Raw genomic sequence first — 129,344 nt, 5'->3', positions numbered from 1 at the left:
CGGGGAGGAGGATGAAGCACCGCAGGCGCGGTGCGGTTTAATCGCCGGCACAGGGCACGCAGGACCTGTCCCGCTGTCAGTGCAGGCAGCAGAACCTCCCTGGAAGCAGCTTCAGGAGGCGTTGCTTGCCCGGGGGCCCGACCGCCGGCGTGCCCCTCGGCCGGCCGGCTGCTGCGGAGCGGCCACCACCGCGGCGGGGCCAGTGGCCAGCGCAGGGCCTGCCTGGCCAGGCCTGTGCCGGGCACCGCTGCGGCCCGGGCAGCCCCAAGGCGAGGACAAAGTTAGTTTGTCTAAGCCGTTCTCAAAACCCCTGGTGATGGCAATCTGCTCTAGTGCGCAGCGGCCTTCTCCTTGTGAAAGATTTTCATGCTGTCTTATTAAATGTCTGCTCCTACAGGTTTAGCCTCTTACTTCTCTTATTCCTTTTTTTTTTCACAGCTACTTTTCGTTCAAAGGTGCTGTATTCTTGTTTTCCTACTATTTTCCCATCTCCAGACTGGGCAGTGCTGGCTCTTTCCTTTTAGGTCATGTTTCTTAGACCTCCCGCGGTTCCTGTAGCTTGCCTCCGGGCTCTTGCCAAATGGGCCACGTTGTTTTTGGAAGGCACTGCTCAAAACTGGACATAGTAGTACTCCAGCTAAGGCCTTGCCAAGGCTGCCCACAGCAGGAGGATTAATTCATCAGCCTTACAGTGCCAGGACTCCAAATGCAGCTCAGGCATAACCATTCACATCCAATTCAAACAAACAAACAACTCCCCCTCACCACTCTTTCCCCACCCTGGCTGCCGGCTCTTTGGCTCTGAACGGAGCTGAGTGTTTGTATCTCCGCAGCTCTTTTTTGGAATGAACAGCAAAACTCTTTCCATGGTTATGCCGAGACCTTTTTTGACCCCGATCTTGCAATGAGATTCACAGGTGAACCCTGTACTGCACGGAGCCCGCACACGTGCCCTGAAAGCCATGCTGACATAAGGTTACATCTTCAGGGAGCGCTTTACAAGAACATAGGTTGCCACAAAGACTATAATAATTAATTTGATTTCTCTAGGCTCACCACCCGCTGACCGATGTCCAGCTTATCCCTGAGCAGCAACTGATGCCCCCTGGCCAACTCCCCCAGTTTCTATACTGAGCATGACGCCATACGGTGTGGAAGAGCCCTTTGGCCAGTCTGGGTCAGCCCCCCTGGCTGTGCCCCCTCCCAGGTTCTCACTGGCAGGGCAGGGGAAGCTGAAAAGTCCTTGACTGGTGTAAGCACTACTTAGCAACAACTAAAATATCAGTGTGTTATCAACATTATTCTCATATTAAATCCAAACCACAGCACTATACCAGCTGCTAGGAAGAAAATTAACTCTATCCCAGCTGCAACCAGGACAACATTATTAACTTCCATAGAAAGAAAATATCAGACGGAAATAACTAGTATGTTACGCATACAGATGCTATTATAAAAAGCTGGTTAATTGTCATTATAGTAGTGGGGTTCTTTTGACTTAAAAAATCATTTGCATGACAACATTAAGAATCATAATACCAGCCTGAACTAGAAAGTAATTGAGAAACTATTGTATAAACATGGAGTTTCAAAATGAATATACGTTACACTGAACTGTGGCTATAAGAAATCATAACTCTGTACGGGCCTCAAGTTCTCCTTTTTACAAACATGAAAGCAAAGTAAAAACCCTTAACAATCTTCACGTGATGTGTGTGAAGCATAGGGGAAACGGTGAAGACTCACTCACTTCGTGCTTGGTTTTGCCTGATATAATGGGTAATATCAGTCAAAGAAGTTCAGCTTTGCACAGCACGTGTATTACTGAATGCTTTAAAAGAGATTAAAAAACCTTATCAAAATAGGGAGGCTTTTTTTGTCATTGTTGGCTGGATCCCCAGATGGATCGCTCCAGGAAGACAAGTGTAGCCAGTTTGGCAACTAATCCTGTTAAAATCCATGGACTTTATTTGGGGATGCAAAAACATACGGAGATTTGAGCAGCTGAATAAAAAAGACTGTCATTTGTCAAAAGACAGATACAGAGGGAGTAATTTACAGCCGGAGCAAATGACATGTTTGGTGTTGACTTCAGCCAGAATTGTATAAAATATTTTTAAATAGCTATAAGTCAGCATAATGTTATTTGCAATGAAAGAATAAATTATTTTATGTATTATATTTGAGAAAAGGAGGTAAACTGAAAATCTTTGTCTTTTCAGGATTTAGTAAGTTAATAAAATATTAGATTTTTGCAGTTCATCTTCAGCTCCTCTATATACAGCACAATTTTCTTTATTGCCTTTTGTGGCAAATCAAGTAATACAAACTTTCCTGTTGCCAAGGATGTTCTCCTTTTAGGTTGTATATTCTTTGGAAATACACATTTTAACATTATTTCATTCCTGTTGATTTCCAAATGTGACTTAAACCCTTTCCCATAAATTTTCTGTTGGTCTTTTTTTTTCAGTCAAGAACAGCCTGTACAATAAATTGAAATGCACATTTTACCATATAAAAAATAGAACTTTAAAACAGTCAGGAATAGCATAGCTTAATGAAGGAAGGTGAAGAACACAATTTGGTATTTAAATGAAGCTGATTTAATCAAAATTAGTCATGCAAAGAAGCAATCATTTTGCTAATATAATCTTGTGGGGTGCAGTCAAAATGCAATTATTTCCTTTATCTTTCAGCTGTAATAAAAAAATGACAAGGAATTGCTGTCATGATCTTAAATGGGAGTTTTGGAGGTTGGAAAAATGTTAGATAGTATCTTTTGTGTCCTCTGCACAGTCAAACACCAGTTTTTATGTTGTTTCATGGAGAACTGCGATAAAGAATAACAGCCACATTAAATGCTCAGCAACAACTTTATATACTGACATATGTTGGAACTGGATGTAAATGTTCTGTTGTCATTGACAGACTGGCTTCATTGCAATTCAGGAAATAGTATCTAATAGTTTGGGTTGCTTTTTATTTTCTATATTGCCAGCAGAGAAAAAAATTAAATGCAGAAGCTTTGTAAGTCTTGTACCAACAAAGCCAGAGCCTGCTTGCCTAATCCCAGCAATAGCTACATTCAGTTTTGTAATTGCTTCCTTATGTAAAGAAAATTGAAAAAAAACATTGTGGGATACATTGTGCTTCCTGATGGAATGGTAGGTAGCTTCCTCCTTTTTTGCAGAATTTATATGTTGGAATTTTCTAAATGGGTTGTAAGCACTTTATGATGCATTCAGTGCAGGATTTAAAATAAATTGACAGAATCCCTTTATTTTACAGCTCTGCTCTGAAATCTGATCACGTAAATATGCTATCAGTTGTGTTAACATCATTGCAGTTGCTTTGTCCATATGCACGATCATATGGTAACTTTGGTACTGAAAGAAGTGTTTCTTCTTGCTATAACTTGCCAACAAGCAGAAGAGAAGTGAGCTGGATTTTAGTTTGGCTTTTGCATCATGTTTTAGGTATGGTGGCTGCTCGTGTAATGGATATAACTGACAGCTAAGCATTGCCTGCAGATCTGTCCTCCCTTCACAGCTTTATTTCATGGGAAAGGCAGCCCATCTCTTTTTATGCCAGTTCTGGGTCATTGCTTGGGGAAGCAGTAGAAGGCCCTGGGGGAGCAGGGGGGGATCCAGAAGAAGAGCAAATTAAGGCTGGGCTCTGGCTGCATCCCTCTGAAGGGATGCCAGCGGGCAGTTAAATCCTCTAAGATGTCTCCTACGTGAGCTTGGGTTCCCAGGGAGAGGCGTCCAGGGGAATGTACTAAGATCTGCTGGGCATGAAAGTAGCCTTGTGGCCTGATCCAGAATGTTCTTTGTGAACCTCTGTAGGCAGAGCAGAGTCAGGAAAGCTCAAACAAGGAAAAGAGGAGTCTTGCCTATCTCTAGTCCCTTCTTCTCCAAGAAATACCCACTCTTTCCTTTTCTCCTGCTAGGTCGGTGCTCCTGGTGATGAAGATTCTGCACAAAATCCCTCACTTCAGACATCTAAAGCTTTCAAAACAGGAAACAGCAGGTGTTCAGAAGCCTTCTGAGATACATCTGCTGAAGACTTTGTCTCCCATTTCACTGATTTAGGCTCTTATACTTCAGAATAGGTATTTAAAGCACAGGGGTGGGAGTGCAAGCTGTTTCCTCCACACCACACACATACACACATCAGCCGAGATGTAAAACTCATGTAATACCTCTTACTGGCTTGAATACCTATTTTTGTCTGTTCATATGTGTATGAGTTTGTCAGAGAGAGATGTACTCCTCGTGCTAGCAGAGTGTGTGTAAGCAGATCTTTAAGACCACTGGTTGTCATCTATCTGGACTTCTGTAAGGCCTTTGACACGGTCCCCCACAACATCCTCCTCTCTAAATTGGAAGGGTATGGATTTGATGGGTGGACTGTTCAGTGGATAAGGAATTGGCTGGATGGTCGCATCCAGAGGGTAGTGGTCAATGGCTCAATGTCCAGATGGAGAACAGTGATGAGTGGTGTCCCTCAGGGGTCCATACTGGGGCCAGTGCTGTTCAGTATCTTCATCAATGACATAGTGGGATCGAGTGCACCCTCAGCAAGTTTGCAGATGACACCAAGCTGAGTGGTGCAGTTGACACGCCTGAGGGACGGGATGCCACCCAGAGGGACCTGGACAGGCTGGAGAGGTGGGCCCGTGTGAACTTCATGAGGTTCAACAAGGACAAGTGCAAGGTCTTGCACCTGGGTCAGGGCAATCCCTGGTATCAGTACAGGCTGGGGAATGAAGGGATTGAGTGCAGCCCTGCTGAGAAGGACTTGGGGGTACTGAGATATGAAAAGCTGGACATGAGCCGGCAATGTGCTCTCGCAGCCCAGAAAGCCAACCGTATCCTGGGCTGTGTCACAAGAAGCATGGCCAGCAGGTCGAGGGAGGTGATTCTGCCCCTTTCCTCTGCTCTGGTGAGACCCCCACGTGCAGTACTGCGTCCAGCTCTGGGGTCCTCAGCACAGGAAGGACATGGACCTGTTGTTGGAGCGGGTCCAGAGGAGGGCCACAAAAATGATCAGAGGGATGGAGCACCTCTCATGAGGAAAGGCTGAGAGAGCTGGGGTTGTTCAGCCTGAAGAAGAGCAGGCGGCTGCGGGGAGACCTTATTGCAGCCTTTCAATATTTAAAGGGAGCTTATAAGAAAGATGGGGACAGACTTTTTAGCAGGCCCTGTTGTGATAGGACAAGGGGTAATGGTTTTAAACTAAAAGAGGGTAAATTCAGACTACATATAAGGAAGAAATTTTTCACAATGAGGGTACTGAAACACTGGAACGGGTTGCCCAGAGAGGTGGTAGATGCCCCATCCCTGGAAACATTCAAAGCCAGGCTGGATGGGGCTCTGAGCAACCAGACCTAGTTGTAGATGTCCCTGCCAATTGCAGGGGGCATAGACTAGATGGCCTTTAAAGGTCCCTTCCATCCCAAAGCATTCTATGATTCTATGGTTATTCATAAGGGGTGGGGAAACTCACGAGTTTTTGTGGCTGCTGTCAGAGGTGTCAGTATTAGGTGGTGATGCAATATTGCATCATCTCGTGGTGTTGGGACTTGACAGAGGAAATGAAAGAGGTCAGAAATAGAAATCTAAAGAAAAGGAGTTCACACTTCCTACAAGTCCTCTATTCTAATAGTATTATATTAAGTACTCCTAAATATAAGATACGGATAGGATTTCCTCAGTCCAAAACAAAAAGTTTTTGACACCAAAAATAATGAGTCTAATTTGCTGCCCAGAGACTACATGACATACACAAGCTCTGTGAACTGTGCTGCTGTGTTATCTTCCTGTTCTGATATTTATTACTCTTAATCTTTGAAAATTTGCTAAGCTGTATGCTTATTTGTTGGTGCATCCTCCTGTCTGTGAGGAGGTAAATATATTAGCATTGCACAGGAGTTATATAAGGGTAGACTTTTATCAGAAGATTTCTGTATTTTTGTTGTTGTAAATGAGTAGTGTAAAATGCTTTCCCTTTAAACTACCTCATTGCCTCTCTCTGTATATTGAAGTAACATATCCTTTACATACAATAGTGTTTCTTACCAGAGTTCCAGGCACCCTGCGGGCTAATTGATCTGCTGTCATAATACTTGTAGTAGTAAAAAGACTTCCAAGTAGGAATATATTTGCTCCACAGAGTTTGGTTGAATACAAAATCAGCTACAAAGAGACCTTTTTCCCAGCCTGATCTTTTCTGGAAACATACCCTTAACCTTGTCCAATAGCTTGAGTGCCCAGAAGATCACCACATTTGGGGTTTTTTTGGACCGAATAAGAGGATTTTGTTCCAAAGTGCTGAAGCCCTTGTACTGAGAGCCTGTGGGCAGGTCTCTTTCTTTTAGGAGGAGGCTGGGGATCCCGTCTGGGTGCTGGGGATCCTGTTGGGGTGCCAGGGTTGCATCTGTGACAGTACTTCATACACAGGAGACAGTACCTAATCATAGTGGTAGCTTTGCTAAATAAACTCCTGTCCTCTCACTGGAATATAGAGCTTCTGTCTTTACAGACAAATCAAAGCCTTGACAGACAGCACAACCACAACGAGTAAAAAGCCAGATTCAGACCTGAAACTTTGTATACTTGCTTCCTAGAAATGAAAAGCTAGGAAAAGCTGGGAACCAGTAGGATGGGAAGCGTCAACCCTTACACACAAAATGAGGGCAGCATTATGCTGTGGATGCTGTGCTTCATCACGTGGCAGTCTGGTCTGTATAGATGGTCCTCCATTGTCTACGTCTGCTAGGGATGGTTAAAGACAAACATGGGAGCGTCACCCAGATAAAACACCTGGTATTGCCAGATGTCCCGTGTATTTTAGGATTCCTTGAGTTACCATCACAAATACTACATTACCTATAAAATGCATTTCCCCATACTTTCCTGCATGCAGTGGAAAGCCAGGGCTCTCCAGCAAACTTTTGTGAAGCCTCTTGAGTCTCTTCTGTTTTGCAGCATGAAGCCTGAGCTGTTCAGCAGGGGAGGACATGGTACCTGAGCCCAGTTTGGGTGGGACTATCCTGGTCCTTCTTGAAAGGCAGTAACTGCTGCGAAGTGCTGGTCAAAGCCTGCTCTTCACACGCTCCCTCTGCCCAGGAAAGTAAGCTGTGCCTTATTCTCTCTTGATTTGCAGTTCTGCACCCCAAAGCCCAAAGGGAACATAGCAATGTCTCTGCACCATGACTTGCCCTGAGTCACGCCACCTCAGCTATCAGCTAGATAGGTGTGATAGAAACTTTTTATGTATGTCTCTTATTTTTGCAGTTAAAATGTGGCACATGGCCAGATCATGCTTTCCAGAGCATGTAGGACACAGTGATCCCAAGTACGTTGGTCAGACTTATGTACCTCCAGTCTTTGTTAGGCCAGCTTGCCTGCACACAGCTATGTGGCTGAAAACAGGCAGGGCATGGAGCTGGATCTCCTTATAGTTGTTCGTCTGGTTGTCTATCAGCTACTGAACAGACATAGCCCAAAATATTAATCTCTTGAACAACATTCAGAGTCTCTTTGATGCATTTCAGAATCTACGGGAAGTCTTTCTAAATTCACATAATGAGGCAGACATGCAGGAGCCTTGTGTTTCATCCCAGCAGGGAGCAATTGTTCTTCCCTGGGAAGCTGATGTTCTTTCCCAGTATTTTTCCCATGTGCCTCCAATAACAAAATGCTTTGGCTGAGATGGTGTGATTTTCCTCCTCGAAGAGGGGGACCTAGTACTGGATAGACCCAATGCTGCAGTCTTTCCAAAGCACAACAGTACCCCAAAAGTGTCTGGTAGGTTGACAAGCATAATGACATAGAGATGTAGAACACATGGGAGAATACCAGGAGGGTATTCCCTCTCTGGTCTCAGATGATCTAAAATACTCCAGATTGCCCTCGGACTCTTCCTGGATTCCATTAAAGAGAAGAAAACAGATGCGTGGAAGGTGAATCCCTGCTATGCCTAGAGAAAGAGGACAGGAGGACACTTTCTTCTAGGGAAGGCCATTTCATCAGGAATGCTCTCCCTCCATGGAGGAATGATTGATATTAGGGAAGTGTAACAAACCCAAATGAATGAGTGACTTTGAAGGCAGAGTTTTGAAAATCCCTCAAGAAGAGGCGATTAGCCTGATGGACCACAGAAGGCTATACAACAGAGCTTGTTGTAGGCACAGAAGCTGCTGGTACTGAGACAGCAGGCGCTGCAGCGCCTGCCCCAGAGGAGTGGCTGCAGATGTGGTGGGAAGCGAGTCCATAAGAACGAGGACGGTGAGTACTGGGATCAGTGCCGCAGACCTGGCCCTCAGGAAGGGCGACCTGCCGGCACAAGGCTGCATGGTCCCTTGGGCGTCAGCACCTGTGCAGAGGATGGGGCTTCTCAGACTTTCCTCCCATCAAAAAATGAACCTCAGAAGAGTGTAATGACTCCTGTATCTTGACAGGCTCAGCACTGGATGTGGCAACCACACCTTGGTTCATCTTTTTCCTTATTTTTGCCTCTGTTTCAAGTAATTGGCATCACAATAGCTGTAGATGAAAGGGACCTTTGAAAAGGTGTTGCTGGGAGTTTAGGAGCTGAGGGTTTGCATCCAGGAGGGTGCAAGCCAGAAGACCATGGCTTGACTATGACATGCTAAATTCCTGAGTTGCCTGTGTTAATAGCTCAGGAAAGAACAGTGTTGGCTGAGTTAACTCTCTCAGTGTCAATTAGATAAACAGCAAGATACTCAGGGCAGTGTCCATCTGCTAAGAGCGAAGGCATGTCAAAAGCTGATTAATCTGAAATCCCAGATTTAGCTTGCAAGGTGCTCCAGTATCAGTGAGGTAAGTACTATGAACTAACCTCACTGAAACATATGGCAGATAAAATGTATGGAGGCCAATGGACTATGCAACCTATCCTTAACAAACAAAAACATTATTAGGTAATGCATGGTCAATGCACAGGAAAAAAAAAATTTAGAGTTCCATGTAGTTAAGGGATGAAAAGTGCAGAGCCAAGAACGCTGGAGGTCCAGAAAGGATCTGATTTTGTGCACGCAGGGTGCATGTGCAATGGTGGCAGTGTTTGTGTTGGCAGTCTTTTCAAAGGGACTTGGCATTACCCTGCTGTCCAGCCTTAATTCCATGAAAGGAGGAGTACAAAAAGCAAGGAGTCTCTTTTGCTAGTGATTGGGGAAAAAAACAGCTGTTTGAATCTGAGTTAGTCTGATAATCCCATTTAAACAAATTATGTATGTTGAAACACTGTGGATTTCTGAGATAAGCAAATCCGTCACAGGTCCTGCAGTCAGGGAGAAGGGAAGGTCATGTGTTTGATGTGCTGGGGGAGATACACGTGCAATTTCTGGCACTGTCACTTGCCAGGAAATGGAATACAAGTCTGGATTCAGCCCACAGAGGAGGATTTAAATCAGCCTTTGGAGGTATATATCTGTCTGTCATGACTACGTTAGCTGGCACGAACCTAGGCCTTTCAGCTGCGCTGTTGACCACAAACCCTCTTTGTGACTTCGCTGTGCATGAGCTTTGCTACCTAACCACTCTGACCTGCCGTCCCACCCAAAGACATGCCCCTCGCCCCCAGTTTTCTGCCTAGGCGATGTAGCGGGTAACCTGTCCAGGGCACGCGCCTGGTGTTCACCCACTGCAGCGGGGCCCTGACCCTGCCCCAGGCATCAGGGCCCCGCCATGGTGCCTTAAATAACGGCGCCAGCGGCCTGACCAAAGGTCGCAAAACGAAGTCGCTCCTACAAACTTTTGCTCTCCAGAGCCGCCCTTTGCATCGGCCCGCCCGCTGTGGCTGCCGCCACCCGCCTCCGTCACCGGCCGCGGGTGTGACGTCACCACCCGCCCGGCCCGCGCCGGCATTGCGTCACGCCGGCGGGACAGAGGCGACCCTGGTGCTGCGGTGACACCTGCTGGGCCGGCGGGAACATCACCGCGGCGGCGGCTCCCGGCCGGGGGACGGGGCGCTCCCGTCGGCCTGGCGCGGCCCGGGCCCCGGCTCCGGGGTTTGGCCTTGTCCCGCCACACGGCCCGGGGCGGTGCGGGGCGGTGCGGGGCGGTGCGGAGGGGGTGACAGCGCAGGTCCCCGCCTCAAGGAGCCCGCGCCGCTGTGGTGATGGGGTGAGGAGAACAGGCCGAGGGGAAAGCTGTACCTCCCGTCCAGGGGTTTCAGCGTGTCCTCCTGCTTCTTTTTCATGTCCCTGGGAAATAAAACAGGAAGACAAAGAATTGCTGTGAGGAGACTTTGGAGCCGGCGGATCAGGGGCTTCTTTACCCTTCCAGTGGGATTGCAAGGAAGGTCTTTGGCTTTCTGCCTCCGCCTGTCTGGCGTTCACCTGCGGGATGTGGAGAACTATGTTGCTCACCAGAGTTAGTTACCCACAGGGCTCTTGTACGTTTTCATTCTTTGGTGTCTGAAGTAATTGAAGATCCTTAGGGTATGGAAATGCAAAGTATTTGTGTGTTTATGGTTGACCATTGGCGACATGATTTTAGCATATCTGTGCTACAACTACATCTGTCATCCAAAATGAGCTTTCATGTCACACCAAGTCACCGCTTCAGCTGTGTCATGGAAGCACCTAAATCCAGTTGTGGACATGACTTGACAGAGAGGGGCAGAACAGGGGAGACAGCGACTTCTGTTGCCGAGGACAGGCTCCGTGCGAGAGCTCGGTCCATCAGAGCCACCTGTGCCAGAGCCGCCTGTGCCGGAGCTGCCTGTGCCAGAGCCGCCTGTGCTGGAGCTGCCCGTCAGCTCCCCACCGTGTTTTGAGCCAAGGCTTCGGCCAGAGCTGATCAGACAGCTCAGATTAAGGAGCTCAGATGTGAACCTCAGGTCTCCAACAACTTTCCAACTTGCCTCTGCCAGGGGTTACAGCTGGGGGTGACCGGCAAAACTCACTCACCCTGGGGCACCGCACAGACCAGTGAGACGGCTGACATCTTAAGGCCGCTGCCATACAGGTCTCTCTCACGTGCGAGGTCGGTCTGAAATCAGCACTGAGGAACATGCGTTGCTTGACAGGGTGCTGCTGATGCTGGGGCTGGCTCAGGCCTTCTGGCTGCTGTAATCTCCCAGCAACACGAATCTTCCTGACTCCATTTTAATTTCCATTGTTTTCATTCTCCTGACTCCATTTTCTGAAAATGTTTCCCTACCTTATACGTGTACCCAGGAGCATGAGCACTGCCTGTGCTTTTGTCAAACCTTTCCGTCACCTCTGCACTCTCCCTTCTCTCAGCTGTACATTGGCTAGATTTGAGGAACTTACTTTATTTCTCCTGCTCTCTGAATCAGATAACCACCCCAAGCACAAAGGGTTGCGTGAGTGATGTCAGAAATACTGAGCCTGCCGTGTGTGACGCCAAACAGCAACTCGAAGGTGTTAAAATCCTCCTCCGCCCCCAGGCTAGCCTTTTTCCTCAAACCCTCTGCTTTTGTGCAGCCACCTTCTCTCCACAGCTTCTCAGGTAAAAATCTTTGAAAACTCTTAAATGAAAGCTAGTGTCACTCCAGTTGTTAGACACAATCTATGCCAGAGTTTGATTTGCCAGAATGTCACCATGGAGGATGGTAAAACTCTGCACTCTCACAGCGCTGGCAGATCTGATGGGGAGCCAATGAGCCGGCTTCTATCCAAGCTCATAAGATAATAGTTATCCCTAACACAGGAAAGCAGAGTCCAGGACAAAGTTATTATTAAATTCAGATGTAAAGATCCTAGTCAAGATATTAGCAAAAGGAATACAGCAAATATTATCAAGTTCAGTAAAAGGAGCCAAATGGTTATGAAACGTAAATACTTTTCCAGTAACATGAGATGGGGATAAAGTTATATTGAATTCAAAAAAGGAGAAAGAAAAGCATACCAGTAGAACTGCATGCTGACTTATGGGAAATGATATTTAAAAAAGGAGAAGTCACAGTTTCTGGAGAACAATATGAAGTTGAACGGTATGCAGTCAGCAGTATTAATTAGCTTCAACACTTGGCTTTTCTGGAGCAAACTGGATGTTTTAAGAAACCTCTAGCTGTAAGTTGAAAGACGGCAAATTTAAAAAGTTAGGCCTCCATTAATAAGTTTTAAATACATTTAGAATAATACCAAAAACTCAAAAAAGCTTCCTTGGATTAAAAAGTTTTCCAGAAAATCTGTATGGGTGGGTGGAAGCATGAACTGACCCTTTGGAGCTGGTGGTGGCACTGCCCTCCCTGCTGCCCTGTCCTCAGTCACTGGCCATGGGGGAGGGACCATATTTGCTAAGTTGCAAGTGGTCTTGGCCCTTCACTGGTTAGGAAGAAACCCCAAATGCCAGCTCTAGTGAGTGCACAACAACTTATTTCCAACAGGGAGAACTGGAACTCACTGGGAGCCTCAGTGCAAGGGACTGCTGGGAGATGGGGCTCTTGGGCACTCACTTGGTGGGCTTAAGCTGAAGCCTGCTGTAAAGTTTGTTTTCTCCCAGAGAAAAGGAAGAGAGAGGAAAGCAGAGAAGTTGGTTGTTTCCCTCTAGAAAGAGAAAATATCTGCCATTTGATTTGATTTGGTTGGAGTGGGTGTAGCTTGCTGACATGTTCAGCCAAGGCCTTTCCATATGGACATCCTCCTGCCTTCAGTCCCTTCCTGCCAGACACGGGGGCAGCACAGGTGGATGAGCTGTCCTGCGTGGGGGGACAGGTCTTACCATGCTCAGCCTCTCTGCGGTGATGGGAGAGCGTAAGGCTGGGCCAAAGGCAGGATGGTTCTGCCTACAACACTAGTGAAGCCAATGCCATCTGTATTGCTGCCACATGCAGTGACCTCCAAAATGCCTATCAGGAGAAGGAAGAAGTTTATGCATGGAGGTGAGGTTAAGGCATCAGTGATGTACAACAGGCAGCCAGGAGGTAAATGACTCATACGGGCTGGGCAGGGATGGTAACGCAAACAGGGAATGTCTTGTTCTCACAGCCTTGCGGTGACGAATAGTAAGAATTCAGATAAGGACATTTTAGACTGCAGTGGAGGACTATAGCGCTGTGCGATGAAAAGGGCATATTCCCATTCCTTTTCAGTCAGTTGTCTTGTTACTGTTTGTCTGATGTTTGTTTTATGATACTTTAAGATAGGTTGCTATTTTATGGTTTAGATTCAATGCCTTGCATTTTTTGCAAGTGCTCATACACCCATGTGTCACATAACCAAACCCATTCGTTAAGAAATTCAGTGTCGATAAAGTAACCTTGATATTATTGGAATCTCTACAGGCAGACAGCAAGCCAGCTGCAAACAGCTAGCTACAAATGTGTAGGCTGAACTCTAAACTGGATTGCAGCTCTTTGGCATTAACTGAAGCACAGTATCCGCAGGGTGGCCTTAGCTTCAGAGCAACACTCGGTGTAGGGAGGTTTACTGTGCACAGGTGGATGGCCCAGGACACATCTGCCTGTCCTGGTGCACAGGATGCCCTATTCCAGGATTTTCCAGTGTTTCCCACAGGTAACCAGAGCGAATATCTGTACAGCACCTGGCCCTGGCTGGCCGCCATTCTGTTAAAAAATCTTTAGGGAAGTAACGGGCATCTCTTCAGGGTGGTATCTCTCTTGTTCTCCCTTTGCTTTGTGCTGATCCTGATGTCCGTTTATCCTGGGTGAAGTGTGATGACTGTCTCATTACTGGCCTTTAATGTTTTTCCTGCTTGTAGTGGATCCAGAACAATTCCCTTCTGTCACCTCAGTACAGCTAATGCTTAGAAAATGGAAGAGTACATTGTACATGAGTGCCTGGAAAAATACAAGAATGCCATCCTGGGGCACGCACACTACCTGCTTTAGCCTATTTTAAACACAAATTCAGAGCATCTGAAACTAGAAGGCCACATTTTTTTCTTTAATTGAAGAGTTATGCATTTTCCATGGGCATTTCAGCATCTAACCTAGATGCCTAAAATAAGTATGTGATTACATCCTTCACTTGCTGCATCAGGACAAGACAAGTTGGATATTCTTATCAGCCTTCTAGGTTTCTTTTTCCTCTCGGTGAACTACTTTGTTCAGCAGGTATCAGCTTGTATTAACATATTGCCAGTTAAAACTGGTTATGGTAAGAATCTCCTTTTATTCTTTATTCCCCTTTCTAATTATAGTCTTTGAGGCCTGCTTATGGGTTACAGCAATCATGACAGATGCCTTTTACCACTATTTATTCCTTTTTAAATTAGTAAGTTTGTAGACAAACAAAGTTTGTAGACAAAAATCACAAATTTCCTCATAGGGTTTAGTTTTCACATGCTAGAGGGGAACCCTGGGCCTCTGTCTCTGCCATGCTTCCCACCCTAAAATTAGGTCCACCCTGTTGCAGTATCCTTCAGAACTATAATTTTATCAAGCCCTGTAATGTTAATTATTATTTTCATCATCATCAGTACAGCAACTGCCACTTAAGTACCTGGAGGAGGGTCAGCATCTCCAGGCTACCCTCTGGGCTTAATCCTGGGGAGACAACCAGACTTCTCACTAGCACATCCAGACCAAGGCCTGATCCTGTGGTATGATTTCATTTAATAGTGCTTGGTAGATTATTTTCAGCCATGAATTTGTCTAATTGTACTTTGAATCATGTAAGCTTTTGAAAGCCATGACATCTTGCAATTAGTTCCACAGCTTAATTATGCACTGCATAGAAAAGTGTCTCTTTTGTTTGCCACCTGAGAATTTGATTTTATGCCTTCTAGGTCTTGTATTACAAGAGACAGCACATAACAATTCCTCATTTGTCTTTCCCATGCACTTGTGATTTTCTCCCTCTGCCATAAACCTATTTTTCAGAGGCTAAGAGTCCAAGCACTCATTCCTTGTACAGAAACCATCCCATTGCTTCTTCACCATGTTAAATTTCATCCTCGTAACTTTTCTAGGTCTGCTATATCAAAGCTATTGATAAGACCTGTACATTGTGTTCAAAGGGGTGCACCATGGATTTATAGTTGCATACTGATGTTTTCTATTTTGGTCTCCTGCCCTTTACTAATAATGCCTTTTCACTTAAATAATGTATCACCTGGACTCATTTGCCCCTTGGAGAGAGAAGGATGTTTGATCCACAGCTTGCTAAGTCTCACGCTACCCAAAGATTTAGGAAGAGTTGTGACAATAGATACTAGAGGAGAGGTACCCTCAACACGTAGTCCAGCGCCACACCAAAGCCAATGAAGTCAAACACAAGCACAGAAAGGATTTGCCCCTCACTGGCTGGCTATGATTAATCTTATTTCAGGAATTTTGCTTGCACGCTATGCAAATACATACTCGGCAAAGGGATGATAGTAGCGTGTACTGCTGCCTACCCGAAACTACTGCCATGGTGCTTTCCAAGTGGTTGCCGTTGCAGTGCAAGGAAGGCCACAACCGTTTAGAGGCATCACATCTTTTGTACCATGTTTGTGAAGCTAAGGAGAATGTTTTCACCAACAGCAATATTCCTTCCAAAAAAGGAATGATTGAACTGCACGTTTCTGGTTAACCCACTGCAACACATCCAGTTACGCTCTTGATCCCCTCCTCTTTATAATGCCTTTGGCCCTGTGCTGTGCCCTGGGTACATTCAGGCCATGAGTTTGTGGTACTAGTAATGCAGTCTTCATAAAATTAGGTTCTTCTGGACTATTGCCCTTAGCCTTTCTGTGGGTCTCCTTAAAACACTTTATATTCTCCTTGCAATTCTTTCCAGAGTAATCTAAATCCCAACTGCTGGTTTCCAGATTGTGTTCATTGCACAGGAGACCCATATTGTTCCTTGGCAGGTGATGTTGTGAATGCTAAAAATACACATGGGTTAGGGGAAGCCTGAGCACAGTCATGGAGGAGAACTCTGTGGCCTCTCAGTTGCTCCAGAGCAGCAGAACTCCACCTAATGCGGATGCTAGCCCAGCTGCTGGCCACCACTTGCCACCACCTGTGATCAGGGAATCTTCTGTCCCTCAGCATGCAGCACAAACAGAGGGGAATGGAGGCATGTATGAGCAGACTGGAGCTTTTTTCTTGCACCCTCACAACCCTTGCACAGGGAAAGAAAAGAAGGGCAGCACCACAGCACTACACAATTTCCACCTTGCAGCTGAATTTGCAGCACTTGTGTTACCACTGCTGGCTGAACCTCCCCCAATACCACCACCTAACCATGCCAAGTCGCAGGAGCCAAGAGGTGCACTCTGATACAATGCAACTCACTCTTTGCCTGTTGACGAGTGGAAAGGAATGACATGGTTTGGTGACAGGTGAAAGAAAAATGAAAAAAAGGGACAAAGAAGAAAATGAAAACAGACTGAGAGCAGGAGGAATTGCATGCAAAAGAAACATTAGAGAGAGAGAAAATGAAAGGTGAATGGGTTTTGTTTGTGCTAAAAAAGGAGGCAATAAATGGAGGGAGTGTTTTTTATGCTGAAGATATTTTCAAATATAAAATATATATAAATATTTCAATATATTTAAAAAATATTTTATCTTGCCACAGACCTCAGGATTTTCAGAGTAGTTATTTTGGTGATAAATCCAAAGTAAGCAACAGTTCAGGGCAAACAGCATTTTTTTTGGGAGAACATGGCTCATGTTTTTCTACCAGTGCATAATTAGGCAGCTCTACAAAATGCAGTCGTGCCAACAAGCTGTACTTAAGGAATCCTACGCTATATTAGCAATAGTTTGAGACAACTGGATTGAAAAGTGGTAATGGGAGAGCTGGAAGTCAAACATGGATGTGCCAGATAACCAGTAGCTACTGTCTGTACTGGGAGCTGTATATCCAAACGGTTTCCCACTGAAAACTCTTTTACCTAGTTTTTCTAGGCTCATTCATCTTCAATATCAGCACATGACATACTGCTGAAAATAACGGCTTTTCTACTGGCCATAACTAAATGGTGCATTGCTGGATCAGAACCTGGAGATGCTGTTCGAAGTGGAAATAACTAGGGATTTGAACACAAATATGAAGCGGTAAGTGACTTCTAGGAAAACTAGTGTACTGGAAGATAGTCCATGAGGAGGGACTGGAGAAGGCTGAACAGGAGCTGAACTGATTTAGCAATGACCAATTTGGTTTTGCTACAAGTCTCTCCACTTCTGCTCTGGGTATCACATAATCAATGGAGGTTAACGTAAAGAAGAGACTGGCTGAAGGGAACGATCAGTTTTGACTGAAAACATATTTACACCTGTGATTGATAGAATTAATTTCACATTTAATAAGGACTCCCAGAGGGCTCCCATCTAAACTAGTCATAAAATTTTTCTAAAATCATTAGAGATAAATGGATGAAATGCCCGTATCCACCCTGGCAGCTAGCCTACATCACATTAGCGATTTAAAACATGTCTGATTTAGTTTACCATTGGGTGAGCCATTTCCTTGCAATCTACTTGTCTTTCTCTGCTCATTTTCTAATCCATTTCTAATCCTTCCACTTTTCTGTAATTGGCCAGCTCTCCATCTTCACGTGTTTTAACCTCTTCTGGCACAAGAGCTTTCTGCTAGGAAACGCCTGCAACTGGGAAAAGCCATTCTGTAGTCTCTGCCTTGGTGAGATAGACTATTTTATTCCTCCATACTTCATGCAAATACATATTGTATCTGGCAAGCATTTTCATTTTCTTCATTATTGACAATTTTTACAGCAGTCCTGGAGTCTCAGCTTTTCAGTTTTCCCTGTTGTTTCTTTCCTGATTTGCTTTTCCTTTGCTATTGTCACATACAGGACATGTAGATATCAAGAGCTGCAGACTATCATATTCACTTGGTAACTAAATTGTTTATAACCATTGTGGGACAAAACAGGACACGCAGCAAGCAAAGCAAACCTGTAGTGTAACATATTAGTCACTGGGAGGAAGGGTGCTTTTGGAAATACCAGCTCATTTTGGCAGGAAGCAAACGAGCAGGAATTTCAGTGAATCAGCTTGTAGTCAGGGAGGGACAATCAGGAAGAATTTGGATCAGGAAGAAGTTAGGAAAGGAATGGAGAGTATGAGGAATAGGGAAGGAAAATAGTTCTGGTGCATGTAATATGTAACGTTGAGGATAAATATAGTATTTCTCTGTTATGCTATGTCCAATCCATTGCTAGAGTCCAGAGATTCAAGACGCCAGTCTTTGTTTCAGACTGGGACTTGAGGTTAGCCTCTGGCATCTTCATTTACACTTCTAAATAATGACCACTTTTCCCAAAGTGGTGGGACATTTGCAGTTCGCATTGCCTGCAAGGGCATAATGAATGGCTCAGGCCATGAACTGCAAGTGCTAGGCAGTGAGCAGCTCCCTCCAGACAGTGCACTGGGATTTTAACTTTAGGCTCCTAGTGTCAAAAACTTACTCAAAATGCACATGTAAAAGAATGCTAATGGGCAGTGAAAATTCTGGCTTAATTAGATGGCTTTAATTAAACCAGTGCTTACCCTTGTGTGGGTACTCTTAAATGTGAGTAACAGTGGCTCATTGAGCTTAAATTGAATAGGAGCCAATATAAAATAAACTGAAATACGCCACACATAAATTGGAGCGAGTGACCAGACTAGGGCTTAACATGGGTTTAATTAAATTAGTAAAAGATTAAACCACTACCATTTCTTATTTGGAGGAGCCTTCCAAAGGTAGCTGAGGGAAATGGGGATCAATATGGATGATTTGTTAACTTTGACGGCTTTTTCACTTTATAATGGAAGTTTGGGGCACTTGTATATATTGGAAAATATTGAATGGAATTTCTGGTTGATAGAGTTCGTAATATGTACGTACCTCTGAGAGAATAAACACATTAAGTAATTCACTGCATTTCTGAAAGACAGTTTTAAAATACTGGTAAATGAGCTACTCATCCACCTGGAGCCATTGCAGGTTCACCGAGGATGAACTTGCCTTGAATATTACTGTCTTTGGAGGAGAGACCTTATAATAATGCAGATCATGTATAGGGTCAAAACCTCATCTGGCATCAGCCACTGTGTCTGTACTGAAATGAAGAGTACCTACAGCTAGGGAGTATCCTTTCTTTCATTTTAAAGCGTACAATCTAAAAGCCCGGTTCTCAAGGTATTATCCGTCTATTTTTATTCTTTTTAACAATATTCTCAAAATTGGTCAAAATAATTAATGTGTTCGGATTACCCAGTTTAGATATTTATTTTGTGTGACGTGAAATCACAATAATTTTAAATGGATTATAAGGAATGCTATCAACCAAGTGTTACCGAACCATAAATTATTAGAATATTTTGGTAAAGGAACATAAATCACAGCTGGCGCTTCTTGAACTGGAATTGCGTTGAACAAGACACGAAATACGTCCAAGGACTGGCGAGTGATGCAGCTGCAGTGAGTACGGGCGGCGGTGGGGCAGGCTGCCGGTGGGGCAGGGCCGCGGCTGCGCCCGGGCACGGCGCTCGCCCCAAGCGGGACGCCGCCGCCGCCGCCGCCGCCGCCGCCTCCTCTGCGGGGCCGGCTCGGGGCTGCGCCCAGCGGCCACCCAGACCCCCTGCCCCTCGGCAGAGCTCCCTCAGCAGGAGAAGCGCGGGGAGAAGCCTTCCGGGCTTTTGAAGCCCGTGCCTAACTCCGAGAACAAAAGAGAGATTCAAAAGGAGGTGTTAATGCTAACAGCCGACATCTACATAATAATTGAGCGCTTGCAACATTCACTGGAACAGAGGGATCAAGACCCTTTTCCACCTAAGGCGCTCACACCCCTCTGCCCTGTGAAAGTGCCAGAGACGACCTGGAAAGGGACCGGTTTCTATCACTTTCCATTAAAACAAACACAGCGGGCAGTAAGGTTTGCAAGATTCCTGTGGGCAAAGAGAACGATAAGAAGGAGCCTGACTAAGAGCTGGTCCAGTGGCATCGTAAAGCTGCTCTCAGTACCATTTAATAAAGCCACATCCATCTGACATACAGAGCTGACCTACTATCAAGTCCCACGCCCTGATTCATTCAAAACATTTTGAAGGGTAACTTTCTCTCCATGGACTTTATGCTGGATCACGTACTGTGTCCTCCCTAGGCCAGCATAAAACATAAATCCAATATAAACATTGCATTGTATCCTGTGGCAAGTTCAACAAAAAAAAAAATCAATTGCGTGCTCCCACTGCTCTGGAGTGAATTTGTACTGTCAGCTCATCTGGTAATGCACAAATCCGGTAAGAAGGAAAATGGAAGCACAGGCTGGAGTGTATCATGGAAAGAATTCTTGAACTGACGTGCTCAGTAACACTTGGTATCAAGAAATAAGATTTAATTAGTCAGGTTATTAAATAATTGTTAATAGGCTTTTAAAATTGTCTGGTTTGAGACAAGTGAGTGAAAGTCAGATTTGTTTTAACAGTCTTGGCACTTAAAATAGAAGGCCTCGGGAAACAGTGTGATCAATATTACAAGATGACATGGTCTGTGATGCGTAAGAACCCTGTTCTTTGGCAACGTATTTCCTATGTTGGAATTATATTCAGAAAGTAGTGCTAGACTGATTCATTATCTGATAATTTTACACCTTTGATAATATATAGTTTTGACTGAAAACATAGCAGTTGGTCCTGTATTGGAAAGTAGTGCAGATCATCATTTTGTTTTATAAATGAGGATTATAATTTGAAGGATGTACAGTAGGAGACATATTTGACACAGAAAGTGACTGAAGAACGAGAAGAAGGAGAATGTTCCAGCATAAATTATACCATCAGAAAAGAGAAGGGAAAAAGACAAAAAGGAAGGGAAAAAAAAAAAAAGAAAGGGTTTGCCTTTTCTCAATCAGTGGAATCATAGAATCACAGAATTGTGGAGGTTGGCAGGGACCTCTGGAGATCATCTAATCCAACCCCACTGCTCAAAGCAGGGTCAGCTACAGCAAGGCTGCTCAGGACCGTGTCCAGGAGGGTTCTGAACATCTCCAAGGGTGGAGGCTCCACAACCTCTCTGGGCAACCTGGTCGAATGTACAACCACACTTAGAGTAAAAACATTTTTTCTTACGTTGCTGCACAGTCTGGTGACATCTTCTCACAGCCCCTTTACCTGGTGATACAGATTCTCAACAACAGCACATCTCCTGCAGGTTAAAAGACCACCTCCCGCTGCCCCCGCCCCAGCGAGAGGCCCTGCACACTCCCTGCAGCCTGAGACCTCCTTCTGAAGCTCCGTCTGGAAGTTGTCCTAGAATAAAATAGGTGGGACTAGAAAGTGGAATAGGTACTCTGAAACAACCTCGTTTGTGGAAACATTTATTCTAGAATAAGAAGGTTGGGTTTTTTCCCTTCTGGACTAGCATGTTCAATTTCCAAAACCTGCATGCTCTATCTACACCACTTCCCCCCATTTGATTTCTCACCTTACCAGCTTAATTGGTGAAGACAATACAGTGTGGCTACCACTATGTCTCTCGCTTTGGCACTGACTTTCCAAAGATGGCACAGTGGTTCAAGTACTGCTACCTTGTCGCTAGTAGAGTTAACATCAGGTGAACTACTTCGGGGGTAGAAAAGACAGAAGATTTGGGAGTATAATATAGTCAAAGCCAACATGGTTAGTTAAGCAGATGGCTTAGGTGGACTGAAGAGAATAAGAGGAAAAAATAAGATGAAAAAAAAGTCAGGATTAGCAAGAAGTGTTTTCACTTTGGATATATAAACCAAGGACTTTTTAACATTTTAGACTAAGAAACCATTATCAGCCCTCAAGACTGTAGTGACCACCAGTACAGCTATTATCAGCATTGATTAGTAACAGGGCAATGATGATACAAGTGATGCACAGTTTGCTTGGTTACATGCATCACATACAGATTACATCCCAGAATGTGGAAACAAATGTTAAGCAGCTTCTGCTAAAATATCTTCTAGGAGTGCTTTCTGTATCACAAAGCATGCTTCTCTGTGTATTTTTATTTTTACTATTGCTTCAGGGGTTTTTTGAATATATCTGTGGTGGGTTGACCCTGGCTGGACACCAGGTGCCCACCAAAGCCTCTCTATCCCTCCCCTCCTCAGCTGGATGGGGGAGAGAAAACGTAACGAAAGGCTCGTGGGTCCAGCTAAGGGTAGGGAGAGATCACTCACCAATTACCGTCACGGGCAAAAAAGACTCAACTTGGGGAAGTTAGCTTAATTTATTACCCATCAAATCAGAGTAGGATAATAGGAAATAAAACCAGACCTTAAAAACACCTTCCTCCTACCCCTTCCTTCTTCCCAGGCTCAACTTCACTCCTCATTTCTCTACCTTCTCCCCCGCAGCAGTGCAGGGGGACAGGGAATGGGGGTTGTGGTCAGTTCATCACACGTTGTCTCTGCTGCTCCTTCTTCCTCAGGGGGAGGACTCCTCACACTCTTCCCCTGCTCCAGTGTGGGGTCCTTCCCATGGGGGACAGTCCTGCATGAACTGCTCCAGTGTGGGTCTCCCGCAGGGTCACAAGTCCTGCCAGCAAACCTGCTCCAGTGTGGACTCTTCTGTCCATGGGTCCCCAGGTCCTGCCAGGAGCCTGCTCCAGCGCAGGCTTCCCACAGGGTCACAGCCTCCTTCTGGCACCCACCTGCTCCGGCGTGGGTGGCTGCTCCACGGGCTGCAGGTGGATATCTGCTCCAGTGTTAACCTCCATGGGCTGCAGGGGCACAGCCTGCCTCACCATGGTCTTCACCACGGGCTGCAGGGGAATCTGTGCTCCGGCATCTGGAGCACCTCCTCCCCCTCCTTCTTCCCTGGCCTTGATGTCTGCAGGGTTGTTCCTCTCACATATTCTCACTCCTCTCTTCCAGCTGCAGTTGCTGTTGCGCAGCAGTTTTTTTCCCCATCTTAAATATGTTATCCCAGAGGCACTACCACCATCGCTGATGGGCTCAGCCTTGGCCAGCGGTGGGTCCGTCTTGGAGCCAGCTGGCATTGGCTCTATTGGACATGGGGGAAGCTTCCAGCAGCTTCTCACAGAAGCCACTCCTGTAGCCCCCCTGCTACCAAAACGTTGCCATGCAAACCCAACACAGTATCAAAGTCTTCTGCTAAAATATGTTCGAGATTTTTTACCTCTTCCAAACTTTATTGTGAACGAATGCTATTAAAATAAACGGCTTATTTAAAAAAATATCCTTTCTTCCCCTCCGCACATAGTCACTAGTTTGAAAGATGTATTGAGGCTATGAATAAAGTGAAAAAAGAGCCTGCAATAATCAGAGCCAGTGGAATACACTTTACCTCAGGCTCCATCCTTGTTGGGCTTCTGCCCGAGTGTGGCTCCTGGCTGCTGACAGACTCTGTAACCTCTGCGTTTTTTTCTCTGCGAATGCTTCATTGCTTTTTAGTTCTAGAATATGTTCTTCCAGCAGTTGTAAGCTGTTGCAACAGTAAAGCCTGGGAAAGAAACAGTGCATTTTATTATTGTGGTTGCCCTCTTCTGTCTTCTAACAGGTCTGTAGAGTAGAACCAACCATGATGGCCAGCTCCAGAGTCCATCTAGTCCAGCGTCCTTGTCTGTGTTAGAGGCCAGAAGAGGAAGGTTAGGGAAAGAGTGTGTAAGAATGGTGCAAACATTGAGGGTTACCTCCCCTGGTGTATTCTTCCTTCCCCTCCTAGCACTTGGCTTACAGGCTTTCTGAGCCCAAGGTGCTAGACTTGGTTTTCATGCACAACAGCCCTTGATGGATTTTTTTCTTCCTTTCATGTCTAATCATTTCGAAAGGTGTGCTCTGTAATGTCTGCAACCCCTTCGCAATGAGCTCACCTTTATGTTCAGTACTGAGGTACATTTTCCATTTTGGGACCCACAACTTTGCTGGAAAATGAACTCTACAGAGTAATTATGAGTCATCTGAAAAAAAGTATGTCGTTTTGGTCATACAGAAATTTTTGCTCTACAGCTTCTTGTGCTTTCCTGTCATTCTTGGATTATGAAAACTAAGACATAATCATTTCTTATCTCCCTTCTTTGTACTATCACAGTTTTATAAACCTTTATCATGTTCTTCCTCAGCCACCTGTTTTTTCAAGCTGAAGAGTCTTAGCCTATTTAATCTCTTTTCATAGAGAAGCTGTTCCATATTTCTGCTCATCCTAGTTGCCCTTCTTTGCATCATTACTATATCCTTTTAGAGATGGTAAGACTAGAAACCCATGGTATTCAAGAATTGTGGAGGCACAATGGACTTTTATTCAGCAGAATGCTGTCTTGTTTTGCTTTCTATCCCTTCCATAGCGATTCCTAACATCTTATTTCCCTTTTTGGCTGCCACTGTGATTCCTGTGCGCAGGGATACCACGTTTGTTTGGGTTTTTTTTTCCTAATAACTGATTGAGAGATTATTCTTGTAAATCATTTGTCTTTGTCTCTCTTTGAAAGTATTTTCAGAAATTTTGCCAGTGCTTGTCTGGGCACTTCTCAGGCCCAGGAACCTGATGACTGTTGGGTAATACCTGAAGTTTAGTTGCAAATGGATGTGGAGTCATGCTTGCACTGTCACGCAAACTTTTCTGAAAGTATGCTGAAGACATTTAGGAAGCAAACTAACTGAAGCAGGCTGCCAGTTAACGCGACCTCTCAAGAGCAGAGGTAAAGATATTAGAGAAGAGTGGTTATCTCTAAAGGCATTGGGCAGTAAGACTGTCTTTGCTAATCTGGGTAGAAGAGCATGAGTATGCTGGAGGAAAAGCCCCAGCAGCGGAAGTGGTGTGACAATATCCAGGATTTTTGGGTTTATCAGCAGGACTCAAAACTCGATGTGATCATACGTACAGATAACATTTTTAGCAGTTAAAAGAGTTAGCAGCTACCCGTGGTTTTTTTGTACTAGGCAGGAATTATTTAAGAAAATAAAGTGTCCCTGCAGTAACTTGTCAGTTGGTACTTTGCCCCCCCCCTTCTCAAGAATTCTGTAAAGAAAAGAAATTCTAACAAATAATTGGGAACAAAGATTACAGATTTTTTTTTCTCTTCTCTGTTCCAATGTAGACATTCACGGTATTTTTAGAATAATGATTGTTAGAAATTAAGATCTACAGAAAATTAAGTCATTGAGTCTATACATCTTAGTCAAGCCATTTTAATCCACTTCTTCATTTTATTCATCTGTTAAAGAAAGGCAATATTTACTTACATAACTCAGGAGTGCTGTGAGTGATAATTAATGCTTATAAGGAGTAGTATGATTAAAATGAAGAGCTATGCACTTCCAAAGGATTATTAATTTTATTATCATCATTATTACTGTACTGAGCTATTGTAAATTACTGAACGATAGCCAATTACCATGGATTTTCTTGAGATGACTTTGTAAGGTATTAAAAGGAGAGTGTTACACTGCAGAAAACTCATAATGAAGTTGTAAAACTGAGATTCCATCCTATGCCTTAAAATGGTATTGTCCATACTGGAATAAAAAAAGTCAAAGTAATTAATAAATGCTGATTAACACAAAAATGTACTAATCTGTCTTTTCACTTGTAACTACAGTGACTCATTTACCACTTGCTGAAAATTCCCTATCTCTGTCTCAATGATTTTCGAGTCATATGCCAGGAAGTTCAGGAAAAAGGTTATGGCCAATGATTATAAGCAACTGGGTTTCTGCAGTTTAATGAGGGCCTTCTTGCCAGCTAAGCTGCTGAATCTGATAGCGTGGGAGCTCCCGCCACCGAGAATGTGAGCACAGGTCAACTCCTGTGGTCCAGCAGGCGATGAGCCTCTTGCTAAGCTGTGGTCACCCCGCAGCTGTGACCGGGCGCTCGTACGCCAGAGCGTGGCTAACTGCAGCATGGCTGGATCAAGAGATGCCTGGCCCTGATGCTTCCCGCTCCGGGCTCCCATCCTCTGCGTTATAGGATACCTCCCTCAGTTCAATCTGCCCGCACGACTGTGCTCTAAGGTACGCTGTGAAATGAAGCCGATTAAAAACGGCACCAACACCATCATTTTGGGAAAGGGTTTTCTTTAAAAATGGGCCATTTATAAAGCTGGTTTAGAATATGGCTGCACCTAGAGACTGTCCCCGTGAAGATTTAAAATAGCTTTGTTAATATCCACTTTAAGTGGTTATTTGGATTAATATTCTTGAGTTTCCCATGAACACAAGCCGAATTATACTGAGAAGAAAATTCATTTATTTCCACTGGCAGTAAGGAATGATTTCTTATGCATAATTTCTGCCTCTTATTTGACTGGCTTTCTAGACATTCCAATTTAGGTTCTTGATGAGTTGAGAATAAAAGATTTCCCTATTCTAAACTGAAAGATTAATTACAGAACAAAGACTGTCTATGAAAAAAAATGTTATTCCTCACCCTTTACCGATGCTGAGAGAAAGTAATTAGTTAGGAGTCTAATCAAACCCCAGGTAGGATTTGTAGGGAAGGTTAAACCACCTCGGCTCTTGCTGATACCTTGCTGTTCTCTGTGCTGGAAAGAGCTCTGGTTTAATTGAAAAAATCCAGGAACCTAACAAGACACTCTGCCTGTGACAGCCATCTCTGAAGTATCAGAAAGCATGATCTAGAGGGACATGGGATTTCACAACAGCTGACAAAATTGTGCTGTAAGGCTGCAAGCATAGCAATGCCATACAGGAAGAAACGGCGCTGTGAACTCAGCAAGATGGTGACTCTCACAAAGGGCTCAACCAATGCAAAGACTGAGTTTTTTTGACTTCATTTGGGATACGCTTTGTTGGGTTATGAAGCCAATGCCAATGATGCTGTGAATATTTCAGTGTCGACAGGCTGGAATGGGCTGACAGGAACCTCATGAAGTTCAACAAGAAGTGCAGAGTCCTGCACCCGGGGAGGAACAACCCCATGCACTGATATATGCTGGGGGGGCACCCAGATGGAAAGCAGCTTGGCAGAAAAGGACCTGGGGTTCTTGGTGGACACCAGGTTGAACGTGAGCCAGCAACATGCCCTTGCCGCAAAGAAGGTGAATGGTATCCTGGGCTGCATTAGACAAAGTACTGTTAGCAGCTTGAGGGAGGTGATCCTTCCACTTTATTCACTGCTGGTGAGGCCACAGCTGGAGTGCTGGGTCCAGTTCTGGGCTCCCCAGTACAAGAGAGACATGGACATACTGGAGAGGGTCCAACAAAGGGCCACAAAGATGACAAAGGGACTGGAGCATCTCTCCTATGAGGGAAGGCTGAGGGAGCTGGGACTGTTCATCCTGGAGAAGAGAAGGCTCAGGGGGATCTCAACGATGTACATAAATACCTGAAGGGAGGGTGCAAAGACAGAGCTGGGCTCTTCTCAGTGGTGCCCAGTGACAGGACCAGAGGCAATGGGCACAAACTGAAACACAGGAGGTTCCCCCTGAACATCAGGAAACACCTTTTCACTGTGAGGGTGACCGAGCACTGGCACAGGTTGTCCAGGGAGGTCGTGGAATCATAGAATCTCTTGATTTGGAAGGGACCCAATAAAGATCATCAAGTCCAACTCCCTGCTCCTCGCAGGACTACCTAAAACTAAACCATATGACTAAGAGCATCATTGAGACTCTCCTTGAGCTCTGACAGGGTTGGTGCCGTGACCACTTCCCTGGGGAGCCTGTTCCAGTGACCGACCACCCTCTCTGTGAAGAACCTTTCCCTAATGTCCAATCTAAACTTCCCCTGACGCAGGTTCATTCGATTTCCTTGTGTGCTATCGCTGGTCACCAGAGAGAGGGGTCTCCATCCTTGGAGATATTCAAAAGCCATCCACACACGGTCCTGGGCAACCTGTGGGCAACCTGCTCTAGGTAGCCCTGCCTGAGCGGGAAGTTGGACAGGATGACCTGCAGAGGTCCCTTCCAACTTCAACCGTTCTGCGATTCTGTGACTTACAACGTTGTTGAATGACTGGCCTACAGGTTCATGTTAAAAAAAAACCCTGCAACAGGACAGATGTATTTAATATTGTATGGCGGACTTCACTGTATCATGTCCATTCTCCCACTTTTGCCGTTTCACTCAGCCTTTGCTCATCCTCCGGGGCAGCTTGCCCATTGAAGCACCCAATCAAATCCTTACTTGAACACGTTCCACAGAGGAAACCATCTTTGCCCACCGCCCTGTGAAGAACCTTAGGGACGTGGTTTAGAGGTGGACCTGGCAGTTAGGTTAACGGTTGGACTCGATGATCTCAGAGGCCTTTTCCAACCTCAATGATTCCGTGATTTTGTTCTATGAACCTCATCCTTGCAGCGAGGCGTGACGCCGGCACACGGCACGGCAGTCCCTCCAGGCCCGCTGGCACCCCGCCATGGGGGAAAGGGCCACCAACTGGGACGCCCTACTGGAGGTGGGGGGCAACGGGGCGCGGTGGCCTGCTAGGGCTCCCCGTGGGCGTCCCCTGGCCGCGCAGGTGACCCGGGGCCGGCCCGCCCCGTCCCGCCGCCCCCGGGCAGGGAGCCCCCGGCCGCCCCCTCGCTGCCGCCCCCCGCCCCCCGCCGGGCGCCCGCCGCCCTCCCAATGGCCGCCTCCGCCGCGCGGGGCGGGGCCTGGCCCGCCCGACGTGTTTCAAACGGGCCAACCGCCGGGCGCGGAGGGAGGGCGGGTCGGCGCGCAGTCCCCGCCTGGGAGTTTAAAGCGCCATTTTGTGCCGGGCGGCCGGGTATCGATCGTCGCTCCCTACCGGCGTGCGGGCGGCGGGGCGCGGTGAGGCGGCGGGCGCCCGGCGGCGGCGGCCGGCGCCTCTGCTCTGCTCTCCCTTCCCTTCTCGGCGTCTCTGCCCCCACCCCGTCCCTCTGCCTCCATGACCCGCAGTAGGAAGCAGGCGGCGCTGGAGAGAGGAGCCGGGGAGATGAACCAAGAGGCGGGGAGCGCCGCGGCAGCGGCCGCGGGAGCCCGGGCGGAGGCGGGGGCAGGCGGCGGCGGAGCGGCGCCCGCCGCCTGGGGACTGGAAGGGGAGGCGGAGAAAGTTGTGTACTCGCGCTCGCAGGTCTCCTTCGCCGGCACCAAGGCGCTGGGCGACGCCCTCAAGCTCTTCATGCCCAAGTCCACGGAGTTCATGAGCTCCGACTCGGAGCTGTGGAACTTCCTCTGCAGCCTCAAGCACGAGTTCTCCCCGGTCATCCTCCGCAGCAAGGACGTCTACGGCTACGCCTCCTGCCGCGCCGTCGTCCCCGACCCGCCGCCGCCCTCGGCGGAGCGGCCCCGCCGCCGCGCCGGCAAGCGGCGCCTCCCGGCCGCCGACGCCAAGCGCCGAGCCGCGGCGGCGGGTGGCAGCGCCAAGCGGCGGAGGCGGCGGCGGCGCCGCAGGAGGGGACGGGGGAGGCAGCGGCAAGCGGCCGCGGCACCGGCGGCCGACGGCCCCCGCGGCCGGGGGGAGGCGGCGGAGGCGGCGGCGTTGGGGCCGCCGGGCGAGGAGGCGGACGGCGAGCGGGGCAGCCCGGCGGAGGGGGCCGCCTGGGAGTCCTTCGGCGGCAGGTCGTTGGAGGAGATCTGGAAGGCGGCCACCCCCCGCCTCACCACCTTCCCCACCATCCGGGTGCGGGGCAGCGTCTGGAGCCGGCGGAGCCTGGGGGCGGCGCGGCGCCGGGCGCAGCGGATCCTTGGCGTGGACCTGTCCCCCGTGGTGCGGGTGCGCCGCTTCCCCGTGGTGCCGTCCTGAGGCCGCGGGGGGCCTCTGGCCCCGCGCCGGGAGGCGGGAAGGCCGGCGTCTCACCTTCGCCGCGGTGCGGACAAAGAGACCGATATCAGTCACCTGTTTACATTGCTTTTGTCTGGATCGTGTTCTGCTGCTGCACTTTATGGCTCGCTCGGGCGGGGGCCGGGCCCGGGCCCCCCAGCCGCACGGGGGGCGGCCTGCCGGGCCGCCGCGCAGCCAGGGCCCCGGCCCGGGCCCCGGCCTCGCCCCCGGCCGCGCCGCGGCGCCGCCCGGCCCGGCCCGGCCCGGCCCCGGCGGGGCGCGGGGGAGGCGAAGGACCGCCTGGCAGGTATCACGCGTGGGGACCAAGTTCCACTTCCACTTTTTTTCTCTCCCATTGGGCTACCTCACTGGTCCAGAAGTCCACCCAAGAAGTTATTTTCCAAAGGAACTTACTTTCATGCTTGTATAATAAAGCACCATCTGATTCTTGCTTTTTTTTTTTTTTCTTTCCCCCCTTTTCCGATGGATTATGTATGCTTTGTGGTGTTGCACTAGTATGTGCTCAGGGTATTTTGAATCCCAAGCATTCCCAAGTTTCAGTTTACTCTGATCAAGGATGCGTAAAGAATGGAGGTTCAGGACTTGTGGCTGTTCTTGATGGTGCAAAAACTTTTTTTTTTTTTAATTTCATGGGCTTAGTGATATATAAAGATGTATCGCGCAGTATAATTGTTACACTTTTGTATCTAAAGTCATTTTTAAAGTTTTCTAGTTGAACTAAGTATTTGTTTCTATTGAGCACCTAAAGATAGGATCATCCTGATATTTTATAACCCTGTTTACTTTAGGGATGCTCATTTGGTCAACCTAAGTGAACTTAATAAAAGTCAAAGAACAAGTGGCGTTTCAGTTCCATGAAACTGCACAGGGATGGGTTCCTTGGTGAAGTACACCATCTAGGCGCTTAATGTAAACAAGCTTAGAGTTTGTGAAGAATGTAACTGCTCATTGAAGCAATGTATAGGTGCCTGAAGGTGAACTGCGATACCACGTTGGCGCTGACAGCCAAAAGTCCGTAGCTCGCATGACACAAATGTCACGCTGAAGTGCCTCTCTCTGCAAAAAGAGCAGGACTTGATACCTGATCACTTCATAACAAAATAGCACTGGTTGTTATCCCGCGGTTGTGAGATGATTAATGATGGATAATCATATTTAACATAATTACTTGCACATAATTATTTTTATAAACCTCTTCTGCATTTCACAGCTGACTGATGCGAAGTTCATGGTGTAGCTTGATTATTTTGACTGAAAACCATGTTGTCATTCTATGCGATAGGCAGTCTCTATTTAAACTGTTTCATTAAGGACTTTCTTTAGGTCTTATGCCTTGCAATTGGTGTGTGGGGAGCAAAGGTGTATGTGAGGGAGAATGTGATTTTTTTTTTTTTTTTTTTTAATGCTTGGGAGAGGAAAAATAAATGCTTGGTAATATGTCCCTAGTATCCTGGCAAATGAGACTAACTTTACCAATTTCTGTGGTGGAATGAATGACTTCACAACTTGCTTATAGAATGGTTTGGTGACCATTTCTTTTCTGATGGTTGAAAAAAAAAAATTCCGATGGCTGTCAACTCCTTGTTGCCTGCTGTCAACAGAGGCAATAAGACAGCTTGATGTGTAGAGGCTGCTTGTAAAAACTTGCTAGCACTAACCTAAAGCAGCCAGCTTTTTCTAAAACCTGTTTATACTTTGTAGTTCTTACTTAGTGAAGCTGCAAAGTTCTTATTCTTCCAAACGAACACTTAATCTATTCTATATCCATCAGGCTTTTGAAATTGTTTACATAACGTTAGACTGCCTGCTGATCGCTGCAGTAGTGCCACGTCACATTTCAGAAGTGAATTAGGAAATGAAAGTTCAAGGGTGCATGTTGTTGTGCTGTTTCTCTGGCTATAATACCTGCTTAAATGTACAGGTGAAATTGTGTTGATTTAAAACTCAGTAAGACAAGCTGTGGTGTGACCAAATGCCAGGGCTCCAAGTTTTTCAGTTTTGATATTCCACTTTAGAAAGGCAAGTTAAGAGTATTGTTATTAGTTCTTAGAGTGTCTAGTAGATTTCAGTGCTCCTACTGTTAGGTTATTTTGTTAGTATTCTTTTGAAAGACCTGTGTCGAAATATGATAAAATGTAAGCAAGTTGTCTTGTGCAGATTCTTCACTTCACTTGTAAACAGGCGCAGGACAGGCTAGATCAAATTTCATGGGCAGAATTGAGGCTGCCAGAGGGATGATATGGGAGACACTGTGTTAAATTTGTGCTGCCTTGTTGGAGGCTTATCCTGAAACATTCTGTGTGGGTACAAAATACAGTGAAGTAACTTGAGCTCCGTTGAGTGACTCTTGTTGTGGGCTGTATGCGTAAGGCTTGCTTATTTTTCTCTTGGTTGCGCTTTGACTTCTTGGTTTTGAAGTGGCAGCTTTATTGGGGGTATAGTATGCTTTGCTGATACCCTGTTGGCAAGATGGATTGAAGTTTCACTGTAGTCTAAACTCTGGCAGCTGCATTTACAGGTTCTTAACTGAGCTATTTCAGTCTGTGAAGTCAGTTAAGGGGGGGAAATCTTTAGTCAGGTTTTCTGGCAAATTAATGTGCTGAAATAGCTCAGCAAAGGGTCTGAGTACAGGACAGGGTATGAAAGCGAACAGCTTACAGGGAAGCTAAGACAACTAATTTCATGATAATGTTCATGGCAGTTTGTGGCAATCCAGGACAGGATTATCTGTGGTCCAGCTTCCCTCCCGCCCCCCTTTTCGTTCCCCCTCTCAAAGCTGCAACTCCTACCTATATCTCTGTGCTTATCTGAGGAAGCTAAGCAATCAGAAAACTATTCAATTTTAGGTTTGGGCAGGTTGATGCCTCTTGGCTTTTGTTTGACCTTCTTAGCTGTAGACCAGAGCTGAGGAAGGTTGGAACGGGGTGTGCAAAACCACTGCAATATTGAGTTAGATAATTTTAAGCATGGAAGCCTTAGATTTTATTTTACATAAAGGACTAATAATGTTGTACTCTACCTATACATATGCTGTTGGAGAAAGTATAATGGATTAGATGGACTTCTGGTCTGATTCCATGTGGCTGCCAAAACCAGCACATTGTCCAGCTCTTATGCCATACCATTTACATCATGCTCCAGTCCCACACTATCCAATACATCCTCATCAATCACCACCTCTCTTCCCATACTTTGATACAATACACAGGTATCATTCCCTTAGTCTATGGACCACCCCTGTGCAATGTCTGTAAAATGTCCACAAAATGTCCACTGAGTTCATTTAGCCCATGACTTTGGGCTCCATCTGTGATGGTGGTCACTCAGGACAGGAGAGGTGACGTGTTATGTGGAGTTACTGGGCACCAAAGCCAGTTCAGGTTGGGTTGCTGTGCACTGGCACTGCTTATTGTAATGCTTGTCTTCCATTGGTTTGGGTGGTTCCTGCTATAGTAATTCCTATACTGTGCAACTGAGATCATGGGTTACAACAATTTAAAGGTGTATCCATCACAATCACCACCCCTGGCCTCTTTGGAACAGACCATAGGGTTTAACATTGCAATGAACTCCTCCCCTTGCTCCTGCTCCAGCTTGGACTTACCCACAGACTGCAGTCCCTTAGGGGAGTACCTGCTCCAAGTGGAGCCTTATCTATGTGCCACAGTCTCCCCAGGGCCATACCTGCTGCGGCATAGACTTACCCACAGTCACTTTGAGGTGCACCTGTTCCAGCGTGGCCTTCTCCATGGGCCACAATGCCTTCAGAGATAGACCTGCTCCAGCGTGGCCTTACCCACGGCCAGAGTCCCTTCAGAAGTAAACCTGCTCCAACATGGTCTTACCTAAGGCTGCAGTCCCTCTAAGGGTGTACCTGCTCTGTCGTGGGCTTATCCATGGCCACACGCTTTGAAGTGTTCCAGCATGATGTCATGTCCAGCCCCTGATGCTTCAAGGTGTACCTGCTGCAGCATGGACTTACCCACAGCCACAGATGCTTTGAGGTGTACCTTCTCCAGCATGGACTTACCCTTGGGCCGCAATCCCTTCGGAGGTACACCTGCTGTGGCACAGACATGACCATGGCCACAGACGCTTTGAGATGTACCAGCTCTGATGTGGATTTACTCATGGCCACAGACGCTTCAGGGTGTCCTGCTACTGCATGGACTCATCCATGGGTCACAGTCCCTTCCACTCAAGCTGACACTGGAGTTCCAGCCTGTCCAGTACAGCAGCACAGAAACAGCAGCCATACCCTGGCCATCTGCCAGCCCAGGCGCATGGCCATTGCTATTATCAAAACAATCCCAGGCACAGCAGAGTAAGATGATTAGCAGTACAGCACTACAGCAAGCAGCAAAAGCAAAAAGCAGCCACTAACAAGCACTAGACTGTTATGTACAGTAAGGCAAGCAAGCCCCATGGCAAGCACAAAAGCCTGCCACTTAATAGCTAAACAGCAATAACAGCTATAGATGCAATCTAGCACATTCCAATCAAATCTGTCATTATCTCAAACCCTTTGAGCCCCACGTTGCGCACCAAAAAGGACTGTTGTGGTTTAACCCCAGCCAGCAGCTAAGCCCCCCACAGCTGCTTGCTCACTCCCCTCACAGTGGGAAGGGGGAGAGAATCAGAAGAGTAAAAGTGAGAAAACTCGTGGGTTGAGATAAAGACAGTTTAATAGGGAAAGCAAAAGCCACACACGCAAGCAAAGCAAAGCAAGGAATTCATTTGCTGCTTCCCATGGGCAGGCAGGTGTTCAGCCATCTCCAGGAAAGCAGGGCTCCATCACGCCTAATGGTTACTTGGGAAGACAAACGCCATCACTCCAAACATTCCCTCCTTCCTTCTTTTTCCCCCAGCTTTATACGCTGAGCATGACATCATACGGTGTGGGATATCCCTTTGGTCAGTTGGGGTCAGCTGTCCCAGCTGTGTCGCCTCCCAGCTCCTTGTGCACCCCCAGCCTCCTCGCTGGTGGGGTGGGGTGAGAAGCAGAAAAGGCTTTGACTCTGTGTAAGCACTGCTCAGCACTAACTAAAACATCCTTGTGTTATTAACACTCTCTTCAGTACAAATCCAAAACAGAGCCTCATACTAGCTACTAGGAAGAAAATTAACTCTGTCCCAGCCGAAACCAGCACAGGTGTGATTTGCCTGATTTAACTTGAGTGGTTTCAGCATCCTGCCATATGGGGCTGCTTCTGAGACTGACAAAATGCAGGCCCAGAATAAATCCAGTGTACAGTGCCCAATCTAGTTCAGTCAGCACGGATGGTTTCATATTAAACAGGAATCTTGTGGTAGCCTCTGTTGCCAGACTTCTTTTGCAGTAGCTGGTTCACTCCCTTATGAGCTCCCTTCATACAATGACTTTGTGTACTGGAAGTTGTGCTATTTCCTCTGCCAAATCTGAATTTTCATCCAGTCACTCAAAGGTTATTGAACTTCAAAATGCCACAGTGCCAAAAAGAGTTGCATGATGGCCCCAGATGCCAAGGAGAGAGTTGAGATGACCATTGTGTCAAACGTGTTGCCTAGTCTAGGCTTTACATTCAAGAGGCAGTGCCTTCCTCTGAGTCATTCTACAAATACATTGGTCAGGACTGAAGCTCATAAAAGGAGAAAGCAGTTCCTTGCAAAAATTTTCCTGTACTCTAATGTTGCATAGAAGTTTTCACATCAAAAGGATCAAAGTGTACAACTGGTCCTTGAAACCATCTGTTGCTAGCCTGTAATCAACAAACTCTGTGTATGCTCAAACCTCATGTGGAGGATTGTTGTATATATTTGCAGAAGGCAAGACTTGTGGTACTTGGATTTTGCTCTGAATGGGTAGGGGATGTTGTGTGTATCTGTATTTCCTTGCCTATCAGAAGCAAAGGGCAGAGTGAATCCAGTTTGTAGATGGCGGCTTTGATCCCAAATAATTTTTCACTTACTGCTTCTTCAGCAAGGCAGAGTCCTGGGCTCTTGGTGATATTCAAAACAGTTGACTTACGCTAATTTACAATGGATCAATGCTGTAGTTTGAGTCCAAGGTTTGCATGCACATGAAACCAGTAGTACTGAAAGCATCTCTATTTCCTTTTCACCCAATGGACTGAAACAAAAATTTTCTGATTTGTATGTATGAGTCGAAAACACTGATTTTGGGTTGAACAGAATGTTTTGTTTGACTTGAAATGCTCTATTTTGCTTGTGTCTACAAATATAGGAAATCTGGAAGCAAAGGACTAGATTCACAAGAGTGAATTGCCTCACAGAAATGAGGCAATTTATATGAAGTAAGATAGTGGGTCAGAAATCCTGGACTCGTAGAGACCCAAGTTCCAGTGACCCCACCTGTCTCACTTGGAGGAGGAACTTTGAAGTTCTGTGTCCTGAGGACTAGGTTATAAAAGCTTGAACCATTTCGCTCTGTAAAATAAATATTCACTAAGCTAGAGAAAATTCCTGGATATCGGGGTTTTTAGGGAACACCTTGGTTCTTCATCCGGTATTTATTTTAGGTGAGCATAACTGCCTTAACTGAGGAAAGACTGAGGCAGACCCATTCCAGAGTATTCTGTGGTAGGGGATCTGCTCAGGCACTGACTCCAAATGTGTGCTGCTCATGATGGTTTATTCCCAAACTATCATGAGGCATCCAATATGTATGGTAGTAGGAATATGTAGGAGAATTTTGGAACACTTCCTATCCCTAATCAAGGCAAAGCCATTTTTCCATACTCTAAAAATAAAGCATATTTCCTCACCATTAGTGCCTAAATATCTTTATAGAATTGCAAAAAATTTCTTTTAGTTCTTCTGTTGTTGCTGCCATTTTCTTATGTAAAGAGACCTGAAAATATTTTCCAGGGTTGATATCAAGAATAAAGAGTCTCGTTTATCCATTTATTTACTGTGAAACTCCTCAGGAAACTGCTAAGTAGGGCTTGACGTTATAGGAGATGGAAGAAATGAACCTTCATTCATGCAGTTCATTTTTACTCAAACAGGTGTGCAAGATACCCAGCCAAATGGAAAAGTGTGTGGTTCCCTGTACTCTCCACTGGCCTTTAAGAAAGCTTCCATTCCAGTTCTCTTTCAGGCTCCTTATTTGAGATTATAGAAGATGAGACTTGATAGTGTCGAAGTTAAAACACTGCCAACACGAAAGCCCTATCCCTTGAACTGCTCTGATCATTCTGGGTTTTTCTCCCCATTGCTACTTCAGGAATGCAGACCATCTGTACCCGCCCTCTTTTCCTAGGCTGGGTTTGAGGAGAGAGACAGAGTGAATGGTCTAGAGTAGATGGGAGGTGAAATTCTTGCTCTGAAAGACAGTTTTTCATTTTTTCGCGTGTTGTGTGTGTAGCTGGCTGTTCCTTTCTACCTCCTCAGAGAGTCTTCACTCTGTCTTTACTCTGCCTTCAGCCATCTCTAATTGCCTGTTACTTTGCTTGGGCGACCAAGCAGCCTGTTTATCAGCTTACGTTGCCCATGCCAGATCAACTTGCTATATATCTGTGAAGATCGAGAGGACATGTTCACAAGTACACATATTTATTTGGGCAGCAGCGGACCTTAGTCAAAATACCAGATGCTGTTTCCAAATGGATGGTATTTCCTGGATGAGAGGTAAGAAACCGAATGGAAAGAACCTGGTGTGATGATTCCTTGATGCCTTTTCAAAGACTTTTTGAAAAGGAAGGAAGGTTTCTTTCCATCTCCTCATGAATCCATACACTTAAATTCCAAAATGAAGGTGCTATGTTATTATAGTTGTTTTTTTTTTTTTTTTCTATTCGCGCTGAGCAGTTGAAATTACAACCATCCACTTTGTACATCCCAGGATGTTAAAATCACTTATAACTGAAATTGTCCCATGGCTCCGTAAGATAACTGCTGAATAATGAGCATGTACTTCTGAATTAACTGTGCAGTGTCAGGTTGTGTAGGAAGCTGACACAACGCATTTCACCCCCTCTAGGGATATGTGTCTGCTTATCTACTGGGAGTTAGTGGCACAGATTGGGACCAGTGATGCAAGTTTTCTTGAAACGGAGCAGAAAGAGTGGGTTAGGGCATGGGCTGAGCTGCGCATATCCTTCACTCCACGCAAGCTCCAATGTAAGGATCCAAATATCAATGATTTCCTCATTATACGAAGTGTTATTATGTGTAGCAAAGACTAATTTTTATAGATGGTATATATAATAATTTATGAAAGCTTGTAATGAGTATTTGTGTATATATATATACACACACAGACATGCACTCACACCCCAAAGCAGTTCTCTTAAAGAGACTTTTGTTCTAGTTTTTATTTGTCCAATGCCATTGTATCCAACGTATATTCTAAAAATGCCCCACATTTCCATGCTATACAAGATCAGCAAAACTGTCCCAAGGCCACAACAATCCTGGAATCTACGCTGCGTACTTCCTAATGGCTATCCCATCCAGAAACCACTTTCCAGTAAGATTTCTGTGGACTTCTGTCGAATCCATTAATATAAAAATTTGTGGCATAACCTCCACTTAGCACCTGCAGTCTTGGGAGACTGTGAGGGGAATTTACCTCCTCCAGAAGAATGGGTATCTGTTTTTTCTTTTACTCTTCTAGTTTGATAGAGGAAGCAACCAGAGACAGAAAATCTGAAAACCAATCTTTTGTCTTAGCTGGGAGGCTGAAGTGCTCTTCCTGCTGCTGTTGAGTGGCCGTCAGCAGGAAGGGTCGAACAGCTCAGGCACAGAATGCCTCCACTTTAGCACTTCTTCCAGGAAGAAACACAGAGCACCTCTTCCTGTGAAGGCACAGAAACAGTGCTGTGCTGATTCTGAGTGGGCTTTGATGTGGCTGTAAATGTCAGGTGTGATTTTTTTCGTATAAATTCTCAGTACTTTGTACCTTAGCTTATACTAAAGAGCAGACAGCTTTTCTTTTCATCCCTAGACCTCTTAAGGAACTCAAATTTTAAATCTTTTAAGTGCTGCCCACACTATTTTTCTTCCCAAAGATGCATCCATTGCTCAGGAAGTTGTGCGTGTGGAACACAGAATAATTCAGGTTGGAAGGAACTTACAGAGGTTAACCTAGTCAACAGGATCCTCCACAAGCAAGCACAGATGAATGATGTCTTGAAGAGTGGTCCTTTAAAGACATCCTAAGTACTCTTCTTAAAAAGACAGAGAAGAAATAGGGAGAGAATTAATGAGAAACAAGAATGAGAGGAAAATGTCCGGGGTTGAAATCCACAATGAAAAAATAAGGTGCCAATCTTTGATATTGTAAAATCTGTACATTGGGACCATAGTGTTGTTTGGAGCTTTTTATCTTCTCATCTTGGATGGTTAAATTAATGCTGCTGAACAGAAATGTCCCAATACTTATTTCTGGACAAGTGGGAAGAGGTAGAGGAGAAAGTGGAGGAAATTTTTGTCATTTTTTATTTTTTGAAATTGTTCCATCTACTTTACTTCCCTTGTTTCACATTCCAGCCTTTCACTGCAGCTCTGTGTAATTTGACAAAATTCCCAAGTGCAATGATTTGTGCTACAGAGAATATACCCTAGCTGCTCTTAAAACACATTAAGTATTTGAATACTGATTAGATGCATCAAATGTGCTCATTTATTAGCAATAAATAATGATCCTTTGTGTAAGAAAGAACTGTGCATAAATTACTTCCTTCTGCACATAAATTTCACCTCGTTGTCCAGTATCTAATGGAAGCTATTTCATCCATCTTTCCACCAGACCAGGTGTCTTAAATAATCCCCTGGTGTTTGCATTCTTCTGAATTGGCTTAACATTTTTGTCATTGTCCATTTCCTCACGTCCAGCTTCCTCTTCCATATTTCCAAAGCATGTAAAAATCTCCTTCCTATTAAAAAAAAAAAGTCATAATCACAGTGATCACATCCTACTTGGAACAATTTGAATGAAACAAAACCTCAAGGATTTTGGAGGGCTGCCTGAAATGATCTTGAAAAATAAAAGTTTGACCTCATGAAAAATGTTCTATTTAAAAGAAGAGGAAAGCACAAAGCAGCCAGTTGTTTTTGCATGATTTATTTTGTTGACATTTTTATCAAAACATCTTTTATTTTTGCAAAAAGTCTTTCATTAAACTAAATGTTTGGGAAGTTCGATTTTTGGCAAAAACAGAAAAGATAACGGAGGTGGAAGCTGCTTAGACTTTTTTTTTTTCATTATTTGAGTAACTTCAATGTTTATAAATGCAGGACAATGTATCAATGAGCACTGGAAACTCACTTCTTCTCAGTGTTTTCTCCATGGCCTTCTTGACAATAGTGCCTAGTCCAGGGTTTTGTAGGTACCTACCTAAAGGAATCATTGGTTGGGCACTGGTGGGGCAAGAGGGTCCTTGTGTTAGGCACAACTCTTGGATGCACGGCAGGGTATTAGGATCACCGTGCCCTCCCTGCTGATGCTTAGCATCCCCCCTCTCTCAAGGCACCTCTTCCCTGAAGGAAGACAGTCTGAAACCTCGGTCTGAAAGGCTGTTGCCCTCCTACGTCGCACACTGCATAGGATTTTCTCTTGGGCACAGAGTGTAAAATATCACCATTTCAGAATTACAGCTCTCCATCTTGCCTCGCTGGGATGCTGCATAATATCAGGAGCGCTAGACAAGGAAATAATATTTCATGTCAGCAGTGTTGCTAATTAACGTGTAAATCATTTTGCTCACTTTTCCCCATCACAAGATTGGCTTAAGAAAAAAAAATCAAAAGATTTAAAAGTTATATATATACAGCTGCAACTTTTGTGAGTCACTAAATTTCATGCTTTTCAAGATTTTCTTTGCCTCCAAGAAGAACAGAATGTCATTTTAATTCTGAATGATAAATAAGTTTTCTCAGTCTAGGAATGGGGACAGTAAGAAAAACATCAAATACCATGATCCTGGCAATAAAATCTCAAAGAGTTGGCAGTCGTGGGTCAGAGAAGACAAGGCTTGGGAGGGAGCCAGAGCCTGCCTGTGAACAGGAGCAGCAGGCTGGAGACAGCTGTCTGGAATCTGTCTGGGCAGCAGGCACCCCAGGAGATGAGAGAGTCATGCAGGGAAGCAGCTTTTTGCTGCTATGGGAGCCGTAACATCAGAGGTTGTTTCCACTTAAAGGGGTTTCCTGTTAGAACTGCAACTGGCAAACCCTGCCCATGAAGACGAAAGTTAGACAGCTTCCCAGAATGGAGTTACATGAGCAGAAAGGAGTCGCTGCATGTATAAAAGCAGCTATATTAGAGGTTTTGTTGGCATGGTTATGTGGTTTGAGAATGGGTGTTTGGTGGTTTATTTTTAATTGATGGAGAGCAAAGCTATAGGAAAGGGAGAGGACACAGGTAGCAATGTAGGGAGCCACAAGTTGCATATCTCTAGGCACCGTTTTGAACAATTGCAATGAGGTCAGACCAGGATTCCCCAGGTGTCAGGACCTGTGGGGAGGTGCAGATGACCTTTAATAGCAAAGCAATCTTCTACTGTTTCCATGAAAGCTGGGAATGCTTTTGGAAATTCATTGTAAAGCCTGTAGGTTTGCAAAGCCTGGAGCACATCCCATTCCTGGTCCCAGGCTTCTTGTGCACAGAAGTCCCATCAAACACACTAACCATGATTTTAGGGCTAGTTGAAACATGGATTTCAGGACATGTTAAAGAGCTTCAACCATATTATCTGTCCGCTTTCTTTTCATCTGGTTAGCTGCAGTTTAGACATAAATCATCTGGGCTGTGCTTAGGAAGACCCACGTTTCAGGATGTCTTCTGGTGGACCACTTTAATTCATTCCAGCTGATGTCAGTCTGTCTAGACTAGATGGAGGAAAGCTTGGATCCGTGTGATAGCATAATGCAAGTGTTTAAGCTTTCACCACTCCAGGCAGGCCTGGTGTTCAGCATTCACAAAAACAGCATGGGTGGTAGATGGTGCTGGGCTTGAGCACAAACTCAGACCCAGGACTGATGAACAGCATAGCCAGAGAAAGGACTGGTTGATCATGGAGGTCACAATGACATCTAAGGGTGTGATAGGTTTGACAGTATGTTGCGCCCTCTTACTCGCAGGTGCCTGCTGTATGTGCCAGTGCAAAATGCAGTCAGGCCCGAAGTGCTGCTCAAGTAGTGACCTACCTAGGTGGAAAGCAGCATGTGAACGTGGTTACTAATGCCATACTTGAGTGTGAGTACTGTGAGTGAAGAGAAGAGCTACTATTCCTCCACCCATCTGATGATCTGCCCACGCTCTAACCAGCCACTTACTCATTTTTACTATCTTCCCCGGTCAGAAGGGAGTCACCATCCAACTCAGGCACAGATATGTAAATGGATAGTATCTCCTCCAGTAGCTCTTGAAAAGCATCAGCCTCCCTTCCCTAACTTTGCAGAGAACATGCGCATTTGCTTTCAGAAGTTCGCTAGCATTTAGGCATGAACTAAGTGCCTAAGGCTGTGCCTGTGTAAATGTTTTGGTTCAAAGCTGTTTTGAAGTGAACTCCCTGACTACCCCCACTTACTGTGTGTTGATTTGGTATGCAAAACAGTTCTGGTGCCTGTGAACTAGCTTCCTTTAAGAGGAGACTTAATCAGCAGCTCAACCCCAACTGCAACACCAAATGTGCTCCAGCCCCTGATGAAGACACTAGGATATGAACCAATGAGCAGGCTGCACAACCGCAAAGTCCTCCAGCATTTACTGAACATGCACAAGCTACTAGAAATCTCCTGAAACCACTAAATGCTTCTGCAACATCCTGAATGTGTCTCCTGCTGTACAAAGGACCTGCTGCATTTTCAGATTTCCCTGCAACTGCCAGCCCTCAGCTCTTCGCAACTCATCTGTTCCTCCTCAATCACCTACCTCATCTTTCTTGGAAATCTTGACCTTCTTTACCCTGACTTCTGTTGCCTTCCCCAGTCTTTGCTGTTTTTTTATATTATTTTCCCTTTCCTACTGTTGTCTTCTGCAATGGTAACATCCATGCCATCTGCTTCCCAGAAATCCACTGGGTGTGCAACTGGAGGGCATGAGAAACTGATGCGAGGCATTAACTGTGCTTTGAGAGGGCTGGAAGTGTATCCAGCAGCAACATAACCCAGCAGCAGTACCAGGAGGCTGCTAACTGCTGAATGGTACCTCATTAAATTGGGAAGATGCTGGCCTTGCTCTTGAAGATCCAGGTAGTGCCTGGTGTTAGCATGGCCAATGTGTCTTCAAGATAGAGATTCAAATCAGTCTTTGGGTGGGAGCAGACTGCCCAGCCTGCTCAGCACCAGGAGGAGAGTTTGGAGAGGATGCTGCTTCTGGCACTGCTTTGGGGCCCCTGGACTCCACCGAAGAGCCATGCAAGTCCACATCAAGGGACATGTCTTTGGTCCTCTTCCCCACCCTGGCTGGAATCAGGGGAACAGCACCAATGGACCAGCTTCCAGCCCCAGGTGTACAGAGTGTGACCAGCTCCAGTGCTATATGTCTGTGTCTAACCCCTGGAGTCACCCCTTCCCAATTTCTGCAGGGTGACCCCATCGCTCAGAAAATAACTATTTCCTCCAGGTCTGTGTATCAGAGCACGTCTTCTGAATGTGTGAACACGCCAGGATCTCAGTACAAGTTTAGATCAAGCAAAGTAAATCCCACAGCTTCAACTAAAAGGAATCTCAAATTGCACAAGGGTGTATTAACAGACCCTGTGTAGCTATGGGACCCAGCAGACCACAGAACTGTGCAAAAACAAGACAAAGTAGTTCAAGGGAAGCTACTGAGAGACAGGGGTAAAGAACAGAAACCTGGCTGTACCCTCTGGCTTGCCTTGTTTAAGAGGACTGAAGTATTTCCTGAGCACACAGCTGCTTTTTGGCACAGATGCCTGGGAAGAGCTTTTTGAAAACGAGTTTGAATTTGGACCTGGGGGATCAGGTCCCCAAGGGAGGCAACAGGCAGGAGCCATCTCATGGGCTCGTCCCCAGGCTGGAGAAGTGGAGGGACACTTGGCTGCAGGCTGACATCTTTCATACCGCTGGGAAGGACGTTCCTGAGTTTTCCAGTCCTTGCCGTGTTGGCTTCACTGGAGTGACCACAGCTCTGTTCTTTCACCCGTCCACCCCTTGCTTTTTCAGCCTCCTCTTCCCTCCTTCACACTTCCCCTTTCTGGTGAGGTGGGGCCCAAAACAGGATGGAGTCCAAATGGGGGAGGAGGTGATAAATGCAAATTATCTCTACAAAGTGGCTGAAGCCAGGAGCTTTCCCTTTGCCTTTCCAAATCCCACAGAACTGATACCAGGGCTGTAGCTGTGTCCCAGACAGAATATATGCCCCCATAAAACTGCTCACCAGTTCTCACTATCGAAAACCACCGGCATATTAAAACACCTTGTTACTAGTGGCAACCATTTTCTGCTAGTCTAATTTTTGTCGTTTCCAAGAGTGGGAGGGGATAAAGTAGCATTTCTTGTTTGCTTAGGAAGCTCCAGTGTCCTTTATGTTCCTGCACAGGTCAGTCCCCCCTCTGCCACTTTTGCACACCGCAGTCATGGCCAGTGATTTATCAGCTCGGCTGCCCTTGGTGAAGAGGGTTTTCCAGGTACCTGCTATAATCCAGTATTTCCCCATGATGGTACCTGCAAGCACAGCAGAGCCCATGGCCTATCCCAGTGTGAGGTGTGAGCCCCATCTCTCCTGCCCTCTGTTAACCAGCCGCTCAGCCATCCTCATTTTCCCTCAGCAGAATTATGTTGTCTAGCTCGGAGATAAAAATAACGCACTGTTTTCTAGGGACAGATCCTAGAGAGACGTTCTCAAGAGGAAAGCACTGAGCAGCAGAACAAATAACCAAAAGAGTACAATTCTGTGATAAACTGACTACCCTTGAATATACCTAGATGGTCTGAGAATAAAATTGTCAGAAATAAAGAACAACAATTTTTGTTTTTCCAATCTGTCTTTTTTTTTTTGGTTGTTGTTCTACCTCTTGCAGAACAGGCAAATCCTTCCTCAGGACTCATACCCCACAGGGCTTGCATCCATAAAGCACTGAGCACTGAGTGTAATGCATCTTGTGAGAAAGTTTTGGCCAGTTTATAGGTCGCAGACCAGAAAGACCAAAACCCACGATCTAATGTGATGTGAGAGCAGTTGGAAGGCCACATTGTGAGATGATATTGCTTGTGTGTGGCTTCCCAGGGACTTTTTAGTTCTTGCCTCCCACAGTCTGCTGCTACAAGAAAACCGGAACCCTGTTGCTTAGGCATAGTTTCTTATAATTCAAAGGGTTTAAAGGTAGCTGTTGGTATACATTGGGTTTCTGAGCACTGCTGGAGAGCCTTATAACTAAAGCAGGACTTAAAACATTGAAGTGACATAACTCCCATTTCAGGTTGATACATATTATAACCAAGTGTGAAAACTGAGGCCCGCTGACAGATCAACATTTTAAAGCTTGAGCTTATAACATTACTGGGAGCTATGAGTATGCTAAGTTTAGTTGTCAGTCTTCTACATTTATACGTGAACATTTTGATCTCTTCACATTAACCTTTGCCCATCTCGGTGACATGCAGAAGGTATGAAGCCTTGCTACAGAAATCCTGGGACATCCCAGAGGCAGCCGGGTAACGTGCTTGGAGGTTTGTCTGGCTCCTTCTCCACTGCGTGTGCCTCTGCTGCCTGCCCCTAGCCGGAGGGGTGCTGGTTGCAGGGTGCTCAAAGGGTTTTTCCTTCTGAACTCGGCCAAACCTGCTCCCACCCTAGTCCTGGCAAGACGACATGAGACACCCCACAGCGTGGGTGCGCAGCTATATAGGACGTGTTGTTTCGTAACATGGAGTAGGCTTAAATGTTTTTCATCTTCCCTGACCTCACTTCCAGCATCAGCTGAGGTCATGGCATCTAGTTTCAAGATCGGAAGCAAAATTATTGAGTAACTGCAACTCTAAGTGCCAAACCTGCATATCCTTAACAACCAGGGTCATTTTTAGTGGCTTGATCTCTCTCACCCGGGATCCTTCTGTCCTGGCTGGAGGCTCTGCTTGCCCCATAGCTCCCTCAGAACTGAGTTTAAGGTTGGACATTAGGGCTCAGCACCCCCGTCCCCTCTCCAGGTCCTTCTGTGATGGTGGTCACTCTAAAGCCTCTCTCTGTTGAAACTGCCCCTTCCAGTCCCCTTTGGTCTTACCTTAAATCAAATCCCTTGCTTATTACCCAAAACCAACATGTTTATACTGGGGTGACCATGCATCCCCAGAGAAACAGTTTTTCCTCCTATCCTACAGACTTTTTCTGGGCTGTTGTTTTGTCTAAGATTTTAGAAACAGCAATTGAGATATATATTTTCTTCTTGTCTGCCCCTCTCAGAACATGGTCACGGGCCTCACCTGCTGCTCCCCAGCCAGACAGTGGTGACAGGGTGCAGAATACAACACAGACAGCATGTCCCACATCCTATTCCTTTTCTTCTAAAATTCTGTCCCTTAACATATGCCAATTTTGGCTTTTTCCACTTCATTCTGTGCAAATGCAGTTTTGATGAGCGCTATCACCATAGGTTCAGAAAGAGAAAAGCAAACGTAGCCTGTGGGGCTGTCCTCTTTCTTGGTTTGGCACTCGTGTGCGTATGTCTCTTGAGTTCTTCAGTTGCCAGACTCCTTCCAGCCAAGACAGCACTGGTATTTGTTCAGGAGGTTTTATGGGTATTACCACACTCTGAAAGACTGTTCTTCAAAAGATGCATCACTGAATGATTCATTGCTGTTGCATCCTCCTTGGCTGTCGTTCTGTAGTTACCTAGCTTTCTACATGCTTACGTTGTGCTTTTCTTATGCCTTTTCCTTTTCCACCCTTGTGGTGAATTTAGGGGCTCTCAGTGTGATGCACTGCCTTCTGTCTGCAGAGAAACGTCAGCGTGACATCCGTGGGTGGCATTGGCTCAGGAAGGAGGCATGAGATGTTCACCTGATCCGAGTGCTCATCGTAGCTCTCCGAGCTAAACATGGGGAAGCCGCTGTGGTCACTGCACAAGCTCTGGGGCTTGGGGGTGTTGCAAGGGGATGGAGAGGAAGCGTTCGTGGCTACAACAGTGCTTTCCCATAATTTATTACCAAAAGACTTGACTACACATCTCAGCCAGTTTAAACAAAATAGAGACGTGATGGATTTATGCACTGGTGACATCAAAGACTGTAATTGTTCTTTTCTGTCTTGATTCCCAGTCCTTGTCTGTCCCCATGGTCTGACCCTTGCTGCCTGCTGATACACATCATCTCCCGCTGTCCAAGGCCAAATTACTCAGCACCGGAGATAAGATGTCCTTGGTCGCTGGCCCTCGCCTGTGTAATGCCTTACTGGGAAGCCATTACTAGATATGACAGAGCCAAATCTGCCCTTCAAGAGTATGGTTTTGGATGCAGTAACCTGGAACAAAGAAAAAAAATCCACAGGAAAAGAACCACAACAGTACAGTATCTGCCAGCGCTCCGGGTGGTGAAAGGCAGGCTCCAGTGATGATAATCCTATGAGACAGTATTGTATTTGGCACTCAGACACTTGTGTGACCTGTGTTTTGGGAATCCCTTAACAAGATGAGGAAAGAGTTTCCAATCTAAAAGAAAAAAATGGCAGAAACTGGGAGTGAAAACTCACCTTGTTTAGTTTATGACATGTCCATGTTTATATCATCCATAAATCTTGGAGAAGAAGGGGCCAGTCATTGCTCTCCTACTCACCTTTAATCCACAGTGTTCCTTCTCTGCACACTCAAAGTTCCAGAGAAACATGATTTATCTTCAGAATTTATGTTTGGTTTTGTTGGTGGGAGAATTCTTCCGTTTTATTAACTTCAGGGAAAATGAATCATTGTGCAGTGGGAGGCTTGGACACAAGGTTGAACAAGAATGAATTTCTTGGTTTTGTGAACTAGAGAGTACAAACTCCAACACCTTTTAGTAAATATTTGTTCACAAAGCCTTTCACAGTCTTTTGCTACAGTTGAAACACTGATAGTCCACATGCCTAAAAGTATTTTAGGAGCTTGTCAAGATTTTATTTTGTGAGTATACAACCATCTTAAATCTAATGATGTATGTTCTTCCGTTTGCTATTTTGATATTTTAATTATAAAGCATTCAAAATTGGATAAAAGCCCACTCTAAAAATTTTTTAAATTATGTTTGAAAAGGCAGCAATTTTTCATATACTCAAAGCCTAAAAAACATTAGTATATATTTCACATATCAGCACACAAACAAAACACATTGTAGAACCCTGGCTAAGTGTGAAATGTTTTGACTCAAATAGCTGGTGATGAATAGCGATAGATATATATGTATGTGTGTGTGTGTGTATATAAAGACAGATTTGACATGCGGTCACTGTAGCACCTCCTTAATTGAATATCATTCAATTACAAGTCATGGTGTATCAACTCTCTGAAAACAACATACTGTTTTAAGAAATTAATGCTACAAATGGGGAAAAAATCAAGTTTTGGATTTTTTACACATTTGACAAGATGTTATGCATTGTCATTTTCACTCTTTCTTCTCTATTAGAAAGTAGTGAATTAATCTCTTCTTTTCTTATACAATCAGAGAAACATTCTTACATACAGAAATGAAGTTGTGAAATTCCCGAAGTTTGCAAGGAATCCAGAAAGCAGACACAGGACTTGTCAACATGCTGAACTGACTTTGAAAGCTGATAAATTTCAATTTGCGTGTGCCCACTGAAATCCACGTATAACCTTGCTATGGCCACAGCATTGCTGGGGAGAATTAACATAGAGATAGACTTGGTATTACTTTAAGTCTTGTTTCAGACTGCTCAAATAACAATAGCAACAGAGTGGAAGTGCCCTTTGTGCCAAGAACAATAAAGTGGATGCAGAGAGTCTGAGAATTCTTGGCAACAAATACCTCACACAAATTAGGCTCTAATATGAAGTATATTTTTAGATTTGGATTCTTTTCATTGGATGTGCAAAGGATAAGACTCCTTGGAGAGAAAGTCCCTAGGGCTCTTTTCCCCTTTCTGGAAAAGAGTGCAATTCTTGGAAGTAGGGTCTGCATTTCATTCCACGAGAAATTCTTATACATTTTAGTAAAAAATGTTGGGTTTTTTTAATTTCAGCACAGAAACTCAACACTCAAACTGTGATATACTGACAAACTCAAAAATGTGGTGAGGGACTGGTGAGACAGAAGGCTTTCCTTGAAGTCTCCCAAAGAACTCCAGTTATCCAAGGAAATCATAATGTTCAGTGTTTTCGATGAACCACAAAGCACCTTCAACAAGCAGGTCTGGGTGGGTGGTCATCATCTTGTTACCTCTGATAATACCATCTTACACCTCAAAATATTTTTTCACATTGTAGCACCAAGAGTTCTATTATTATGTGAGACTAGATTTTTATTAAAAGAGGGGGGAAAAGTGCATGCATAACCCTTACAACTGTGGAGCATGTGAATTCCAACCTCTTAAAAAAGAAGGCAACTCTAATATTTATTTGTTTAAAATTCTTATGGTTAGATCAAGCACAAGATTTTCAAGATCTGGGTGTTTTTTTGCATGGCATATTGTTCTTCTCCTCCTTAAGAAAACTGTCTGATTCTAGAGACAATTACCGCAAGGTAAGAACTAGACTTGACCATGCTTTTGCAAGGATTTCATTGTCTTCGTTTTCTAATTCTTATCTTAACCACAACACAGCCATGGTTCCTGGGTAAGAAGTAGGACGATTTTGGTTCTGCTCTGCCCAGAACTCCATTCTCCCACTGAAATCAGTGACAAAAATCCCTCTGAATTCAGTGGAAACAGGGCTGAACCAGTGACTCGTAACAAAGGCAGTATTGTTCGGCATTGCAGGGGTCTGGGATGCTGGTGATGCCTTTCGTCTTTGTGCTCACTTCCTCTGGCTCATTAGGGCTGTGGCTTTTGGTTTTTCAGCTCCAGGGTGTATGTTTGCTATTGGGCGTCAGCAATGTTTTGCGGGCTTTGGTTCCCACTGCGCTACAAGGCAGATGTTCCAGCTATCCTTTCAAATGCAACATCTCTTGCAGGGGAGTGGAGTCTCTGCTCCTGTTTTTAAATACATGAAACCTAAGATTAGGTTTGCATTTCACTCTAGATTAGATTTGCATGATTTGTTGATTATTTTTGCCTTTTTTTTTTTTAATGCCAGCAATAAAAGGTAACTTAAACCCCAAGAGGCTGCCTTAAGTACCTGTGTTGCTCTCGTCTTTCTTGATGTGTCGATCAGCAGTGCGTTTCCTTCGTGCAAGATGTCAGCAGGCTTGATTTCCTATGCTGAAGTGGTAGCAAAATTGCATAAAGAGAGGCTGGGAAATTGAGAATTATGGGAGGTATCAAGACCTCAGTCTTGTAAAAGGTCCCTGGAGGAGCACCGATCTATCATTCCAGAGACCAGATAAAAGCACTAACACCCTGGCTAGGTGGGAGCAAGCAAGTCACAGGCAGTACTCAGGCAACTGCAGTGGAGAGAGGGGACAGTCAGTCTCAAGAGGATAGTGGGTACTTTTTGTAAGCATATGCTTAAGCTTTCAAAATGTATATTTTTAAATTTTGATATATAATGATACAGATTTTGCAGGCTAAACTATTAAAATTAATTACCACTTTTTTTCATTCTTTATAATTACTGTAAAGGTTAGAGAGATATATTTGTTCCGAATTAGATTTTATTCTCATGCTAAGTACATGTTTAGATTAATTCTACCTGAAGTGGATGAACTATTTTGGTTTTATGAAGCAATCTGGTCAAATTTCCCAACTGGGCATTTTAAAAAGAGGAATCTGAAACATCAAATGTGCTAGTCGACCCTTGATAAAGAGACCTTTCCCTTGCAGGGAAATCTGCATTTAGTGGTGTTCATTCCACATTTCAAAAGCACTTTCACTATAAATTGCAAAGATACAGTTCAAATACATTTTTAATTACTACTAGTATTTCGGAGGCTCTTGGAGGTGGCAGTGAGTTTGTTGAAGCGTTGTCGTATCTGGGCGCATCTGCTACTAGTGGAAGATTAAAAAAAGTCTCTCTGCTTTGCTATTTCCAGGTTAGAAATGAATTTCTGTATTTCATTCCCAATTTCTTCTGTCTTCTCTTTGCCAGACTGTATGGCAGCCAAGGAGGTCTTGTCCCCAGCTGTCCCCAGCTGTCCCCAGCTTCCCCCAGAGCCCTTGGGGAGCCATGGCTGTGGACTGTGCCGGCTCACTCTCCCTGATGGGTCCAGGTGCCGTGGCTGCGAAAGGCCAGCCCTTCCTTTGCACCCCGACCCATGGTCCCCAAGGATGCAGGACAAGGCTGGAGCATCTCCACAGCTTGGGAAGGAGCCCTCCCTGAAGCGGTGCAGGTACCGCTGCCCGTGCCCTGCCTCTTCTGCACCGGTATCCAAGGTCAACAACAACCATGCTCTCCTTTAAAGCTGCCAGTGTTACAGAGCCTGTGTATTGTATCCTGCCTTGGGAGAGTTGGAGGAAGCAGTGTGAAACCCGTGTTTATAAAAGGATGTGAGATATAAACTAACACTCCCTTTCTGATATCTGAAGATTTATCTCTCAGTAAAATTCCTCAAGGGAAAGCTGTAAAAATTCAACCTCAGTGTTAATTAAGAACCCATAAACTCCATTCGTCTGAATTTACATATAGAAAAGAAGGTGGTATGATAAAAGAGAGATTTAACTATACATCCCTCTCTGCAAATATAAACATAGTTTTCCCTGTGTTTATGCTGTACTGTCTACAAATGCATTGTAATACAGAAAAGGGATGCTTGGACCCCTGAGCACAGCTCTGTGCCAGGGCCGAGCACTTTGGCAAGCGAGGTGGCTGTAGCATACAGAGTAATGGGGACCGCTCTGCAGATGAGGGCAGGAGCTATGATCATGACATGGAAGGCAAATCCAGGGCAGGATTTTGAGTGGGAAGAGCTGTGGTCAAAGATGGGAGATGAGCAGTCGGGGAGGAGGATGTACAATTATTCTGAACAAGAAGGAAACACTGCCTGAGCAGCAAGGATGAGTAAACAGGATAATTACCAGGAATTTACAGAAGTATTAGTGCAATCATGGGATGGCCTTTGTTTGAGCAGAGAGAGGGCGGTGGAGGAGCCAGAAATAAGCTCCAGGTTAAGAGCTGTAATGACGGAGAATTTACTGGAGTTTTAATAGCTGTGGAGAAAGGGGGAAGGAGAAAAAATACGAATTCAGTTCTGAGATATCAGAAGACCTTGCAGGAGAAGAGAGCAAGAAAAAGATGTGGGTCTGGCTACTCAGTCATAGTTGTTGGTGCAGATGTGATAGTTATAACTGGGGAAAAGGATTTAGATAAGCAGGTATAAAAGGAAAATGGGGTAGCACCTCCATCAAAGATAATCCTGAAGGAGAAGAGAAAAGAAAAAACAGGAAGAAAATCTCAATGAGCAAAGAAAGGATACACCTGGCAAGGGAGAAGTAGGGAAAAATGCAAAAGCAACTCTTGTTCTCAAGAAAGAGGTGGAGGGGCTGCTTCAATGCCCTAGAGAGGGAGAAGCTGGTAAGGGGAAGAAAACGAAATCAAAATACTGGAAGCAGAAGCCTTGGGGTTTTGAGAAGCCTGGAGACGAGGGGGAGGAGGGAGAGCATGCAGCAAGCAGCGAAGGAGGTGGAGCTGGGCAGGCAGCGAAAGCCTCCTAGGCTCCCAGGGAGAAGGAAAGAAACCCAAGAAAAAAAACTGGTTAGTGGGAGGCTGAGAGGAAGGGGAAGGGGGGAGCGGGGACACGAGCTACAGAAATGCAGCTGGAGCAGATTGCCCTGGGAACAGAGCAGGGGAGCAAGTTTGGTAACGCATCCTCACATAAAGCCTTTTCCCTTTGTGTCTGCACATGCCCGTTTCTGTCAATTTGACTAAATTAAGTGATTGATCTTGTTATCCAGGTGATGGGTGGGTGCTGGTGCATAGCTCTCAGGAGCACATAGAGCCTATAGGAAGAATTGATTTACGGGTCAGTGACCAAAATTTTTTGAAATCCCTAAAGGAACAAGTGGTGTGGTCCCCAAACAATCTTATGTTTTCCCATTTCCCTTTTTTTTTTTTGGTGATGAAAAAACAAGAACAGAAACAAAATTCTCTGCATCTGATGAGAGGAAAAATACCTGTTTTCAGGTCTTCATAAGGAACACTGGAGGAACAAAGTGGCAATTTTTTCTTCCTGCTGCTGCTGTGGGAGCCAGAGCCTCGCTGTCCCCCGTGGGAGACCACAGACCACGGGCCGAGGAGCCACGTTTTGCTCTTGCAAACAGCAATTTGACCCCGTTGCTCCCTGGTGACTCCCTAAGTGCTGGGCTGGCAAGTCCTCTGCCCACCACACTTTGTGCAAGGCACGAAGTCCCACCAGTGGGAACTGGTGCATGTCACCTGCATGGGCTGTTCTCTCCGGAGGGAGATAGGCAGGTTCACACCCACTGGCTGCCCAGTTCAGGCCGTGGTTGTTAATTAAATTCCACCATCATTCACAAGCGGACACTGCAGGGTGGTGTTCAGGGGTAGCTCTCCCTCCCTGCTGGCTGCCAAAGCTCGTCCACAGAAGAGCTGCTGAGACAGAAAGCGAGTGAGAAGAAAGAGAAGGACTTTGTGGCCTGAGCCTGGTGTAATGTTTGAAGACCAGGGAAGCAGGTGACATTCATTTTAGGTGGGCTGATCTTTTTTAAGGCAACATAATTATTTGGGATGATCTAACATAAGCAGCCACCCTGAAAGAGGCACGGGACTCCCTCACAGCTTTCACGCCGAGTCCAGTGGACGCTGGGTGGTGTCTGGAGTGGTACAGTTAGCAACATATGGAGGAGATGAAACAGCACCTAGGTGCACATTTGGTTGGTGGGGCTTGGTGTCTCCCTCTGGGAAACTCTTATTAGCAAGGACCACAGGATCATTTGCTGAGCTCATGGTGCTTTGGGGCAGCAAATATATATTCTGGTGTCTAAATGTGGTGCTCAGAAAAGAAGTTGTTAAAGGAGATCCTAGATCTTGCTCTGTGCCCTGCCTTCCTCACTGCTCTGAAGCTGTAGAGCCCCTTGCATGGGCAGTGGGCAGTCTGCCCGGCGGAGCAAGCAGGAGTCACTCCTCTGCGTGGCTGTCTGCTTCCAGCAGCAAAGAGGGGCTGGGTCCCAATCCCCAAAGAGCACACCAGCACCCCTGCTTGCCGAAGAGCCCCTCCGGCCAGTGCCAGAGACCTCACACCATCCCTGCAAGACCCAGCCCCATTCCCCAAGGCAGCTGTTGCTCTTCAAGCATGGACTATTTCTTGGGTTGCCCTGGACAGGTTTATCTAGACTTGCCAAGCATCTCACCATGTGCGTGGGCCACGTATACTTGGTCCTGGCAAGGTGCATGTGCTCGGTGCCAAAGCTTCCCTGTCATTCCCCAACTCCACCACAGGCTTCCCCTTATCCCAGCTGCAAACTCTGCACTCAGGGCTGAGGAGAGATGAGCTCTTGGCCAGTTGTTCCATTTGGTAGTACGAATGCTTGACCTCCCTGGCTCTCAGCACCATCCCTGTTCAGCAGAGCTCAGTGCCACCTCTCCCACCATGACTGCTGCCCCGGTCAATGCTGAACCTGCCTGCAGCAGGATTCAACAGGCTCTGCCTACGAGCTTGACATGCTGTCGCTGCTGAAGTGAAGTCTGTTTAACACTTGTCTGCACTCAATGTGTAAATATTACGAGGAATCTGTAAAAAAATCTCCTGAAAGCCACTTTATGCAGATGTTACCATGAATAGATTATTGTCCATTTATGGTTGAGGGAGAGACTTTGTAATTTACAGTGCATTTTACATCGCTATGATTTCTGTGGCACTGGGAGTAGCAGCAAAAATCTATTAATAACAAAGAGGACAGACTTAGGATCTCTGTAACAAGAGAAAGCAGGATGGTGGAAGGGTGATTTATGATTACTCAAGCAAAACAGTTTTATCTGTTTGCTCAAAGGCAGACTGTCTTCTTAAGAAAAAAATATTGCTGTCTAAACAGGTGATAAATAATCATTTATAATGAGACAATTTAAACAGGTGATATGAATTATTTCTTCATAAAAGTACAAATAATATTTACTGCTGTTTTGACAACAATCTCAATAAAGGTCAGGGTCCCATTTAATTAGCCCTTGGACACGCTGCTTTAGACTTTCCTTTACCCACTCCACATGCTGCGTGACCTCCTCCTGACAGCTTTATCTTGGGGGGTGTTTTTTTGTGCAACTGAAACTCCAAAACGCTGCCAACATTTAAAAGAATCATAGCAGAAGAATGTCCAGAGATTTTCTGATAACCTTAAAAGCAATGGGGAATGTAGGCTCACTCCAGACATCAAACCCAAAGTGGTGTTAGATCCAAGGGAAGCTCTTGGCTCAACCTTTGCACATCGATTTGTGTGGTAAATCCAGGCTGTTAACGCTATTGTGACAGATGCACTTGACCCCTTAACCAAACTAGCAGTAGTTTGGTACAGGCTCCAAAGGTGGTAAAGGCCTGAGCCGTAGTCGGGTGAACAACTCCTCTAGTTTCAATCTGTTCTCTAAAAACTCACAAAGGAGTAAAGTGACACAGTGAGCATCGATGCATATGAGCTTGGAACACCCGTCATGAGATTAACACATGAATAGCAGGTAGCTTTTCCAAGACTCATTTATCAAGGAACAAAAAAAGTTGTGGGTACAAGGAGCCTCCTGCATACCTTTTCCATCACATGTAATTTGACTATGAGCCAACCACTTTGTTCCATAAACAGGACAGCCTAAGTGAGCCTTCTTTGAACTCTGCCTGCTAGGCAGTGTGGCTGCATGGTGGTGATCTCCCCTTGAGCTGGAACGCCTCTCAAGGTTGCTCCTCGAGGCAGAGAGACCTTTTGCCATGGCAGATCTTTGGTAAGTGACTGATAGCATGCTGAATGAAACTCATGAAACATTACTAATCCATGTAGCTATTAAATATTAATTACTATAAACTTTGTGTAGATAATTCATTAGACATAAACTGTTGTCCAAGTCTGAGACTAAGATTGGACCTAGCTGCACCTAAGCTCTATCAGGAGTTTAGAAAGCAAAGGGGTCCTCTCTGAACCTCATGACTCAGTGGGATGGTCTTCCTTACCCTTTTCGTCTCCAGTCTCTATGTGAATCATTCTAGCTCAATTCTAACTCAGTTTTCCTTTGTATGTTTCTTCCATGCAGTAATTAGTAAAGTGAACCTTGCCATCAAACACTGAACCTTGGTAAACCACTGTTAAACTTTGTTAAATTCCATCAAATTTATTGAACCCTGTCAAATTATTCTACCTCGATGAAATGTATTGCTGCTTCTCTCTTTTGAGTGAGGCGCATTCCACTCTTTTGCGACAGCTATGTAAAGCATATGTCAACAAACATGAACACAGAGCTATAAACCTGGGCCACTTTGCCCCTGGGAAAACAGCAGTACCAGGAGCATCAGAGATGGCTTTACTTGTGGGTTTGGAGGGCTGATGATGCGGGGGACTGGCCGGGACGGAGCTGACACAGCAGAAGGCCCTGGGGTCTGATGAGTCTCAGCCGCTCGGGGGGTTATGAAAGAAGCAACCATTTGGGTTTGTTCTTTATACTTTACTAACGTCACATTTTATGAACACCCCTGGCCCGGGAACGCGTATGCAACTAAAAATAACTTGAAATTAATGTAAGCCAAAGTCAGCCCACCTGGCGGCTGCAAACACAGTTATCTCCTGTTCCTTCCCTCCTTCCTTCCTTCCCGCCTGCCTCCCCCGGCTCAGTTTAACCAGAGCACAGGTGTCTTCCTGCACACCAGCGCTGGAAAGACAAAGCAATCGCTCTTCTCTTAAACCAGTGGGGGTTTGATCACTTGTGCTGATTTACTTATGAATCGGAGCAGGGCGATGCTAATGCCCTGCAGATGCTTCCCTTCCAAGCCTCAGCAGTCCCGGAGGGAGCCAGAGAGATGGGGCGCAGGGGATGGCTGCCCCACCTGAAATGCAAAGGAGCCGATCCTCACAGTGACTGTAAACAGGCATGGCGGAGGCAGGAGGCAGCGCTACGCTGGCCAAAGCCAAATATAACCATGAGTAATGTCAGCACAGCTTGCAAGGTAGTAGGAAGTCCCATCCTTGGGTCTCTGCCTTTCCTCTACCACTTTCAGCTTCTCTTGGACTCTCCACAGTTACCAGTTGAGACTTTCTTTCCATCACAGCTGAAGGGAGATAAAGAGACATAGACACTTGAATGGTTTTATTTAGCTAGGCCTTTTAATGTAAAACAGATCTGCTTCATGATCCTTTGAAAGAACGTCTTCAAAGACAGCAGTTTCTTTTGACACAACCATGTTGATCTAAATCTAACTTGAAGGCAAGACGGGGCAGAGCTGCTCAGCCAAGTCCTGCCTTTGAAAGCAGTCACCAGCTGTGGACATTTTCTAGAGGTGGGACTGGGTACAAGGGAACACTGAGCTGTTTCTCAGCTTTTCCAGCAATTCCTATGTGGACATGAACATATCACCTGAACTTTCACCCTCTGCATTTCCATACATGAAGCAAGGGTAAAGATGATCTCTTTTCTAAATAGCTTTTGGATCTACAGAGGAAAGACACCACATATGGGACTTCTGAATATGTCATCAGGACCAACAGGTAGCCTGCAGGCCAGCTCCTGCCTTCACCTTTGCAGTGTTCATTTTAGCAGTCCTCCAAGGACATGCTACTGCCCTCGCACATCAGCTGGTGCCTGGACCCGTGAGCTGTGTGTGGTATGTGGGCAGTCCCAAACAGGGGCCACCCCACCTTGCTCTGGAGGCCAACTCACCCTGAAAACACTTTCTATTTGAATGGAAAATGGAGCTGCACAGTGTTAGCCCCATGTTTCAACACAAGTTTTATTTTTATCTTTGCACGTGGAACAGGTTCACATGCTGAATGGTAATTTGAAATGTCAGGTTTAACTCTGAATGAAAGACACCAAATATGTTGGCAAGAAATAAAAATCCACAGCTGTTCGCATGCCGTTTGCTTTCTTTCAATAAGTTTTGAGAAAAGACAGCAACGGTGTGTCGGCAGCAGCCCCAGCCACTGGTGCTGGGAGAAGGGTGGGAGTGCACCTGCCCTGGTGTCCCCTCTCCGTGTCCCCTCTCCATGTCCCCACCAACAGGACTACTGCTGACCTTCCCAAAACCTCATTTCTTAGCCTGCTTCTCTGTACGGTAGTGCTGCATCTACATGGGGGGCAGAGGTAGCCTCTTCTGCTCGTCCAGCCCAGTCCAGCAATGGGCACCTCACTGATGGACAGAGCTTTGACCCTTAGGGACTGCCACCATGTTTCCTGGGTGAATGCAGTTGTCCCCAGCCACTGAAAGGAGCAGAACCACCTTCTCTGGGCTCCTTTTTAACCAGAAGGGACATGGGAGAAGGAGCCCAGGAGACTGAAGTGAGACACCTCCATGGCAGGTGATGTTTGGGGGCCACCTTCTGCCAAGCATTTCTAACCGCCTCTCTCTGCTTGGCTTTGTGCTTGGCAGGCAGGCTGCTTCCACTCCCAGTTTGAAGCATCTTGGTTCAGGAAGGGTTTGCATTGCCCTTTGGGGTCAGGACCCTGCTCCTGCCCTGCCCAGCACATCAGTGTTTCTGTCTGTATTGACTGCAGCCTTCCCAGCTGGGAAATGGCTTGGTTACCTACTGCCTCCCCGTGGAGCCCTAAAATCACTCATTAGATTTCAGAAATGGGTCAGGGTGAAGAACCACTCTGGTCAGAAACATTGTGGGGCAGCAGGAGAAAGGTGCCAGATGAGTCAAGGTGGTAGAGGAGAGGGGTGTTGTTCAGGGGGAGCTGCAGAGAAAATAAAAGGTTGGGCAAGCCGAAGGGAAAGAGATCCTCTCTGCTGTGCAGCTCATGGAAAAGAAACCAGAGAGGCCGAAAGAGGGAAACTCTGAAACTGTAAGTAATGTCATTACTTACAGTTCTTCAGCTGATCTTCCAAGCATGTTCATGCCCAGCACATTTTTTCAAACAAGGGTCCAGCCCTCTTGTGAATCCAGATGAATTATGCCTGTACTCCCTGTGTTGATACTTCCATAAAATATGCAACTGATTTCCTACAGCATGAGGTGCCCTTTTTATGTTCACAGCTGCCTGCTACATAGAAAGGTTCTTGCTTTAGTATTTTTCTGTTACTTTTCTCCTGAGTGTGATTAGATTTGTCAAACACAGCAGTCACTAGCATCACTCTTACTGTGTCTTTTGAAAGTTTATATTGCTCTCAACTTGCTTTGGTTTGATTCTTGATAACTCAAGAATTCCTCATGACTATACAAAGGAAATTATCAGTATTCCAGTTAGGGATTCATTAACGAACTTTTTCAGCTCTGGAGGATGCAAGTCACTGTGCAAGGTTCAAATCTTCCACCCACACCAGATCTTTACCCACCTTTCCTTTACTTTTACTTTTATAAAATGCTCCTCATTTTGTTAAGGCACATAATTTTCTTACTGAGCACAGATTGGAACAAAAGGTTCAATACTATTTAATGGGGCTTTTTTGCGTTTATCTTCACTGAGGCTCTCAGCTGGGATCTGAATACTACCACAGTTAACACGGATGACTAGGGTGAATGCTGAAGCCTGAACAGGCAAAGAATATGTTGCAGAATAAAAAGAAAAGGAGGTGTTTTCAAATCTTCTGGGCTTGCAATTCATCCTAGAGTTGTTAGGATCCAGCAGAAGCAACTGCAGCCAGTAGTCACTGTCTTTGGGCACTCAGGGAGGATGGTGATGTTTCAGAGGACTAGAAAAGATACACACACATTTAAATATATTCAGAAAAGGAGGAAAGAAGCTCTCAGGGAATTATAGACCAGTCTGCCAAGCTTCAGTTCTCAGAAAAATACTTGGAAAAATAAGAACATTAAAAAAAAAAAAAAAGATGAGCTATAGCCAGCACATACCTGTCAAGAACAGACAATGTCATACCCATCTATTTCTGAAAAACAGCGAGCAACTGTGTTGATAGGAAAAAAGGATTTGACTTCACATTTCTTGTAGCAATTGTCCACAGATCCATTCAAACTGAACGGGCACCACATCTCATGGCCATCATCTCTTCTAGCCTAATCATCATCAAGTGCGTGCCCTGCCTCTGCCCTGTCAGACGACGTCCATATGTAATGCATAGTTTGGTCATTGCCCATATGCACTCAGATCCCCTTGCATATCTAGATGGAGGTCTTTTTATGACGGAAGCCTTCTTTGATCTACCCTTAGAGCTTCAACTTGCATGTTAGCTTGACTTACCCCTTTCATTCATTCTCCCCCCTTTGGCAACTTTCTCCCTGAAAAAGGAGAGGCATTTTTATTTAATCTTTGATATTCAGACCCCTGGAGCTGCTGAGCCTTCAGTCTGCCCTGAGCCCTGGTGCATATGGACACAGTCTGTTTTTTGAAGTTCCCTTTGAAGTCCAGACTCGGTGACCACACCCAGAGCTGGAGGCTGTATGGGCATCCTCTGGGATACACAGTTTAGACATACAACCCATTTGCTATAGGTAAGCCTCCAACACTGTCAAGAGTTTAACCCTGGGATTCAAAACCAGTATGCAGCAGAACAGTCTGGAAAATAAAGTCTGCAGAAATTTCTCCTCATTAAAATTTTCTGTGTCTTAACAGAGCCCTGGGCTTTCCATTTCCAGCCCAGTCCATATCAGCGCCAAAGATGACATCTATACTAGTGAACTAAACAGGGTCTGGGTACAGGCTTGATCACTTGCCTGCAACCATCCCAGCTGTTTAACTGCTGGCATACTGCCTGGCATGATTTTGTGTGTCAATTGGCAATCCTCAGACAATTCCCCAGGCTCAGTCTGACACTGTTCTCTATAGGAAGTATGGGGGGGAAATGAAGGAGTTCAGCCCAATGGATGTGAACTGTGCCACACCATCTGTCCTTAAGGCAAAAGAACAAGTCCTGCTCCAGTTTTATTTACCAGTATTAGCAAAGAGACTGCCTTTTAGGCTGGTACAAGGACTTGCCCATTGGCCAAATGATAACTGGATAATAGGTCTTTAACTCTGGCACAGTACAACCCTGCTCCAGATTTCCTGGCCCCAAATGGCTACTAGTGAAGCTCATCATCAGTATTCTAGCTCTCAGAGATGCTCACAGAGCCAAAAACATTAGCTCAAGGAACCAAGCTAAAGCTTAAGGACAAGTGACCCCCTACAACATTAAAACATGGGGAATGCAGGCAAAATAGATCCTAATGGGTGCCATGTTCCCCATGCCCCTTCCCAATGTCAACTAAAATAGCTGCCTGGGTTCAGCAGGGTGGTATCCCTCTGCAGGGTTGTTGTGGAGCTCTCCAGCTCCTCAGATCTCTTGGAGAACAGACAGAAAGCTAAAGACAGTCTAGTCCCTAGACTTCACAGGTGCAAATTTGAATGTGATTCTGGTCAGGACTTGTCTTCCCTGGGCTGTCATGGACAGATGTACTCTACAGCTCACCTGGGATTCAGTACAAGTATGGGTCTGCCTGTCTCTTGCTGGCACGTGTTATTTGACTCTGCAAATAATACTGCATTATGCCAATTGCTCAGGAATACATTCCCTCCATATAACAGGGTCTGCTCTTCTGTAGTGGCAAAATTATTGACGTGTCATACCAGTCTTCTTCACATTTCTCCCTGTCATGATTTATTCTTCCTTCTCTGTTGGGGTGGAGGCCCTTACTTGGAAGACCTGCAGGCCTAGAGTGTTGGCTGCCCTAGGAAAGGACTAGCCTACAAATTTCAGTGTTTTAGCCCCCAGAGCAGTGGGAAAGGTCTCTTGATGCTGCCTTGTTCAAGTTGACCAGCCTTATGACACTCTGAATGAAGAAGCTGAGGATGCTCAGTCTCCTCTGTTGCACAGAGAAGACATTTATTTTGGGGTCGTGCATGACACGTCAGATTTTCCTCCCAGTGCTGTAACAACCAGATACTGAATACACTGCCAATTACCTCAGCCAGTTCTGCCCAGAGTTTCAGCAACAGCCATACTCAGTTTTCCAAGATACTCAAGGCTCATCTGTTTCCTTGGACTTCTACAGAAAATTAACCTGAGCCTTCTAATGAATGCTTTTTGAATACTTTTTCCTGGACACCTGTGAATTAACTCCACCTCTCTTCAACCCCCAATATTCTGAAAGGTAAAGGCAGCTGTAGTTGTGGTCAGCACAATCTTGTGGATGCAGTTCTGATCCCAGGGCATAAAGATGCTGTTGGTGAGGGACTGTCTTCTCTGGGGAGAGAATGTATAACCTATTTAACCTGTGTTTCATAGCAGGAAGACCTATATTTTGATTCATCTGGATCAGGAGACAAGTTTTTGCCTGGTATTTTGAATAAGTCTGGTTTACCTTGGTAGGAATTGATTCATTGCTTTGAGGTGAGCTGCCTGGGCTGAAGGACACAAAGTTGCCCATTAGTTTGACTAAAGCCAAATCTGGCAAGTTGGAACCCCTTTCAGACCTTCACAGAGCCCTGTGTCCTTTCAGAGCATTGAAAAATGACTTTTCCTTGGGCAAGGGTGTGCTGAGATCCCTGTTCACTTGAAGCAATCTGAAACAAACCACCATGCAGTTGTGAACACCTGGGGCACTGTCTGTGGTCACCAAGGTAAGAGTTGACAATTGGGTGATCTTTTCAGGACACGTTGATCCATGTATAAATTCACTTTCTTTTCTCCTTTTCCTCTTCACAGCAGTCTAGTAAGCATCTCCATGAACTCAGACTGAAACAGCCTGTGAATGCATGCTAGCCTTTATCTTGACTTGGATTGGAGTACCCCAGTAGATACTGCTAATACTGATAAAGTTCCCAGTCTCAAGTGCTTACAAGGCACATCCATCCAGAGTCTGGATATGCATATGTACGGCATTCTTATAGAAACACCAATGAGTCAGAGAAACAACCTACCAGTGACTTCAGCAAGGCTTTGGTGTTGCTCCACAAAACTCTCTCATGAGCAACCTAAGAAAATAGGGAATAAATAAGTAGCAAATCTGCTGGAAAACTGTGCTCAAAGGGTAGTTATCAGGGGTTCATGGTCAGACTTGAAGGCCTTATTGAATAGATTCCCTATGGACCAATCCCAGGCCAAGCAGAAGCCAATGTAGCCACTAATGATCCCGACACAAGAATAGACAATGATGCTCTCACTGGTGTTGTGGATGATCAAGGCTGGGGGAGGAGAGAAATGCAAACCCTCTGAAAGGCAGGATTAGAATTGAAAAGTTCCCGACCAATTACAGCAAGAACCTAAAACAAATAGCCAATAACCCCTGAAGGATATAAGGGCAAAGTATGATATACGGGTGGTAATAGGCAACTACACCAATACAAATTGGGTAACTGCCTGAGCAGCAGCTCTGCAGAGATGGAGCTGGTGATTAAAGATGCATATGAGTCATAGGCTTGGTGCTGCTGTGAAAGAAGCCAGATGCCACACTCAGATATAGGAAGAGTAGTCATAACTAAGATGCAGTCAGTATAGTCATAAGTAAGATGCAGTCAGCATTTCTTCCTCCGCTTTATTCATCCCTTCAAGACTTCTGAAATTTTGTCCATTTTCGAGTACCACACTTCACAACTCCAACTGGACAGTGCCCTGAGGAAGGCAGGGAGGAGTGTTTTGCCTGGAGGCAAAAAAAAAAACCAAAACAGCCTGGGAGGAAGAAAAAGAATTTGGTTTGGTTTGTCTAGAGAAGATAGGGCTGAAGGGGTGGGGGGGAAAGTATGATAATGCTCTTCGGTTATGATAAAAGATTGCTACACAGAGAAGGGGGGCAAACTAACTGTGTGTTTACCAAGTGTAAGGCAGCAAGACATTAGGACAATGCAGAACAGGCAGAAAGACCTCAGGACAAACTTAAGGATAAGTAAGTTCTGGAACAGATGTCCTCAGAGACCTGCAGTATTTTAGGAACAGATTGTAAAATACCAGTAAGGACTGATTTAGATATAATCAGTCCTGTGCTGGGGTTATGAGATGGAATAAGATGTCCTTTCTACTTCCTGTCACTCCCGTCATACATGATTCTACGATCTTGTGATTATTTTTGAATTCAGTAGCATATCAATGCCATTACATGCTCTACCTGATTTCTTAACCTGTTTACCTTTTCTTCAGCATTTCTTCTGCTGGTATCATCCCTCTCTTCCCTCTCCTGCTCTCTGATGGCCTTATCTCAGTGTCTTTGTTGTCCTTCTCTTCTTCTCCCTGAAAGGCAACCTCTTTCATATCATTAGTTTTTCTCACGCCACCACCTTGCAAACAGCAATTTTCTTCAGTTACACATTCAAAGTAGGTGTTTTTACCCTCAGATGTTCAAGCACACAAAGGTGAATCATTGTTTTTTGTTCCTTCTTCTTCTTTACATTCTCAGAAGGGTGATGGGTTGTGCCCTCCCAGTGGCATGCAGCTTTCTCTCACACCCATGGGCCAAAACCTCTGCATTAAGAATTTAAAGAAAAGTGTGGTTTACAAGCTTAGAAACAAAGGGAAGGGTAAGAAAAAAGCTATTACAAGCTGAGAGTCTTAAAGATGCCTATTTTCATCCCGTGTTAGACATTTAAACAAGAGACTTCAGTGGCAAGCCTACTTGGCTCCATGCACAATCAACGAAGAGAGAGAGAATAATTTCTGGTGGGTGATTCATCCTGAATAACACCCAAGTTGCCTGCTCACATTGCCAACAGCAGGACTTGAGGGAGACTTGGCTTCTGGCTGGGAGCCTCAGCCAGCTGACCAGGAGGCAGGAGGCACTTAGGTGCTGCGGAAGGCACTGTCCTGAGCAGGAACAAATGAACATGTTTAACTATAGGAAGGGGACAGCAAATTGTTAAGGAGCGTGGTAATTGCAGTAGGTAATATTGTCCTGGGATGGTGGGAAAATGTTTGCAGCAACTGAGTTTCTTCAGCGCTACACAGGGCTGTAATATGCTCCAGGAACCTTGTTTTGAGAACTCTGTTTTAGTTGTCTGTAATTGGGTTGATGTTTAATTTTTGCACGTTTTGTCCTGTCAAAAAATTCATTTTATCTGAGGAAAAGAAAAACTTGGTGAAGGTGTGGGCAAATCCTGCCTTTTTGCTGAGCTGGAAGTGATAGAAAATAAAAGCCTAGCTAAACTGTCCTGGGGAATGGTGCTTTGACTCATCTCTGCTTCCTGTAAATCCTTATCTCCTCTCCTTGGTTTGACCCGTAGCTGTAACTTCTACCTCCAGGTGATCCGGGTTGGTTGGAGTGCTCCTTCCTGCCTGGCTCAGAGGGCTGGACAATTTCAGTTTTCTACTAGATACCTAAGGGATTCAAAGCAGGAGTCCCATTGACTCAGCTCTCAACTTCATGTCAGGCTTGTTGTTTGATCCTCCCAGGAAAGTGGGCGTTCATTCATCTGAGGAAAGGGATGTATGTCCTGTTGGAACTGGGAGAGCCCTCCGATCATCATCCAGGAGCAAAGAAATAATTTTCCAGCTCTCTGAAACACGTTTCTAGCACCTCACCATTGTCCCCTTCTTTTCTGTTTCATAAAACTTGTCTTCATTCACAAGCCCTTCATCAAGACCAGTGCTTCTTATCATCTCCTGTCTAGCCCGGAAGATGTCCACCATCCCACCATCCACCCTCCACCATCCACCATCCTGTTGTCACATCTTCCAGCAAATACTTTTGGGTGTCAGCCCATGGCCAGCACTGCTGGGGGAGCTCCCCAAAGACACCTGCATGAGTCCCTCAGGAAACCATCCTTTGGTAACAGCCACATCATGCTGAGCCCACTTGCCTTAGGTGTGCTGGACTGCTTGTCCTTGTACTCCTCCATTAGTCAATACTTGCCTGTTGTCTGCACTGCTATATTTAAACGGTGAACTACTTGGAGCACACCCTGTCCTTTCCTTTCATGATTGCACAGTGCCTCATATAATGGGGTATTGCTTCATGACTTGTGCTGTTAGGCACGGATGCAAAGCAAATAAATAATATTAATGCTATTAAGAGCCTTGCCTTACTTCCTGCTTTTATCTTTCTTTTCTTTGTTTCTTTTATCTTCATTGTTGTAGCTACACTTATTTCATTTAAATAAAAGAACCACTTAAATACAGCTTGGTTTTTATCTTCCCAGAGAATGTTCACTTGTAGTCCAAACTTAAAAATACCAAAATACCAAATCAAGCAACATGGAGGTTGGATTTAATCAAATAATTTATCTTTGTGGGCACTGCTGCTGTTTGGGAAAATAATCAATTTCTGTCTCAGCAGAAGCCTGTGCATTCTGTTAAAGCTGATCCTTAATTCATTTGATTTTCTGTTTAGTTTGATCAGTACTTCAAAGAACAGCTCTTTTGTATTAAAAAATAAAGTCGCTTGCACCTTTTTTTTTATCACTTTAAGAACTGCTACTGAATAATTTACTTTGTTCCTAGAATACATCCTCGCATCCCCACAGATGCATCATAGAATCATAGAATCATAGAATCATTAAGGTTGGAAAAGACCCTTAAGATCATTGAGTCCAACCATTAACCTATCACTGCCAAGTCCACCACTAAACCATGTCCTCGAGCACCACATCTATCCGTTCTTTAAATACCTGTAGGGATGGAGACTCAACCGCTTCCCTGGGCAGCCTGTTCCAATGCTTGACCACCCTTTCGGTGAAAAAGTTTTTCGTAATGTCTAACCTAAACCTCCCCTGGCGCAGCTTGAGGCCATTTCCTCTCGTCCTATCGCTTGTTACTAGGGAGAAGAGACCAACCCCCACCTGGCTACAACCTCCTTTCAGGTAGTTGTAGAGAGCAATAAGTCTCCCCTCAGCCTCCTCTTCTCCAGAAAGATCATAATCATGGCATGGAAAGCATAGGACATTTACAGCTGCAGCTGGGTAAATTGCTATTTTTTTATTTTTACTGCAAATAGAAAATTTGTCCCCACATGTTGTTTTAGTTATTCCCAAACTATTTGTGTACCTAAGAAAAATGTGCCAAATAGTTTTGGCTAGACGCTGGATTCTGAAGCCTGCCAGAGAGAAGACATCCACATTTTATGCAACACTTTATGGTCAGTGATTTCTGGGCAGTAGAAGATTCATATGTAATCGCCATCTCTGCATGTGGGACCTGAACCCTGCTTCACCAGAGAGTGCTCTGAGCAGCAGCCTGAAGGGTATTTATAGAAAAGTGTTAACCACAAAGTTCTTCTGAAGTCCTACTCAGGATGGGATATTGCAACATCCTCTACTAATTTTACTATTGTTCTGCATAAGGGATAGAAAAGACAGACCCAGACACTGTATGAAGATATGCATTGCTAATAAAATTCAAAGTTTTGTGTGCTCTCTTTTTTCCTTTTACTAAAAGTTAGTACTTGGGTAAGCAAGAGAAAAGACATAAAGTTTAAGTTATAAAATACCAGATTGTCATTAAACCATAGGAAATTTCAGCTTCTGGTGTGCTTGAGCAGTGGCCTGGTGGAAAAGAAGACAAAGGATGGGACTGGATTTTTAGTATGAGCAACTTGGTCCCCATTTGTGTGTTCACTGCGGCCCAGAGAATTAATGGCTCTGTAAATGAGCCACTGAAATGGTAAGAGTTATCTACATATTCCATTTATTTTATAATAGCTGTTAATCTTACACAGCCTGATTTGATAAAACAGATCATCAGATCTTGATTTTCGTGTGCTTAATTTAAACTGTAATGAACTATGCATTATACATGTAAATTGCAATGCAGAAGTCTCTAAAAGTAAATGAGGATGGGGCTACAGTCCAAAAACAAGTGTACGAAGCTATTGCTGAATTTCTGCCTAAATGGGAAAAAGGCACCAGTTGGTGTTGAAGAAACAGAATAGCTACTCTATTACAAGCCAGCCCATGCCAGTGGGTTCTCAGGTACCCTGTGAGGAGGAAAGGGAGGTAGTAACCTAAGAGGCCACATCCATCAGAGCCTCTTGCCCAGCGTGTCCCTTCTGGGCAAGTCCTGCTGTGATAAAGTTTGGCCGCTGTCATGGCTCAAAGTGCAGAGAAGAGACCCAAGAATCTGGAGGAGGGATGTAAATGTCCATGTTTCCTCCTGGGGTGGCCACGGTGTTGCATGGACTAGCTATCATGTTAGTGAAAGAAATAGGTATCTGAAAGGTGAAGTGCAAGAACACAGCGAACTCAGGCTGACAAAATTTGGCACATTGACCCTCAGTCCAGACCCATGATTTAACTCTGAAGCTGAGTGGAACTGGACATCTACATAATGGCTTCTGTGTCCTGAAGTTCAGTGACAAACCAGATCTATAATGAAAACAGAAGCCTTTATTTACAATGGCTCCAATGCCTTAATACCACCTTACACTCTTGTTCCATGGTCACATTAAGCCAGCTCAAATCCTGCTGCAGATCAAGTCCCGCTCCTCCCAGCTCCCGGACACAGCAACACTGACAGCAAAACCTGGGGTGAGGTGGCTGCAGCCTGCTCTCGCTCTCTCTCCTGTTAGGGACATTAACTCCTCAGGATTGAAAGTGGTCGGAAAGAGAAAAGTATCCCCAAACATTCTAAGTTTTATGGGAGGGATTTAAAAAAAATTGGCTAGTCCAAACCTCTGTATTAAGGCAATTAAGTTGTCTTTGTCCTTTGCCTGAGATACGCTTTTTTCTATGCTGTTGTAAAAAACCTTCAGTGGAGGATGTACTTTTGGATTCAAGATAAAACAAGAGAAAATGCCTCTCTTCTATCTTCCTGCCACCATCTGTTCCTTTTTCCTTCCCTTTGTCTTATCTTTACATATGTATTTATTGAGTACCTTCATTTAGTTGCGAAAGAGATTTGAGAGATGTATTCTCCAATAATTGCCTATGATCTTCAATGTAGCTATAGAAAAACCATACATTAATATGCATTAGGAGGTGAAGGGACAAATGCCTCAGCATGCACACACCTTCAGCAGGTATTTATTTTTGAAAATAGCCATGTAACCAGCCATGCTGGAACTTGCAAAACTTCTTGGTGTAATGATTACTGCTCTATGACTGTATCCCTGTATGATGAACACTCTTTTAGCATTGTTCAATGCAAATATTTCATGAGTTAAGAAAAAGCCCTCCTGTTTGTTGGAAATGGACTCTATTGGGTTACAGTACTGAGACACCTCAGTCCCTTGATATGTTTAAGGAATAAATTTTTTATGTTCCTAAAACCCATCTAAAAAGATAATTTGGCTTAGGTGGTTAGGGTAACCATACCTGTGTCTCCCCCTTGTTTTAAATGCAGTACAAATCAGTTTATAACTTGTAATAAGCAAGTATTTTAAATCCTGTTTCTGTGAGGGGAGATCACAAAAGGTACTATCACTGTTGGTGAGGTGTGGTGAATATCTTGGCACATTCAACAGAAAGCAAAAAACTGGCTGAACGGACTGTACCTGTAAATCTTTTCTAGTAAGCATGTGGTTATGCTGGAAGTGAGATGTCCAAAGCAACCATTGGCAAGTTTACAGGCTTGTAATGTGTAAAATAGGGAAAACTGGTCATGAGAGCAAACTCCAGGCTGCCTATGGTAGACAGCATGAGTATAGCCATTGTCTTGACAATGTGTGAAGACCGTGTGCCTGGTTTCTATACAAAGAAAACTTCAGCATACAGGGGTGCTCTAAAGCAATCCACCCTCACATGCTGGGACATAAGGCAGAGGTCATTTGCCCCTAACTAATCCTATTGTAGAGCAATACATTTAATTTGATCCATCTGCTAATCTGCGAGGTCACTTCTTCAGTCCTTCACATCCTGCAAAGTCATTCCTCAAGTCAACATCTTCTCCTCTGGCCCTTGGGTCACCAAGTCTGTTGTTCAGTATTGTCAGGATATGGCCAACATATTCTACCTTCTTATCTCTGATTTTGGTCAGCTATTGGTAATTGTATACACCTCAATTGTCATTGTTCTTTATCTCATAATTTTATTATGAATATTTGATACAGATCTCCAACTAAAAGTTGTTTAAAAAGTGCTTGATAAACCTATTCCTTCTCCCTGATTCACAGTTTAGTGAAGACATTATTTGTGTTAGACTTCTGTATTCTCCCTTCTGTGTCCTTCCCTTGCCCATCTGAGCCCTGCACCACAGATGGAGTCACAGGGGCTGTGAGATATACTGCCTGGGTAAATAAATGTGACAACAATGCTTGCAGTTACTCCTTCTAGAACAGCAGTGCCACGTAAGGTCATATTTATTTTCATAGCCTTTGTTTTTTGACCTGTTGATTATAAGACCTTATTGTTTTGCTGTTCTGACTAAGCTGTTTGTCTTTTGTTGTATCTCATCTGCTGATGAATAGATATCCCCAGCAAACCGAGACTGCCAAACACCCCTGGGACTCCAGTCTCCATGCCAGATATTTGTTACACAGCAGTACAAGACATTGCAGGGAGATAATGTACCTTCACCTATGCCGGCAGTGACATCAAAGCAATCATTTAATTACTGGTGTACTGAGAAAGACTTTGGAAAATATAAATGATTCTACAATGAAATCTGTACATTTTTTAGTGTCTTGCTATAGCAGCATCATTGTCAAATGCTTTCCTACAATCACTGAAGTATAAGAGTACTAGTTGCCATTAATTTATTTGTTCATTAGTATTATGTAGTGTGAAGGTATGGTCAATGAATGAAGAACTAGGAAGGAAACCAGCTAGTTCTACTTAGTGGCACTGTGGCTTCTTTTCAGAATAATTGTACAAAGCCTCTTTTTGGACAGGAGCATTATTTACCTCCAGTTGTTTCAATCACTTAAATTTTTCTTAGGCAATTCTGTCATGGTGCTTCCTCCTTTCCTTTGAGGTGAATTTTAGACCCTGTTCTCTGCTGTAGTTTCATTCTTCATATCACTGGCTTTGAGTGGAAGTGCACTTATTTTCCTGGTCGACAGTCTTTATAGCTCAGTAGTTTGCTGTTGGAAGCTTTCAGTTCACCTTAGATAATCTGTGTGAATATCCAGCTGTTTTCTCTTACTTTACCAGGTTCAGTCTTCTTTCCATTGGGGGTCTATTTAGTGCACAATAGAAGTAGTCCATGATCCACATTGACATGACCTGTCTTTCCCTTTGTTTTTTTTTGTGCTTGTGATGATTCACTGCTCTTTCCTTCCTCTGGAAAGTCCTGACACGTTCTCAGCCATATCAGCGAATGTGCTTCTGGTGGGTCTCCAGGTCTGGTCTATGTGATTGAAAAGGGATTCCAAGTCCTTCCAGATGGAAAACTCATTTGAAGGGGAAGAAGTTGGCAATCATCCTATGATGCTTCTTATTACATGACTGAGCCATTGACTTTGGGTGACCACTTCTAATCAGAAAAGCAATCATTTCAATAGCCTATGTGATGATATGATTAAATCCATCACTACACTACAAATCCTACAGTTAAGAATGAAGAGATAAATCTTGCTCTAATTGTGAAATACTTGAAATGTATAAAATACTGCTATTCTTGTGCTTCCAGAGAGTCACGTGGAAGACTCTTGATCAGAAATCATTAATTTTTTTCTCGCTTCTGCAAACCGCCACCAGAAGTACTGATCTGTTTTACATGTAAAATATGAACACAGGGACTCTACTCAAGCCACATAGTTTATGCAATTTTATACCTTTGTGAATAAAATAAGTTATATTACTGTGATGAACATTTGTAAACAACGAAGTGTGGAATGGTCACCTTCAGTTTTACTACCATCAAAACACTCCAACCTATCTGAGCAGTTTTAATAGGTAGTAAACTATATAGACTATGAAACTATTGATAATGCTGGAAAACAACTGTTTCTGTGGACACTTTTGGAAGACTAACAATGCCAAATAACTAGAAAAGCTTGGGTAGGCTAGAAAGCCCTTTACATAACTGATCGTTGCCTCATGTCACAGGATAATGATGGCTTTCTTCTTTGTGTGATTAGTTCATGACTTTTTTACTTATAGCCAGAACTGGTTTTGTCGTTGTTTGTCAGCTGTGGATGCTGGTTCTTAAGCTAGCACCTGCCCTTTGCAGAAAACCTCCGTGCAAGGACTGAGATTCTTGTCAAGATACCATCAAGAAAATTACCATACTGATCCCAGCTAGTGCAAGTCAAAGTTGGCTTGCAAGCCTCTTGGAGAACATGGTGGAGAGCAGTGCCCTTGCAATAGGCTCCTGCAAAACAGTTACCCGATACCACCCAAGAGCAAAGTGCTTTACAAACAGAATGCACCTACTCCTAAACCCTTGAATAGCTACAAAAGTCAGTAAGACCATAGTAAGCGTTGACTTTTCGACACTAAGACACAGAATGTGGAAGCTCCTCCATTTGTTATGTGCTGTGACCTAACAGGCCAACAAGCTGCTGCCAGTAAATCCAAACGCTGTCATCGAAGCAGCTGCTCAGGAGCACGTAGGTATGGGTTAATAGATCCTATCAAAGTCAAGCTCATACATAACTTCATCAAAATACATCAATGCGTCAGATATCCCTTTGCTTTCAGTACTAAAGTTAAACAAAGGGCTCATTGTCACTAAATCACAAAAGGTTGCTGGACTTTAGGATATTTTTTGCTGAGTTCCTTAGGAATTAGAGAATAGCTGGCAATTTCATTTACAAATATTTGCATGCCTAGTCAGGCAGTGGAAGTGTGGAAGACTGGAAAAGCAATGGCTATTTTGCATCTGGGGAGAAGGCAACTGAGCTGTAAAGCTATAACCCTTTGTTAGGAAACCTTCTCTTGGAGTGATGTACAGAGCTGGAAACGTCTATTAAAATGTGTGTTCAGGATCTGGCCCCGACTTCCAGGGCTAGAATCTAGCACAGTCCACATAGAAACTGGCTCCCAAAGGTAGCAGCCATGCTGACTGGCTGCTCTGGGGGAGTCTGCTATGGTGAGCGGTCCCGTTCATTTTCTCATCATTCAAAAGCTCAGCAACAGCAATCTGCATGCCTTGCTTGGCAGCCGTCCCAGTAGCACAAGAGCACTCTGCGACAGACTCTTTGAGTTTCTAGGCTTGTGTGACTACTTCTTAGACCTTATAACAGCAACATTTCATGCTATCTTCCACGGTTTATGGATACAATGGCACTGAGTGTGAAATATTAGGCATAGTCTCTTCAAGGGACAAAGCAAACCCTTAGAGATGACCAGGGATTTTGAGCTCTCCTTCTTTAAGATATATGGACACCCACCCACCCCCCCTCAAAGAAGATGGATTTTGAACCTCTGCTCTCAGACAGATCCCGTTCTCGCATGTGGAATTCCAAGAGCAACGACAGATTAGAAACTCATGCCAAAGTCCTTGAAGCGTTTTAATAGAGTCTGAGGAAGCCAGTTTCAATCTTTCCTTTGTCCAGAATTACTTTAGCAGAAGTATGCAGGCTCTTCACATTCTCTGCATGGTTCACGTGAAGCGAAATCTCATCTAAGTGTGGTAATCTCAGGGCATTAAATTACATTTAACCTAAATCGTTAACAGTTGTTGATTCTCCATGTTATAATTATATTCGCTACAAACGGGATCAAGTCAACAGCGTGGAGGAGACGTCAGTGGGGTGACTGTGAAATGACAGGCAGCCGCACCAATCCCCGGCCCCTCCGCACAGCTCGTGGGCGCTCGCAGCTCCGGGCTGGGAGGGCTCAGGGGAGGAGGGGGGCTCTGCACATATGTCCAGAAATTGCTGCAGTGGATGGCTTGGCTCGGCTCTTGCTGCTATTTAAAGGCACATGAGCTGCATGTTAAATTGGGCATTAGTATTTGCCTGGCTTTCCAACTTACAGCTGGTTTGACTGTGCTATACAGCAGTTCTGTTGGGGAATTGGGGACAAAATGCAGGCAGAGCCCATAAGCACAGAAATTATAGGACATTAGGGGCTGACTCCTGCTTCTCCTCTTCAGACAACACTTTCATTAGTGCAACTCCCTAAACCAGAACAGTATTAGCAAATTAAGATCATGGCTTGCCACTGTGCTTTGAGTTGCCAAGAAATGCTTGTTTTTTTCCACAAAGTGCCAGCTCAAGTAAATCTCTGGACTTTTAGTGAAAGATAAGAAGGAGCATTTGCAAAGAGAGGATCTGCCTCTTGCCTAACCTAAACACCCAGCTTGGGTGCCCATTGCTAGCAGTTATTCCAGCTCTGCAGGAGGTGGCTGTAAAGCCTCAGGACACCTGAATATTTACAGTGAACTCATTCTAGGGAAATAAAACAACGGATTCTGTTAAGTCCATAAATCACTGTCTAAAATACCTATCAGCTCACAAGCAAACTATTACCAAAAAGGTTTTAAAACACAAGTGGGTGAAAGAGGAACGAAAGCACAAAGAAACTGAAGCTGTGTCTATACTAGCAAATTAAATGTGCCTGGGGCCATTCCTTGGCACTGAGGCCAGTTGGCAAAAAGCAGCCTGCATCCGTAGCATTAAACTGTCTTACTCTCCAAAACAGGGTGGCCACATGGAAACTGGTGCTGGGAACAGTCCCTGGCCCATGGTGCTCCTGAACCCTACCCAGAAATTGTGTGGGAGAGAACTACTTGGCACAGGTCAAACGGTGCCAAGACTCGTGCTAAAAATTTCATGGTGCAGAGGGTGGGGAGTGCTGAGGGATGTTCCTGGTGCTGTTAAACGTAGCCTGAAAATTTGAACCTCCATTATGGACAAGATGAAAAAAATCTCAGAAAGAATGAGAGCAGCTCCACCCTTTTATACTCCTAGTTGGGAGCACGAGAGCATGTAAGACATGTTCTTTGCCCTGAAAGCCTTGCTGGCAGGAGGCTCAGCCCTCATGCCGTGGGTGGGCACACGCCTCTGGAGTGCAGCCGTACATAGTTTTGCCAAAGAGAAGCTATTTATTTTAATTTTTTTTTTTTAAGTATAGATTTTCCTATGACTTTGGTGGGTTTGTAAGGCTTTGTTTTGCTGTAATTGGAATGTTCCTTGATGTTTTGCACTCTGCAACTGCTGATACGTACTGTCAGCTCTCAGCCATTTCTAACACCATTTTCCATCTTTGAATTTTATTTTGATGACAAAAGCTGACAAACATGGGCACTGAATAAGACAGCCACAATATTTGTTGTGACTGGAAGACGTTAGTACTCAGTTATTTAAAACTAAACAAATAAAAAAAAAATCCCAGGAAAGAGGACTTCCAGCTTCTAACAGCAAATTCATTTGTAAATCAGAACAATGCAGAGCAGCCTGGCCAGGCTGGCCATGGAGCTGGGGCTGTGGTTTCCTCATGCAATGTGTTCAGTGGCAATGCTGGTTTCAATTATTCTCACAATCGCTCGTTCCTATCACAGAACTGACATTTCCTGGCAGAATTTTTTTTTTTAATCAGATCAGGTCCCTAATCCAGTTCAAAATACAGTCCTACAAACAGTTGTGCTGTCACAACTGAATGAGCTGAACACCAGCAGACAGGACACAGGAGATGGAGAGGGGGAGGCAGGGAAAGTACCAAACATTGAGTTTGCATTGAGTTATAGCTGCTTTTTCTTTCTAACACCTGCTGCTTTTTGCACTCTGCTCCACCTGTGGATGAAAGCATAATCTGAGGAGATGGTGAGCTCAGGATTTGATGGCTGCCCATTGCTTGTTTTCTTTGCATCCTCCTTCCTTCTTAGACTTCACTGATAGTTTGTGCAGACAGTCCTATGCTCCTACACAGCTTTGGCTGTGCTTAGGCTTCCTCTTTTCAAGAAGGAATCACTCAGACGACAGGATGCATTTTCACAGCAAATATCACTTACTCCTGCCTGTATAAAGACTGTATATAGATCTGTCCAATACAACCACCCCTTTGAGAGCAAGTCCCCATTCCAGCAGAACTTCCATGATCACTCAAGTCAGTTAATACTTTTTTTTCTGTGTCCACCTTCACTAAAAAGATTAACTGCTATCACATGTTTAATGCAATTAAGAGCAGTGTTGAAAGGGGAAGAACTCAGACTAGAAGAGAAGGAGCAGATTAGGGAGTACTCCTTCAATTAGATGTTATCAGCTTGGTTGGATCTAATGACAATCACCCTAGAGCACTTAGGGATGTGGCTGAAGCAGTCACAGAGGTGTTTGCAGCTAAAACCAGCTCTCAGGCATCTGTGGTTGAATTATCCAGTTTGGAGATTATCTGTGCCACAGATGCAGAGATAGCTAGGGTCTGACATGGCTCATTAGCACGAGCACCACATGAATAAAGCGTTGCAGATTCCAGGGTCAGGCTGGGTCTGGAAATAGCCCAACAATTTCCATTCAGGACAAAGCTAAGGCCACCTCTCAGAAAGCCCGGCTGGATGTGAGCTGACTGTGTACACCTGTACCTGTATCATACTCCCTGCCAAGCTCCAGGAGAATCATCAGCTTAGGCACAATGTGAGGGAAGTGGTATGGGTCATTTCAACACCGCTTGTTATGCCCATCTAAAAAGCCCCATCTAACATGAGTCCAAAATAAGTCCAAGTGGATCTGAGCTAAGTCTGTAATAAGACCTTGGACCATCTCTGCATTGTGTTCCTACAGACCTGCGAGGTTCCCTGTATCCATCACCCAGAGTGTCTCAGCCCTCCTAGGGCTCCAGCAAGGAGCTGATGGTATCTTGGAGGATTTGTGAAGCTGCAGAAGACTGGAAAAGAGGAAAATGTTAAAAGAAAGGAAAGGAAGAGCTGGTATGGGTCAGATCAAAGTCATTAAAAGGCTGAATAAAAAGCTGTCTTTTGGACTGTGCTGGGGAGAAGAAACTCAGGTGTGAAGCAGCAGCCCACAGGAGTTGGCCAAGAATAAGTCACATTGAAACAACCTAATTTCTTTCTATGCCTTCTTCCAGCCCCGCCTGTGTCTGTGGCTTTTCCTGATCCTGTTTCCTGGTGTTTTCCGGCATTTCCCAGGGACACGGGTGATGTCGCCAAGCCCAGTGCTGGGGCAGTCCTCACTGCAGCCCTGTTCCTAGGAAATGTGGTGGCTTGATGGTGCAACTTCTGCCTGTCACTGACACCAAGTCTGTGCTTCAGCGGTAGCCTTTTCCAATGAGCCTTTCCCAAATAAAGTGTCATTTAACTGTTGCTTCTTCTTGACTGAGTACATGTCAGATGTTACTCCAAGCATCAAAAGGGTTTTACCCAAATCGCAACAATGTATGAGGAGACAGAAATGTTTAAATAAGGTATCTAAACAATGTTGCATCTTTCCACTAATTACACTAGAATAAGAAAGAAAATTAAATACCCTCCTTAAAGCATCTTTAAGTAGCAGTTTAATTCTGAACTGGATTTATGCAGACATTAGAGTTGCTCTATTACAACTGCACTCCACTTGTACACTAAGTAATTATATGGTACCTGTTTGGGAAGGGTTGAGCAGGTATCGTAAACCTGTGCTTCCATACCCTGAGATATTTTGCTATCTGTTTAGAAGAAGAAAATGTGCAACTCCAGACACTGTCTGGAAGACTCCACTTAAAAGTAGTAGGGATGTAATAAGAGACATGCTTATCTTTCTGCAAAAAACACAGTGAAAGATCAAGCACTAATATGTTGCCCCACACACTTTTCAAACCACATATTCTCTATATGCCACATCCAAGAAACTTCATTGTCTGATTCACGAATACTGAACAGTGATCACTTCAGTATTTTCCAGTCCTTCAACTGATTAACACCTTACGTGTCACATACCTAAAGGGAGGCTGAATTACACCCATGACTCAGATTTTTCTCTTCCTATAATTATACACCTACAGCAGAAACGGAGGTTTCATGACTTTGTCACTGCAGCTCATGGATATGTCTGTGTGCTGACAGTGATGTGAGTTATCCATCCACCTGTTTCCTGGCTATCGGAGAAGGATCGAAGTGACTCATCTCTGGGGTACCCAGTCACACCAGCAAGGAAACAGTTCCTTCTTGTTTCTTTCCTCTTTGAATTTTGCTCTGTGTGAATAGGAAAATCTGAGACAATCAATCCCACTATCACATTTTAAGGCAGATTAAATGACTCAGTTGCAGGATCTCACCTCGCTGCAGATGCCAATAGCGCAGCCATCTGTGTCAGAGCTGGTTGCTCAAGGCTCCCTTTTAGTCAATGGAGGGAAACAGGCACTTGTAGGGCCCGACTCATCTTGACTAGGTTAAATATCGGCATTAGCACAGGGTGAGTCATGTTATAAAAGTGCCTGTTCCCCTGCTGCCTCTGGAGACAGCCTGCATGACATGCTCCAGCACCGATGGCTATGCTGCAGATAACCTGCAGTGACGGGTGATGAATCCTGCCCCAGGTGAGTCAGAACCAAGTGCACATGCATTTAGAGATCTGACAAAATGACCTGCTGTGTCATCCAGATGTAGTCTCCCACCCCTCTCTACCTGACTTACTTCTCTTCCTTTTATTATATTTTTGCTGCATAGACAGTATTTGGGCAGATCCCCTGGATTAATTGGTATAGGGAGGTATTGCAAGACAAATACAGGACAAAATGAGATTCTTTCATGCCCATAATACTTCTTTCTGTAGAGAGAAAGTGCCCTTGACAGCCTTTCCCTCCCCTCCTCCCCCAAATCAACCCAGGCTTCTAGTCTAAAGTAATATAAAATCAAAATTTATACTTGAGTCAGAATAAGCTGGACACCCTTCAGCCTTGGATCACCTTGGAAAGGCTCTCTGGAGGTGTCAGACTGGTATAGCTGTGCCAGTCCTCCAGTGCTGGGGCTGTTCCCATTACCGTGTGCAATCGGAAAATCCCAGGAATGCCAAGGGCATAAAAGCCTGGCACCCCCTGGGGACATGGGACACCCATTCTTCAGGTGGCAGGGGCTGCTGTCCCCTATTGTGGCAGGAGATAGCACATGGTGGTGGCAGGACCTTTGGAAACTGTCCTGCAAACTGACTGGAGACTGATTTGACTTTCTGCTTTGCTGTGTCTTCCACTTTGGCACAGCAGCCCGGCACTGCAGGCAGTGCACCTGGGAGCCCACATGTTGAGCTGGGTGCCCACCAGTGCTGATTCAGTCTTTTAAAAAAATAATTACTAATTTGCCAACCTATGGGTTTACAGACCTAGTTTCAAAAGAGGCAACATAGTATGTTCTTTTCAGGATTTGAAATGCTCCTTTGGATGGTTTCCCAGGGGCTTTTAAATTTATTTATTTGGATTTATACATCCAGTAAAAAGGATCATATCTAATCCCAACTCTAATGCCATTGGCTACTTTTTAAGTGCAACTGTAGCATTGAACACTTTTGCTAAACACTCTTTCTGGGGAGGAAGAGAGAGAAAAAGAAGGGCCTAGCAACAACAAAAAAATCCATAATATTTTATCAACAAATTTTTATCAAATCACATATAAACCCTTTCAGGATTATAATGAATTTCAGTGAAAACAGAATTAAAGAAGGATTAAGGCAACTTAAATACAGTTATAAAAAGTGCAGCCTAGATAGGTAGGTAAAAAGGAGAGAATAAAAGTCCTGCAGAGTTCACAATAACTTTGTTGTGATGCCTTGAACCAAACCAAATAGTAAGTATATTCACTAGGAAAACGCAAAAAGCCTCACCCGATGTAATTCCTGAAACAGACGACCCTGAGTGTGGGGAACCCCAATGGACGCTGCTGTGCAGAGCAGAACAGCCAGATTCACACTCAGTGACCCCCACTTCTGAAATGCACCAATTTATGGCCGTGCTGGTTCTGAGCAAGAGGGTGTCAGAAGGGTATTATGCACAACTACTCCTACACCTTAGTTAACTGGGATGAATTTTCTTGAGTGCCATTTTATAGACATATTTTATGCAGGCTTCCTTCCTCCTAGGTCATTAAAAGCCCCATCCAGAACAAGATGCTCCATAATCCAACCTTCTCCTCTTTGTTGTCCACCTTCATGCTCTGAAATAAAAACTTTTTTCTTGTCTTCCTCATTGTTTGACACAGTCCTGGAGGATAAGATACCCAGGGACTGCAGTTTTTTTCCTGATGATAATGAAAACTCCCAGCTCCAGCTGGCACCTGCGGCCAGGGATGCCCTCCTCCCCGCTCCCACCTGTGCTACACCTTGCCAAGAGCCGCAGCTCTGCCTGCTAACAGCACGCTTTCCAATAGCATCGAAATAACATCGCACAACACGATAAGACTCACAAAATGTTTTGGCTGGCTGAGGCTGTGCGTGAGAAACACCAAGGTGCCGAGCGAGAGCAGAGCGGCGCAGGAGGCCTCTAAATCCTTTTTGGCCTTCAAATCTTTCTGGCCCCTGAAATCCAGCCCTGCAGGACCCCATCCTGACAGAAAAGGCAGGAGCTTGTGCATGGGATTTTTCAGGATTATTTCCACCAGTTTTAATGACCAGGCATAATTGCAGCACAGATTTTGAAACAGGAACCTGGAAAGTTTTGACAAGTTCTATCAAACCTTTTGCAGTTCATCTCAAGGACTAGCTTTACAATTAATGTCATTCTCTAGTTTATAGTCGTAATCCTGGAGCAAGAGCTGATGACTGTTAATTTTATGCTTTCTTTCTTTCTGCTTACCCATTATGTCAGCATATTTCATTTATGCTAGGCTTTCCAAAATCAATCTTCATTGTAATGTATAGTCCCCTATTGCCTTTTTTTTTCAGTAAACAGCTGAAGATTTACTGTGGGCTTCTAACACACTGAATCCATTTATGATAGTTTACATAATCAGATTTTCAGTGCACTGTAAATCTGTCTCAAAATGCTTGCATTGCTCCAGGACTAAACTGGTTAAATTTCTGAACTGTTTTTCATCATTTGTGTATATCTCACCATTTTAAGGAACAGTTAAGATGCTATTTTGGTAGGGCTTTAGCACCTTCCAAGTGTCATTGATTTTTTTTTTTCCCCAATGGGGAATTTCTACAAATGAATGTTGTATTTGAGAATAAGAATTACTTCAGTCATAAATATCTTCTAAGCTACTAAATGTCAAACTTTCTTGCGGCAATAGGGTAATTCATCTCTTGAATATAGTAGTTGACTTTTGCAATTAAACAAAGTGATGAAATTTCACAGGGAAGAACAAGCAAAACTAGCAAAAATGTTAACATGTAGATGGGCGGTGAACCTGTGAAGCAGCTTTGATGGGAAGCAGGAATGTGCTCCCAGAAGCTGCCCGTGGATTCTCCTCCTGTGTACGGCATCCTGCTTTTAAGCTCTGAGGAGCATCAGGGCTAAAAGGAGCAGGACAGACACAAGCCCAGGTGTGCGGCACCACAACCAGGGCTCTGAAATCATTCCTTCCCCAGCGGAGGACCAGAATTCTTCAAGCACAGCAGTTTGCTCTGCTGTATCCTTTGGCAGCGGGACACAAAAGCAATGCGGAAGCCAAACAGAAGGGCCTGGTGGCCGCTGGAGAAGCCACGGGAGGAAGCCTGCCCGACTTACCCAGGGAAGTGTCACTTCACAGTCATGGGTTTTAGGAGGATTCAGCTGAGTCATTGCTCAATATACACCCAAACCACCTTCCCATGAAGGAACTTGAGGGTGAAGCCCCGTAACAGCTGCCAGCCAGGATGGAGCACAGAGTCACAGCTGGGACTTGCTCGCATTTGCAAGGATGGGTTTGACCAGTAGCTGATCCTTCCCTGAAGCCTGATGTTTTTTCCTCTCCAGTGTGAGGACAGCTCTACAGAAGTGCAACCCATTTCACAAGCTCAGTTGCTAAACTGATTGCATTAAATCAGAGAAATTTTCTCATGAGGAAACACACTGACTTTGGTTCATACCTTCTCATATAAAGTAAACTCAATTCCAAGCACTTTGAACTTCGTTTATAACTGTGCACACTAGGGTGTTATCAAATCCTTTTAGAAGCTGAAATGGTGTGGAGAGCGGAGAAAATTGCATTTGGATGTAGCTTGTGAGTGTGGACAGATGTCAAATACGAAGTGTCTGAGTTCAAGGCTGGGAGATAATAGCTTTGCAATGCCACAGCTGGCTTCAGTTGTTCCCTGTGATAATGTTAACTTGCAAAATTAAGGGTAAATGAGCAAATGATGATATGGGTTTAACTGGAGCAAATCCAATATAACTCAACTGCAGTTGGCTAAGTATCACTTTGTTTACCTTATACCGATGGACAGGATTTAAGCAAAACAGTGAAATAAATTACTATTTGAAAACATTTGGTCCAGGAAAACCCCTAGATGTTTGGGGATTTATTTTAGACACACAGAGTTGTCTAAATGAGGAGAAAGCTGAGAAAAGGAGTGGGTGGTGTGGAAGGGACAGAACAGAAGAAAGAGCTAGAATGGGCCAAGTCTGAAGTGAAGGCTTGGGGAAAATAAGTCAAAGTGTTTGTACCCCTGGGATACAAAATGAGAAAAAAACAAAGCCTGGAGACTCCCCTTGCCCTGACACAGGCAGGTAAACTGTAAAGGGTTCAGCATGGCCCATGCGGACAGCAAGCACAGTGGACGGATGCTGTCCCTGCCAACTTGATATCGACCGCATGGTGATATTTATGGGACTTCAGGGAGCGTTTTTTCTTTTAAAACTTAGAAAATAAACACAGGTTAGAAATGGTGTTACCAGTACATTATTAAAGTTATGAAGTTAAGTACTGCAGAGTTTGGAAGTACTAGAAAGGAGCACGTTTGTGCTCTCTGTGCATGTGCTCTGTTGGGTGGCCTTTAATCATGAACAGTTTCTCATAGGACTCATACCAATAGACAAGGCTCCACCATGCTGGGCTTACTTCAGCGTTTGACCTTGCAGATACCTGATGCCTGGGTGCACACCCTGTAATTCTGGGCTGTGGCACTCTCTGCTGAGCTCAGCAGTGCTGGCAGGTAGGAAAATTGTCCAGGAAGTACCTGGTGAATTTATGGTGCCTTCAGGGCTGGATGGCCCCTGAGCTGTTGAGCGCTAGATTGCTCTGTTAGATATAGACGCAAATTCTGCCTAAACTCTTGAGTAGTTTCTTGTGCTAGTGTCCTGGACTTTGCCCCTAGAACTAAAAAAAAAAAAAAAAAAGCACATTGCTTAATTGAGAGCACATGATCTTTATCAACCGGGTGGAGCAACAACATGAAGCAAAGGAGAGGGTCAGAACCCAACAGTCCCTCTCTTACATATGTTAAGCCATAACTTTGCTCTTGTAAAACAACATTTGAATTTCTCCCTTGCGTTGGTTCAAGCTGGGTGCAACTTTGTTTGCTCTCCGTGGGACGTGAGTTGTGTGAAGGCGTAGCCATGCACGCTGCGGTAAGGGTGCTGCCGGTAGGTGGGGTCCAAGTGGAAATTTTGATTGCTTGCTCTGCACCGTTTGCTGGAGTTTTTAACCATCTGCTGTTATAAGGGAATTGTATGTCATGTGAGGTGGTCTCTGGAGGACTTTTCAATGTTTGGGGTGTAAGAGCTGGAAAAGACCATCTGCCTGCAGAATAGTTACTTATTCCAGAAGAGAGATCAGAGGAACTGCTATCTTTTTGGCTATCTGTTCATATCAGGAGTGTTTCTAACCAGATATGGACCTGAGCTAGATTCCCAAATTCACATACACCTGAACTTCACAGTAATCTAAATCAGGCTGCATGGTCAGGGACCAGATCCACAGGGCTGAATGTTCAAGTTTCTTGAATCAAGGAAGAAGAGAGATGGGCGGGGATAAAAGCATGTGTGGGTGCAAGAGAGAAAGAATCATTGATGGAGACGGAAACTGTGTTGTGCAGCTCTGGGTTCGTCTCTGTTTCCAGCTCCAGCATACATAGAAAGGCTGTTCCCAGCTTTCCAAATCAAGCAGACACAGTTAGTGTATTCATGAATCTGAATCAAGTTACTGTGTGCTGAGCGCTCCAGCTGAACGTTAGCAGAGTCAGGCTCCTTCTGCAGAGTATTTTGATACGAGGGGACTGGCTGTGTTGGGGGATCCCTAATAAGCTATGTTTACCATGAGGCTGCTGGTTGCAATCTCATGTGCACAGATTTGTAATGGAGCTGTTGCACAAGCAGTTGTGGGACTTGCATTTTTGCACATGTGGAAAGGTGGAGTGCACATCACTATGCAAGGCTAACCTTGAAAATCAGAGCTGGAAGGAAGGAATGTGGGAAGAAATTAGCTTTGAAGAGAGAAATATGGATTTTGATACGGGAAGCACCATCACTCATTGCCTAATGAGCATCAAATGTATTCCTGATGCTGCATAAATGTAGGAGGCTCTTTGGTATGGTGATCACAAAGCGATGGCACCCAGACCTTTTATCTGAAGCACCTGAAAGGACTGAGGCTGCAGCTGCACAGGATGCTGAGCCACTTGGGCATCTTGCTGCCTGGGAAGGGGAGCCCTCGAGTGATGTGCTGGGGCCCACAGGTTAAATGGTCTTCCCCAAACACACAAGGAGGGAGTCAGTGCTGAGCCAGGGACGTGCTGCTGGCAGACTGGGTTTAGAGCTCTTTCTCACCATATGTATGCTGAAACATGCCATGTACCTATTAAAGACAGCCCGTTCTACTTAAAAAAAAAAAAGAGGGGGGAAAAAAGGTGTAAACTGGATGTCCTCCATGCACACTCTATTACATTTTCTGATCAGATAACATAGTGGTCAGCAATAGACTCCCTGCTTCTCTACGATACCCAAAACTTAAATCAGCTACTATTGGGCTATAAATTTTAATGTAGACCACTGAGGTAGAGTCAGGATTGGCAAACCAACCCTCAGAGCCACTCAGTCATAAATACATCTAACAACAAACTCATACACAAGTCCATGGGGCCAGATGCGATCCACTCAAGGGTATTGAGGGAGCTGGCGGAGGTGCTCACCGAGCCACTTTCCATCGTCTATCAGCAGTCCTGGCTAACCGGGGAGGTCCCAGCTGACTGGAAGTTAACTAATGTGACACCCATCTATAAGAAGGGCTGGAAGGAGGATCCGGGGAACTACAGGCCTGTCAGCCTGACCTTGGTGCCAGGGAAGGTCATGGAGCAGATCACCCTGAGTGCCATCACGCGGCACATACGGGACCACCAGGGAATCAGGCCCAGTTGGCATGGGTTTATGAAAGGCAGGTCCTGCTTGACCAACCTGATCTCCTACTATGACAAGGTGACTCACTTAGTGGATGAGGGGAAGGCTGTGGATGTTGTCTACCTGGACTTTAGTAAAGCCTTTGACACAATTTCCCACAGCATTCTTCTGGAGAAACTGGCTGTTCATGGCTTGGATGTGCGTACTCTTTGCTGGGTAAAAAACTGGCTGGATGGCCGGGCCCAGAGAGTTGTGGTGAATGGAGTTAAATCCAGTTGGCGGCCGGTCACAAGTGGTGTTCCCCAGGACTCAGTATTGGGGCCAGTTCTGTTTAATAAATATCTTTATCAACGATCTGGATGAGGGAATCGAGTGCAGCCTCAGTAAGTTTGCAGATGACACCACATTGGGCGGGAGTGTTGATCTGCTGGAGGGTAGGAAGGGTCTACAGAGGGACCTGGACAGGCTGGATCAATGGGCTGAGGCCAACTGTGTGAGGTTCAACAAGGCTCAGTGCCGGGTCCTGCACTTGGGTCACAACAACCCCATGCAACGCTACAGGCTTGGGGAGGAGTGGCTGGAGAGCTGCCTGGAGGAAAATGACCTGGGGGTATTGGTCGACAGCCGGCGGAATATCAGCCGGCAGTGTGCTCAGGTGGCCAGGAGGGCCAATGGCATCCTGGCTTGTATCAGAAACAGTGTGGCCAGCAGGACCAGGGAAGTGATCGTCCCCCTGTACTTGGCACTGGTGAGACCGCACCTCGAGTACTGTGTTCAGTTTTGGGCCCCTCACTACAAGAAGGACATCGAGGTGCTGGAGTGTATCCAAAGAAGGGCAACAAAACTGGTGAAGGGTCTAGAGCACAAGTCTTACGAGGAGCTGCCGAGGGAACTGGGGTTGTTTAGCCTGGAGAAGAGGAGGCTGAGGGGAGACCTTATTGCTCTCTACAACTCCCTGAAAGGAGGTTGTAGCCAGGTGGGGGTCGGTCTCTTCTCCCAAGTAACACGTGATAGGATGAGAGGAAACGGCCTCAAGCTGCACCAGGGGAGGTTTAGGTTGGATATTAGGAAAAACTTCTTCACCGAAAAGGCAGTCAGGCACTGGAACAGGCTGCCCAGGGAAGTGGTTGAGTCCTCATCCCTGGAGGTATTTAAACGATGTGTAGACGTGGTGCTTAAGGACATGGTTTAATGGTGGACTTGGCAGTGCTAAGTTAATGGTTGGACTTGATGATCCTAAAGGTCTTTTCCAACCTAAATGATTCTATGATTCTATGATTCCATGGCATGGATTTCAAAAGAATGAGACAAAACACAGCCAGTGTGACAGTGTTTGTGCTGTTTCTGTTTGTTTCCTGAGTCTTCAGGGTTCAGGTTTTCTTCCTAGGCAGGAGATTGTGAAATTTAACATTTAAAATGAAAGTGGAGGTGCTCCTGTAATTTCTTGACACTTTTAAATGCATGTATAAATGTGATTTCTTAATTAACTATGAAGCTGAGCAGTTTGTTGAAGATGTCTCAGTAGAAAGTTTTTGAAGTTATATTTATAAACAAATTGCAAATATCTTCAAATCCATAATTATCTATCACAACTGATGAGCACTGCAAATATCTTCCAAGATATTGTTAACCCCTTATAGCTGTTTGAACAGTGAGTTGTTATATCGTTGTAGCTGTACGGGGAACTTTAATAAGAAGTTTATACTCACCACTTGAACTCTGCAAACTGGGATTTAAGAGAAAGAGCAAATATTGTGAAACTGTGATGAAATCTGTAGAACTGGCAAAAGCATACTTGCACAGCCAGCGGAGAGCCAAGTGTGAGACACCCTGTACACTCCTATGGGCCGTTCTTTAACATGAACGGCAAGCTGAAAACGCTGGTTGGCTGCCTCAAATGCCAGCTGCACCCGCGGGTTTGTCTCTCCTCACTTCCCTTCCTACCTCTGAGATCTCCAAAATATGCTGAATAAGCTGTGGGCATCACCCCTTCTAGCGCTGGCAGGGAACTCAGGAGGTGGGGAGACGGCTGCATCATATCCAGTTCTTCCATACATAGGTTGTGCCTGGGGCAGCCCAGTGCAAGCCCTATGCATCCCCTGCCAGAAGGACCAGTTACGCAGTTATCACAGCTGTGACACCATTTCTCTACATTTTAAAATTACTATAAAGGGCAAAAACATTGTCCCAACTACTCTTGTATTTTTGACTGACATGAAGACTGTGAGAAGGGTGGGTGCAGCGGTTCCTGGTGTCCTGCCCCAGTGCCTCTCAGCAGACATCCCGCTTGTCTCTTCTTTCAGGATGAATATTTGGAAGATACCTATCTCTCAGTTTCATCTAATCTGGATAATGTCACACCTCAGATACCATAGCCACCCACAGATATTCTGAGCAATTGTCTGGACTCGTGTCCTGATACGTGTGCTGTGCCTATCGCAGGAGAGTTCGCTTGTACCCTTAACTAGAAGTGGGTGAAAATCTTGTGGTGGTCCAGCAGCAACAGTGGGAAATATGGAGAAGGGGTTCGGTGTGGGTCGTTCCCTACCCTTGAGTCTGGTATGGCCCCAGACAGAGCTGGGACCTGAGCATCCGTCCTGCAGGAACGTTGTTGCAGGAGCTTTTACATGGCTCACACTGGTCACACGTCCTTGTGCAGTATGGGACACTCCAATCTATCCCTTTGAAGACTGTTGAAAATAGACCCTGAAATGTATTGCTGTGTATTTAAGAAGCTTGACACAAAAGCTTCAAGAATGGACTTACAGAAACAAATTGCACCTCATAACAAGACTATTTCCTACAGATATATTCCTTCATTAATGCTATTTGGACATGTGGTAATAAAGTGAAAATGTCAGCATAGTCTCATTCTACAACCTCTCTCTTAAGAAATTTGATGGTAAAATAATGTAGCATTTCAAGAGAATCCTGCTGCATCCCCCAGCTAATCCTTGGCCTTGAGTGTGCTGCAAAGCTCATTACAGTGTGTCCGAATAATGAGAATTACTGCTGGCAGTACAAGGAGGAGCTCAGCGTCAAGGACAACATCCAGTTTTATCATGCTCCCATGTAGTCCACTGAAGATAACAAAAAGAGACTATTCCAACCAGAAATTGTTGTGCATTTCTGGTGTTTAAAATAATAATATCAAAAATGATCCTGAAGGCTCATGGATGGCAAAGACCTTTGCATACAGTAAATATTTTGATAGCTCATTTTCCAAATTTATTCCTGGCAGACAGTACTTAATATTTTTTCCCTAAGTTTGTTTTGAACCCTGGTTGTATTTATTTTGGGATGAGGAGAACTGCGTGATGCTGCTTCTCCATTCCTGAGACTACAGTCTGATGAAGCTGATGAAACACTTTAACATTAACAGTAGAGGCACTCTTTCTTCACCCTTTAGTTTGTCTCCTGTGCTAGGCTGAGCAGTATAGTCTTTCCCTTAAGCCTTCCAGGTAGCAACCAACACGTGAAGTTCCTGATTTCTCAAGCTGAGCCCACAGCCTTCCCCAGCTCCTGCTGTAGGAGGGACATGGTGGCACCCCCCACGCTGCACAACTCGGAAACTGCACAATGGCAGGAGGAGGAAAAGCAAGGTCTTTGCAGTGCCGGAGCATAAGGCGTTTCTTCCATGAGACATGGTTTTGTGGTTCAGGAAAATTTTCAGGACCTGGCTTTCTAATCCCTGGACTTTTTACTTGTAAACCAAAAAGTCATTCTCAAAATTGCTTGGAGAAAAGGAGCTGAAGTCTTAATTTTTGAGTGAAAAATGCATTTCCAGAGAGAGTTTGCACATCTGTGCCTAAAGCCACGGTGTGTATCAATACACCCAAAGTGGTGGCACAAGCTTGTTTTGCAGAAACGACAAAACAAGGCTGAAGCAAGCCCTCACTGAAGACAACAGCACAACTCCCATGGGCCTTGAGGGAACTGGGATTTTCTTTAGGAACGGAGGCGGGTGAAGTTCTCAGTTGTGTTTCTAGTGCAGCACAGCTCCTGCTGGGCTAATCCCAGAGCCAGCACCACATCTCTTGCAAAGGCTTCCCTGCCTGAGGGAAAACTCCTACCCCTGCCTGCCTGCTCTGTTTTCCCTCCCCTGGGGATGAATTCGGGGATGCTGCCCGAAGCGGGACCCTGGAGGCTGACGGAGAGGTAGGGGGCAGAGGGCAACTTGCAGCACCTCTGCCTTTCCCACCTGCAAAGCTGGTGTGTTTCAGCTCACCTCACCCCTCCAGGCATGTGTGGGAGCAGGGGGGAGTCTTGGCAATTACCTCCATGTCTGTCTGGCAAGGCAGGGGTCCTCCTGTCCCCCAGGCTGTCAGGGGGCAGGGGAGGGAGCAGGATCCCAGGCAAGGCCACGGGGCAAATGAGGGAGGAGCATTTATGTAGGTCATGGAGGTTCATAATTCATTGCTGGAGGGCAAGAGAGTATGTGTGGAGGGGGAAAGGCACAAATAAATTAATTTGAGTAACCGGGCTTTGGAGAGGGGCTGGATGTGCCGTGTTATGAGGCAATCGGCAAGGGCAAGAGTGAGCCTGTGGCTTCACCTTCACCAGCAACGCTGAGAAAAGCAGCCGTGTGGCCACCGCCACTTCCTCTCCATTTGCTGCTCCTGCATCTTCTCCTTGTGCTAGAGCTGCTTCTCTGTATGCGGTGAGTCAGATGAGAGGACTACGCTCCTGGGGAAATAACTCAGCAAAAGTTTTTTTCAAAAAAATCAGGGGGTATTTTTCAGCTAGATCAGCCATCCGAGCAGGTTTGCTTTAAAGCTGTGCTAGCAGAGCACACGCGATGGCACAGGGGCAGGAGGAAGGAGGGGAGGGCAAAGAGCTTGGCTGAGCCTGCAGTGCACGCACAGAGGAAACCCCGGGGTGCCGCAGCCACGGAGCGAAAGCCAGTTCCTTCGGGAAACTAATGCTTTTCTCATGCACATGGGAACAATGTTCAAAGCTGACCTTCAGACAAAATCTTTATTTTCTCAAATTTTGACTAATGATTCTTGAACTTTTGAGATTGGCAATGCTGTGGTTTGTACGCCTTCCACCCATAGCTTTCCATAGGTTTTTCATCCTTTAGTTAAATGGCAGTTCTTGCAAGGGGACAGTATCTGCAAAGCTCAGTAAGGAACGAGGAAATTCACAATAAAACAACCACGAGTGAAGGAAAGGCAGCGAATTTACTGCAAGTGAATGAAATGCAGGGGGGACAGGTTAGCAAACAGAAACAGATGACTCACTGCAGGGCAGATCTTGCCCTGAGGATGGCGGGGTCCATCCCCACCACAACTTTATTGTTGTTGGTAAAATTATTCCTCGTGCGTAGCGCAGCCGGCGGTGTGCTGGCCCAGCACACTGCAGCAGGAAGCGCTCGCTGCACACCAGCCCCGTGGGGATTTCCCCCGCTGTCCCCAGGCTTGTCTTGTTAGCGTTATCTGGAAGTTCAGGATTAAGGGTACAGCTCTGTTTCCCTGTTTCCTTCTCCTTGCTTGTGTGTCCTCTGCCTATTGCACATGCAGATCCCAGCCCATGCCCCAGATTTGGCATTTACAGCTTGCTAGTTCCCTCCAAATTTCGCTGACGGGGATGCAATGTCAGCTGTCTGTGCACTTTGATACTCAAGATAAAAGTTTCTGTTGTCTGCTGATTTTTTCAAACCTATAAGATTTTAAATGTTCCTTCTGTCCATAGGGAGTGCTGGCCCATTGTTTTAAATGGGCTCTGCGACTGCATCCTAGGCCTGGTGCTGGCCCACAGCCAGCACTGGAAACAGAAATGCTGTAAAGGGGTGGCCGCAACCAGACAACTGCACTCAGCGCATCAACGCAAGGGTGTGCAAACACACACCGAAGGATGTGCATGGAGCTGAGTTTGGGGAGATGCCTCCTCCCTTCCTGTCTCAAGGCTCCTCAGCACCTGTGTGCTACCCTGAGGATGTGGAGACGGCTCAGGGAGCAGAGGGGATGGGCAGGAAGAAGCCCCGGGATGGGGGGAGAAAGGACACAGGGCAAGAACTGGGGCTGGGGCAAGAAAAAAACTTCCCAGCCTCAGGTCCAGCTGCAGGGTGGTTTCAATGCATGACATTGCTTTTTCTTCACCAGGAGTTGCCACCTCAAATGTTGCAAGGCCCCTTGGCACCCGCGCGTACTCTGCAAACAGAGAACCGTCTGGTCTGTGCCCGAGCCTCAAGCTTGTTATCTGCAGGCAGAGGGCAGAGGGCGGGAAGAGACTCTGACAGAGGTTGGGATGGCGTGATTGCAGCCATCAGCCCTGGGTCGCGTGGCTGTGGAACGCCTGTCCCAGGCAGAGGGTGAGCACACAGTGAGGGCAATGAGGGCTACCGCCACGGTGGGGACCAAGCTCCAGGCGTGAGGATGGTGCAGCACGGGGCTGACCTCTGCTGTCACCTCCTGGCACCAATCCCTCGTCCTTTGGCTGATTTCTGGACCCGATCCAGTGTTTTGTGTGTCTTGCAGGAATTGGCAGGCTTTGAAACTGCAGGTTCCTCACTTGGACGGGTGATGAGATGATGAGGATGACAACTATGCCATGAGGATTTAACACACCCTCCCAGTACCTCCCAGTGCTGCATTAGTCACAAAGGTCACATCTATTAACAGACAGAGCTGTAGTGTGTGGCAAGCTGGTCACATGTTACCAGCTTCTTGTTTCCACCCAGTAATGTGTGCTAAAAGGGAAGTATTTTAGTGTCAAACAATTTCTCTGGGACCCGGACGTCTCAAGGCAGGGCAGAATGCTCCTTCCATCCGCTGGTTAACAGAAATGTGGAGAGGAGGGGTGAAACTATCGAAAGAGTTCACCTATATAAACTATTTACTTAAATTCCCCAAGGGGGCACGAGAACAAGAAGTAAAGCAAGAAGCACTCAGAGAAACACTTCTCCTACTGCCTTCGCATTTACAAGGAGAGAGTGCTGGCAGACCCTGCCCCATGTGAGCTTTCTAACAAGACCTCCTCAAATGACATGTTGGGCATCTGCACACAAGCCAGAATTGCCCGACTAGTGGAAATGAAATGAGAAACCCCAATTCCTGCTATGGAGCATGTCCATGGGTCAAAGGCTTGGGTTGCTGCTTGAGGAAGAGTTGGCAGCAGTCAGCACAGCTGCGGGAAGAGGTAACCTCCCTGGTGCTGGTACAACTGTTACTGCTGCTGTGTGGTAAATGAGATCAGAGAACTGAGCTGGCTGGAAAATAACTTTTTTTTTCCCTTTTTTTTTTTTCCCTTTCAGCTGGGTGAGTTTTCAGCCAGATCAGTTCCCCAGGCCAGTTCATGGTGCAGCTGCATGTCGGCTTGTGGTGGCATGACATGAAGACAGCACCAAAATAGACTGAAGGCACAGACGGGAGAGACTCCTTTCAAAGGAAAGTGCTCACGCGACTTCAGCCTGAATGAGCTCTGAAGCTCCTCCTTCCTAACTGCTAACAAAAGCTCTCTTAGGCAATGTCCTCAGCAATCGTGAGGCTTTGCACTGGGGTAGGTCTGCTCTTCTTCCAAACATCTGTCCTCGCATGCCCGCTTGCCCTCTCCGCTGAACATGTGCAAGAGGAGCAGATGTGATAAAGGAAGACAAACAGGAGGACGGACACTGAAAAGCTGGGTGAGACCCACCACTGCAACCTCCTGCTGCCAAAACGCATCCTTGAATAGTGGGGATCGAGGTGTGGTCCATGTGGATATGCCCAGCTTTGCGAAGTGGGTATCTGAGCACCATGCAGGGGAGCAAATGTGATATGAAGATACACACAGAGGTGTCAAACTGCAGTGTCAGAGCCAAATTACTGCTAACTAGTTTTTCTTTTTTTAATCTTAATAACGAAAAGAAGAAACAACTGGAGTTGCTGAGGGCTAGTGGCATCAAGCTGAACAACAGGGCCAGGTGGGCTGAATGGGGCAGTTGTCTGTAAAGCTCTTCATGAGGATGCTGTGCATCTATCTGTGCGTGCTGTCCTAGGTACACTGGAAGAAAACTGAGAAATCCTAACAAATTTTGTGAGAAATGACCTTACTCTTCCTTGGGTCTGAGAGGCTGATTTCCTCCCAAGCAATACATTTTACAGGAATCTTTTCAAGCCCTAAGCTGAGGACATTTTTCAGCAAGCCACTTCCTTTGTGCATTTCCCAGTGCATAGCTGGCGTGAACAGACTTTGCACGTCACAGCCTGGAACGATTTCCAGCCTCGGTGCAGGTCAGGGGATATGCCATGTCTGCAGAGCAATTTGGCACATTTCTAGTTTAACCCAGTAAATCAGATCAGCTTCTTAAAATGATTTTGTTTCCAGCACTCCAAGAAAAGCAGTCTACTTCAGCTGAAAGAATAAAAGACTCCTCTTTCAAAATACTGACCATAATGTGAACATTTATTGAGAAACTGCATGTGGGAGTTGTAAACCAAACAAACCAAGATCAGTCCTACAGAAAAACACAACCACAGAACAGGAAAGGCTAATTTCAAGGTCATTACCCGAAATGATTGTTGTCTGTATGAGAGAATCATGATATTTAGGAATTTCCACTGGAATGTGAAACACTCTTCAGTTCTGGGAAGAAACATATTTATTTTGCTGATTGATCAGTGCTTTGAGTAACTAATGAATAGTGGTTCCTCCCATTTAAAAGGAACACTTGGAGGCCATATTTTTTAAACTCCTATACCCTCAAGGAAAATTGAAACTATTGGCCTTTTGGGGGCTTTGCATCTTGCCTTGGGGCCACGACTCTGTCACTTCTCACTACTGGATTATATCACATCTGGAGTGAAGCAGAGGCAACACTGCTTATTTCAAAGTGCCTATTAAAAAGATTGAAAAAATAACTGTGCTGCGGGCAATACCTACGGAGTAGTTATTATTTAGGATCATGCAGACTCTGCAAAGGAATATCTTTAAATTCCAAATTTACTTGGCTCTGATCAGGACTGAAACCATTTGGATCTGTCAGATAGATAACAAATGCAGATAAATTGCCAGTTCTGCCTGTACAGACTCACCTGTGCTGCGTCTCTTGATATCTGGGGGATATTCTTGGACCCTGAAACTCCTCACTTGCTTGCTTGCCTTTATGTCTCTAGGGCTTGATCTGCTGGAGTCAGTGGAAACATTGCTCCTGATTACAGTGGGGCAAGTCTGGGCTCAGCCTGAGCATCGATGGAGTTGAAACTGCAGCTTTTCTTCTGCCTCCTTATCTACACCTTTGGAGAGCAGTTTAACTGTGCCAGTTTCACCCAAACCCCTGACTTCACCTCCTGCTTTGCTGCATGCTGCCACCTTTGCTTCCTTTGGGATCCCTCTCTTTACTTGAGTCCTGTCTTATCTGTTCTTGCTCCAGGCAAGAACTGCTGTGCCGGTTTAGACCATCTAACCCATCCGTCTGCTCTGCATCCAACAGTGGCCATACGCAGACTCCTAGGAAAAATTAAGAACACAACTAACCTATCGATCATTTCTCCCTTAATACTATCACAGCTTCCAGCTACTTTCAGCTGAAAGGATTTCCTGAATATGCTGTGGTTTGTCTGTGCATGGACTCCTCCAAATACATGGGAGAGCATGTAAGCTCCTTGCCATCACAGCATGCTTTGGGAAGGACCTTCTTGGCAGGTCCACCGCCTGCTGCATCACAAACACCTTCCTTTTGTTTGCTTTGAACTTGGTTCCTACCAGCTTCGTTAGCTGGTCCCTCATTCTTGTCCTGGAGACACAGTCAACACTTGATCCCTATCCATTTTCTCTGTGTTATTAATGATTTCATAGCCTTCTGTGTACAGTGTCCCCCATCTCATCTCTTTTCCAGCTTGAGACACCCCACTGTCCTGCACTGTTCCTTGTAAAGAAATTGGGTCACACCTTTGCTCATCCTGTTCCTCTTCTCTGAACCTTTTCCAGCCCTTCTCTATCCTTTTTGAGGGGCCAGAACTGCACAGAGTATTCGCAGTGGGTGAAAGATGGATTTATACAGTAGCAGAGTCATGTTGGCTGTTTTGTTGGCTTTTCCTTTCCTAGTAATCCCTAATATTTATTTGTTCTTTGACTGTTACTGAGCAGTTATTTGATATTTTCAAGCAAGTGTCTACAGTAGCTCTACCAAGGCCTCCCTCCTGAGTAGCAGCGATGAACACAGAGACCATGTTTTATACATGGCAGCTGGAGCTGCTTCTCCCTAAATGCATTAATTGCTTTACATCTGCCTAGACTGAATTTCATGTGCCGTTATATGGCCTGGTTGCTCTATCTCATAAGGTCCTCCTTGAGTTCTTCACCATCTGCCTTCATATTCGCTACCAATAACTCTGGCTTTCCTATGCTGGTAACCTCTCTGCCCTTTCCTTGCTTTCCCCACTCCGAAGATTCACAGTATCCTCCAGATTTGTTCACTTGGACCTATCATCCTTCACATTTGTCATCTCCAGCCTACACCATCCAGAAAAGCCATACTCTTTCTTCGTAGTTTCTGACGCTACCAGCACTCTACTTTGCCAAATGGTTGTAATCATGGCAAACAGAGTTGTACCAAACCTTTGGTGTCTGGAGGGAGGCTGTCCCTGCTGCAAAGCCTGTTGTGAGAGACACTGGAGGGAGAAGGGACAGGACAGGATGCTCCTGCCAGGCAACTGAAGTAACATTTAGGAATTTTTGAAATTACTCATGGTGTCATTTTTATTTTTTGAAGGCTTTAGAAAATAAAGTTGTGGGTTTTATTAACAGGAAAAAGAGGATTTATTATCCTTTTTTGACCCTAGTGGTTAGCCAAAGTTTGGATTGTTTCAGTTAATTCTTTAGTCTCAGGATTGTTTCAAAACCTAGCTGTTTATTTACAAAGAACAGGCACTGCCGCCTTTGCTTAACATGAGGAAACACTTTGCTCGCAGCTCCAAGCTCTTTTCCAGCCAGTGGTTCATGCAGTTTGTACTACCAGGCAATACCCAGCAATGCTTTTTGTCGGCATAACTCAGCTCCCTCAGAAGACTTGCGTCATGTGCCTGCGTTTGGGATGGTGGCTCCTATTGTTCCGGATAGTTGATTCCATAAAAGACGTTAATTGTTCCCTATTGTTTAACAGGAATGAATAGGGCTGCAACGCCTTCTGTTTCCAACAAGCTTTAACACGATCCATGATGGCAGGAACTTCATAAGGAGCCAGTGGTCTTCCAGTGGTGTTGATTTTTCAAGAAGGAGCTAAGTCAGTCTGAAAACTCTACTTTTCTTCACTACTTTCTTTCACTAGTAAAGCACAGTTGATCATGCAGAATCTTCATCCTATAGACATCCCAACTCTGTGGAAGCCCTGGCAAAGTCAAGCCTTTCAGTAGAAATAATATGGAATTCCACCAATGGAAGCAATTTTAAATAGGCTCAAGACTTTTAAAGATTAACCTGCTGGTTACTCTCCCAGTTGAAAACTAGAAAGTAGTTCATTGTACCTTTTCTTGTTTTCAAGGATTTGTAAGTGGGCTGTCTCTAATGAAAAGGTTAGGAAGACAAGGAGATAATTTGGAAACTAGGGTTGGCTTCAACGACATTCAGAAATTGCCACATCCTTTTTGCATGACACACAAAACTTTCCATAAGTCTGTGCAATTCCAAAAACGCATGTAGCAACCACTGACTCTAGCTTCTGGCTCCAGATCTTTGCTTCTCCTCCATGTGGGAACATCTCATGGTCTTTTCCAGTGACTTTTTTTCATGGGGATGGTGTGGTTTTTCCTCCTTCCCTTCAGACTGGTCCATACTACAGACCTGAAGACATCTCTGAGCACCTGAGGTAAGTGACATAGGCCTGAGCAGACCTCCTGTAGCCTGCTTACATTTTTTATTATGTTGCCCCACATCTTTGCTCATAACCACATTCAAATGCAGCCATGCCTTACAGACCTGCCAGGCACTATCACTGTAATTCTCCACTTGCAGTTCTCTTGCCTCTGCATGGTGTAACACAATGCATTGCACTGATGGTACTCTGCACAGCAGGAGGGGCATCATTGCTCCTGCAATCCAGGGATGTTTTGTTCAGTGGCTGGGCTTCTTCTCAGTTATGTGCTAGCAAGACATGCTCTCTGCTCTGCTTCAGAGGGGACAGCACAGAGGCCTTGCTAACTGCCACCTTCTGCTGCCTGTTCTCCACTGCAGAGGACACAAATGTTTTTTCTTAAGTGACAATGCTGCTTTTTGTGTTACTAATGGGATCAGAAGAGAATGGGAGCTGTTGCCTATAGAAAGTGCACTCTTTTTGCAGAAGCTGTTTATGGCTGCCGTCCTTGTTGCCTCACAGAGCATTCGCGTGGCAGCAAAAGCCTGATACTTGCTAGATTGCTCCTGTCTAAGGAGCTCTGACAGTGTGATCCAGGGCTGTACCCATGGAATAATTCTTCCCTAGAACAGCCCTGATGTTTTTAATAGCTGAGCACTGAATTTAGGTATTTCTGCACAAGGCAGAAGTCGGTAGGAATGGGACCCTGGACAGACGGCATTTTTTGAGAATACACCGGCCAGCTCTACGTCCAGGGAGCGAAGGAGGCTGTGGTGTTGCATCCTGCTGTTAAACTCCCACCACCAAAAGAAGAAGGGTATCTATGCAAATGAGACACCCTGATCTAGGAAGAAATGACTGATTTTATCCAGGCCCATGTGAGATGGCTCTGCAACAGAAAGAGGGACAAGGGCTGGTGTTGCAATGACTTCCGCTAGCAACCATCAGCAGTTACCGCTGTGCCAGCTTTCCTGCAGTAATCTCAGACTTTCAAGCATTTACTAACTGGTCAAAAATCTGTCCTTTGGCTGAAATTTGGCACATGAAATAGGAATACCATTGCACCTTTTTTCACCCAAAGAAGTCTGTTGGTTTTCTGTTTTTGTTTTGGGGATTCCTGTTCTCATTTTGGAGATTCCTTCTGGCTATTGCAAATGTAAGAGCAATTCAAATCATATCGACATTTTCTTAGGTTTTCCCATCCCTAAGAGCACTATTAATGGACTTAGAGAGCTTGTCACTTGTTAATTTCTATGTGTCATACAAAAAAAGAGATCACTATTATATGTAGTCTAGTTTCTGTTTTCATTTCTTGCTGACTTATCTCCTCTTGAGTACAGTCTTGCAACAGCTGCTGTTACAGGCTTATTACCCATAACCTACATCTGCATTTGCACAACAAACTGGAATGATAGCAGTGGACTGAACATGTCTTTCTGGATAAAAGTGGACTTAGTTCTCTATTGCCTTTTACTTGGGTGGAACAAGCACAATGACACCATATCGTTGTATCATGCCATGCCACTCTATGTCATGTAAGCAGCTCTACAAAATGCAAAGCAGTGGGAAAGAGTGCCTGGTAGCATCGTACAGCTCCAGAGTCCTGTGACACTTTGTGGTCCAAGCTTCATTCAGGTCCTTCTCAGACCTGAGCGGTGTTATCTTTTCTTTAAAATTTTGTAATAATGAAGAGATACTACACTAAAAAAGAAAAAAAACCACCAAACTTTGAAGCTGACTTGAACTGGTACAGGCCAATGAATTATGAGAAAATCATTCTTTTTATTGGATAATTCTCATGATTCTTGCTGCAAATATAAAAATGTAGCACGGCTTATTATTTGTTAATTTTGTATTCTAAAGTATTTTGTTAGAAACTAGTGATCTCACCTCTCAGATGCAATTAATAGAAATTTCCTATAGCATATGTGATGTAAGTAATTGAGTTTCCCCAAACAATAAAGTAATAATACTCTGTATGTTTACTATTCATTCCATTGCTGGTTAGTTTATCCTTAATCCAATAATAAACCTTTAGTTGTTCAACTCTGAGAAAATCTTTTTGGTATCAAAAAGCTGACAAAATTCATAGCATTTGTGAGTGGGGAAGTAGCTCTGCATTGGTAGATTCAGACTCCACTAATGATTAGCTCTTGGTACACAATAACTTAGAGCTTGTCCAAACAGCAGTTTTTGCAAAATTTGGCTTTGCATTTACAATGCTCTAAGTCATTTGCACCACTAAATCCATAAATAGCCACTCTTAGGCCAAAAAATATGTACATATATGTGTTTTCCTTAGGTTTTATTTCAACCAGACAAATCTGATGCAGTTTGAGCAGCAGCACAACCTGAAGTGGAGGCCAGGAGCCCCCAGTGGAGGGTGGGAAGGGCGAAGGACTGCATCAACCACTGCAGTTAAACAAAATGCTTGTTAATCTTTGCCCTTAGCATGCAGCAAGCATGAGGGAGTGAGCTCTCATCTGGAAGAGTATTTGGAGAGAAGTAGCAAACATGCTATAAATTAACACCCTTGCTGACTTAATGGAAACCTTCCTGCCTTAACAACCTGCTAGACAGGGGTGTGATTGATCCCGCTACCCGGCGGTGTTCCCTACCACAGAGGAAATCTGTGTACGCTGTGACGGACGGGTGGAAATGAGTGCAGTGAGAGCAGTTGTCCCAGCCAAAGACCTGGCCACATCCACAGCATTCCCCACAGCACTGGGATCGCTGGGTGCTATGCCTCTGCATGTGCTGCAGCCACGGGAGATCTGCCACTGGCAAGGGCACAGCTGAGATTTATTAACAGGAGCTGTAATTTAAACAAATTGTAAACAGCCTGAGTGCATTGTGGTTCAGCTGGACTCAGCTCGCTCTTTGCCTCTGAAGCTTATTATTACCAGGAACCTGACTACAAAGGTGTAGCTCCTTTCATGCGATGTCCTGCCAGGCTGGGTTACAAGTGCGCTACTGAGAGCATGGGTCTGCTCCTGTATCCACCACCGGGTCCTCCTCTGCATCTCTGTGGGAGACATCAGTCCCTCTTCTTTATTATAAGGAATTCTGTGCAGTAAATTGCTAAACCATGCAGCATCTCAGCCATCTGGGAGACGATTATAAAGGCAATTGCTCTGTCAGCTCTTTCTCATGCCTCTTTTGTGGATGTGCATGCGTAATCCCACCGAGGGCTCTGGGCTAGCAGATTGTTTTGTTATAATCAATGAAAAGTTCACTAAAAATGAGTGTCGTGCTGTTGTCATTTTATATCTGTTTTTGAGGGGTGCTGTCTGAGAGGCTGGGGGTGGGAAGCTGGGGAACACCATGCAGTGAGATCAAATGAGGAGGCACCAGGAGGCTTTGGGTCTCCTTTAATACTGGTCTGAATCTGCCCTGGTTAATCCTGACAAAAAGTTGCTTCCAGCAGCTTGGCTTGCAGGAATGAACTGGGAGGATCAGTCCAAGGCTGACCTTTGCTGTCAGGAAAAGATACTTTATATACAAGCCTTCTGCTGGTGCAAAGAGTGGTTTTTCCTTCAGACGGGGTTGAACAAGGTGAGAAGGAGCAGGGAGAGGTGGCAGTGCTCACCTTGCTGACGTGCCCTACAGTAGGTTAAGACGAAGACCTCATCTTTGCATCGGATTTTATTTGGCAAATAGCTATTGCATGATTGCTCTTCAGTGAGGAAACAAGACCTTTTTCAATAGCAAAGCCTGGGGAGCAGTTTCTAGCGTCCACAGGGCTGGGTGCTCCTCGTGCTGCTTCTGGTGGAGGCAAAGAGCAGACTGGGTTGTGGAGGCACAAACTTGCATGTAGGTAGCTGGCCTTTTGGGGCCTGCTCTAAAACGTTTTGACAAAAAGTGCTTTCCTCCCTTGTACCTTTTTCTCCTTTGTACCTCTCCTGCCCTTAAACAGCAGATGCCAGCATGCACAGCTTCTTGCACATTGTACATATAGAGCAAGTGAATTTTCTGCTGTGGTTTTGCAGTCGCTCCAGGTCAGCAATTTCTGCTGCCGCCAGCGTTGCTCCCCCATGCAGTGCAGATGGCAGGGGAGCCTGGGGGGAGGCAGCCCAAGGGGCAGCAGCCCCATTTCCCTATGACTAACTGTGCAGGGCAGGGGACAGCCCTGGGATGGAGTGGCAGTAGGGACTTCCACAAAGGAGGGTGTTTCATGGAGATCTGGTGGGGTAGAAGAGAGAAATAAGAGGGACCAACAGGCAGATGCATTGGGTTTGGTGGTGCTCTGCTATGTTAGATGTATTTCTGGTAGAAAGGTGTTATATCAGTGGAGAATGTATAGCAGAAACCTCAGCCATGGACCTATCTCTCTAACCTTGTCTTGGTGTCCCTGGGGCAAATGGCCATGCCAGCCTGCCAGCAAGGGTTTCCCGTAAGTGAGAGAGGCTGCAAATGAAGGAGCAAGGCACTCGAGGCAAGAGAGATTTTGGTAAACGTGTGAAAAGGAAGAAGCTGCCGCAGCGTTTCCCTTCTTGAGCAAGAGGCAGCTCAGCTCTCTGTGCAGCTGGGCTCTATGCAGGTCCTGGAGCCTATATCAAGCATCAAGCAAAGGTGCTGGCAGTGGGAGAGGCAAGGCGGGAGCAAAGGCAGGCGCTCGCGACAAGCAGTAGCGGCAGGAGCTGCTCCCACCAACCTTACCTCCCTGACCGGTTTTCCTTTTTTTTCCCCCCATTAAGAAAAATACTGTTTGTTTGTCATTGGGTTCATATTTGGGAATGGGGAAAATTTGTTCACTGAGCACCAGTTTAGCATAATTTTCCTGTGTTTCTAGGTGGGGGCTTGGACCAGGGCTATTTATAACAACAGTGTTAAATCTGAGGTCAGGCCTTGTTGCTGGCTGTGACGGCTGGCAGAAGGTTTGCCCTCTAATCCTACTTCTGCTTTTGCATCTCTTTTGTCTGCACAATTCAGGATGAAATGTTCCTGTTCTGTTCATGGCTTGGTTTTACACTTTCGTGAAACAAGAAAAATAAATGTGCTATGTAATAGTGCTTGCTTGTTCTTCATCAGACATGACCTTGCACATGTAGAAAGTGTACATACCCTCCTTAAAAAAAAGGCCAAAAGCAAGTTGGAGCCATACCAACCTAGAGGCAAAAGCTACCAGGAAGATAAAATGTCATGCAAACACAGCAGCTACTGAGCCACAGGACAGGGCCAGAAGCAGCTCTCCAGCAGCGGCAGCCTGCCAAGAAATCAGGTGCTGCTGCGGCTGCTGCCATCAAGTTTTTGGTTTTTTTAACTGTGTCACTTGAAAGATGGCCGTGAGCATAATCCAAAGAGAAAGGCAGGGCAGAGGGCAGCGGGCAGCCCTCCCACTGGGCTGTCTCCTCGCAGCTCCACCTCCACCTGCCCTCTCCCAGCTGCCTGCATTGACACATAGCTGTATTTAAACATCTTTCTCTCCTCCTGTCTTCTGCTGGTGCTTTTTCACTGAAACCTCTGCCTTTTTGCTGGTGAGCAGGGAGAGGGCGACCGCTTCTCATGGCACTGTCCATTCCCAGGGATGGAGGCTCTCCAGACCTCTAACAACATCTTAGTTATCCAAACCCAAATATCTTTCATGCCTTTCTTTATTGAAATGAATAATACCTCGCACATCAGATGTCAATGCTAGAGGCATGAGGATTCGGCATTTGCAGATGCACAGGAGGAAGTGCAATGAAAGGAACCATTTTCTCAGTAACTGTATTGCTGAGGACTGTATTTATGTTAAGCCTGGCTATCACGCTTCACCCCGCTGCAGTGTGCCACCCATGCACAACTCTTTATTTTTCCATGGATTGTACCTCTGGGGACTTTCCTGATTTCTGGCTGCTGCTTGGCTTACAAAACTGCCCAGGTCCTGACCAGGTCTTGCTTTTCTGGTGGGTTTCCTTCACGTTGTTGCCCAGAAAGGGTGCCCATGAGGTTGTTTTGATCAGGGGGTGCAACGACCGCTGCAAGATGGGGAAAAAACTGCAAGGCCTCCAAATATCTGTTTGCTTTTTAAGCTTCTGCCTGCTGTTTTGGCGGGTAGCTAGTGTATGCCAGGACCTTTCAAGTCCTTCCCCTGCTCAACGTGGCGTTATCTCCCCTGTCCGCACCCGGCTGGCACTGCCTGGCATTTCTGCCAACGCGAACCCCTGTGTTGGTGGAATCCCCATAATTATGTTAGTTTTGGGGTACCACTTGTAGTGTTACTTGGCCTAGTCCTTAACTGTATGAACGGTGGGACAGCAGCAATACTAGGCTCCCCTTGTACTTCAATAAGGACATTTCCACTGCAAAGAGTAATACTATGACACATGATTTTTCAATGGCTTTTTTAAGAAGCAACAAAGAGAAGGAGAATCTGCCTTTAAAGACATAAAACTGCCCATCTGAGCGGGTGCATGGCAGCACAGCAGCTCCCGGCCCGGCAGCCTCGCACCCAGCAGCACCAGGCGGGCACCTGGACAGCTGCTCCAGCTGTGCTCACCACCACGAACCGAGCTCCCAAGTCTTATGGCCACAGAAAATAATGGAAAATTTTGCGTTATGGAGTTTGTAACTCACTTGAGACCAAGCTCTGCAGAGACAGCTTAGCTTGCTTCGCATGTTCCCTCATCTTGCAAGTCCTTTTCTGAATAGCAAACAAACCCCACCAACAAAAAAAGGAAGTTATTCCTCTGGAGTGCTTTGATGAGTGCTATTTGTAAACCCTTTAAATTAGTTTTTCCCGTCATGGAAGCCTGGGAGACCAATATGTGCTCTTTGCGGGGTGTTTTCAATGAGGCGTGGCCACATCTGTGGAGTATTCCCGTCTTGGACATGATTCCTGCCCCTCTGCCATGTCAGAAATAGGCCCGGCTGGCAGAAGCCAAGCCCTTCAAAGCAACCATCAGATTTGTGTATCTGTGATTTTGTTTTTTGTTGTTGGTTTTTTTTTTTCTCCCCTAATTAGTACACAGAAGACTTCTTCAATTAGCCCTGAGTGACTTATGGCTTAGTCACTTCTGTTGAATACTCTGAAAGTCACTGCAACCGCAAGGAAGTGTTTACCAAGTTTTAAAGGAAAAATGAGCCTGCCCTCTAGCTGCTGAGCGCACACACATCCCTGCTTCCTTGGCTTTCCTACAGCAGGCAGGACTTAAAATCGGTTCTGCTTTTCTCCTCTCACGCTTCCTGGGCTCCGCTGTTTCTTGCCCTGCTCAGGGGCTCCAGCTGGGTTTGCTACACGGTTCCTCTGCACAGACATGCCCCCCTGGATGGCCATTTACTGATAAAGTAAGATTGTGTGACTTTTGCACAGCAAAGCTGATTCTCCAAGCCACAGGGCAGCGGTTTGTGGCATAAGTTCAGCTGCATTGCCTTCATCACAGTGAGGAACCAGTTCTTGAAGGGCAGGACCATTTCTCGCAGCCCGCGGGGTCTGGTGATGCACAGCACCTAAGGTCAGCACCTGAATTTAAACCAGCTGTGAGATAAGGACCAGAGCAAAAATGGGCTCGAGTGCCATTCAAATATGTATACAAGATATTACTTGGCTAAAACAATCTTGAAAAATGCAGGAGAAAGCAAGAGGTCACCTGTGTGCCAGGGGGCTGATACTCTAAAAACATAATGATGCCCCCAAAATGCCGGAAAGGTTCAGCATTTTGGGGTTTTAAATGATGAGAAGACAAACTGATGCTTATACTTGCTTATATATACTGGCACAAAGGCACATGGCACCATACAAACAGATTGCCGTACAAAGCAGAGGCAGGGGCTGCGGCTTAAGAAGCTAATGACTTGAGGCACGTGTTGCTTCAAGAAGTGGGGTGCACCTGGAAGATTTTCTGGCTTTCAGAACTGAGTAATTAAATTGACTGCAAGGAGACAGTAACTCAAAATATGGCTGGATAGAGAAGTAGTTTAGAAAAAGCAGGAGAAAGAGGGAAGGTTGCACTGTAAGGATCTTTCCACAGTGTTTCCTTATTTTCTGTCTGTTGTTCTGGAGTTCATCTAAAAGGCCCAGAATGCAAGATCAGGCCTTGAGGATATCATAATGTAGGAAAAAAAGGAGGCGAAAACAAGAATGGAGAAGGGGAGAAAAAGGAGCACTTCTGCCCCTCTCATACTAGGCAGTTGCTATATGTGTTCTGCTTGGTTACATTGGCGAGGGGCAAAATGATTTTAGGGGGGTCAGCGTGGTTCTTTCTTTGCTGTCCATGGTGAAGCCTGGCAGTTGCCATTCGTAAACACAAAGTAATTTCTCCAAACGGTCTGAAAGGAAAAAATGGTAAACCATGTCAGAAATGTTGAAAGAGTTTTTTCGGAAAGTTCAAAGAGTTCGTTCCAGAAAAAGGAAACACCTGGCACTTTCAAAATGGTCAATTCTGTTTTCTAGCATTTGCAATGAAAGGTAAGAAATGAATGTTTGGGGAAAGTGGCTTCTTTTTTATTGCTGCCTCTGCCTAATGCAAGTGCTGGAGATAATATGGATCAGGTCCAGATCCTTTCTTTGCCTGGAGTGACTTGGACACCCAGTTGCCCAAATTTAATGATGATGAAGTTCTTCCATTAGTCACTGTGAATACCAGCTCTGTGTCCTGTGATGAGACATGCTGGCTGGAGCTGGGCTTGTCCTGAGTGATGGCGACGCTGGCAGTCCTTGAGGGGTTTCCATTGACCTCTCCTGCAGACACCGTCTCATTTAGCTGGCAGCACCTAGGGGCTGACCAAGGCACAGAGGTATTTATTAGCACAGTGCTCAGGCCACCATGCTGAGAAGGGAGCAAGATTAATTGAATTAACTCTTTTGGAGACAAAACATGGTTCATAACCAAAACTTCCTGTTTCTTGGAGAAATGGCCTAACCACAAGGCTATGGTGTTACATCTTTTGTCTAAATGAAAATGGCTGTAGGGTACTCAAAATTTAACTCTTGAATGGAACAATAAAATCCTCCCTGGCCCCTGTAAGGAGCTAGTAAGAGGGAAAGGGGAAGACCACTTTAAACCTTTCTGTTTTAAGCTTTTTCTTGAAAAACTTGGATTTTAACTAACCTGCAAATTTTGTGACAAACTTCTGCCCCCACTGAATGTTTGAAAGTAAAATATACCACCTTTTCTCCACCAGATGTTTAGTTAAGGTGGTGCGACAGAGGGGTAAGGAGGGCAGCCAAAGAAGGTCGGGCTCTGGAAAAGCTTTTAACATGATGGGCAAACAGGGGACAGCCGTAAGCAAAGCCCAAGGTGGTGGAAATTTGTTGTGGGGCTCTCTGAGGGTGCAATGAGGAGTGAGAACTTGCTGGGGCTGATGAAGGGTGGCTCTTGGGATGTGCCATCCGGGGGGGAGGTTTGCAGCGGTGTCGGGGGTGCGTTGCAGTGCGCTGCACCTCAGCTTGCTTCTTCAATAGCAAGGTTGAGACATATGGAACAACTGGCAGAAGCAGTGTGTCTGAAAGTCATGTTTAATAAGGAATTTCCCACTTTGGAAGCCACTAGGTGGCATATGAGGTGTAGCAGAAATGAAGCGCAGTAGCTGGAGGCAGAACAAGCTTCTCAGTGGTCAGGCATGGCAGCAGGGGCCATTGCCCAGCCAGGGCACCGTTGTGCAAGAGCCAGCTTGTTGCAGTAACTCCATATTCTAGCATGTCACAAATGTGTGGGTGTTGTGGTTTTTTTTTCTCTTTAAAAAAAGAAAAAGTTTTTTTGTGGGACATGGTATGTTAACAGGCAGGAACCAGCCCATGGTTCTCTGTGGGGACCTCCCAGCGTGCCTCTGCCCCCCTTGGGGTGCAAACGGGGGGACATAGCCACCCACCCCCTTGGCAGGCTGAGCCTTTGTAGCAGTTACCAGTTATCTCCTGCTGTGTTTTCACTTCAAATTTAAACAGTGTTATTTTACGTGAACATTCACCGGCTAGGAATTTATCTCTGGCCAAATGTATTTTATAAAGGTCACTGAAGAGCCACCATTAGTCTCTAGCTACTATTGCAGGGGACAGTTTTGAAGCAGTTGTCCAGCTCTGTCACCTCTGTCTTGTATTGAACCATTTGGTCGTTTTCTTGTGGGTTTTTTTGTCATTTGTTTGCTTGTCTGTTTTTAGTGCTCAAGTTGAACAAACTCCAACAAAGATCCCATGCAAACCCAGCTGACTAATCAAGGCTACTTATTTCTAGTGATGGGTCACAAATACATCTTTGTTTCAATAGCTAAAACCATCTTCTACAATGTGCTTTTGATTTATTCCTCCAGTGGTATTTGCAAGTAATGCCACAGAGGTCTCTTAAATTCCCTCAGTGTAGTGTTGGCATATGCCAGCTCAGAAACAAGCCTCTGAATCCTGGTCCTCTGAATCACTTGGTCATGGCATACATAGAATGATGTTTTCTTCCAGCTATTCAGCTTGCAGGAATATTGTCATTTGGAAGAGAAAACTTAGTTAATCAACTGATGGAATAATGTGTTGAAAAATATGAAAATTAAAGGGTACCTTTACAAAAATGTGGAAGCATAAGTAGCCCAAGCTATACATGGGAGGATACAGGTTCCACCTACAATTAAGTCCTGGTGTCTAGGAAAAGAGAGGGAGAGAAGTGTTTTGAAAGGCAAAGATGGGGATTAGGCACCTTACTTATGCACTGGGCATCCTTTGTACAACTATCCCTGATTACCCATGAAAGCTGTAGGCTGGATGTGTGAAAGGTGAGGGCAGGGACATGTTCCCGCTGTATTGCTTGCAATGAGAACCCAGCCCCTAATTTGATTATGAATTACAGGGGCCCATCATTAGCCCTGGAGATGGCCTTCATCTTTATGCCCCAGCCAGTATGTGGGTAGTATTGGCTGAATGGTCTCCATCTGAGTCCTACACAGCTATCAAGGACCGTCAAGACATATATGCTTTCTGCTGCTTGAGCTCTTGAGTGGATTTATAAATGAAGCAACAATTTAGAAGTTTTAGGAAAGACTTGCTGGTTTGACTACATGTTCTTTTTCAGCATAAACACCACTTAGGGCTTTGGTGGTTGCTATTGTAATTTCAGCATTAGCTGTCAAAACATCCCTTTTGGTGGCTCTGTTGTTCCTGTGGTATGTGGGCCTGCGTGGCTGGCTTTTGGCTCTGCAGCTCAGAAGAATCTGTAGAACTGAGCAAAAAGATGAAGGGAATCCAGTCACTTTAAAAAGCAAAACCAACCCCCAACCAAACGAGCTATTTAGTAATTTCTGGCTGAACTTGTCCTTTTGTCTACGGATTCAGGCTGTAACAATTGGGGTTGGGGCTCTGTATATTTTTGCTAGTTCAAAGTAAATAGCTCTGTTGTATGGGAGCAGTGACAGACCTATACTGTATTATTTAGATTAGCAATAAGAAAACATGCATAAAAATGTTGAGGTAGCATTGGATTTACTGTGAAGAGAGAAGGCGCTAAATGAGCCCAAACTGCCTACCTGCAATAATCGTTGTCTCCTGCGCTCTACTTGCTTCTGGCACATTGCCCTCTCCCTCCCTTCTGCAGAGTGCTTCAGCTTATTTCCAGCTCTGCCAACAAGTGCTTCCCCAGCTGAGGACCCAGCTACTTCTCCAACCCTATCAGATAATGAGCATGCCCTTGGCGTTTAAGTTCATGTAAACTGAAGGACAACTAACTCACCAACTGGTGTCCCAGACCATGCAGTAAGAAGTAGGTAAACTCTGTCTTGCCTACAGTGGAAGAGGATTTACTCTTAAATGCATTTACTTTTGACATGCTGATGCTCCATGCTATAGCCACAGAGACACAGAGACCTTCTTGTAGCAGGAACAGGTCTTGGAGCAGAAACCCCGATGAGGGACACCCAGATGGAGACGGTTTTGCTCTCACAGAGGTCTGAGAAATCAGAAGTGCCCACTGTCCACTTTAGGATGAACCCAAACTCCCAGGGCCTTTGCTGTTTAACAGAAAGGTCACAGAGATCTTTCTCATCTCCATAATAGCCTAGAGGTCACCAGAAAGGCATTTACTGGGCAATGACAGACCAAGAGTCAGTCCCTGCTCATGTCTGGTTTTAGGCTGGAGCTCTGCACCCTCTTGCCCACACCCATCAGGAGGGGATAAGGCATGCCAAGGGGGCTCCCCTTCCTTGAGGACAGTAGTTCCACCTTGTTCTGGTTAAAGTTTATTTGAAGAAAGCTCAACCCTTGCTTTCCTACAGCCTGGCTGCTTTGCTCCATGCAGGCTGTCTGCACTCCCAGAACCAGCGATGGTCTCTCTTGCTTGGAGCAGAGATTGTGTGCCCACATTTTTGTAGCGCTGTGACCTTAGGTTGGTTGCCTGGACTGGTGCCTTAAAGTTTTTGACATTTGTCCTCTAATGATGAGCTTAATCAGTTCCAAGTAGTGTCACCTTCAGCTGGGTTTTGACAGGCTACTGGCTGGGTGCTAGTAGGTGAAGTTGAAGAAACACAAAGTGGACTAGAGGAGAAGATTCCACATTGATCGTAAGGAAGGATGCTACAAAGGGCTGACCAGGACCCCAGGTCTGGGCTGTGGCCATATCACATCTGAGTTCTGCAGAGGGTTTTTCTGCTGTTACTGCAACACTGGTGGTTCCCCCAGAATCCCCTGAGCTGCCCACTGTTCCACCCAGACTTCTTGAAAAAAGATTGTGCTGGCCCCACTTCTGGAAAGAGCTTATTTTGCTCACCAGAAGCGGGTGGCCTGATGCAACCTCAGTGATGTAAGGCACAGATAGGGAGGCGACCTGGTCTTTGGCTTCAGGCCACGCCAGCAATGAGGACATGCCTGCAGCACTCTGTCAGCAGGGATGTTTCTTTTTCTACGACTACAACAACATTTTTTTTTTTTCTAAAAATTTCCTACAGTGTTGACTGAGAGAATTGTCTTGCCCTACACGCTTAGCCAAAACAGCTAATCTGGTAAAACTTTGCGAAGTAGAGGCTGATCCACGGTTTGCACTTTGATACTGCAGTAGAAATGTTTCTTAGGACTGTGGGAAAAGAATAGGGTTCCTCAAGCAGTGCTAGGTTTGGGTGGCATTTCAGTGAAGAAGCTCATGATCATCTCTTTGATTTTCAACTCGAAGCTTTTAGCGCATGTTCCTAGCTAAAGGGTCAACTTTGGTTTTCCAGGCACTGCGTTGAGCTATGTGGTACAAAGCAGAGGCAGCTCGCTCGCAGAACACGGAGCAAGAATCTGCAGGTCTTCTTCAGAGGAAGGTCCATAATTTAAAGAATCAGAATGAGATCACAATTAAAAAAGATTTGGATGCATTCAAATTTGCATGTTGAATGCTGAAATGTTTTGAATGTGAATGTTTTGAATGTGGAAATGTTTTTATTAGACTATGAAATAAAAATGTTCTGGTCTGGCAGTGCCAAAATAGAACTTCCAGCCTTACCCAAATGGGTGTTTACATTTTTTTCCTATGAAATCTCACTGAAATCATCCTGTTTCCTGGGCATTCTGGATTTCAACACAACTGTGTTTTCCCATGTACACCATTCCGTTAGGAATTTTCAGCTCTTTCTAGCTACAGCTATTGGCTAATATAGCATCAGTCTATCTACCTGCTGTACAGTTTTGCTCTAAGAAATTCCCTCAAAAACAGCATTTTAATAAAATCTGTGCTGATGCATGTGTGTTTGAAATCTGGTTAGAAGCATCTTACCTGCAGTGTGGTATATTCTGAAAGAGCATTATTATTACAATAAAACCTCTCTTCTCTTTTATCTCTGACCTACTTTGCAGTAATTTCTATGAAAAAGTATAAATATCTGCTGAATATAACTCTACACATTGCATGTTTTATTTTAATTTTGTTTATTAACCTTAGTGAATTAACCTCTCAGAAGTCCAGCTGGCACCTAAGGTGATGCTCATTGCATGTTTTGGGCAGCTGAGGAACTGGGGAGGTAAGGGTCTGCACGCTGGGCGCGTTACCATGCCAGCCTGCAGCAGAGCTACGAGACCGCCAGCAGCAGCCTCATTTCCCAGAAGCTCGGGACATTTTGTTTCACTATATGGGTGCATTCTCCCGACCTTAGTCATAAAATAACTGTGGGGGAAAAAAACTCTTCTGGCATGAAGACTGTGGCAAGCCTTAAGATGTTTTGCCCTTCCTCAGTTCCCATACAATCTATCAGTACCTGTGATGCAATGTTTGACCGTAGAATTTAGGAGATTCAAATTGCAATGGGTCAGGAAGTGAAGCAGTAAAGAGGAAAAGAAGGGAAGTCAAAATAGTTCCAGATCCTCTGCTTGTCCTTGAGTTCCTCTGCCAAAATGTGGTGCTCGCACTGCCCTGTATTTTTAGATTCCTTTATCATGAGACGGAAGAGCTGGACAGATACCAGGAAAGCTAATAGACTGACTGACTATGCAGAGGCACAGTAAATGGGAGTAGTATTTATGTCCTGACAACTGTACCAGATAAACAAGGTGAAGGAGGGAAAGACTCTTCTGAGTAATCATTCTGTAATGGCACATGCAAGAAGTGACACAAGACAAAACATTTTTCCACTTGGAAATGTAATTCCTTTGGGGGGCCTTAGTTTTCTCTGGCGATAATGTGGCGACAACCTGTTATAAACATGAACAGCACAATGAGTCCTAGTTAGAGGGTCAGGAACAAACCTCCTTAAGCCACAGAACAGAAATGCCCTTTTGAATGCATTTATACCAAATCAGTGCAGTGATTAGATCTGCTGAAAAAAAATCTCAATGGGTTTTCATTCCATTTTGTTTTGGTTTATTTTATTTTATTTTTTTCTTATTTCTTGCATTCTAGCAGTTGAAGTTGGTAGTAATTGTAGCAGCCACAGAGTGTAATTATTACAGTTGCTGTTCCGATTTTGGTTTAAGTTCCTTGAAGGCACGGCTTTTATGAGCTGCAAATCAAGGGCGCCCTGGTGAGTGCTTTACTGGCTTCCAGAGAGTGATCAGCAGTGACAGCTAAAGATCCCATCTATTATTTATCAGCTTTATCATAGTTTTGAGTTTTGCCCTTTATATCATGCAAGCAGTGGAGCGGAGTAATAAAACACCTCTGATTTAACTTTGCATGGATTGATCCAAAAATAAACCTGACCAGCATCCAGGTACAGGGAACATGGACACTAGAAGCTTTATGGAAGAGGTGGATTGCCAAATGCTGGGGTTTCTTTATTGATTGCTCCTCATGATATCTTTCAGTTTTTAAAAACGGAAACATTCATCCATGCTGAAAATCAGAAAAGGCACTTTCATTGCCCATTTCTACAGAGGATGGTGGGCAAGCATGTGCCAGACACTACTGTTGTTACCAGAAGTACTATGCCAGCTTGGAAAAATGACCTTTCCAGGACTAATCCTGGATTGAATTTCCACTGAAAAGCCTGGCTGCTCCCCTGTCACTCCAGGACGCCCCGTTTGTGGGAGCAGTGTGCCTCCTCCCAGCCTGGCACCCAGGCCTGCTGTGCTGCACCAGGAGGTGCTGGTCTGGGGCAGTCCCCATAAGAAAGGCACTCAGACTCTGTAAAGTATCATTTAAAATGCTGTTCATCAGAGCTAACACTGTAAAGATAAAATAGCATTGGTAATCTTACATCCCCTTAGATGCCAGGAACCCCGAGCTGTGCACCCACACGCAGCACGCCATGCAGTCTCCTCCGCAGAGAGGGTTACCCCAGTTTGGTCATTCGAGCTGTTACAGGATTTTCCCACAAGATAACAACTCTGCTCATCATTTCTACTGTCAAACAGAAAGGATGTTCGCATCGCAACATCTTGCCGCACTTTTGGACAAAGGCAAGGCCACGCTAGCGGCATAATTGCTGGTACCAAGTGGGAGCTGCCTGCGGGCTCCCACGTTACAGCCAGCCAGTGAAGCTTGTCCTGCGGCTGCAGCGTACACCAGCACGGGGACGCAGTGCGCACACAGGCTAACTGCTTTGCAGGTCACTAGCTCCTCTGTGCATGGCGGTGCCCTGGTCAGGATCACTGTGCCGAGGCTTCCCCACACCCTGGTCTCTTACAGAAGCTGTCCCAGCCAGCAGCACTGCACGTGGTACAGGCTCCCGAGGGGGACCTACGGCAGCACCGTGGTGCTGCAGACCCGCTCCGTGCCATGACGTTATGTGCCAATTATTCTGCATTCATACCCCAGGCTACCAGCAGTGGTAATTATGGCTCAGGCATATGGGCTAATCCGTTGCCTCTTGTTGTGAGATCACCATCATCACAGCACATCTTTCAACAAACCTTGCCAGAGAGGTTTAAGACACCTGTAAAATACCTTTAGCAAGCAAAACCTGAACCTCAATTCAGCATTGTCAAACTCCTGCGCATCACTAAGCAGATGTTCTTAAAACAATTTAGATTTAAGCTTAATTGACGTAAGTGACTGTGAGTGTTTTAAAAACACTGTGAGTGTTTTTGTGCACCAGCTGATTCACGCCGGCATGTTTTTGGTTCTGCAGCTATTGTAGAAAAATAGGGTCCTGATCCTCTGCTACCCCACCCCACCACTGTCATTGCTCAGGCCTCTGCCAAGGGAATAGAAAATGCTACCAAACCAGAAGAGCAGCCCTCCTGCTCCTCGGCACTCGGGATGCACCGATGCCAGCAGGCACAGCGTCTGCACGGGCCAAGCCCGCCTGCCACCAACAAATATTTAAGCAATGACAACAGGCCCATGGTGGAGACACGGTGGGGTGAAGGCAGTGACCTCCCCAAGTACCTGACAGATGCCGGAGGGTTTATCTTTCTCCCTTCAGTGCAGGTCAGGGAGAAAATAAGAATGTGTAAGGAGGCATACGGAGGTGCATGGGGACCCCAGGCAGGAAGGAGCAGGGACCCCAACCCCTGTTGCTGTGGGGCGCGTGGTGGCTGGCGGGCAGTGGGGGCTGCCAGGACCACCCCTGGGTTGCTGTGTTTGATGGGCTGGTGCTTGCAAAGCACTGGACCCTCAGCTCACAGCGCTGTGCAATGTCTCTACCGCAGGGAAAATCACTTTGGCCCTCCTTGCTCAGTGCTTTCACATCTATTTGGCCAGGATAATTTTATTTTTCTCACCCTGAAAGAAATATTTTTTAAACAAAGTTGCCTTGACCTCCACAGAAGTTTATTACAAGTTACTCGGGCATGTCTGGAGCATGCAATGTGGCTGCTAAGGCTTCAAAAATCAGATTATAGTTTCCTTTTAAAACCTAGAGAAATGTCTTCTTAAGCTGTGAGTCACCTTAACTATGATGTACCCATTTCTCCTTAAAAAAGAAGCCCTGAGCATCAAACAGCAGTGGGAGGTTGCAAGGGACGGACAAAAGCCTCCAAGGACTTCATCCCAAGGGAAGCCCAGCAGAGAGCGTGGCCGGCCCCAGCAGCCAGGGGCTGCGTCCCCGTATCCTGCAGGCACAGCCGGGTGGGCTCCTGCCCTGCTGCACGTGGCACAGCATGGAAGGAAGCACTCCAGCATCGCGGAAACCTGCACTGACATGGCATGAAAGCAAACACCGTTTTGAACCCCACCCCCTGCCCTGCAAAAAGGGCTTTCCCTCGCAGCTGTCAGACAAATCCTTGGTCTGTGGTGCTTGCAGCCCGAGCAGGGTGGTGGTTTGGGAGCAGGGGACTTCTCCTGTGCTCCCACCCCTGCGCCCATCACTTCTGCCTCTGGCCCCACAGGTGCCCAGTGTACCGCTGGCAGAGTCCATCATGTTCCCATGCCCGGCAGCAGGGCTCAGCATCATGGCCCCAGTCCCCGTGTGCAATGGGTGGTGAGGGCTGCATCGGGGTCCAGGCTGTCCCCGAAATGGGGTCCCAGACCCCAACACAGCAGATAGCAGGGTGCCTTGGTGTGCACCAGGAGGAGCAGCCTCTCACAGGGGTTAGATAAACCTGAGCTGACAGTGCCTCCAGGGATAGTTTGCAGCAGCAGGGAAGGATCATGTTGGATGCAACTCAATTGCATGGAGCGGCACTCCCCGAGGAGCCATGGCCGACTGCTGCCCCTTCCCGCAGCCGGCCCCTGCCCTCAGCAAACAGCGGAGCAAAACAACGGCCTGGCAAAATGAAACCCTGAAAACCTCTCCTTGCTTTTCTAACGCGATTGAAATGCGGCCTGCGGTGAGGGGAATGGTAAAGTGCCACTTTGGCAGCTCTTTTTAATTAGTCAATAAGTAAGCAAGGTCTGGCAATAGGCTGGTGAACGTGCTGTTGTTGCTAGTGGTGTCCCCTGACTTGCATGTCCCCTGTTTGACTTCAGCAGAGGATTTTGCACTTGTGTAATGCAGCCCTGCTGTTATACAACTAACTCCAGCCACACGTTTTCTGGTTTCACTTGTGATTCATATCACGCAGGAGCCGAAACATGCTCACTGGCTCCTGCTGAACAAAAGTCACGCTGCCATTATTTAGGTTAAGGTTCGTAGTACTCGGACCCTTGAGCAGCAACAGGCATATGAAACAAATTGACAGTAGTTAATATTTACAGGACCAAAGATAACAGAAAATCAGTAAAGTCTGTGAGGTGATTGTGAGCCAAACCTTCAAAACCAGAGGTAAAACCTTCCAAACAAAAGGGCCGGCACCAAACCCATCAGTATCTGACAATGCAGTTTGCTTCTTTCCCTTGTACATCCTCTTGTGCAACACCACATGTACAGCTTAGACCGAAAGCTTCTGACCATTAAATCAGGATTTATATCACATGCTTTGATGAAAGGATTTGTAATAGGCAAAGGGAGCACCAGGCTAATCCCAAAGGTATCTAGTTCATGGAGTGCTTTCCTGGAATTTGTTCAACAACCAAATATTGCAGGCTGGTGCTTCCTAAGCTGCCTTGTGGTCTGTAGGACATGGGTCCACGGGCAAATTTTTTCGGGATACAACTCCCACTTGCAGACCAATCTTTGTGCAGTCCCAAATTCTTGTGTCATGCAATTTAGGACTCTAGGAGACATATCATGCAAAAAAGGTCGCAGAAACAGGGTGAGATAAGACACAGAGAAAAGAGCAGGGAAAAGCATATGGGCTCCCTCCAGCTGTTTAGCTGTACTAAGTGCTTTTGACTAGAGGCCCAGAGAAGGTCTCTCCTGAAGTCACTCCCATGCTGTACCCTTGTGCCGAAGTCCCTGAGCTCTCGCTGGACATTCATGTTGCACCTTCCTGCTTGGCAGGCCCAGCATAAATCCAACTAGAGAGTAGGACATCAGTCCCACTTTCGGGGACAAGGACTCATTTGATTTAGCTCTTCTTTGGAAAGCATCCTCATGTGCAGGCATGTCCCTGGCCAGGCATCTAACCTGGTACTTGCCTCAGAGTTATAGCACAGGCCAAGAGCGTACAAAAGCTGGGAGATGAGGGTGGAGGGATGGTGCACAGTACACCACATTTTCGGTCCCAGATGATGGTCTAACTGCAGGCTTGTTTGTGGAGCCAGAGTTAAGCTGAGACTAGATGCAGATTGCCCCTGAGACCCCTTGTTCTGGGCTGGGGGAAAAGGGCCCAGGACAAAAGTCAGGCAAAGAGGGTAGCCAAGGAGGCAACATCACAAGAGGGGTGCAGAGGTGCCCAGTTGTGGCCAGAATGATGCTGGTCTAAAGGGGACCCTGGAGTTGTACCTGTGGCCACAGAGCTCAGGTGTAATCCCAGGAGGGAGGAAGACTTAATGCAAAGGGGTTGTTCTGGGGCTGGCGCTGCCCAATGCTGTCCCCGCTGAATACTTCTCTGGTCTTCTGATCCCTCAGCCCTGCATCCCAGAAGATCCCCGAAAAAAGAAATCCTGGGAATGAGCCTCCCATAACCACCCCATAACCACCAAAGTTAATCCTTCCACTCTCCCCCTCCCTGCAGCTCAGAGTGGCTGAGCTCTTTCTCTCGCAGCATGACAAATGCAAAGAAATCCTTCTGCGGAGTTAAGTTGATTGATATTTAAATTGGCAGCTTTCAACCTGCAGCCCATGAAATCCCGCGGGTACGAGGGAAGTAACCAACAAATGGGAAACTTATTGTCAGAAAGCTGAAATTTGCCACAGGAGGATCCCACATCTGTTGAGGAAAATATCTGGGCCCATAAATGTAAAATGGTCCACAGCCTCCCAGATGTGTGCTTGCCCATAAACCATCTGATATTCTGGTGGAACAGCTTTCCTACAGAGTTAGAGTTTAGCCACGAGATAAAAATAGCCAGGGCTAACATTTGGAAAAGTCGTCTATGTTTTGCAAATTTGTAAAAAGCCATTATGCAAAAACAGTTGTGTCATGCCTGTGTCATTTAATATCACAGGGATTTAAATCTTGGCTAACCCAACTGGCCAGGCAAGTTCTTTTATAATCCTGAAGAAAAAAATGCAAAGTCGTGTGTATTCTGTGTGGGGCTCTATTTTTGTTTCTTGCAGGCTTCTAGCTCTTTCTCCATTGCTGAACCGCTTGCATAATACATTGCAATTTTAATAATTTTGTGGCTTGCGGTGGCCTAGCCAGTAGGAAATGTTTTACCAGTAAAATTGGGCAGGTAGTTTTATTGGTGACTGAGGAAGAGGAGGAGGTTAAGCCACGTGAAGCTGTTTCTGTGTTCCAGCATTTATTAACAGGAGAAGGCAGGGACTATATTTGCTCTCAGAGGGATTGGTGTTCGATGTTGCAACATGATTTCATGCTGCACAAGGAAAGCTCTGCTTAAACCCTTTGAAGGGTGAGAGTGAGTTAAGCAGAGACTGCTGTTTCACTTGGTCCCATTAAACAGGGCATTCAGCATATAAAAAAGCTTTTTGGCTGTGAGCTCATCTTGCCACATCCATATTTATTGAAGATAATGCAGAATTAGACAGCATTAATGACACTAAATGACACTTAGCTCTTGCAGTTGATGGCGAATGGCCTTATTGAAGTAGGCAAATAGTATTTGCCTTGGTTTGCAGATGTGGAAACTGAAGTGCAGAGGTGAGTTGCTCAAGGTGACAAATGCTAACTGGCAGGACTGCCACTAGGACCCGGTCCTGCTTTTTTCTGGAGTGCCCTTGTGTGACATGTTCCCAGACTTTGTATTATGGATTAGCTCCAGCCTTGCCTCTGCCCTGCTGAACTTCTGACTTGTCATGTGTGGCTGTAGGTCAGCAACTGGGACATCCCTGTGGGCTCAAATGGTTGATCTCTTCTTGGCCCTGGGCATGAATTAGCCACGCTCCTGACCTCTTGCTCTCTGCAGCACTTTATACACTCTGCCCCACACTGAGCTTCCTACAGAAGCATCTTCATCCCTGGAAGTTACTTAAGAAAATCTTCAGTATCTGTTGTTCAGAAGTGCTATAAGGGCAGCTGGGCAGGAGGTTGCATTAGCTGATCTCCTGAGATCTACTCCAGTCCTAACTGATTTTCTCTGAATGACTAAACAATGTTGACACCCTATTTTCTGGCAGGGATTGTGCTGAGGAGCCTCAGTTGTTTATCACCTGCCATCTCCTGAGAGTCATGGTGGCTCCAGTCCTTGTCCTCCAGAGCCATCTTTGCTGGAACCAGCCTGAGGCCACCAGTACCTTGGGATGCATTTACCAGGGTTGCTGTGTAACCAATGGCTGATGGTTTGGATCTTGAAGATGCTGGGCATGTGTCAGCAGCAGGATCCTCTCAAATGAAACCACAGCTGTCCAGAGTACGCTTGGTTTTCATGCAGGTGGCTTTCCCAGCACTTCAGCCAAGGTGGGAATCACCAAGGAATGAAAATAGGCCCCTGCCTGCAGCACACCACTTTTCCTGAGCTTGGAAGACACTAATCCCACTCAGCTATTAAAATACAAATTTTCCTTGCAGGATGGGGCAAGCACTTAAATAATTTGATTGGATTTATCAAAGCCTTTTGACTAAGCTGTTACAAGCACTTCAGCAACGTCTGAAAAATTGCTTAGGTCACCACCACCTTGGGATCACCCACATTTTCATGCCTGGGCCATATATACACATGCATATAGAGTGTATAGTATGTTCAACATGTATGTATGTGTGGTGGGTTGACCTTGACTGGATGCCAGATGCCCACCAAGCCACTCTGTCACTCCCCCTACTCAAGTGGACGGGGAGAGAAAAATATGACAAAAGGCTTGTGAGTTGAGAAAAGGACAGGGACACTCACCAGTTACCGTCATGGGCAAAACAGACTCAGCTTGAGGGAATTAATTTTATTTATTGCCAATTAAGACCAGAGTAGGATAATGAGAAATAAAACCAAATCTTAAAACAGCTTACCTCCACCCCTCGCTTCTTCTCAGGCTCAATTTCACTCCTGATTTCTCTACCTCCTCCCGCCAAGTGGCGCAGGGGGACGGGGAATGGGGGTTGTGGTCAGTTCATCAGACGTTGTCTCTGCCACTCCTTCCTCCTCACACTCTTCCCCTGCTCCAGCATGGGGTCCGACTCACAGGAGACAGTCCCTCTTGAACTTCTCCAGCATGGGTCCTTTCCATGCGATGCAGTCCTTCAGGAACAGACTGCTCCAGTGTGGGTCTCCCACGGGGTCACAGCCTCCTCTGGGCACATCCACCTGCTCCGGCGTTGGGTCCTCCCTGGGCTGCAGGTGGATATCTGCTCCAGTGTTAACCTCCATGGGCTGCAGGGGCACAGCCTGCCTCACCATGGTCTTCACCACGGGCTGCAGGGGCATCTCTGCTCCGGCACCTGGAGCACCTCCTCCCCCTCCTTCTTCCCTGACCTTGGTGTCTGCAGGGTTGTTCCTCTCACATATTCTCACTCCTCTCTTCCACCTGCAGTTGCACAGTAACTTTTTCCCCATCTTAAATATGTTATCCCAGAGGCACTACCAGCGTTGCTGATGGGCTCAGCCTTGGCCAGCGGCAGGTCCGTCTTGGAGCCAGCTGGCATTGGCTCTATTGGACATGGGGGAAGCTTCTGGCATCTGCTACCAAACCTTGCCACGCTCACCCAATACAGTATGGAATTTGGTTCCTGTTGTCACTGTATCTGAGCACCTGCTATTGCACTTTTGAGCCAGGAAACACTATTATCCCTGTTTGCAAAGACTATGCCGAGGCACAACGAGCTCAATGCCCAGGTGAGCACTGCCTAACCCCTCCCTATCTCTCACGGGAGGTCCGATGGGAGTTAGGTAAGAAACCGCTTTTTGGGTTGTGCAGCTTAATTACTTGCCTGGGGGCAGAGAGGACAGCTACAAAGAATTGAACCTATATTTCAAACTAGTACATTATGCACCAGACCATCCCCCTTCCCCCTCCCATGGAGGTAGAATTATAATGTTCACATACAACAAAAAAGTTGCTGTCCTTGGCAAGTACTGATATTCTTGATTGAGTAGTTTCTCTGGTTTCATAGTTTAATTCAAATCGAAATATAAATCCAATTATTTTTCAGCATCTTAGGAATGTGATTTTTCTACTACTGTGAGTTTTGAGTTGTCACTGCTTTGAAATCTTTTAAGTTAGAGTTCTTAGACATTACACACGTTTATACCTGTCACATCGCATTCTCCCACTTGGTTTTGAAAAGAAGGAATCATTAATGTGTTTTTTTCTCATGGGAAAATATATTTTCTATTTCTAGAATTACATTGAAATAGAGAATCAAAATTGAGCCTTCATGCTTTTTTTGAGTAAATTGAACAATTGTATGCTATTTTTCTCTCAATACTTTGTGTTGACTTATATTTAATGCATGCCATTGTCATTTCCAAAGCTTTCATTTTGCAGGGAATTTAGATGCACATCCTTGGTCCTTTGACTGTAACACATATTTCTACAGACTTTGGTTTGCTTTGTTTTAATTCTTCTGTACTTTGGAGATGTCCTTTTCTGCACTTGAGAATACTTATCATTACTGCATGGATTCCAGCTTAAAATTATGTTCCTTCCCAACACCAGCTGGCTTCAATTCCCTTTGAAATGTGAGCCTGTATGGAAGGGTATGAATGACATGCGACAGGTAAAATGCATTCTCTTTAGGGCCAACTCTTACTAAGAATTTGGGTGCCTACAAGTCAGGTGTTCACCCTTTGAGGGTGAAATGCAGATGCCTGCACCCTGTTGGACGCCCACGGTTCCCTCTCCAGTGCAGGCAAGAGCCCATGGTCTCAGGATGGGACCCAAGATGGTCAGTGCTCCAGGCAAGCCTTAGAGAGCTGCTACGCTGAGAGCAAGGGAAGACCTAAACCCCACTCCTCAGGCAGCTCAGCCAGGGCTGTGGGCAGGCACCTCCAGAGAGGACTTCTCAGGGTGGATGCTCAAGGACTTTTCTTTCACAGAACCAAGCAGGACTCACTCCTTTAAAACGGGGCTGGGGGAAAAGATGGCCTGTGTGCGCCCTTTCCCCTTGAATGATAGTTTGAGTTTTCTAAATACAACAGATTAGCAATTTCTAATCATACTGCGGCGCAAATTTGATGGCACTAAGCATCTGTGAACATATAAGAACTTTGGCATTTTTGGTTGAAAGCAAGTACTTCTTAGGAATATGCTGGCATTTCTTCTAAGTATTTAACTTAATGGTTCCTGATGAGTTTTTTCTCTGTACTTTCCTACCTAACCCTTCCAATGTTGCATGCAGTCTGTCTCTGTTTCCTTCTCTTTCCATTTATATCACCTTTTCAGAATTCCTCAGCCATCTGTTGAAATTGTGACCTATTATCCACACCTATGATTTCTAAAACTAATAGAGGAACAAGTCAAGAATAGAAAGATGTGCAAACTAGTATCTTAATGTGACTTACTGTTATAGTCCCTCCAATTTCTTATCAGACAAGGTGATTCAGGAGCTGTGATTCAGAGAGTAACTGGTACTTTGGTAGTAAATATCTATCATCTTCTGGGTTGGGCTTTTTGTTTGCTTGTTTGTTCATAGGTCTGCTATATGAGGTTGGAATGGTGCTACCAGATAGACTTTTCAGGTGCAAATCTGCAATGTCAGCACATAAACAGGATGACTGCAGCAATTTCAGGGCTCTGGGAATGTATCTAGAAAAGATCCCTGCTAAGGTGCGTTTCCAAAGGGGAGTTGAGGTACTTGTGTCCACGACTGCAAAAATTACTCCCCTCCCGTAAACCTACCCCAGGAGGTACCACAGATCCCTCCATCCCTGACCTGCAAACTCTGTCCGCCTGTAGAGCAGCAGGTCCATGCAGCTCCCTGTCTTGGTGCCTAGATGTTGCACCTGCCCAGGGAGGGTTTGCCCACATTTGCCCACATCTGTTAGGAAGCCCAGTCTGGTTGGCATTTCTGAGGCTAAATCCTTCTTACTTTGGCCCTCCTGGTGTTGCTTTTTCCATCTCCATGAAATTATTTGGAGGTCACTTGGCAGCCAGGTTCTAAAAGCAGTGAGCTGGGCTGACCCTGGCCAGCAGCCAAGCACCCACACAGCTGCTCGCTTACTCCCCGTTCCTCGAGCAGGATGGGGAAAGGGAACAGGAAGAACAAAAGCAAGAAAATTGTGGGTTGAGATAAAGGCAGTTTAATAGGTGAAGGAATGAGGAAAAAAACCCCACAAGTGACGGAAAGGAAATCACTCACCATCTCCCACAAGCAGACTGATGCCCAGCCAGTCTCTGAGCAACAGCCACCTTAGAAGCCCCAAACCTCCCATTCTTCTTCCTCTCCCCAGTTTTATTGCTGACATGACATTTTACAGTACGGAATATTCCTTTGGCCAGTTCAGGTCAGCTGTCGCGGCTGTGTCCCCTCCCAGCCCCTTGCCCACTGCCAGCAGTGGGGGCAGAGTGGGGAAAAGAGAAAGCCTTGATGCTGTGCAAGCCCTGTTCAGCAACAGCTAAAACATCGGTGTGCTGTCAACGCTGGTTTAGCCACAAATCCAAAATGCAGCACCATATAGACTGCTATGAAGAAAGCTGACTCCACCCAGCCAGACCCAGTCCAAGTGCCTGGCCCAGGAGGGAGAAAGGGGGTCGAGTCATGCTCCCCATGCTTGCTCCTGCACTTTATCCCAAGACTTGCCATGCTATCACACAGGGCCAGCCCAGGCAAGAAGGAGAAGGAACCAGGTCTCCCCTGCCCATCTGAGCGCAAGGACCACCAGACCAGCAACATCCACTTGTGTCCCCAGTCCTCTGGCAACCTTGGGATGTCTGATACCTGTTTCTATGCCATCAGGCAGCTTCAGCGTGAGGCCACATCCCTGACCTGCCAGCAGGCTCCCAGGGATTGCCCTGGGTTCTGGAAAGTGTGCTTTCAAATCTTCTTCTGGCACAGGAGAGAACTCAATTTGCCATGTTTGGCTTAGGTAAAAGAGGCTGGTATCAACGTTTCTGTATTTAATGAGACATCTGATGCTGTTGGTGTGTGCTAGCTGTGTTATGAAGGCACCAGATGGATTCAGCCCTCAGGTTGCCCAGGCTGGAGCCATGTGCACTGAGCAGCTCCTCCTGACAGCCCAGGGCAGCTCCAGCCTCACCTGGGGGTGCAGCTGAAGGTCCCAAGAAATTTAAAAACCAGTATTTGTGTGCCTCAGTGTGGCACTGAGCAGAGGTTTACAGACTCATGGATGTGAACAGAGGTAGAGTTTCAGCTCGTAGCTCCTCCAGCTGCCTTGGTCTGTGATGCCACTTCTCTGCTCCCTCCCCAGTGCTGCGGCTCCTTCAGAAAACATCTGAAAAAACAGCGGTCTATTTCTTTCTGTTCTTTCTTTAAATATCCACCATGATCTCCAGGCTTTAAGCAACTAGGGCCCTAAAAATATATGTGTTCATCTGTGTGCTCTATTAAAGACAATAAGCAAGCCACAGGGAAGTTTTCAACTTGAAATGAAATGCATAGTTATAATTGCCTTATTTCTTTTCTGGATCTCTTGGTGCTTCAGAATGAATCTGAGCATCCTGTATCCACAAGGATAACAAAGGCAATCCACATGCACCTTATAACTGTTGCCAATAGTAATGTGATCTGACTGTCATGGAATCAAGACTCAAATAAAAATCCTAATGTCAGGAAATCAGCTCTGTTGTTTATAATACCTTCTGTTAGAGCTATAATGAGGCAGAGAGGCGAGGAGGAGGTCTGAAGCTGTAGGTATTTCATAGACTATCAAATCGCAAAATGGAGCCAGATCCGTTCACATAAATATTTATATTAGAGAGATAAAGCTGCAGCAAATTCTTGGCTGATGTGAAGAGTCTTCAGCTGATGTGAGTTTTTACAGCTTGTGCTTTCCAGCAGGGCTGTGACAATTCACAGCAGCAGAGGAGCTGCTACTCTGTAATTAGCCAAATCCTTGCAACAGGGACTGCTGTCACCTTCCCATCAACCCTGCTCTCCGCACACGGTTGCTATTTAACCAGTCGCAAAAATGCCACTTATCAGAGCATCTCGACAGTGCACTGAACAAAAGAATATCTAGAACTCGGGCTCGTTGTCAGACAGGCAGAGCCACAGACGACAACAGCATTAATTCGGGATCTTTAGTTATATTAGAAGATCAAAGATCAGCAGATCAAAGGAGACAGTTTCTTTCGCAAAATGCCAGATGCAGGAGTTGGACTGAAGTTGCTCCGGAGCCGTCGCCTCTGGGTTACAGCAAGGGAGGCAGCGTGGGCTGGAGGCAGCCGAGCTCGCACACGGGGAAGAGGGGAGAGCATGGGTGTCTGCTTCTGCCTGCAGCCTGGGTTGCTCCCACACACGTCAGGGTCTGTGAAATTGGCTTTTACCCCGAGCGTTACATCTAGAAAAAACGCCTGTTAATACAGACAAAATAACAAAAGGATTACTGGGGTGACGAGGTCTTGGCCAAGTGACCTCCATCACATTTCTCCTGGGGCAGCGGGAGGAAAGGACAAGCTTTCCCAGCCTCGCTGCGATGTGGGAGAGCTTGGCTTGACCTGTGTGGCTCTGAGCAGTGCAGCAGTAGCAGGTTCCCTGGTAAGCTGTCAGTTCTGTCCTGTCTGCTGCAGCCTGGTGGAAAAATAGGCCAAAAAGGAGTTTTCCTGGGGGTTGCACAGCCCTATCAAATGCCCAGGCAATGCCAGAGCTTAGCTGGAGGAAAGCACCTACAGTATTAGAGAAAGATGTGGACAAGGCAAGTAATTAGAAACTGGAAACCAAAAGGATTGCAACATTTCACTGCATAAAGTGAACATAAAGCCCAATGCACGTGCAGCCCTCATTATTCAAGCAAAACCAGGGTCTCACCACAGGCCAAGGAGTAGCCTTCACTGGGGATGACCCTCCAGCTCACCTCCCAGATCACAAACCCACGCCTGGGCTCGCGGCAGCGCCTGTGGCTGCTCCACAAGGGTTTCCCTGCTCCGGGGACATCCATACCACGAGCATGGCTGGGCACTGCGGGCAGGAGCTGGGCCCTGCAAGACATCCCTTAGCTCGACTTCTGGCGTGAGCTTGCTGGGGCTGTGGTCTGCCGTCACCGGCACCCCGATCGGACTCTTCAGGCAGGGACCGCGGCACCCTGCCCCAGTGTTTCCGCAGCGGTCTGTGCTGTGCGGGCTCTGTGCGGCCCCACACAGCCCTCGTGCAGACGGGGGGTTTAGCTGCCACCTCATCCTCCTCGCCAGGCCCCAGGGAAGGCTGTTTCTTCAGGAGATATGTGCTATTTCAAAGAGATGTCACCCTTCAGGAAAATCACCAGAGTGGGTGTTTTGTTTCCAGGAGTGACTTTTCCCAAGGCTTTTCCAGCAGCGCTGCCTGCGTGGGCTCCCACGCCAGCCCGCTCTCTGGAACAACCCAGGCTGATGCTTTTTTTGGCAGCTATACAGAATTTGATTGCTTTTGCTCTGGACCATTACTGTATATTTCTACTTCTGGGCTGCAGGATTTGCAGAGTCAGGGCAACCCCTGGAACACTCTGTCCTAAGGGATGTCTGCATACAGCATCCATCCCCTCCAACTGGAATCTGCCCTCGCCACCTCTCCAGTTAAACGCATGGACCCTGCAAAAGAAGGGAACCACAAGGTGCCTTCATGCACTGGTATGGATCACAGAAGTAGTATTCAACCACCAGAAACCTCTTAAAAACAGAGTAAAGGCAGTGGGGTAGGCAACATTCACCTTGGCATGACAGCACTGTGAAGAGGGGCATCTCTGACTCCACTGTTTCACAACACTTCTGCAACTGGTTCTTTGGCAAATGGATATTACCTCACTCTTGAGTGAACATCACTCAGTTTATCAAAGAGTAGTTGCAAAGGTAAATTGCTTTCTGACTACAGCTTTACGCCACCCCTTTCCTGTGTGATTTGTTTGTGGAAGCTCCAGCAAACTGCGAACATGATTTCCAGACTGTTCTTAGAAAGGAGATATATGTGTGTGTGTGTGAAGTATGTGGGTGTTTTTGTTTATATATATGAATATATATATGTTTTGCTTATTGTCTTTTATGTGTGTATGTCTACAGAGAGAGAGGAAGACAGTAAAATGGGTGGGAATTGACTTTCATCAGCCCTGTCCATGCAGCGAGCTGTGTCCTTGCTTCCCTCCAGCTGCCTCCGTGCCCGTGTGCAGTGCTGCCGCAGGCTGCTGCCACGCGTGTGCTGCTCCGGCTTGCTGGCAGGATGCAGATGTTGTACCAGCTCACGCCACCACTCCTCCGCGTGCCCTCGGACGTGCTGCACAGCCCAGCACAGCCTGGGCAGCAGACAGAGCCTGCACAGGGATCTTCTCCTCCACCAGGGAGATGCGCAGACCCAGAGTGGGGCAGACGTGGGGATTTACTCAGCCCGTGTGCTCTCTGCTGTGGGGACGGGAGGGAGCATTAGCCCACAGGCTGTGCCTGTCATCATTTTGTGGAGGGCCACAAAAATGATCAGAGGGATGGAACACCTCGCCTATGAGAAAAGGCTGAAAGAGCTGGGGTTGTTCAGCCTGGAGAAGAGAAGGCTCCAGGGAGACCTTGTTGTGGCCTTTCAATACTTAAAGGGGGCCTACAAGAAAGATGGGGATAGTAATTTTAGCAAGGCCTGCTGCGACAGGACAAGGGGTAATGGTTTTAAACTAAAGGAGGGTAGATTTAGACTAAACACAAGAAAAATATTTTTCATGAGGGTGGCAAAACACTGGAACAGGTTGCCCAGAGAGGTGGTAGATGCTCCATCCTTGAAAACATTCAAGGACAGGCTGGATGGGGCTCTGAGCAACCTGATCTAGTTGAAGATGTCCCTGCCAATTGCAGGGGGGGTGGACGAGATGACCTTTAAAGGTCCCTTCCAACCCAAAGCATTCTATGATTCTATGATTCTATGATTGCCATGGGACTGCTCCTCTTGCATCCAATGAAGGCATCAACATCTTCCCACTATTGCTACTATATTTCCACACCCTTTCTGAGTATGAGCAAGCAACTCCTAGGCAAAAATAGGATCTCATTTGCTCTGGGGGTCTCAAAACTTGACTGCAGTCATCGACATTGCCAAAGCGTCAATGCCCACAATGAGGATACCACCACGATCCCCACCTGCAGCCCAGTCTGGTCAGCCCTCTGCCAAGCAACAGCTTTGAACGTGCGAGACCAGTGCCAGGCTCTGCCTGGGTCTGGAAGTCACCAGTGCACTGCCATGGTGTCCAGTCCCAGCTTTTGGTAACCCACTGAGCTTGCTCCTGGATGCAGTGGTTACTGGTTGGGGAAGCTCCTGTCTGGGGGACAGGAAGAAAGACCCCCATGGGTCACAGCCATGATGGCTGTGCCTCTGGCCCACACCAATCCTCTTCCCTGCAAGGTCCACCGGGCTGGGATGGGGATATGAGGATCATCACAGGCTGCCCACAATGACGGGGAACTGCCGGGAGTTCCTCTGGCTTCAAAAGCTCCACCACATCCATCCTGAGTGGTCTTCTGTTGGACATCATCAAGGACCCTACCCTGCTGGGCACCCTCCTGTGACCCTGCCCAGACCCCGTTGTGGGAGCAGGGTGCTCACAAGCTGGGGAGGCCACCAGGATGTGGCCGGAGCACGGGTGCCTGTTTGCTGGGGTACATGGAAGGCTAGGAGCCTGTTTTTGTGCCTACAGCTTTAGTGGAGGCTGCTGTGTGGAGGGGTGCAGGAGGAAACAGGGAATGGCTGAGGTGGCCGTGGATGGCTGCACCACCAGGCTGACCAGCAGTCTGGCCAGAATGGCTGCCAGTGAGAAAGCCCTAGGACCACTGGATGTAACCAGGGATTTTGGCAGCCCCAGGCCATGGGATCCTTGGTTTGGGGGTCTGCAGGGCAGGGCTGAGCTGTATTTCATGTCAATGGGGGCTGGAATGGGGTCCTGGGCCATGGGCAGGGCAGGTGGGAAAGGACAAGCCCATGGTGCTTTCCCGCTGCCCGCTGCCTCAGAGGCACGCGTGGTTCTGCCCCCCTGCATCAGACAAGGTCTGTCAGACCTTAAAAAATTCACACTTTTTTTCTTGATCTGATTACTTTAGGCTTGTCACATATGGTGTGAGTTGTGCTGCTCCTCAAGTCTCATCAGTGCCTTGGATGGGAGCTCAGTTCGTCGGATGCTTGGTGCTTCATGTCCCCTTAATTACTGACCTGTCAGTCTCCAATAATATTGGGAGAACTGGTACAGCAATCCACTAATAAATAATTAAGGGAAGGTAATAGGATTAGTGTTGCATAACCTAGATTTATGAAAGATATTACATTCTCATTTTAAAAGTAATGTTAAATTAGTTTGAGAAGTTTGGTTGATAAGCATGATATAATTATAGCAATACGCTTAGACTTGTGTAAGGAAGCTTGCTTAATCTTGTATTCTGACTGAGATAAACAATAAGACAAAATTGACACTGGATCTTTGTCTTTTTCAGGAGACATCCAGAAAAAAGCAATCATTATTGACAATATTTGGGGAATTTGTGAAAACACTGGCACAAGCAAACAATGTGTATTGCAGTTTAGTAAAATACAATATAATATATCTAGGAACAAAAAATGCAGGTCATGTTTGCATAATAAGTTGTTCTGTCTTGCAGAGCAGTAATTCTGGAAGAGATTAGGGCCCACCGATAGATAATCAGTTGTAATGAAGTTGCAATATGATGTTGGGACTTTCAGAGTCAATGCTGTTCTTGAATGTAGTCCCCAGCTTGTCACTGAGCACGAGCTCAGTATGGTTTGTTGCCTCCGCATTTGACATGGGTGCAGCTGGAATATGGTGTCCAGTCCTGGACTTCACAGTCCAAGAGGGATATAAAAAAAAATCAGAGAAAGTTCAGCACAGACCGATACTGTCTGAAGGCCTGAAAAAGCTCTTACAGGAGACACAAAGTCTACTTATTTTCTCTAAATGGTCTGTAAGAACCTGCCAAAGGGTTTTGATGCTACAGATAAAGATACAACAGCCTTCTGTGTTTAGAGTTGATAGATAAGTTTAAGCAAGAAATACGATATAATGTTTTTCACTAATGAGGATGATGATTGTCATTGATTTGCCATCCCTGGAGAAGTTTTCGGTCAATAATTCTCTGAAGGATATCCTCAAATTCAACTGTAGTTACTGGAACTGAATCAAGGACTAATTTGGGGGAATTAGGGAAGGACTCAGACAAATGATCTCAGTTGTTCTTCCTGGCCTGATGGTTGGAGGTAATCACACAGCTCAGCCCTATGCAAATCTGAAAATCAAAGTTTGAGTTCAGTATCTTTTCATGCCCTGCTGTACAATGTCCAACATCTTGGCAAATGCCAGGGAGGAAAAACATTTGTGGTAGTGACTGCAGGGCAGCCAATATACTCCTCCTTCCCTTTGCAGAGATCCAGTGCTTGTGGTAGCTGCTGTGTCCCAGCTGCTGGCTCTGCAGCTTTCAGTATGTACCTGAGCAGCAGAACAGACTTTTATGGCATATTTAAGACATATCAGATGTAAACTATAGAATCCCATTCCTTATTTACCTTTGTGAACCCTATTCTAATCTCCAGGCCTATGTAGTGGAATTGCAGAGTGAATCATGACTGGTAAGTTTGC

The 129,344-nt window shown here is 45.7% G+C and overlaps 1 protein-coding gene and 1 long non-coding RNA gene across 2 annotated transcripts; both read left to right on the top strand.

The window, feature by feature from the left end:
* Window positions 1-28,611: 28,611 nt before the first annotated feature.
* On the top strand, window positions 28,612-30,862 carry CCDC71L (coiled-coil domain containing 71 like). The gene has a single exon (XM_087766262.1). It carries the CDS (start codon window positions 28,759-28,761, stop codon window positions 29,614-29,616), a length of 858 nt encoding a protein of 285 aa, XP_087622388.1. The 5' UTR covers window positions 28,612-28,758; the 3' UTR covers window positions 29,617-30,862.
* Window positions 30,863-53,210: 22,348 nt separating this feature from the next.
* On the top strand, window positions 53,211-76,609 carry LOC148054509 (uncharacterized). The gene is made up of 3 exons (XR_015706500.1): window positions 53,211-53,346; window positions 55,445-55,580; window positions 76,241-76,609. It is a non-coding gene; the product is annotated as an uncharacterized LOC148054509 (long non-coding RNA).
* Window positions 76,610-129,344: the final 52,735 nt, after the last annotated feature.

Source organism: Nipponia nippon, unplaced genomic scaffold (genome assembly GCF_047370975.1).
Source record: "Nipponia nippon isolate SJK-2023a ecotype South Korea unplaced genomic scaffold, ASM4737097v1 scaffold_3, whole genome shotgun sequence".
Classification (NCBI taxonomy): domain Eukaryota; kingdom Metazoa; phylum Chordata; class Aves; order Pelecaniformes; family Threskiornithidae; genus Nipponia; species Nipponia nippon.
This window is presented reverse-complemented; position numbering and strand designations above follow the sequence as displayed.

Coding starts and splice junctions, on each gene's coding strand:
- CCDC71L (XM_087766262.1), top strand. CDS start 28,759: ATGACCCGCAGTAGGAAGCAGGCGGCGCTGGAGAGAGGAGCCGGGGAG.